The sequence below is a fragment of the Oncorhynchus masou genome, chromosome 30, assembly GCF_036934945.1.
Source record: "Oncorhynchus masou masou isolate Uvic2021 chromosome 30, UVic_Omas_1.1, whole genome shotgun sequence".
NCBI lineage: Eukaryota > Metazoa > Chordata > Actinopteri > Salmoniformes > Salmonidae > Oncorhynchus > Oncorhynchus masou.
The window spans coordinates 10,380,872-10,521,478 of NC_088241.1; the positions used below are offsets into that span (position 1 = coordinate 10,380,872).

At 43.7% G+C, this 140,607-nt stretch overlaps 6 protein-coding genes and 2 long non-coding RNA genes across 9 annotated transcripts; 2 read left to right on the forward strand and 6 right to left on the reverse strand.

The window, feature by feature from the left end:
* Positions 1-3,450: 3,450 nt before the first annotated feature.
* On the reverse strand, positions 3,451-8,195 carry LOC135522041 (uncharacterized). Its single transcript, XR_010452640.1, has 3 exons — positions 7,912-8,195; positions 7,492-7,619; positions 3,451-7,286 (listed from the first exon to the last, which is right to left on the reverse strand). It is a non-coding gene; the product is annotated as an uncharacterized LOC135522041 (long non-coding RNA).
* Positions 8,196-11,499: 3,304 nt separating this feature from the next.
* LOC135522042 (IgGFc-binding protein-like) lies at positions 11,500-17,936 on the reverse strand. Its single transcript, XM_064947945.1, has 10 exons — positions 17,757-17,936; positions 17,004-17,602; positions 16,369-16,912; positions 16,011-16,207; positions 15,623-15,761; positions 15,158-15,486; positions 14,458-15,031; positions 13,723-14,324; positions 13,047-13,608; positions 11,500-12,858 (listed from the first exon to the last, which is right to left on the reverse strand). Exons 1-10 carry the CDS (start codon positions 17,869-17,871, stop codon positions 12,434-12,436), a joined length of 4,086 nt encoding a protein of 1,361 aa, XP_064804017.1. The 5' UTR covers positions 17,872-17,936; the 3' UTR covers positions 11,500-12,433.
* A 6-nt stretch (positions 17,937-17,942) lies between these two features.
* Positions 17,943-30,719, reverse strand: LOC135523029 (IgGFc-binding protein-like; the record flags this gene model as incomplete). Its single annotated transcript, XM_064949754.1, is given in 26 exon segments — positions 17,943-18,326; positions 18,489-18,578; positions 18,581-19,092; positions 19,185-19,380; positions 19,383-19,757; positions 19,876-20,201; positions 20,349-20,487; positions 20,737-20,933; positions 21,095-21,638; positions 21,730-22,328; positions 22,483-22,741; positions 22,785-23,054; positions 23,217-23,306; positions 23,309-23,820; positions 23,913-23,954; positions 24,115-24,484; positions 24,603-24,928; positions 25,076-25,214; positions 25,464-25,660; positions 25,822-26,365; positions 26,457-27,055; positions 27,210-27,780; positions 27,943-28,547; positions 28,640-29,213; positions 29,332-29,672; positions 29,869-30,719. Coding segments are annotated over 26 exon segments (9,639 nt in total), but the record flags the coding sequence as incomplete, so codon positions are not given.
* Positions 30,720-30,781: 62 nt separating this feature from the next.
* LOC135523073 (uncharacterized) lies at positions 30,782-31,986 on the reverse strand. Its single transcript, XR_010452765.1, has 3 exons — positions 31,972-31,986; positions 31,585-31,639; positions 30,782-31,094 (listed from the first exon to the last, which is right to left on the reverse strand). It is a non-coding gene; the product is annotated as an uncharacterized LOC135523073 (long non-coding RNA).
* Positions 31,987-41,928: 9,942 nt separating this feature from the next.
* LOC135523030 (CD276 antigen-like) lies at positions 41,929-46,448 on the reverse strand (the record flags this gene model as incomplete). The annotated part of the gene is made up of 3 exons (XM_064949755.1): positions 41,929-45,624; positions 45,923-46,219; positions 46,307-46,448. Coding segments are annotated over 3 exons (579 nt in total), but the record flags the coding sequence as incomplete, so codon positions are not given.
* Positions 46,449-57,985: 11,537 nt separating this feature from the next.
* On the forward strand, positions 57,986-67,427 carry LOC135522043 (RNA-binding protein 42-like). Its single transcript, XM_064947947.1, is given in 12 exon segments — positions 57,986-58,123; positions 58,388-58,448; positions 58,597-58,732; positions 58,882-58,951; positions 62,804-62,875; positions 63,015-63,113; positions 63,116-63,186; positions 64,598-64,774; positions 64,976-65,122; positions 65,300-65,417; positions 66,112-66,306; positions 66,716-67,427. Coding segments are annotated over 11 exon segments (1,254 nt in total). The 5' UTR covers positions 57,986-58,123; positions 58,388-58,392; the 3' UTR covers positions 66,829-67,427.
* An 864-nt stretch (positions 67,428-68,291) lies between these two features.
* Positions 68,292-116,836, forward strand: LOC135522047 (rho GTPase-activating protein 33-like). The gene is given in 25 exon segments (XM_064947953.1): positions 68,292-68,786; positions 86,066-86,157; positions 87,538-87,622; positions 95,920-96,006; positions 96,320-96,457; positions 96,806-96,898; positions 97,398-97,520; positions 98,106-98,183; positions 98,586-98,652; positions 100,225-100,275; positions 101,586-101,735; positions 102,039-102,141; positions 102,294-102,438; positions 102,537-102,619; positions 103,139-103,246; positions 103,418-103,566; positions 107,425-107,575; positions 107,709-107,848; positions 108,032-108,106; positions 108,424-108,762; positions 108,765-109,159; positions 109,281-109,467; positions 109,620-109,966; positions 110,408-112,716; positions 112,718-116,836. Coding segments are annotated over 25 exon segments (5,616 nt in total). The 5' UTR covers positions 68,292-68,780; the 3' UTR covers positions 112,833-116,836.
* Positions 116,837-121,090: 4,254 nt separating this feature from the next.
* LOC135522046 (uroplakin-1a-like) lies at positions 121,091-128,890 on the reverse strand. Of its 2 annotated transcripts, XM_064947952.1 has the most exons (8): positions 128,813-128,890; positions 128,222-128,328; positions 127,768-127,968; positions 127,532-127,606; positions 127,293-127,400; positions 126,503-126,679; positions 125,941-126,024; positions 121,091-125,758 (listed from the first exon to the last, which is right to left on the reverse strand). In XM_064947952.1, exons 2-8 carry the CDS (start codon positions 128,285-128,287, stop codon positions 125,714-125,716), a joined length of 756 nt encoding a protein of 251 aa, XP_064804024.1. In that variant the 5' UTR covers positions 128,288-128,328; positions 128,813-128,890; the 3' UTR covers positions 121,091-125,713. The 2 variants fall into 2 exon arrangements, with proteins under 2 accessions (XP_064804024.1, XP_064804023.1); XM_064947951.1 differs by lacking the exon at positions 128,813-128,890 and having other exon boundaries at positions 128,222-128,446.
* Positions 128,891-140,607: the final 11,717 nt, after the last annotated feature.

The window sequence follows — 140,607 nt, forward strand, 5'->3', positions numbered from 1 at the left end:
AGTCGTGACACATGGGACCAACACTTTACATGTTGTGTTTGTATTTATGTTCAGTATAGTTGCTGCATAACTATTCACTACCTTTGTTTAGGAAAATTTGTTCGGGAGTAACATTTGGCTTTCTAAATAAAAAAAGAAGTTAGTATATGGACTCACCAGTCCCCCTTTCAAACTACAAAGACCAGGGAGCTTTTCCAAAGACTCATAAAGAAGGGTAATGACTGATAGATGGAGAACAATAACAAATCAATAACACTTAATATCACTTTAAGCATGGTCAAGTTAAGAATTACACTGTGGATGATGTATTTAACCACCCATACACAACAAAGCCCTCTGCAGTCAGAATTCTCATTTGTTAAGAGCTGAATAAGAGTATTGTTGTTGTTGTTCGTTTTGTTTACCCCTAACCCCCTTCAAGAGCCCCAGCTCTCTGTACAGTCATCCTGTGACAGCTTCATCATCAGCGAGTGGGTGAAGCTTTGATTAAGAACCTCCCGTCTCATTTCAACGAGTGTGCTGTTTGGCCTGACCTCCATGAAGCTGTGGACCTCATAGCGCCCCCTGCTGTCCAGGCCGATACAGCTGTGGCTCTGATTGGAGATGTCTCCTCCAATAGAGTCCGTCCACCACACATCAGGCTGGGAGAAACCCTGAGAGGAGTGGAGGGTGATGATGAAGCTGTCACAGGATGACTGTACAGAAAGCTGGGGCTCTTTGAGGGTCTGGGGAAACCAGCAGCAACCCAGAGGTTTCTCCCACCCCCATCACTCTCTTGACCATCCCCTCCCTCTCATTGTCGGCCAATCGCACCCTCCTCTTCATTCTCTTCTTTGGTGATGGCGGCAGTGGAGAGATACCACCCTCCCCCCCCCGCCAGCTCCTCCACCATACCCCTCATCTCTTCCACCAGGACACTTTCCCCCCCACTCCACTTGCTCTTCCACCGTCTCCTTCTCCACCACCCCTCCCTCGCTTTCTTCTCTCTCATGCTCCTCCATTCGGTTGCCTTCTTCCGCCGCTTTTCCTGTTTCTCCTACTCCCGTGCCTTCCGTTTCCTTCTCTCTTCCATCCGCCTCTTCTTGCTCCTCCTCCTTCCTTGCGACCCTCCCCTCTGGACCTGTACTCTGGTCATGAGGCATTCTTCCCTCCCCCGCTCCTGCTCCCCCACCAGCCGCAGACGTGTATGACCTCTGACGAGCCAGGCACCCTCGCCACAGGTGTGCTGACGAGCCACACCCGTGACACGCCTTAGGCTTGTCACAATCCCTCGCCTCGTGCTCCCCAGATCCACAAAATCTGCATTTTCTTGTGCTGCACGTGCATAAAACAACGTCCCCCTGTCAGCCCCCAGGGAGAACATAGCAGGAGGATGGAGGTAGCCACCATGTCCCTTTGGGTCCTCCCTGAGGAGGGCCTGGAAGCCTCTCCTCCCATTCCAAAACCCAAGAGAGTCTTTGAGGTGCCTTGCTGAGGAGACGTTATCCATGTATCTCCCCAGAAAGGCCCTCACCTCTTCGTCCTTAACGTATGGGTTGTATATGTTGACAGTTACAACCCTAAAGTTGTTCTTCGCCAGGCTTGTTATTTCATAGTGGCTCATCAGCTTCTCACCTCCCACTGCTCTTGCCCTTCTCAGGATATCATCGTGTTTTTCCTCTGTATGTAGTGCCACGTCGTATGCTCCCTCCAACGAGTTGCCTTGGAAACAAAACACGTCCTTCACCGTCAGCTTTAGAATCCCCATCAATATTGTCCTTCCAAAAGTTTCCCGTCCTAAAGGCTCCAACTCCTTTTCCTTCCAAGCAAACCGAATCGTGTTGGCCAGCCCAATCCCAGGGACCGACCATGTTGATGTATTTTGCACCATCTCCGCAAGGAGAATGGCGCACCCGTCTCACGTTCTCTTCTCTTCTCTTCCAAAACAAGGAAAAAAGAAAAACCAAAGTGACCGAGCCTATTCTGGTGCAAACAAACACAGAGACAGGAACAATCACCCACGAAATGCTCAAAGAATATGGCTGCCTAAATATGGTTCCCAATCAGAGACAACGATAATCACCTGACTCTGATTGAGAACCGCCTCAGGCAGCCATAGACTATGCTAGACACCCCCAAAACAAAACACACCACAAAAAACCCATGTCACACCCTGGCCTGACCAAATAAATGCAGACAAACACAATATACTTTGACCAGGGCGTGACAAATGTACACATGATAAGATGACGGAATATGATAACTAGCTACCTGAGAAAAGCAATGAAGTCGAAAGAAGCTGTGAGATGACAATTGTCTTTTCATCCCACATGCTTTTGAGTAGACCTGTAAAAAGAAAGCTTATATGTGGAAAAACAATGCGGATCACATCCATATATTGAAGATACTATATGCCTTGAGTTACAACATGCATGTCTATAGTTGTCTCAGTCAGATGTACCAAGAGTCATGAAAACTGATGAAGTAGGCCTAGTTCAACTTTATCAGTTATATGTGGATGAAAAGTATCAAGAGGTTGGCTAACTAAATCCTTTTTCACATTGGCAGTTTGAAGTGACTCAAATCCTATTTTTGCCATATCCGATTCGAAGCGGTTCTTTTTCCTGCATTCTGAACTGCCAAAAAGCACATGGAATTGGATATTTCAAGCCACATTTCAAACCCCTGTCTTAGATGGTTTTAAGTCAGATACAAATCTGATTCCTGGCCATGCGACTTTAAATACAGCATTGTGTTCACTTATAAATACAGCATTGTGTTCACTTATAAAAACATCATTGAGATAACTTATAAATACATAATTGAGATAACTTATAAATACATCATTGAGATAACTTATAAATACAGTATTGTGTTCACTTATAAATACATCATTGAGATAACTTATAAATACATCATTGAGATAACTTATAAATACAGTATTGTGTTCACTTATAAATACATCATTGAGATAACTTATAAATACATCATTGAGATAACTTATACATACAGCATTGTGTTCACTTATAAATACATCATTGAGATAACTTATAAATACATCATTGAGATAACTTATAAATACAGTATTGTGTTCACTTATAAATACATCATTGAGATAACTTATAAATACAGTATTGAGATAACTTATAAATACATCATTGAGATAACTTATAAATACAGTATTGAGATAACTTATAAATACAGTATTGAGATAACTTATAAATACATCATTGAGATAACTTATAAATACAGTATTGAGATAACTTATAAATACATCATTGAGATAACTTATAAATACAATATTGAGATAACTTATAAATACAGTATTGAGATAACTTATAAATACATCATTGAGATAACTTATAAATACAGTATTGAGATAACTTATAAATACAGTATGGAGATAACTTATAAATACATCATTGAGATAACTTATAAATACAGTATTGAGATAACTTATAAATACATCATTGAGATAACTTATAAATACAGTATTGAGATAACGTATAAATACAGTATTGAGATAACTTATAAATACAGTATTGAGATAACTTATAAATACAGTATTGAGATAACTTATAAATACATCATTGAGATAACTTATAAATACATAATTGAGATAACTTATAGCCTACCAACATCTTTTTATTACTGATGCACGGTTCTGACTGTCTGCCTGGTAGCCGAAAGACTGACCTCTGCCTGGCTGTGCCCCTCCCATGTCTCTCTTTCCCTTGCTACTTTGCACGTTCTTCACTGTATAAGATGCAAGAGTTTGTGTTCTCTAAAGTAAACTACAGCAACTACACTGAACACAAATAAAAATGCAACATGTAAAGTGTTGGTCCAATGTTTCATGAGCTGAAATAAAAGATCCCAGACATTTTCTATACGCACAAAAAGCTTATTTCTCTAAAATGTTGTGCACACATTTGTTTACATCCGTGTTAGTGATTTCTTCTTTGCCAAGATAATACATCCTCCTAATATGGAGTTGGTCCCCCCTTTGCTGCTATAACAGCCTACACTCTTCTGGAAATCTTTCCCATAGATGTTGGAATATTGCTGCGGGGACTTGCTTCCATTCAGCCACAAGAGCATTAGTGAGGTCGGGCACTTAGGCCTGGCTCGCAGGTGTTCGATGGGTTTGAGGTCAGGGCTCTATACAGGCCAGTCAAGTTCTTACACACTGATCTTGACAAACCATTTCTGCATGGACCTTGCTTTGTACATGGGAAATTGTCATGCTGAAACAGGAAAGGGCCATCCCCCAACTGTTTCTACAACATTGGAATCACAGAATAGTCTAGAATGTCAATGTATGCTGTAGCATTAAGATTTCTCTTCAGTGGAACTAAGGGACCTTGCTCGAACCATGAAAAACAGCCCCAGGCCATTATTCCTCCTCCATCAAACTTTACAGTTGGCACTATGCATTGGAACAGGTGGCATTCTCCTGGCTTCCGCAAAACCCAGATTCGTCCGTCAGACTGCCAGATGGTGAAGCGTGATTCCGATTTGGAGGTAGAGGGTCCGTCGTGGTCTGGGGCGGTGTGTCACAGCATCATCAACTGAGCTTATTGTCATTGCAGGCAATCTCAACGCTGTGCGTTACAGGGAAGACATCCTTCTCCCTTATGTGGTACCCTTCCTGCAGGCTCATCCTGACATAACCCTCCAGCATGACAATGCCACCAGCCATACTGCTCGTTCTGTGTGTGATTTCCTGCAAGACAGGAATGTCAGCGAAGAGCCCGGATCTCAATCCCAATCCCTCAATCCCAATCCCATCTGAGACCTGTTGGATCGGAGGGTGAGGGTGAGGGCCATTGTCCCCAGAAATGTCCGGGAACTTGCAGGTGCCTTGGTGGAAGAGTGGGGTAACATCTTGCAGCAAGAACGGGCAAATCTGGTGCAGTCCATGAGGAGGAGATGCACTGCAGTACTTAATGCAGCTGGTGGCCACACCTGACTCAAAGGGAATACTGTGCCGTCTAAAACTCATGGTGCGCTGATTTTGTGCTCGCGTCTGCATTAAAAACAAATATTGATCCAGGTTGGATGTGACAGGAGAGATGAGGTGCACATTGTGGACCACACCCCTGACTTTGAGAATATCAGACCTGACATGTATCAAGCACACCCATCTCATTAGTGGTGGTGATAAGATAAATTATGTCAGACTTTACAATTGCCTGTCATAGCCCCACATGAAAAGTATATTATGGTGAGTTGAGAATACAATAAGAAATACTGTTAGAATGTTTTGCAATTGACTGCCATAGCCCCAATTTTAAAAATAAACATTGCCTGTTAATTACATCATTTTTTCACACAATTTTTCCTATTCAATCAAAGAACATTCAAATGTGTTGTAATTCTGTTAACTTTTTACTATCAGCATTTTTGAACAAAGCCTTCAATAAAAGATTTTGTTATCAGCAAAAAGACAACACAATTGTGAGTTCATCTCCATTTACTTTATATTTTTTTTTAGAGTTCAACTTTATTTTATCGGGGTGGCAGCGTAGCCTAGTGGTTAGAGTGTTGGACTAGCAACCAGAAGGGTTGACAAGGTACAAATCTGTCATTCTGCCCCTGAACAGGCAGTTAACCCACTGTTCCTAGGCCGTCATTGAAAATAAGAATTTGTTCTTAACTGACTTGCCTAGTTAAATGAAGATAAAATAATACAAATTTAACCAGGTAGGCTAGTTGAGAACAAGCTCTCATTTGCAACTGCAACCTGGCCATCTACTTTGTGCATGACACAAGTAATTTTTCCAACACTTGTTTAAGACAGATTGTTTCACTTATAATTCACTGTATCATAATTCCAGTGGGTACGAAGTTTACATACACTAAGTTGACTGTGCCTTTAAAAGCTTGGAAAATTCCAGAAAATTATGTCATGGCTTTAGAAGCTTCTGATAGGCTAATTGACATCATTTGAGTCAATTGTAGGTGTATCTGTGGATGTATTTCAAGGTCTACCTTCAAACTCAGTGCCTCTTTGCTTGATGTCATGGGAAAATCAAAAGAAATCAGCCAAGACCTCAGAAAAAAATTGTAAACCTCCACAAGTCTGGTTCATCCTTTGGAGCAATTTCCAAACCACGTTCATCTGTACAAACAATAGTATAAACACCATGGGACCACGCAGCCGTCATACCAATCAGGAAGGAGACGCGTTCTGTCTCCTAGAGATGAATGTACTTTGGTGCGAAAAGTGCAAATCAATCCCAGAACAACAGCAAAGGACCTTGTGAAGATGCTGGAGGAAACAGTTACAAAAGTATCTATATCCACAGTAAAATGTGTCCTATATTGACATCACCTGAACGGCCGCTCAGCAAGGAAGAAGCCACTGCTCCAAAACCGCCATAAAAAAGCGAGACTATGGTTTGCAACTGCACATGGGGCCAAAGATCGCACTTTCTGGAGAAATGTCCTCTGGTCTGATGAAACAAAAATAGAACTGTTTCGCCATAATGACCATGATTATGTTTGGAGGGAAAAGGGGGAGACTTACAAGCGAAGACCACCATCCCAACCACGAAGGACGGAGGTGGCAGCATCATGTTGTGAGTTGTGAGGGTGCTTGCTGCAAGAGGGACAGGTGCACTTCAGAAAATAGATGGCAGCATGAGAAAGGAAAATGATGGGAATATATTGAAACAACATCTCAAGACATCAGTCAGGAAGTTAAAGCTTGGTCGCAAATGGGTCTTCCAAATGGACATTGACCCCAAGCATACTTCCAAAGGCAAAATGGCTTAAGGACAACAAAGTCAAGGTATTGGAGTGGCCATCACAAAGCCCTGACCTCAATCCAATCGAACATTTGTGGGCAGAACTGAAAAAGCGTGTGCAAGCAAGGAGTCCTACAAATCTGACTCAGTTACACCAGCTCTGTCAGGAGGAATGGGCCAAAATTCACCTAACTTATTGTGGGAAGCATGTGGAAGGCTACCCAAAACATTTGACCCAAGTTTAACAATTTTATACCCTGTGTGCTCATGTAAATCATTTTATGTTTGTATTTGTATAATTATCCACTTTTTTACTGTTTATTTTGTACATTGTACACTGTACATGGTTTGTACATACACATACAGTATAACAGCTTGTATTTTGCTATTTAAAAAACGTGACTTAAACATACTTTTTGTCATTCACTTTTCTTGAGTTTACCATACTGTAGGCCTTGAGGTCCAGATATCAAAGTTCTCTGACCACCTCAGTGTGTTTGCAGTTGTCTGTAGATTACTGCATCGTCATCCTCTACCTTGTTATTCCGCTGCATCCTTTTAAAGGGAACAGGTTTTAGTGCAGATCTATATTTGTATTTACCTAGTAGTTATTACTATATTACAGATACTACGTAATGTAAGCCTGTTGTTGCATTGTTGGGGACACGTTTTTTGCAAGTTATTATGCAATGGTTTTGATACACATTATTTTCCTTGTGCAATTTACTTTGAGTGTCTCACTCACTCTGTGTTTATTTACCTGGGTGAAGGAGCAGGCCTGATATTGAGCTCTGCGTAGTTCATGTCATCAGGATCAGTGATCGGCTTGGCTGACCATTTCATGTTTTCATAGATGTCCTCTGGTCTAGACAAGGTTGCTTTCTGTATCTAACAGTCAGAATACAGTCAAAATACTGAGCACTGGCCCCTGACATAGAATGACTCTCTTTCTACTCATTGGCATATTTTAATGAACTCAAAGTTCAATGGGATTAATTTCCACATTTACCATTCAACTTTCATACAAGCTGTTTTTTATTTAAGATAAACAGAACAATAAATTCCATGTGTAAGGTTTGTTTCACAATGACAACATAGCCCATTCGCAATGACAACCACATTTGCAATGACAACCACAGTAAGGCCACTGTTCGTACTTTCCTTTCCTCTGATCACCTACCTAGGGGACTGGTTTGGTTGGAAGCTTCTTCTCGGCCGTATTCAACTTCTGTCTGTGGATGATACAACAAAGTGAGAATTCAGCCATAAAGGCCAACTAAATAGCCTGTCATGCTTTTCAGTAACTTTCCACTGTGGGCCAACCAAACCAACAGTTGGTGGTTGTCGATGCCAGTATGGTAAATCTTTTCGAAAGAACATTGGAAATAAAGAAGTTGTGAAAGTCTCAGTTGTGACATGATTACGACATCAAGCCTGTAGACAGTGTATTTTCATTTGTGTACACAGCTGAAGAGGGAGGGGAATGAGGCGAATATAATTCTATACATTTCTAAAGAAGAGATAGGGGAGAGAGGACCCTTCGGTGCACTATAATATATGTTTAGTACTTTTTAAGACATTTTCAAACCACTCACCTTTTTATGTAAATGTGGGGCACCACAATCACTGCTGTGACAAGGAAGAGAGCCTCCAATGCTGCCAGGACCACCATTAAATGGGCTGATTCTGGAACACAAGAGAAAATACACAATTAACACTGATTAGACCATTGAATATAAAATATTTCCTCCAAAATATTCCACAGATGACATGCAACATCATATATTGTAACTTCATATCCCTGTCTGCCATTGTTTTGTTGAGATACACAGGGCAGACATCACAACAGCGTGACATACAAGAAGTGCAGAAGTGTTGCAGTACCTTTAACTTTCAACTCCAGTTCTGCAAATGTCTGTGATCAAACGGCATTCTGGGCCATACAGAAGTACAGTCCACTGTCATCAGAATCTATTTCGAGGAAGGTGTGTTCTTTCCCCATCCCTAATCTTAGTGAAGTTAGCGTTCCTGTCCTCTGGAACCAGGTGTAGGTCTCTGCTGCAGGGTTGGCGTTATTGCTGCAGGTCAGAGTCAGACGACTGCCTTTCACTACCTCGTGGCTCGGGCTGACCTCAACAGAAACGTCCATTGGAGCATCTGGTAGCAGACGTACAGAAAACATTGGTCTGTGTGTATTAATTTGATTGTATGTTGGTAGTACTGCATTTATACATTCATATAGACAATGAATCAACCATGCCAACTGAAATTTACATTGGCCACTGAGAAGAGAAAACAACAACTTGAAGATAGCTGACTACTGAAAAAATCTTGCTGACTTGCATCTCACATCCACCAGTATTGGTGTAGACACGCCTTGTCCTAGACCACAGGAGTATCACCCAGTGTCATTAGAGGAAAGTGGACCTAGGCGATACTGCCCACCAGGGAGTGGGTGGCCATTTGTGTATATTCGATAAGTAAAGTTTTGGGGGGGTTGGATCACTACTGGCTGTAAGCAAACGAGTGATGCACATTTGAGTAATACTGGCTGTATCCAAGGCTCAGTCAATCATTTACTGTCAGAGTTTACCAGAATTGGACCCAGAAGCAGACCAGGACAAGGTGAGTATAAAGATGGTGAGTATTTATTAATCAATGAGAACGTGGAGGTTGATAGTTCCGGGTGGAGGAGCGGGCAGCGGAGGTGGGTTGATGGGAGTGGATAGGCAGACCCAATGGATAACAACACACTGGCGACGAGCAGACAGGGATGGGGTATGGGTTCCGGGTGAATGGCTGTAGACAAAACGAACGGCGGTAAGTTACAGGCAAGCAAGACGTACAAAACAAATAAAACAAAACAACTCTATAAACTGGAGGCTGGTTCGTGGGCACAACATACTGTTCATGGCTAACGATCCGGCAGGGAATGGATGTCAGGTAAGAGCTTTTGAAGGGGAGAGGTGATGATCAGGACAGGTGTGCAGATTACTGATGGGATACAGGTGCGGGTGAACATCGATCTCCCAACAAGCTAATTCGCCCGGCAACCAGACAGGGTGCGTTCCAGGACACCGGAAACACACTCCAGGACAGAAACACAGGCGCAAACAGACTCAGGAAGCGGGATTTGTGACAATTTACATAACAACAGAATGCAGCATTTCCCAAGTGCAATATTTATGTGTGTGGTTACAAGCATTCTATTATAAAGGCTATCAGGGTTAACTGCAATATTAGTGTATAGTTTTTTTTTTGAGTGTCATTTGCAGTAAAGCCTAGGCAACAAATAAGATTGGATTGCTTTCTTTACATTTTTTAGCTGTGAGTTATGTTCACATTATTCACTTTTTATTTTACACACAGAAACGGGTCATGCAGATCATATTCTTTGTTGTTTAATTAGTTAAAACCTGCATTTCCCCCTAGCAGGGAGGTTTTGCATGTTTTAGTGCAACAAAAAAGTGTCACTTTCTTGGGCCCTCGGCAGTTTTCATCCCTGTTTTAAACCAGAGGAACTCTGTTTGAGGAGGTTTACAGGTGGAGGAGGTACAGGCCAGGGTGACGTTGTCTCTCTCTTTAACAGAGCCATTTTCATTTAACTTAGGGATAAGAATGACATGAAGAAGAAACATGTATAACAAATATAGGACTTGTTGAAGGGTTAATTACTGGCATTCGGTAATACCTTAATTGTTTGGTATGATGACATGTACATAAAATCGAGATTTACCTGATATTTTCAGGTCCACACCCAATGACCCTGTAAATCCCTGAGGGCGTGATTACTTGTATTTGACTCAAATCTGGAGAAAAATCTGCCACTGTCATCTTCAGAATTTCAGTGTGCAGTTATTGTCTTGGTCATAAAACTCTGTTCTTCCACTGTATCTTGATTTATTAGTCAGTCCAGATGTGTTAAACACTCCATCTCCTTGCTGTGAGCCATCTAGTTTTGTATCGCCTCTCGGAGTGAACCATATCTTTCTTCCAACTTTCTTAGTAGCTGGGTAGCTGTATATACAGTCAAATACCACTGATGAGCCTTTTGATGCACAGATAACGGTAATCGTGTCCCTGTCACGGTACCAAACAGACCAGGTCTTTGCCAGTGTGCCTGAAAACAGCGATTGAAAACATCATTGTCCTTGTGATGAGAAACCCTAACCCTAACATGTATAATTAACTGAAACAAAGATAAAACGGTACCTGGCAGGGAGAGTAGAGTTAACAGAGATAACTGTAGAATGTATTGACAGTGCATAGTGGCTTTAGCCCTGTAGGAAAGAGAGTGGTATTCCAGAAAATATATAATCAATACAATCTTTGATCCAAGAACGTAATACCAACAGCTGTGTGTTATCTGATCAGCAGTGTCCGTTTGTGGTGTAGTACTGATGTCAACATAAAACATTTGTTTAGCTGAAATTACTGTCAAACGTATGCTGTCTGGAGAGAAAGAAATTCCAATAGCCACAACAATACCATAACCAAACCACCAAACTGATTTGTGTTATTTTGCAATAACACCCGCTCGGCAAAAACTGGTTGAATCAACGTTGTTTCCGAAGTAATTTCAACCCCAAAAAATCTATATTATGACATTAAATTAATGAGAAAAACTGATTGGATTTGCAAAAAAGTCATCAATGTAAGGTCATTGTCTTTTTTCACCAAACTTTTAATCGAAAATCCAATGACATGGTGACACGTGTTGCTGATTTCACGTTGACAACTCAATACCTCACAAGTAATAATTCAAAATTAGACATTGAACTGACAACTGTGCCCAGTGGGCAGAAGCAGTATATAATATGGCATGGCATATACAAGATTAATATACTCAACAGTTTTGTTTGAATGAATTGAGAGGTTTTGAGTTATCTGATTAAACCAAAACTGTGGTAATTCCACCATTACTACTAAATGCTGGATAAACAGATGACACGGACTCATTTTGCTGCTATATGTTTATTATTAGGCTTTTGAAAGTTGTGAAGGTGATACAATAATGTATATGTTGAAAGATAATGAAAAAATGATTCCACTCTGAAACCTTATAACTGTATGAAATTGATTAGAATCATAAAATTATAATCTGATGATGTGTGTAGTTTTAGTCAGAATTGGGTTAAACAATGTATCTGTATAGTGGAAAAACACAGACTGTCTGAGCAAGGCGTAGTTTAGGATTTGAACTTGTGTGTGTGTGCCAATGAAAAAAAACTGTGTTAAACTGTGTTTGGGCCGAGCTGGCTAGGCTTCTGAGGAACCTATGATAGCATAGGGAGTACTTCTCAAGGTTTCCCTAATCTCGGGGGAATGGAACTGTTGGCTGGGCAGTGATACAGTGGTGAGAACTATGGAGATGGATAAAACTATAAAGCTATTGATTGTCAGTTATTATCATTGGCTAAAGGATAGACAGAGATACATGCATACAGAGATAATCTGATCACAATTATGGGATTATATTTGGATTATAACAAATACAGAGCTAAATAACAATTCCATGCATGAGTACTCATAATCCCTCACAACATTATATAGTTCAGAATATGTTATCACATACAGAAGGTAATTTGAAGGTAATTTTACTATTTTATGTTGAAATGCTTTAGCCTACAACCTGGACATGAAAGGGAAGTTTTTAAAGGATATTTTAGATCCATGAGATCTTATTTAAAAATTAAAATGTTCTAGCCTCCAACCTTGATATGTACAGGTTTTACATATTTGTTAAGGAGTTTTTCAATCCATGACTGGTTGTTTGAATCTTTGCTGTTGATAATGTAACAGCCCCTGACCCCCTTCACCACCGCACACGTGGTCTTCGGACCGCAGGGCGCCACCTCACAGGCCATCTCGCCGGAGTTACAGCTGCAGCGGTGGTGGCAGTTCTCCTTATAGAAGACCTCGCCGGACACAAAGTAGCGACCCTTGTGGTGACAGCCACAGTTCTTCACGTGGACACACTTGTCATCGCTCAGCAGGAAACCAGGTTTGCATTGACAGCCCTCCCCTGGAGGAGTGGTGCATCCTGGGGCAGAGGACATGGAATAGCATGTGGCCGGGCACCCGGAGGCCAAGAGGCTGTAGACACTGTTCTCTGGACAGGGGAGGTCTGAAAACACACAGGGAGAAAGAAAGGTCTGTGGAATCAGTTACAATTTTACAGTTTCAGGATTTCATTTAAAATGTAGGGTTTCGAATTTTCAGTCTAATTTTACTGTCAGATTCCTGTTTAAAGAATTTATGAATTGCGACTCATCATAAACCTGAAGATTAGTGATACAAAACCAGAGAACTTACGGCAGAAGTCTTTACTCCTCCAGACCTCAATTTTCCCTCCCTTCTCCTGACACTCTTCTACATAGTTGGTGATGATGTCACAGGCTGCCGTCAGTAGGCCATTGTTGAGGATCATGTCATAGATGCAGTCTTCTTTGTACTCATCAGAGTCCACTCTACCAATGCAGTCTCTGAGGGGACCACTCTTATCCACAATGACATCACAGGCGCTGACATATTTGGGCTTTATAAGGGGGATGTCTACAACAGCACAATCTTTGCACTCGTGGGAGCAGCCCGGTACGTCAGCTACCCAGTAACTGTTTCCAAACTCCTTGGGACTCATGGGCTTTTTCCCGTTGGGCAGAAGCAGGTCGTCATCAGGGTCGTCATTGAGGTTGCCACAGAGACCACAGATGGCGTTGTGGTAGGTGCTCGGGACCTTCACCCTCACCTCGCTGGACCAGTCGAAGGAGACCTTGAGACCGAAATAGGTCTCCAGTACAGCAAAACGTCTGTTTCTGTAGATCTGAACCTCAGTGTTGTTGGAGTAGTATGGCAGAGATGTCAGGACATCGTTCACCTAAATACAGTCCAGTAAAAATAGAGAGTGGAATGGATACTATTCCGTAAGACTAATTTCCCCCCCCTTCAAAACAGGATATTATACAAAATAGATAGGACCTTTATTACTCACCAGAACTTTGCCGTGATAATCACTTGTGACGGTGTAACTACTTCCCAACACAATGACAGTCACCACCTTGGCGTAGGAGACTCTGGTGCTGCCCCTGTTGTTGTTCTCCAGAGTCACCTCAAAGCTCTCCAGATCGGGATCTTTGGAGCAGACCCCCGCCAGCTTGTAGATACAGTTTCCCTGGAAGTCGAAGCGCTTCCCATCAAAGGTGCGGAAGTGGGGGTCCCCCTGTGCTGAGCAGGTCTTGAAGCTGAAAGGGTAGCAGTCCTGAACCCCGTTGACCACTTCACAGTGCTCACTAGCCTTGCACTTCCTAGGCATACACACCAACTTCTGTGTGGCTCCGTCGCACACACACTTACTCTGACATGTGTTGCCCTCCCAAAAGGTTTCTTCAGGCAGGTAGTAATGGTCATTGTGTGTACAGCCACACCCTGTCTCCTTGCTGACACAGTGTTCACCACTGAGCACGTAACCCACGTCGCACTGGCAGCCTTCCACACAGACTTTGGAACAGATCTCGGGGACATTGGGAATGGCACAGGAAGCAGGGCAGGCAGTGCCACATAGCTCATAGTGGCTGTGGTATGGGCAAGCCAGGGCTGTTCGAGTTGAGAAAAAACAAACATCACAAATGTAGTCCTAATACATTCTGCAAATTCCTTTTACACATTATACACATTTCAGAATGTCTGAGTTCCTAAATGTGATGTTTTGTTTTAGCTGAGAACTTACGGCAATTGGAGGCCTTTCTCCACAGTGGTGAGACAACAGCCCCAGCCTGCTGACATTTGGCCACGTAGTTAGCTAAGGTCTCACACAACACTTCCTGTCGACCCTCATTCAGACACACATCATAGAGGCAGTCTGAGGCAAACTCCTTCACCGGCACTTTCTTATGACACTGGTGAAATGGGCCCCCTCCGTCTGTCATCAAACCACAGTACTTTGGTCCAGTATAAAGTGCCCGGTCTGTTTCTGAGCACGTGGGGCAGTTGCCATTACAGACATGCCGGCAGAATGGATCACCGTCGGCAACACTCCAGGATGCCACCCACGCCGTGGTATTTGCTGAAAGCACACCTGTGGGAGTGGTGAAGTCGTCTGTTTTGTTACCATTGTAGTTGCCACAAATGCCACCGAGGTTGTCGTAGTAACTGCTGCTGATGGTCACCATGAAGAAGGCGGTCCAGTCAAAAGTGATCTTCAGGCCAACATCTGTCTGGATGGTCCCTTGGATACCAGACTCCGTGATTCTGATGTTGCCAGATTCCAAACTCACAGGGAGGTCAGACCTAATGCCATCAATCTGAGACAAGAGAGAGAGAAGTGGAATTAAAGAGGACTTAAAGCGGATGGAGAGCATTGAGGATTCTTACATTCAACTTCAACTTGGAAAATCTGTATCAAGTATATATAACTGGAAGCCACCCACCTCCACTGTCCCTCTTTGGCCACTGAGAATGGTGATCCTGTGACCACTCAGGTCTATGTTGGCTGATTTGAGGAAGGAGCCTTTGGAGTTGACTCGCGGCTCGTTCTTAGTCTGGATGCTGAACTGAGGCAGGGAGGGATCTTTGCCCGTCGTATTCACCAGAATGTAGGAGCAGGTACCCATGAAGGAGAAGGGCTGGCCATCGAACGTGCTATAGTGAGGGTCACCGAACAACCAGCAGTAGGCCTTGGACTGGGCCACACATACTGCCTTATTGTTCATCACCACACAGTTTTCTTTCTCACGGCACTCAGTGTCCTCACAGGGGTCTGACAAAATGTGCATTAGAGATGCTGATATATCTTGCTCATCGTAATATCAAAACATAACATCAATAAAGTCCATAAATCTACATCCAAATGTACTAACACACTGGTTTTATTATTAATAATGTATTTTTTTTACCTATGCTGTAGCAGTCCATGACTCCATTCTTCATCCCACATTTCTGACCCTCTTTGCACTGTGAGTTCTTGCAGGTGAACACTCCTGCGGCACAGCTGCAGGTCTCAGAACAGTTGCTCAGGATCACAGACTGGCCAGACTGAAAACCAGCAAAACATGTCAATGATATCATTGAGTGTTTATACTATGGTGGTAACCATAGGATGATTGTAAACAATACATATATTTACCAAGGATAGTGATTGATTATATGATTTCCAATTTATATTTGCATTTAGCGTAGAACAGATATAGGCCTATATTTGTAATAATCACTTTAGGATAACATAGAGTTGTTAATATATGATATGGCAGTTTATTTGTCAAAACAAAATAAACCAGTGATCACCTTGTAATAGTGTCCATCAACCACACAGCCACAGTTCTCCAGTAGGACACACTTGCCACCATCAAACACAAAGCCGTCGTTACACTGGCAGCCCTCCTGGCATAGTGGGCATTTTGGAGACTCGCTGAGAGAGTAACAGGTAGAAGAACAGGTGTCGGCACACAACTCATAGTGACTGTTAGCTGGACACGTCAGAGCTAGAGGACAGATGGAAATGGGAGGAGACGCATGTTATCAAAAAACTTAAATCAGCTTCAGCTTCAATTGTTTTTCAGCAGAGCATTAGGTCAGAAAAATATTGCACACTGAGATAAACCAGGATAAGGAAAATTAACTTCAAATATCAAAATTCACTCACGACAAAACTGGTCAGATCTCCAGCTGCTGACAAGGCCACCGGATACCTGACAGAAAGTCACATATGTCTGTAAGTGGCGGCACAGGGCATCCCCACCCTCTCCCTCCTTCATGCACTCCTCAAAGTGCTCTTGTGGTGGCACAACAGCATGGCATTGGGCAAATGGACCCTTGGTTGACTTCATGATGCTACAAGCCGGTGGGGGTCCACTGGTGGGAGGACACTTCAAGCCACCGTCACATCCTGTCTGACATTTGACCCCTTCCTGAACCACCAACCACCCCGCTGCAAACTTCTCCACAGAGGGCTCCTGCAACCCACTGGGCAGCAGGAAGTCATCCTCCTTCTTGTCATTATAGTTGCCACAGAGACCACCGGTAACACCTTTGTAAATGGATGGAAGCTGTATGATGGCGCCAGCAACGGTGTCGTAGGTCACCATCAAGCCAAAGTCTGTTACCACGACGATGTTAATGCCGTTCTGGTAGGCCCTGACCTTTCCATCTCCGAGTGACAGTGGGAGATTTGCTGTAACGTCATCCACCTGTGAAAGGAGAAAAGATTGAAAACATCAGTTTTTCTAATGAAGTGTTGCTTTTTAATACTGAAATGAATAGATCAAGACAGAAAACTACCATTATTTCCCATATAACTCTGGGAGACATAGATATCTTGTATTTGTAGGCCTGTATGTCAACCCTCCTGGTGACCATTGCATCATCCATCTTGGTCAACTGCTGCACTGATACAACAAATGGAGCCATCGATCCGTCTTTCTCCACAACCTCTGACATTTTGTACACACAGTCCCCGTGTAGGCTGAAGCAGCTGCCATCGAACGAGTGGAATCTCCTGGCCCCGCTCACATGGCAGGTGCCCGTGCTCATGGGTACACAGGCCTGCACCCCGTCTTGGACCTGGCACTTTTCACTGGGACCGCAGGCAAACTTTACATTACACTCCACGTCTCCATCCTTGTTACACATACAGCGCTCTTTGCACTGGCCGTTGGGGAAGAACACCTGGCCCATCTGGTAGTACTGGCCTTGGTGAACGCAGCCACATTCAGCCAGCAGCACACACTCGCTGTCACTCAGTATGAACCCTTCGTCACAGACACATCCCTCAGTGCACAGGGAGTTCCCACAGCTCTCAGGCTCATCGAGGCCGCTGCAGGTCTGGGGGCAGCCTGAGGCACACACCTCATAGTGGCTGTTGGTCTTACAGGAAGACGCTACAACACAGTAGGTCAAACATGATAGAATTTAATGTTGGAACCAGAAGCTGTTAGCTAGACAAATCACTTATGACTTAGAGTAATGATCAAAATTGTTACGGTAGTTGTTTTGAAATATACATCTGATGATATGTGTCTGTGCACTACTTACGACAGAAGCTGTCCGACCTCCACTGTTCCACCTTGGCAGGGGCATCCTGGCAGGCAGTGGTGTAGGTGCTGAGGGCGTTACAGAGGGCAGAGGCATGGCCACGGTACATACACATATCAAACACACAGTCCTCATAGTACTCTCTGGGGTCCACCTTGGCGTGGCAGTGCTTGAACGGACCGTTTTGTCTGTGATCCTGCCACAATATTTCCCTGTTTGGTAATCTAGCATCAGGCTGTGGTCACAGGTGGGGCACTTCTTGCCGTCACAGTCGCTGGAGCAGCCAGGGTCGTTCCCCACTTTCCAGCTGTCCCCGAATACAGTTGGGGTGTTAGCAGGGCTCCTGTCTGGTTTGAGGAGATTGTCGTTCCGTTGGCCGTTCCAGTTTCCGCAGAGCCCTCCGATGAGGTCTGAGTAGGAGCTGGGGAGGGTTAGGGAGACGTGGCTGTTCCAGTTGAACTTCAGTGTCAGGCCAAATTTGGTCTTCACCACCCCGAAATACCCACTGCGGAAGATGGACAGTTGGCCGTCTTCTACATCAAATGGCAAGTTCACATACTGGTTGTTGACCTGGAAAGAGAGAAAGAAACTTGAATGGAACATGAAGGATGATAATGTCCTGATATTTCTTCTTACATTAAGTAGTATAATCATAAATGCTCATTGACAAAATAGACCCAGAAGGCAATTATGTCATTCATTAGGAATGGATAACATTTTAAGGTAGCTTACCAATACTTTGCCAGGGTTGTCCCTACTCATGATGATGATGTTTCTGAAGACAGTGATGGTGACTGTCTTTGTGTAAGACACTGCCGTGTTCCTCCCCTATTCTGATTCTTTACAAGCACCTCAAAAGGCGCCAGAGACTTGTCGTCTTTACTGACCAATTTGGAGAGAACGTAAGTACACGTTCCCTGGAAGTCGAACCTCTTGCCATCAAACGTGCGGTAGTGGGGGTCGCCTGAACCTTGGCAGGTGGCATAAGATGTTGGGTAACAATCTCTCTTACCACTCTGCAGGCCACACACCTCTGATTTCTTGCATGCTGTTGCTTTGCATTCAACCTTGGCTGTTGCTGGATTGCATTCACACTGCTTTGTGCATTTGTCATCTTCCCAGAACTTCATTCCAGACGGGTAGTATCGTCCTTCATAAGAGCAGCCACAGCTCTCCTTGGAGATGCATTTGTCTCCACTGAGGACAAAGCCCTTCTTGCATTGACAGGTCTCCACACAGGGTTCCTTGCACTTTGCTTCGGCAGCTAGATCTGAACAAGATGCAGGGCAAGCTGTGCCACACGCCTCATAATAGCTGTTTGATGGACATTCCAGTGCTGCAAATGTGAAATTAGAAAATATATGTAAATAATAGTGAAAAGTGCAATCTAAAAATCTTTATGAAATGTCTGGAAAGAAAGAAACTCACGGCATGCAGTGATTGTCCTCCACTCAGGGCTAATTTTGACCCCCTCAGCCAAGCAGGCATCATTGTAGCTTTTCATGTTCTCACAGAGGAACTGGTAGATGCCTTTATTGATGCAGACGTCAAATACACAGTTGTCCATGAACACGCCTGGGTCCAGGACCTTGTGGCAGCTTGCGAATGGGCCGTCTTTTTGGCCAAGAGACCACATAACTTTTCTTCCTTGTATTTCTGTTGGAGAGCCGGAGTGCAGATAGGACATTCCCCTTGACAGTCATCATGACAGAACAAGTCGCCATCTTCAGTTCTCCAGCTCTGGGCAAACTTCACCACTGTGGGTTCCTTGTTACCTTTGGGGTTAGTGAACTCGTCGTTGTGATCCCCGTTGTAGTTCCCACAGAGTCCACCCAGGGTGCGGAAGTAGCTGCTGGGGACAGTGATGTAGAACTTCATGTTCCAGTCGTACATAACCTTCAGGCCAAAGTTTGTCTTCAGAACAGCATAGCTGCCACTATACACCACCGTTAGGTTTCCTCCGGCCAGGGTCACAGGCAGGTAGACATCCTCACCATTCACCTAAGAAAAGATCAATAAGCATATGGAAAAACCACTCAGTTCATCTCCTGGATTGACCAAATTTACCATGGAACCGAGCCCAACTCTGATCATTTCTCTCTGGTCTCTTGCTACTCACCTCAACCTTCCCTTTATGCGTGCTGATCACAACAGTCAGCCCATAGACTGTGACTGAGACTTTCCTCACGAAAGACACCCTCTTGTTCCCTCTGTGGTTGTTCTTGGTCAGGACAGTGAACGGGATGAGACCAGGTTCAGATTTAACAACCGTGGCCATGACGTAAGAGCAGGTGCCCTGGAAGTCAAAACGCTCCCCATCAAAGGTGAGGTAGTGGGGGTCCCCCACAGCCCTGCAGGTGGCCGTGGACTGGGCCACACATATCGCCTTACTGTTCATCACCACACAGTTTTCTTTCTCACGGCACTCAGTGTCCTCACAGGGGTCTGACAAAATGTGCAATAGAGATGCTGACATATCTTGCTCATAGTAATATCAAAATAGAACATCAATAAAGTGCATAATTCTACATCCAAATGTACTAACACAAAGCCATATCTGTTTGGTTTTATTATTGTTTATGTATTTTTTACCTATGCTGTAGCAGTCCATGACTCCATTCTTCATCCCACATTTCTGACCCTCTTTGCACTGTGAGTTCTTGCAGGTGAACACTCCTGCGGCACAGCTGCAGGTCTCAGAACAGTTGCTCAGGATCACAGACTGGCCAGACTGAAAACCAGCAAAACATGTCAATGATATCATTGAGTGTTTATACTATGGTGGTAACCATAGGATGATTGTAAACAATACATATATTTACCAAGGATAGTGATTGATTATATGATTTCCACTTTATATTTGCATTTAGCGTAGAACAGATATAGGCCTATATTTGTAATAATCACTTTAGGATAACATAGATTTGTTAATATATGATATGGCAGTTTATTTGTCGATACACAATAAACCAGTGATCACCTTGTAATAGTGTCCATCAACCACACAGCCACAGTTCTCCAGTAGGACACACTTGCCACCATCAAACACAAAGCCGTCGTTACACTGGCAGCCCTCCTGGCATAGTGGGCATTTTGGAGACTCGCTGAGAGAGTAACAGGTAGAAGAACAGGTGTCGGCACACAACTCATAGTGACTGTTAGCTGGACACGTCAGAGCTAGAGGACAGATGGAAATGGGAGGAGACGCATGTTATCAAAAAACTTAAATCAGCTTCAGCTTCAATTGTTTTTCAGCAGAGCATTAGGTCAGAAAAATATTGCACACTGAGATAAACCAGGATAAGGAAAATTAACTTCAAATATCAAAATTCACTCACGACAAAACTGGTCAGATCTCCAGCTGCTGACAAGGCCACCGGATACCTGACAGAAAGTCACATATGTCTGTAAGTGGCGGCACAGGGCATCCCCACCCTCTCCCTCCTTCATGCACTCCTCAAAGTGCTCTTGTGGTGGCACAACAGCATGGCATTGGGCAAATGGACCCTTGGTTGACTTCATGATGCTACAAGCCGGTGGGGGTCCACTGGTGGGAGGACACTTCAAGCCACCGTCACATCCTGTCTGACATTTGACCCCTTCCTGAACCACCAACCACCCCGCTGCAAACTTCTCCACAGAGGGCTCCTGCAGCCCACTGGGCAGCAGGAAGTCATCCTCCTTCTTGTCATTATAGTTGCCACAGAGACCACCGGTAACACCTTTGTAAATGGATGGAAGCTGTATGATGGCGCCAGCAACGGTGTCGTAGGTCACCATCAAGCCAAAGTCTGTTACCACGACGATGTTAATGCCGTTCTGGTAGGCCCTGACCTTTCCATCTCCGAGTGACAGTGGGAGATTTGCTGTAACGTCATCCACCTGTGAAAGGAGAAAAGATTGAAAACATCAGTTTTTCTAATGAAGTGTTGCTTTTTAATACTGAAATGAATAGATCAAGACAGAAAACTACCATTATTTCCCATATAACTCTGGGAGACATAGATATCTTGTATTTGTAGGCCTGTATGTCAACCCTCCTGGTGACCATTGCATCATCCATCTTGGTCAACTGCTGCACTGATACAACAAATGGAGCCATCGATCCGTCTTTCTCCACAACCTCTGACATTTTGTACACACAGTCCCCGTGTAGGCTGAAGCAGCTGCCATCGAACGAGTGGAATCTCCTGGCCCCGCTCAAATGGCAGGTGCCCGTGCTCATGGGTACACAGGCCTGCACCCCGTCTTGGACCTGGCACTTTTCACTGGGACCGCAGGCAAACTTTACATTACACTCCACGTCTCCATCCTTGTTACACACACAGCGCTCTTTGCACTGGCCGTTGGGGAAGAACACCTGGCCCATCTGGTAGTACTGGCCTTGGTGAACGCAGCCACATTCAGCCAGCAGCACACACTCGCTGTCACTCAGTATGAACCCTTCGTCACAGACACATCCCTCAGTGCACAGGGAGTTCCCACAGCTCTCAGGCTCATCGAGGCCGCTGCAGGTCTGGGGGCAGCCTGAGGCACACACCTCATAGTGGCTGTTGGTCTTACAGGAAGACGCTACAACACAGTAGGTCAAACATGATAGAATTTAATGTTGGAACCAGAAGCTGTTAGCTAGACAAATCACTTATGACTTAGAGTAATGATCAAAATTGTTACGGTAGTTGTTTTGAAATATACATCTGATGATATGTGTCTGTGCACTACTTACGACAGAAGCTGTCCGACCTCCACTGTTCCACCTTGGCAGGGGCATCCTGGCAGGCAGTGGTGTAGGTGCTGAGGGCGTTACAGAGGGCAGAGGCATGGCCACGGTACATACACATATCAAACACACAGTCCTCATAGTACTCTCTGGGGTCCACCTTGGCGTGGCAGTGCTTGAACGGACCGTTTTTGTCTGTGATCCTGCCACAATATTTCCCTGTTTGGTAATCTAGCATCAGGCTGTGGTCACAGGTGGGGCATTTCTTGCCGTCACAGTCGCTGGAGCAGCCAGGGTCATTTCCCCACTTTCCAGCTGTCCCCGAATACAGTTGGGGTGTTAGCAGGGCTCCTGTCTGGTTTGAGGAGATTGTCGTTCCGTTGGCCGTTCCAGTTTCCGCAGAGCCCTCCGATGAGGTCTGAGTAGGAGCTGGGGAGGGTTAGGGAGACGTGGCTGTTCCAGTTGAACTTCAGTGTCAGGCCAAATTTGGTCTTCACCACCCCGAAATACCCACTGCGGAAGATGGACAGTTGGCCGTCTTCTACATCAAATGGCAAGTTCACATACTGGTTGTTGACCTGGAAAGAGAGAAAGAAACTTGAATGGAACATGAAGGATGATAATGTCCTGATATTTCTTCTTACATTAAGTAGTATAATCATAAATGCTCATTGACAAAATAGACCCAGAAGGCAATTATGTCATTCATTAGGAATGGATAACATTTTAAGGTAGCTTACCAATACTTTGCCAGGGTTGTCCCTACTCATGATGATGATGTTTCTGAAGACAGTGATGGTGACTGTCTTTGTGTAAGACACTGCCGTGTTCCTCCCCTATTCTGATTCTTTACAAGCACCTCAAAAGGCGCCAGAGACTTGTCGTCTTTACTGACCAATTTGGAGAGAACGTAAGTACACGTTCCCTGGAAGTCGAACCTCTTGCCATCAAACGTGCGGTAGTGGGGGTCGCCTGAACCTTGGCAGGTGGCATAAGATGTTGGGTAACAATCTCTCTTACCACTCTGCAGGCCACACACCTCTGATTTCTTGCATGCTGTTGCTTTGCATTCAACCTTGGCTGTTGCTGGATTGCATTCACACTGCTTTGTGCATTTGTCATCTTCCCAGAACTTCATTCCAGACAGGTAGTATCGTCCTTCATAAGAGCAGCCACAGCTCTCCTTGGAGATGCATTTGTCTCCACTGAGGACAAAGCCCTTCTTGCATTGACAGGTCTCCACACAGGGTTCCTTGCACTTTGCTTCGGCAGCTAGATCTGAACAAGATGCAGGGCAAGCTGTGCCACACGCCTCATAATAGCTGTTTGATGGACATTCCAGTGCTGCAAATGTGAAATTAGAAAATATATGTAAATAATAGTGAAAAGTGCAATCTAAAAATATTTATGAAATGTCTGGAAAGAAAGAAACTCACGGCATGCAGTGATTGTCCTCCACTCAGGGCTAATTTTGACCCCTCAGCCAAGCAGGCATCATTGTAGCTTTTCATGTTCTCACAGAGGAACTGGTAGATGCCTTTATTGATGCAGACGTCAAATACACAGTTGTCCATGAACACGCCTGGGTCCAGGACCTTGTGGCAGCTTGCGAATGGGCCGTCTTTTTGGCCAAGAGACCACATAACTTTTCTTCCTTGTATTTCTGTTGGAGAGCCGGAGTGCAGATAGGACATTCCCCTTGACAGTCATCATGACAGAACAAGTCGCCATCTTCAGTTCTCCAGCTCTGGGCAAACTTCACCACTGTGGGTTCCTTGTTACCTTTGGGGTTAGTGAACTCGTCGTTGTGATCCCCGTTGTAGTTCCCACAGAGTCCACCCAGGGTGCGGAAGTAGCTGCTGGGGACAGTGATGTAGAACTTCATGTTCCAGTCGTACATAACCTTCAGGCCAAAGTTTGTCTTCAGAACAGCATAGCTGCCACTATACACCACCGTTAGGTTTCCTCCGGCCAGGGTCACAGGCAGGTAGACATCCTCACCATTCACCTAAGAAAAGATCAATAAGCATATGGAAAAACCACTCAGTTCATCTCCTGGATTGACCAAATTTACCATGGAACCGAGCCCAACTCTGATCATTTCTCTCTGGTCTCTTGTTACTCACCTCAACCTTCCCTTTATGCGTGCTGATCACAACAGTCAGCCCATAGACTGTGACTGAGACTTTCCTCACGAAAGACACCCTCTTGTTCCCTCTGTGGTTGTTCTTGGTCAGGACAGTGAACGGGATGAGACCAGGTTCAGATTTAACAACCGTGGCCATGACGTAAGAGCAGGTGCCCTGGAAGTCAAAACGCTCCCCATCAAAGGTGAGGTAGTGGGGGTCCCCCACAGCCCTGCAGGTGGCCGTGGACTGGGCCACACATATCGCCTTACTGTTCATCACCACACAGTTTTCTTTCTCACGGCACTCAGTGTCCTCACAGGGGTCTGACAAAATGTGCAATAGAGATGCTGACATATCTTGCTCATAGTAATATCAAAATAGAACATCAATAAAGTGCATAATTCTACATCCAAATGTACTAACACAAAGCCATATCTGTTTGGTTTTATTATTGTTTATGTATTTTTTACCTATGCTGTAGCAGTCCATGACTCCATTCTTCATCCCACATTTCTGACCCTCTTTGCACTGTGAGTTCTTGCAGGTGAACACTCCTGCGGCACAGCTGCAGGTCTCAGAACAGTTGCTCAGGATCACAGACTGGCCAGACTGAAAACCAGCAAAACATGTCAATGATATCATTGAGTGTTTATACTATGGTGGTAACCATAGGATGATTGTAAACAATACATATATTTACCAAGGATAGTGATTGATTATATGATTTCCACTTTATATTTGCATTTAGCGTAGAACAGATATAGGCCTATATTTGTAATAATCACTTTAGGATAACATAGATTTGTTAATATATGATATGGCAGTTTATTTGTCGATACACAATAAACCAGTGATCACCTTGTAATAGTGTCCATCAACCACACAGCCACAGTTCTCCAGTAGGACACACTTGCCACCATCAAACACAAAGCCGTCGTTACACTGGCAGCCCTCCTGGCATAGTGGGCATTTTGGAGACTCGCTGAGAGAGTAACAGGTAGAAGAACAGGTGTCGGCACACAACTCATAGTGACTGTTAGCTGGACACGTCAGAGCTAGAGGACAGATGGAAATGGGAGGAGACGCATGTTATCAAAAAACTTAAATCAGCTTCAGCTTCAATTGTTTTTCAGCAGAGCATTAGGTCAGAAAAATATTGCACACTGAGATAAACCAGGATAAGGAAAATTAACTTCAAATATCAAAATTCACTCACGACAAAACTGGTCAGATCTCCAGCTGCTGACAAGGCCACCGGATACCTGACAGAAAGTCACATATGTCTGTAAGTGGCGGCACAGGGCATCCCCACCCTCTCCCTCCTTCATGCACTCCTCAAAGTGCTCTTGTGGTGGCACAACAGCATGGCATTGGGCAAATGGACCCTTGGTTGACTTCATGATGCTACAAGCCGGTGGGGGTCCACTGGTGGGAGGACACTTCAAGCCACCGTCACATCCTGTCTGACATTTGACCCCTTCCTGAACCACCAACCACCCCGCTGCAAACTTCTCCACAGACGGCTCCTGCAACCCACTGGGCAGCAGGAAGTCATCCTCCTTCTTGTCATTATAGTTGCCACAGAGACCACCGGTAACACCTTTGTAAATGGATGGAAGCTGTATGATGGCGCCAGCAACGGTGTCGTAGGTCACCATCAAGCCAAAGTCTGTTACCACGACGATGTTAATGCCGTTCTGGTAGGCCCTGACCTTTCCATCTCCGAGTGACAGTGGGAGATTTGCTGTAACGTCATCCACCTGTGAAAGGAGAAAAGATTGAAAACATCAGTTTTTCTAATGAAGTGTTGCTTTTTAATACTGAAATGAATAGATCAAGACAGAAACCTACCATTATTTCCCATATAACTCTGGGAGACATAGATATCTTGTATTTGTAGGCCTGTATGTCAACCCTCCTGGTGACCATTGCATCATCCATCTTGGTCAACTGCTGCACTGATACAACAAATGGAGCCATCGATCCGTCTTTCTCCACAACCTCTGACATTTTGTACACACAGTCCCCGTGTAGGCTGAAGCAGCTGCCATCGAACGAGTGGAATCTCCTGGCCCCGCTCACATGGCAGGTGCCCGTGCTCATGGGTACACAGGCCTGCACCCCGTCTTGGACCTGGCACTTTTCACTGGGACCGCAGGCAAACTTTAGATTACACTCCACGTCTCCATCCTTGTTACACACACAGCGCTCTTTGCACTGGCCGTTGGGGAAGAACACCTGGCCCATCTGGTAGTACTGGCCTTGGTGAACGCAGCCACATTCAGCCAGCAGCACACACTCGCTGTCACTCAGTATGAACCCTTCGTCACAGACACATCCCTCAGTGCACAGGGAGTTCCCACAGCTCTCAGGCTCATCGAGGCCGCTGCAGGTCTGGGGGCAGCCTGAGGCACACACCTCATAGTGGCTGTTGGTCTTACAGGAAGACGCTACAACACAGTAGGTCAAACATGATAGAATTTAATGTTGGAACCAGAAGCTGTTAGCTAGACAAATCACTTATGACTTAGAGTAATGATCAAAATTGTTACGGTAGTTGTTTTGAAATATACATCTGATGATATGTGTCTGTGCACTACTTACAACAGAAGCTGTCCGACCTCCACTGTTCCACCTTGGCAGGGGCATCCTGGCAGGCGGTGGTGTAGGTGCTGAGGGCGTTACAGAGGGCAGAGGCATGGCCACGGTACATACACATATCAAACACACAGTCCTCATAGTACTCTCTGGGGTCCACCTTGGCGTGGCAGTGCTTGAACGGACCGTTTTTGTCTGTGATCCTGCCACAATATTTCCCTGTTTGGTAATCTAGCATCAGGCTGTGGTCACAGGTGGGGCACTTCTTGCCGTCACAGTCGCTGGAGCAGCCAGGGTCGTTCCCCACTTTCCAGCTGTCCCCGAATACAGTTGGGGTGTTAGCAGGGCTCCTGTCTGGTTTGAGGAGATTGTCGTTCCGTTGGCCATTCCAGTTTCCGCAGAGCCCTCCGATGAGGTTTGAGTAGGTGCTGGGGAGGGTTAGGGAGACGTGGCTGTTCCAGTTGAACTTCAGTGTCAGGCCAAATTTGGTCTTCACCACCCCGAAATACCCACTGCGGAAGATGGACAGTTGGCCGTCTTCTACATCAAATGGCAAGTTCACATACTGGTTGTTGACCTGGAAAGAGAGAAAGAAACTTGAATGGAACATGAAGGATGATAATGTCCTGATATTTCTTCTTACATTAAGTAGTATAATCATAAATGCTCATTGACAAAATAGACCCAGAAGGCAATTATGTCATTCATTAGGAATGGATAACATTTTAAGGTAGCTTACCAATACTTTGCCAGGGTTGTCCCTACTCATGATGATGATGTTTCTGAAGACAGTGATGGTGACTGTCTTTGTGTAAGACACTGCCGTGTTCCTCCCCCTATTCTGATTCTTTACAAGCACCTCAAAAGGCGTCAGAGACTTGTCGTCTTTACTGACCAATTTGGAGAGAACGTAAGTACACGTTCCCTGGAAGTCGAACCTCTTGCCATCAAACGTACGGTAGTGGGGGTCGCCTGAACCTTGGCAGGTGGCATAAGATGTTGGGTAACAATCTATCTTACCACTCTGCAGGCCACACACCTCTGATTTCTTGCATGCTGTTGCTTTGCATTCAACCTTGGCTGTTGCTGGATTGCATTCACACTGCTTGGTGCATTTGTCATCTTCCCAGAACTTCATTCCAGACGGGTAGTATCGTCCTTCATAAGAGCAGCCACAGCTCTCCTTGGAGACGCATTTGTCTCCACTGAGGACAAAGCCCTTGTTGCATTGACAGGTCTCCACACAGGGTTCCTTGCACTTTGCTTCGGCAGCTAGATCTGAACAAGATGCAGGGCAAGCTGTGCCACATGCCTCATAATAGCTGTTTGATGGACATTCCAGTGCTGCAAATGTGAAATGAGAAAATATATGTAAATAATAGTGAAAAGTGCAATCTAAAAATCTTTATGAAATGTCTGGAAAGAAAGAAACTCACGGCATGCAGTGATTGTCCTCCACTCAGGGCTTATTTTGACTCCCTCAGCCAAGCAGGCATCATTGTAGCTTTTCATGTTCTCACAGAGGAACTGGTAGATGCCTTTATTGATGCAGACGTCAAATACACAGTTGTCCATGAACACGCCTGGGTCCAGGACCTTGTGGCAGCTTGCGAATGGGCCGTCTTTTTTGGCCAAGAGACCACATAACTTTTCTTCCTTGTATTTCTGTTGGAGAGCCGGAGTGCAGATAGGACATTCCCCTTGACAGTCATCATGACAGAACAAGTCGCCATCTTCAGTTCTCCAGCTCTGGGCAAATTTCACCACTGTGGGTTCCTTGTTACCTTTGGGGTTAGTGAACTCGTCGTTGTGATCCCCGTTGTAGTTCCCACAGAGCCCACCCAGGGTGCGGAAGTAGCTGCTGGGGACAGTGATGTAGAACTTCATGTTCCAGTCGTACATAACCTTCAGGCCAAAGTTTGTCTTCAGAACAGCATAGCTGCCACTATACACCACCGTTAGGTTTCCTCCGGCCAGGGTCACAGGCAGGTAGACATCCTCACCATTCACCTAAGAAAAGATCAATAAGCATATGGAAAAACCACTCAGTTCATCTCCTGGATTGACCAAATTTACCATGCAACCGAGCCCAACTCTGATCATTTCCCTCTGGTCTCTTGTTACTCACCTCAACCTTCCCTTTATGCGTGCTGATCACAACAGTCAGCCCATAGACTGTGACTGAGACTTTCCTTACGAAAGACACCCTCTTGTTCCCTCTGTGGTTGTTCTTGGTCAGGACAGTGAACGGGATGAGACCAGGTTCAGATTTAACAACCGTGGCCATGACGTAAGAGCAGGTGCCCTGGAAGTCAAACCGCTCCCCATCAAAGGTGAGGTAGTGGGGGTCCCCCACAGCCCTGCAGGTGGCTTTGGAGATGTGGACACAAACCCCCTTTGTACATTCTTCTTTTTCTCTGCATTTGACTTTCTCACATGGGTCTGGTGGTAGTGTGGGTGGGGCAGTGCCTGAGGGAGTACAGAAGCAATGTTCAAGACTAATTCTAGTTTTCATGCAGTGCATTTGTTGTGTTGTGCTGCGTTGCGTTTAGTTTTTTTGTGTTGCGTTGCATTGTGTTGTTTAATAGTTGTCCTATTTAACGAGGGAGGTGTTGAGGGGCAGTCAATAGGCCAGTTAAGTGGATGTGTCAATTAAATAGCTTACCTTTGGAACATACTCCTGTTGTAGCATAGCCGTCTCTTGGCATGCCACCATAAATGTAAACAGCCATGAGTGAGTCGCCTTTGATGGAGAAATGCTGTTGCTTCTCTCCCAATGGAATATTTACCCACATGTACTTAGGGTCTGAGTTGAATAATGTCCATTGGAGAGATTTCACACATGTATTTTTCTCACAGACTTTAACGGTGTTGATCCCTTCCCTCTCGGAGACAATGACCAATGTGCTCTCGAATTTGCTCTGCGTGTCCACCGACCACTCGTTGGCAAGATCAGACGTTGGGAGGATGTTGGTGAGGAACGGATCGTAGGGCTTGTTGTTGCTGAAGTACATCACCATGACCTTCTTATCACTTTTGATGATCAGCGGATATTTAGGTTGGACAGAAACCACATACGCCTGCCCCGCTTTCAGCTCTTTAGCAGTGGATACCTTTCCCTCAAAGATCTTCACTAGAGTGTTGTCCTCTGAGGCCACAATGTTTACAAAGTCAGTTGAATTGGACATGTGCATGGAAGGAACCAGGTAATTGGTGGAGAGGCTCTGCACTGGTAGCAGTTGTTCGTAGACGTGATTGCAGCGGCCTCCATCTGCAACGCACTCGTGTCCCCCCAGGACTGCCACAGGGAGCTTGGCTTTGACCCTGGTCCCAGTGAAAGTGGTGAAGCTTTGGTAGAGGTAGACCTGGTATGGGTCCATGGTAACAATCACTGCCTGTCTTTGCTTCCAGGAATCCATGCCACTGAGATTTATGTTGGAGACAGGGATGATCGTGATCTTGTTGGGCTCTTTGCCATTGACAATAGACATAAGCTTGTGCATGTTGCTTGGACCCTCATCGGGGTGAAGACCACATAGTCAGTACCCAGCTGGTCAGTTGGATAGACCACACTGCTGTCTCCGGTTGAGAACTTGTAGTTGAAGGCCACCACTGAGATGTCAGAGTTGGAGGTGACCTGCACTGTTTTGGTGGAAGCTCCTGGACCCCCAATTTCAGCGTTACCAGGTATGGCGATCCATTTGGTGTTCTGTTTATCTATTTTCACTGAGGTGGAGAAGCCGATTGCATTGACCTGAATTTGAACAATGGCTGGATAATCCTGTGTGCTTATGGCCAGTTGAAGACTCTGATCATCATGGTAGCTCAGCAAATAGTTAGGCATAAAGGCAGTAATGAACTCCCGCCCCACTGGGCATGATCCACTGACCACTAAAACATAAAGGAAGAAAGACAATTTTACAGATGAGCATCTGCATTCTTTTTGCAACCATTTGACTAATGTAATATCAGTTTAATAATGAATAGTTTACTATAGCTTAAATACAGGGACAATTGTCTTTCTCCGACTGCTCTTGTTGAATTCACTGACTGTCAAGTGTCAATTTAGTAAGGCACAAAATAATTAGTTTTTGCTTGAATGACATGATTGTATACAAATGTTTGTGTACATAACAGTACAGATGCTGTTGCTTCCCCCTGCATAGCTTTATAACCAGTATTTCATGTCTATAATGTAGTGTTCCCTGCAGAACAAACAGCATAAATGTACTATCTAATGAGAGGAGGCAAGAAAGATTTAATTTGCCAAGCTACTGTTTATGTTTCACCATAATGTTAGATATTAACAAATAATCAACTTGCTCAATTCTGGTAGTAATTACATAACATGGAATATTGAAAGGTAAACTGTGATTCTTACCTATGAATAGGCTGACAGCCACACAAAGCTCGAAAGTTGTCCCCATGGCTGGAAACTAAAATGCACAGTCAACAAATGACATGGGAAAAAATGGATGTAAAAACTAAATTAGTTTTGTTTTAGATTATATTATAGAAAAGCTAATGACAGGAGAGAAAACAAATATAATTCATTTTAAATGCATTTACTTTCATTCATTTATATCCATCAAAAAATGACATAAATATTTTGTAAATATAAATTAGTTTGCATTAATACATTGTACATGTATTTACAAAGATAAGAAATAGTTTATTTCAATTAACTTTCAGCTCTGTAATAATTTGGTCTTCAACTGATTCTATTCACCATTGTTTCTAATCCAAAAGACTGACTTGATGTACGTACTTTACCTGTTGGTGGGACCATGAAGGATATAACAGACAGGGAGGGATGAGAGGGTGTCTTATATTGTGAAGAGGATGGGTAAAAAATAACACATCCTTGACAAAATATTGAATTACCGTACTTAAAGTCAACATAGCATATGCATGACTGTAATGCATATATTGACAACTGCGTGTCTGAAGTTTCCATCTAACCAAAATATTTACATTAGGCATACATACATCTACCTCATTCCCATACTGCAATTATTTATTTTGCTCCTTTTGCACCACAGTATCTCTACTTGCACATCCATCTTTTGCACATCTACCATTCCAGTGTTTAATTGCCATATTGTAATTACTTCACCACCATGGACTATTTATTGCCTTAACTCCCTTATTTGACCTTATTTTTACTCACTGTATATAGACTTTGTTTTCTTTTTTTCTACTGTGTTATTGACTGTATGTTTTGTTCATTCCATGTGTAACTCTGTGTTGTTGTATGTGTCGAACTGCTATGCTTTATATTGGCCAGGTCGCAGTTGCAAAAACTAGCTTACCTGGTTAAATAAAGGTGAAATAAAAAAAAAAATTTAAACATTGTATTATTCCTCATAAACAATACTTTTAAAAGAAATTGGAAACAAACATCTGTTTCATAAAATGTTACCTCAATCTACCTCAATATATATAAAATAAAACATATTCATGGATTTATTTATAATATAAAATAACAATGTACTTTCAAATTATTCAAATTATCATGTGCTTTTAATTTATTGTTTTAAGGCAATATTTAAACATGGATTAGAAGAAGTGCTCATTACTTACATATGGATGTTTTAAGTGTATGTCAACAGAACATGGCTTAAGTGAATGTCAATAGGAGATGGGCGAGGAGAGCTTACACAAATAAAACCAACCATGGAAACCATTACAGAAACATTGTTATTGAAACAGGATATGAGAGCCACATCTTTATTTACTGGCAGCTCGATCAAGAATAGGGTGACAGAGGTCTGAACAAGAATTGACTATAAAACCATGAGGATTTGGGGGGTGTGACGAGAGGGGTGAGGATTTCTTAAATACACATGATATAGTGAGTATCTGAAATGCATTACAGAGCTACTAACATTTATTAAACCCCAACTTTAAAATGTACTCTTTTTTTCTCTTTTTTCACCTTTATTTAACCAGGTAGGCCAGTTGAGAACAAGTTCTCATTTACAACTGCGACCTGGCCAAGATAAAGCAAAGCAGTGCAACACAAACAACAACACAGAGTTACACATGGAATAAACAAACTTACAGTCAATAACACAATATAAAAAGTCTATATACAGTGTGTGCAAATTGCGTAAGGAGTTAAGGCAATAAATAAGCCATAGTAGTGAAGTAATTACAACTTAACAATTTACACTGGAGTGATAGATGTGCAGATGATGATGTGCAAGTAGAAATATTGATGTGCAAAAGAGCAATTCAAGTAAATAAAAACGGGGATGAGGTAGGTACTTGGATGGGCTATTTACAGATGGGCTTTGTACAGCTGCAGTGATCGGTAAGCTGCTCAGATAGCTAATGCTTAAAGTTAGTGAGGGAGATATAATTCTAATAAGTCTCCAACTTCAGTGATTTTTGCAATTCGTTTCAGTCATTGGCAGCAGAGAACTGTAAGGAAATGTGGCTAAAGGAGGTGTTGGCTTTGGGGGTGACCAGTCAGATATACCTGTTGGAGCACGTGCTACGGGTTGGTGTTGTTATGGTGACCAGTGAGCTGAGATAAGGCGGAACTTTACCTAGCAAAGACATATAGATGACCTGGAGCCAGTGGGTCTGGCGACGAATATGTAGCGAGGGCCAGCCGACGAGAGCCTACAGGTCGCAGTGGTGGGTAGTATATGGGGCTTTGGTGACAAAACTAATGGCACTGTGATAGACTGCATCCAGTTTGCTGAGAAGAGTGTTGGAGACTATTTTGTAAATGACAGCGCTGAACTCGAGGATTGGTGGGATAGTCAGTTTTACAAGGGTATGTTTGGCTCCCGTGAGTGGAGGACGCTTTGATGCGAAATAGGAAGCCGATTCTAGATTTTATTTTGGATTGGAGATGTTTAATATGAGTCTGGAAGTAGAGTTTACAGTCTAGCCAGACACCTAGGTATTTGTAGTTGTCCATATATTCTAAGTCAGGACCATCCAGAGTAGTGATGCTAATCCAGCGATCGGTTGAAGAGCATGCATTTAGTTTTACGAGCGCTTCAGAGCAGTTGGAGGCCACGGAAGGGGTGTTGTGTGGCATTAAGCTCGTTTGGAGGTTTGTTAACACAGTGTCGAAAGAAGGGCTAGATTTATACAGAATGGTGTCGTCTGCGTAGAGGTGGATCAAAGAATCACATGCAGCAAGAGCGACATCGTTGATATATACCGAGAAAAGAATCGGCCCGAGAATAAACCCTGTGGTACCCCCATAGAGACTGCCAGAGGTCCGGACAACAGGCCCTCTATCTAAGATGTAGCTGGTGAACCAGGTGAGGCAGTCATTTGAGAAACCAAGGCTGTTGAGTATGCCGATAAGAATACGGTGATTGACAGAATCGAAAGCCTTGGCCAGGTTGATGAAGACGGCTGCACAGTACTGTCTTTTATCAATGACGGTTATGATATTGTTTAGTAACTTGAGCGTGGCTGAGGTGCACCCGTGACCAGCTAGGAAACCGGATTGCACAGCGGAGAAGGTATGGTGGGATTGAAAATGGTCGTTGATCTGTTTGTTAACTTGGCTTTCAAAGACTTTACAAAGGCAGGGCAGGATGTATAAAGGTCTGTATCAGTTTGGGTCTAGAGTGTCACCCCCTTTGAAGAGGGGGATGAAGAGGGGGATGACCGCGGCAGCTTTCCAATCTTTAGGAATCTCGGACGATATGAAAGAGAGGTTGAACAGACTGGTAATCGGGGTTGCAACCATGGAGGCGGATCATTTTAGAAAGAGAGGGTCCAGATTGTCTAGCCCAGCTGATTTGTACGGTTCCAGGTTTTGCAGCTCTTTCAGAACATCTGCTATCTGGATTTGGGTAAAGGAGAAGCTGGGGAGACTTGGGCAAGTAGCTGTGGGGGGTGCGGGGGGTGCGGAGCTGTTGGCCGGTGTTGGGGTAGCCAGAAGGAAAGCATGGCCAGCCGTAGAGAAATGCTTCTTGAAGTTCTCGATTACTGTGGATTTATCGGTTTTATAACCAACAGTAGGCCAACAAGGCATTGCAGCTCACAGACAAAACACTCCTCTTGCTTAGTTTCTTTGACACTTTGAATGGATGGGCACAGTCCCTGTCATCAATATAAGTAAATTTTCACACTCTAGCTCTGAGGGTGATGGTGTCAGAGGGCACCTTTTTTAACTGCTATCACTAGGGTTGTATGTCATTCTTTATTTAAGTGACAATGTACATTCTTGTTTTCAAAATGTTTGTATTGCAGCAACAGTAAATAGTTAATGTAATGAACTGTCTCACAGAGTGACTCATGTAATGAAATTTGAAATATTTCTGTAATATGCCCCAGACGTTTCATCCACCTCGTGGTGTAGGATCAACTTTTCAACCAGTCCAACTGTAAGGTGGATAGTACTTTTCCCAGTTGTTGTTACCAGGCCACCTTTGACAATACCATTGGACAAAATGTACAGTACCAGTCAAATGTTTGGACACAGCTACTCATTCAGGGGTTTTCTTTATTTTTACTATTTTCTACATTGTAGAATAATAGTGAAGACATCAAAACTATGAAATAACACATATGGAATCATGTAGAACCACAAAAAATGTGTTAAAGAAATCAAAATATATTTATATATTTTAGATTCTTCAAAGTAGCCACCCTTTGCCTTGACAGCTTTGCATCCCAAAAATAATCTAAGTAGGCTGGATTACGTAGGGTTGCAGAGAGTAGCAAAGTCTCCTTCCAGCTGTACTCTATAATACTTTACCAAGAGGGATTGGAAATATTTCATAAGGCAACAACACACACACGCACCTATATTTGTGACATTGAAACACAGCTTAAGCTTAGACTTTTATCAAATTTCTGTTTCATGAGCCTCGTCTTGTCCTGTTGTATCGTCATGTGGGACCATCTGGTGTCGGTGTGCTTCAGGCTTGTGTCTGAAGTACAAAATGAGTGGCATTGCTAATGCTGCTAAGAGAACTATCCCTAATAACACCAAAGCCGGTCTGCCCCTGGTTGCAAGAGGCACCTCACAGCATTCTGTAAAAGAGGAAGAGATGAGAGGAAGACAGGCTTTCAGCTTCCCCTCCCAAAGACTTGTTCCTCTAGTAGTACTGCCTGGTCACTGAACCTTTCATTGAGGTCATTGTAAACAGTTCCTCTCATTGGAAGTTTCACTCTGCAATGGTGTTATTCTTGCATGCAGTACATCTATACAAAATGCTCATATAACTCATTTTCCCTCATGAAGTGAAATGTCAAATCCTTATTTAGGATGGGGGTGTTTCACTAGAAATTTTGTCTAAATTCATACATTGTGGAATGTGTGTAGGAGTAACACACTGTCAGGGTTTAGCCATTAGTGATTATGCAATGTTTTAATATTTCATCACTAAATCAGTGATCCATACTTGGTCACATTGCTCTACCCCTAAACCTGTTAGTAGATCGCACCTTTACCTGGAAGTGGGTGGAGGGTGAGCGAGCGGGTGAAGGTTTGATTGAGAACCTCCAGTCTCATTTCAACAATGATGGTGAGTACTGTTTGGACTGACCTCCATGGAGCTGTGGACCTCATAGCGCCCCCTGCTGTCCAGGCCGATACAGCTGTGGCTCTGATTGGAGATGTCTCCTCCAATGGAGTCCGTCCACCACACATCAGGCTGGGAGAAACCCTGAGAGGAGTGGAGGGTGATGATGAAGCTGTCACAGGATGATTGTACAGAGAGCTGGGGCTCTTGAAGGGGGTTAGGGGTAAACAAAAACAACAACACCAACAATACTCTTATTCAGCTCTTAACAAATGAGAATTCTGACTGCAGAGGACTTTAGGCAAGTAGATGACAATAAGCTGATTTTGTGCAGATAGCTTAATACTTTTAAGTCTCTTAATCCCTCATAGATGTAAGATTTTTTTTAAATAATCTGAATGGACAAAAATAAATAGTCTCTAACCTGACACTAAAAGTTGTAGCTTTCCTTGGTGCTTCCCGGGTCATCTGTCACATCACAGGTGTATGGGCCCTGGTCACTCAGCTGCACACCACTCAGTCTAAGTGACGCCTTTCCCACAGTGAGCTGGTCTTCAAACAGATGAGTTCGTCCCTTGTAAACAACACTGTCTTTCCAGCTGATGTCTCCCATGTAATAGCTGTTGACCACCTATGACACTGCCAGTTGATAATCATGTTGTTGAGGTTCAGGTTTCCATACGGAGGGAAAGATCATCTAAGGGTGATGTCACTGTCCAGAGCTGTCACTCCCATAGGTGAAATAGGGAACTGAACCTCAATAATGACTAAGGAAGGAGACAAACAACACAGCCATCGATAAGGGAGAAACTGTAACGGCGTTCTTTTGTTGTTGAAGGAGAGTCGGACCGAAATGCAGCGTGTATGTTACTCATGTTTATTTAATGAAGACAAAACGAACGAACTAACACGAATAACTAAATAAATACAAAAAAACAACAAACAGAACGAAACCTAATACAGCCTGACTGGTGCAACCAACACAGAGACAGGAACAATCACCCACGAAATGCAAAGCGAAACCAGGCTACCTAAATACGGTTCCCAATCAGCGACAACGAGAAGCACCTGACTCTGATTGAGAACCGCCTCAGGCAGCCAACCTAATTAACCACACACACACCCCTAATCAACTACAATCCCAAACACTACAAACCCCAAAACGAAAATACAATACATAATAACCCCATGTCACACCCTGGTCTGACTAACTAATAAACTAAAACACACAATACTAAGACCAAGGCGTGACAGAAACTTAAATTCTCTTGTATTACATCACCAAAGATAGTGTGATACTTGTGTGCTTCTTGGTGACAGTTGTTGTTAAACCAATATTCTAAATAATGCTTTACTAAATGTTATTATACAAATGTACATATGGTGAGATGATGGAATATGATAAGTAGCTACCTGAGAAAAGCAATGAAGTCGAAAGAAGCTGTGAGATGACAATTGTCTTTTCATCCCACATGCTTTTGAGTGGACCTGTAAAAAGAAAGTGTATATGTGGAAAAACAATGCGGATCACATCAGAAGAAATACAGTAGACGGCATGAGTCAAAAAGTGATTGATGACCTATTTCATGTGTTACGTGGTTATGCCCATATATGTACATCCTGTCTTTCCGTTCTCACGCTATCGAGTGAGCGCCTCATAGTGCATCTGTTTATGGTAAAGCATGTGTTTGCATTAAAACTGTCAATATGATTGATGTGCAGTGACCTTGTTGAACTGTGGAATGTGTTTGAACATTTGAAAGCGTAGAGTATTGACTCTCTGCTGTTTAGTAATAATGTATATGAAACTGTAATTTCCAGCGGGGTCATGTATTGGTCAGTATAAGTAAAGAGCTGTGAACACTATGAGCGACAAGAATCCTCGAGAGATAAACCACAGAAGACTCTAAATAAATAAAACATGGCTCCAAGACCAATTTTATGTGTATTGGTATTTAACTTCAAGGAATGAAATCGATGTCTCTCTCTCTCTCTCGCTCTCCATGTGTGTTTGTGTGTGTTGACAAGGATCTGCTAATGACCTATGTCACCCCCCACAACATGGGCTTGTGTGTGGGAGGTCGTTCGGTAACAAGCAGAGAAGCATGCTGATTGTATTATTTTCTAAGAAAGAAATTAAATAATAATTATACAAATAAACATTTTAAAGGATATGAATGGCATTTATGTATAAATATTTTAGAAGAAAATACAAGGTTTATAAAAAAAACTGGCCATATGTCTGTGTGTGTGTGTGTGTGTGTGTGTGTGTGTGTGTGTGTGTGTGTGTGTGTGTGTGTGTGTGTGTGTGTGTGTGTGTGTGTGTGTGTGTGTGTGTGTGTGTGTGTGTGTGTGTGTGTGTGTGTGTGTGTCCAGGCTGCATGGTAGGTGTCAGGTTACGAGCTGTGGGTTGACACACAGAGAGAGAAACGTGATCAAGAAGCAAAATGCCTAATTTTACATGAATACAGTTAAAAATAATGTAAATATATATTACATGGGGTATTAAAGTGTAGTATTGTTTGACAATAATATGTATGTTTTATATACATTTTAGTTTAAAAAAACAGAGGTTTAGTATAATATTGCGTAGCACACATTGTGTGCTATACTATACCAATCTATCTTTACAGACATGTATCTATAACAAGGCATAGGAGGCCCTTATAAGTGTCCAAAAATGTCTCCAATATGTCACATGTTGTAAGCATCTTTATTTTCATGCATACAGCTTGTCAACATGTATTTTTATGACCAAATTAAAACATTTTAGTGTAGACATTCATTTTCTTCATGATTTTATGACTGTTTGATAGTAGATCCCTGAATGGTCAAAAAACCTCTTCAAGTAGAAGTATGTTTGTAGCACAAAATATCTTACATGTAGGCCCTCTTTCATTCATTCATCATGTAGCAAGCAGACAGGCTCCCAGAGGCAGGGCCATAAAAGGTCCCAGATCACTCAAAGGCCCCTCCCCTCTACAACAGCCATCAGCCCAGAACAGCATGAAGACAGGACAGCTAAAATATCATCTGGGAATCCTCCCTTCCTCATGGAGTTTTTTGAAGGTGAGTTGAATATTCAATGTGATGTATGTATATAGATATATATTATTTAAGAATAATTTGTCTTAATTGTTTTCATTGACATATGTTTTATTTTATTAATCATTTATTACTATTTAATTAAGGCTATATAGCCATTAAACAGAAGCCATTGTTTTTATTCATACTGTTTATAAAAAATAGCTTCTGCCCTCTTAGGTTCTATTTGACCCTCTTATTATATCAAAACCTCTCAGACTAGAAAGTATGATTAGAAAGTATGATTAGAAAGTATGATTAGAAACTATGGCCAACTATGTTCAAACTTTGATTATAAACTACAATTAGAAACTATGACAAACTATGATAATAAACTGTGAACAACGATGAAGTCATGTCTGTGACCAAATACTTATTTTCCACCATAATTTGCAAATAAATTCATTAAAAATCCTACAATGTGATTTTCTGGATTTTTTTTACACCTTTTGTCTGTCATAGTTGAAGTGTACCTATGATGAAAATTACAGGCCTCTCTCATCTTTTTAAGTGGGAGAACTTGCACAATTGGTGGCTGACTAAATACTTTTTGCCACACTGTATATGCAACAAGGCACTAAAGTAATACTGGGGGAAAAAATCACAGCAAAGGAATACACTTTCTGACCTAAATACAAAGCTTTATGTTTGAGGCTGTCATGTGTGCTCGCTCTCCGGCCTCTAGGTCACCAGGCTGCTCATTATGGCGCACACCTGTCACCATCGTTAAGCGCGTCAGCGCATAATGACACTCACCTGAACTCCATCACCTCCTTGATTACCTGCTCTATCTATATATGTCACTCCCTTTGGTTCCTTCCCCAGGCATCATTATTTCTGTTCCTGTGTCATGTCTGTGTGCTGTTCTTGGTTATTAGTTGGTATTATATTGTGTTAATTTATTAAAACACTCACTCCCTGAACTTGCTTCCTGACTCTCAATGCACTTCGTTGGAGGCAAACACAACACATCACTGAGTAACTGCCTCCTTTTTTCAAGCATTGTGGTGGCTGCATCATCAATCAATCACATTTCTTTTTTAAGCCCTTTTTACATCCGCAGATGTCACAAAGTGCTATACAGAAACCCAGCCTAAAACACCAAGCAGCACGCAATGTAAATTTGTAAAAGCATGGAATGGGTATTGTCGTGTCTTTACAATCATTAAATTGAAGACTTATAGTTTTTATCAAAGATTCTCTGTAATTAGTATTATGCAATCAACTGATTAATCATGCAACTGTAATGAACTAGGAAGTCGGGGCACCAAGGAAAAATATTCAGATTACAAAGTTATAATTTCCAAAAATACATTTTCAGATATTTTATCTGATCAATTAGTCTTCAAATTAATTAATTATTTACTTTAACTCATTAGTCTCATTCCAAACTCATTCCAAACGTAAATGGTTGGTTATCTGCACAAACCCAGTCTTCACTATGAGTCATCCATACATCAATTGTCTTAAATAATTTATTTATTACTAACTAAGTAATTCACAGAAATGCATAAACAAACAGTAAATATGGTTACAAGAAATGATAGGAGAATGTGCCCTAGTGGCGGCTTGTTAGACAAAAGGGGAAGTGGGGGTCGACTAAGAAGTCACTACAGAGTGATAATTATAACAATTGGAATGCTAATCCTTTGCACATGTACGCTCAATAATTCGGGAACAATTGCAATCAATATATATATTTAAGCTCAGTGTGTCGTATTGATCGCTGGTGAAAAGTTGTTTATTTTGTAGAATTGTCCGTCTCTCTCCCTCTCTCTCTCTATCGTGGTTATAGTGGAGAAGTTCAGAGTGACATTCATTCGTATCGTTATAGAGTGGATGTTTCGGCAGTTGACGTTCTTCACGTTCAATGATACCGAATTCCTAGCTGCAGACTAGTAATTAATATCAAAGACTTGTTCTTATTCTGTCGGTATCGATAGTCAAGAGTTTAACCACGTGGTATGGTTAAAAGATTCAGCAATAGTCTACAACCTTCATCCTCTCCTAATGGAGAAAAACATGGTCTGGTGATAATTTCTCAAAGTTGGGTTTTATTCGGAATTGCAGAAAAGGGGCTGTCCCTGTAAAGACGTTCTTCGTTTGTTGAAAGAGAGTCGGACCGAAATGCAGCGTGGTGGTTACTCATGTCTTTAATGAAGAAGATAGCGATACATGAAATAACTTAAATAAATACAAAACAACAAACGGAACGTGAAAACTAATTACAGCCTATCTGGTGAACACTACACAGAGACAGGAACAATCACCCACGAAATACACAGTGAAACCCAGGTTACCTAAATACGGTTCCCCATCAGAGACAACAAGAATCACCTGACTCTGATTGAGAACCGCCTCAGGCAGCCAAGCCTAAACTAGACACACCCCTAATCAACCACAATCCCAATGCCTACAAAAACCCCAATACGACAACACAATAAACCCATGTCACACCCTGGCCTGAACAAATATATAACGAAAACACAAAATACAATGACCAAGGCGTGACAGTCCCAGGATGCCTGACCCTAACTCGGCTCAGGGGCGGTCCTCTGATTTAGTTCAAATCAAAAGGGAATTGTATTTTCCTTCATTAAACAGTCCAAAATCATATTACACAATTTTAAAAACAGTATCATACTCACTCATTCATCTTATACATCAATTAGATGTAAACCTCATATCTGAGGCTATTATATAAACAGCGTTATGGTAATGTGGCCGCAACGTCTCCCATGAGCTTCCCCAAGCTCAACAAACGGACCAGTTCATAGCTGAATTCTTCACCGATCTTTTATACTTTCTCCGGAACATGACATTTATTCGTACCTCAAGTTCTGTGAGGTGGAAGAAATTCCTTTGTTCTCTATGAAAATTTACTCTCTCTATATTGTGTCCATGAGGAGATCCTCAGGAATTTACGACGTCTCTCTAACCACAGAAGCCTAGTTGAAGGAGGAAAGGGGGAGGCAGGGAGAGGGGGGTGGGGCTTGCTATACCCAAAGAGGGCAACGTCATGACAGTATGCTTGACATAAATCTGCTCTTATGAGACCTACCCAAGAAGACTCACAGCTGCAATCGCTGCCAAAGGTGTTTCCAACATGTATTGACTAAGAGGAGTGAAAATGTATCTAATCAAGGTATATTAGAGTTTTTTTCCATTAATTCTTTTAAAAGTTCTTTCTTTTTCTTTGTTCCAGGACAATTGTGTGATCATGCTCTACATAGCCAAAGTAAGTAAGACCTTTAAACAGGTCGCAGGGCCAGGCGGATTACCAGGACGTGTACTCTGAGCATGCGCTGACCAACTGGCAAGTGTTCACTGACATTTTCAACCTGTCCCTGACCGAATCTATAATACCAACATGTTTCAAGCAGAGAACACCAAGATAACCTGCCTAAATTACTACTGACCCGTAGCACTCACTTCTGTAGCCATGAAGGGCTTTTAAAGGCTGGTCATGGCTCATATTAACACCATTATCCCAGAAACGCTAGACCCACTCCAATTTGCATACTGCCCCAGCAGATCCACAGATGATGTGATCTCTATTGCACTCCACACTGCCCTTTCCCACCTGGACAAAAGGAACACCTACTCTTTACAGCTTCTCTGCACTCTTCAGTCCACCAGGGAACTGGCATTCTCCTTCTCCCCCCTGTACCTGTGTGTGTCACCTGCTTTGAGGCCTCTACTATTGCCCCTCTTACATCATTCACTGTTTCTAAATCTGTACAGAGATCAACCTGAGACAGCCCCCGTTCACTCACGAGGTAGTTTTGATGTAGTGAACTACTTTTTCAAAGTAACTAGTTAGGTAAACTATATTTTTCTTAAAGACTTGCTTTGATACTTTGGCGACTAAGAAAGTATTTTTTTAACCTGCCGCTTTGGATGTGGCAATATCATGACACAAGGCGAGACCCAGATGCAGATGATTGGAGTCTTACAATGTTTAATAATCCAAAAGGAGTAGGCAAGAGAATGGTCGTGGACAGGCAAAAGGTCAAAGAGGTACCAAGTGGCAGTCAGGCTCGTGGTCAAGCCAGGCAGAATGGTCAGGCAGGCGGGTAAAGAGTCCAGAACAGGCAAGGGTCAAAACCGGGAGGACTAGAAAAAAGAGAATCGCAAAGGCAGGCGTACGGGAAACCGGCTGGTTGACTTGGAACATACAAGACGAACTGGCACAGAGAGACAGGAAGCACAGGGATAAATACACTGAGGAAAACAAGTGACACCTGGATGGGGTGGAAACAATAACGAGGACAGGTGAAACTGATCAAGGTGTGACAGTCAATGTAGTTCATTCATGCATAATCTATGAGCAGACTTACTGTCTAACTTCAATTAGCCACGAAATCCCTAGTTTGAAAGCGACTGTTTTCTTGAAGCTCTGCACCATTTTCTCTACATATCCCTGCATGTGGGCCAGCCCCTTAGCAATTCGAGTTCTAGCCCCTCGCACTTGAGTGGCAGCTAGCAAGAGGACTGCCCAGCATTATCCAATGAGGTTACAGGGAGGCCCAATGGCTCAGTTGATACAGCAGAGAGAGCAATGACGTGGTGCACATACCTGCACATTTGTGATGGCGTACGCAATGTTCAGGGGCCACTTTTAGCTTGTGAGTGCTACGTTCAGAACTACTGGTTAAAAAAGTACAGGAGAATCTCTTTAAGTGTGGTTTAGGGTTCCCCAAACCCGGTCCTTGTAACGTGTGCGCTGGGATGTCGGGAAGCAAGTTCAGGAAGTGAATAATTTAATAAATGAACAAAACATAATACATGCTAGTGTAGCCTAACGTCTTCCAGTGAGAAGGAATTGGTAGCTTGGTCAACTATAGAGTAGCTGTTGGAGGCTATGTTGGACTATCTTTCTGCTTTTTAGATTATGGGTACTGTAGATCATGCTGCTACAGTGGAAAACAAATCCAGGCTACTCACAGTGCATCTACATGAATTGGAATTCTCCCCTGTGCAGTCTAAGCACATGAGAATGAGAAATCCCCTGGCTTTGATCAATGTCGCCCTCTGCATCCCACTGGAACACCAAAACAAAATGATTTGCTCTGGGTGTAATGAAATAAAACTATAGTTTCATGTCACTAGTAAATAAAGAAATGTTACAGGAGAAAATTACACTCTCCCTGTACTGCTGGTATACTGCCAACATGCCAGTTCTCTCCTGTAAAAGAGATTTAGCATAAAGACATCACAATTCATCTCCTTTTATAAAAAATATAAAACATTCTGGAAAGTACATTGCCTGGAACACACATAACAACTTTCATTAGACGCTATAGCTGCCATCGTTTCAATCATTAAATACATGTAATTTATAAAGCCCAGTAAGACAACTGTGGATATAAAAGGTGATTTACCTGGGCCTGGGCTAAATCCCTAAGCAAGTAGCAGTAAGTCAAAACTCCCTACAAGGAAAAAACCTTAAGAGGAACCAGATTTGGAGCAGATGTACATATGACCATCTAGTGTTGTGGTGTGCAACTCCCATTGTATTGTGTTGAACTTTGTGTATAATGTATTGTAGTTCCGATTTTACAAAATTACTTTCTATTAAAATGTACATTAGTTTAAAAGTCTGTCCTCCCTTTATGTTTTCTCTGTAAACAAGCAATGATAATTGCTCTGGCATAAAGCCTGTTGAGTGACCATGGACCGAAGGCCATTCTATTCTTCTGTTTTCTTATCCTTTTTGGTCTCCTGCTCAGACCTCTTCCAGGATAACAGGAGCACCAATCCCAGCAGCATTAGCAGCAGGGGATATATCAATAATCTGCTCCTCTGCTCAGCAGGCATCACATAGCACACTGTGGAAGGGAGGAGAGAAGAAAGGAGCACTCAACCTCAGTAACTGAAATAGACAACATTTCCCTCTATATCTGACTAGTGTTTTATGAACTGCAGTAGAGTATTGTGAACAACACAAACATTGGCACAAACACACACGCACGCATACACACGATAGCATACGCACTATACATACACATGGAGTTAGTACACATGAATGATGTTAAAACACATGAATGATCAATAATCCAAAATATCCAATAGTAAAAAGAACTCCAAATAAAGGATCTGATAAAAACATTGAGTCAAAGAACAAACCTTGGAACCCTGATATTTTACTTGGTGGTGGATGGAGTGTGAGAAACTTGGTGAAACTCTGGTCCAGCACTCTCAGTCTCAGCTCGGCTGTAACAGTCAGAGTGCTGTTCAACCACAGTGTCACCTCACTCTTCAGCTCATAGAGCCCCTTGCTGTCTAACTCCATAGTGATGTTGGTACTGCCCATCACACCTTTCCACACTACCTCTGGCTGGGGAAACCCCTGAGAGGCACTGAGGGTCACAACAAAGCCGTCACAAGTGGCTTGGATGGATATCCTAGGCTCATCATAAGGGGCTGGTTTGAAATATTAGAAATACTTTTGTAGGGGCAGTTATCATTATTTACACTATACAATATAGATGGAGCAACAATGGAACCTACCTGCCACTAGAAGTTGTAGCTTTTCTTGGGTGCTTCCCTGTTCATCTGTCACATCACAGGTGTATGGGCCCTGGTCACTCAGCTGCACACCACTCAGTCTAAGTGAGGCCTTTCCCACAGTGAGCTGGTCTTCAAACAGATGAGTTCATCCCTTGTAAACAACACTCTGTCTTTCCAGCTGATCTCTCCCATGGTAATAGCTGTGGACCACCTCTGACTCTCCACGCTGCCAGTTGGCGACCAGGTAGTTGAGGTTCAGGTTTTTAGACAAAGAGCAGCTAAGGGTGATGTCACTGCCCGGAGCTGCCACTTCTCTTGGTTGTAGACTGGTTGTAGTTACCACTGATGATATCACTGATAAATGGAATAGGTGGAATGAGAGAAGGATGATGTGGGAGAGAGAGTGGTATTGCTAATAATTACAGCAAATCAAGCATTGTTCTAACATGTTATTGTACAGTTGAAGTCGGAAGTTTACATACACCTCAGCCAACTACATTTAAACTCAGTTTGTCCACAATTCCTGACATTTAATCCTAGTAAAAATACCCTGTTTAGGATCACCACTTTATTTTAACAATGTGAAATGTCAGAATAATAGTAGAGAGAATGATTTATTTCAGCTTTTATTTCTTTCATCACATTCCCAGTGGGTCAGAAGTTTACATACAGTATATTAGTATTTGGCAGCATTGCCTTTAAATTGTTTAACTTTGGCCCATTTACAAAGCTGGTGTAACTGAGTCAGGTTTGTAGGCCTCCTTGCTCGCACACGCTTTATCAGTTCTGCCCACAAATTTTCTATAGGATTGAGGTCAGAGCTTTGTAATGGCCACTCCAATACCCTGACGTTGTTGTCCTTAAGCCATAACTTTGGAAGTATGCTTGGGGTCATTGTCCATTTGGAAGACCCATTTGCAACCAAGCGTTAACTTCCTGACTGATGTCTCGAGATGTTGCTTCAATATATCCACATAATTTCCCCTCCTTATGATGCCATCTATTTTGTGAAGTGCACCAGTCCCTCCTGCAGCAAAGCACCCCCACGACATGATGCTGCCACCCCTGTGTTTCACGGTTGGGATGGTATTCTTCAGCTTGAAAGCCTCCCCCTTTTTCCTCCAAACATAATAATGGTCATTATGGCGAAACAGTTCTATTTTTGTTTCATCAGACCAGAGGACATTTCTCCAAAAAGTACGATCTTTGTCCCCTTGTGCAGTTGCAAACCATAGTCTGGCTTTTTTATGGCGGTTTTGGAGCAGTGGCTTCTTCCTTGCTGAGTGGCCTTTCAGGTTATGTCGATATAGGACTCGTTTTACTGTGGGTATAGATACTTTTGTACCTGTTTCCTCCAGCATCTTCACAAGGTCCTTTGCTGTTGTTCTGGGATTGATTTTCACATTTCGCACCAAATTACGTTCATCTCTAGGAGACAGAAAGCGTCACCTTCCTGAGCGGTATGACGGCTGCATGGTCCCATGTTGTTTATACTTGCGTACTATTGTTTATACAGATGAACGTGGTACCTTCAGGCGTTTGGAAATTGCTCCCAAGGATGAACCAGACTTGTGGAGGTCTACAATTTGTTTTCTGAGGTCTTGGATGATTTATTTTGATTTTCCCATGATGTCAAGCAAGGAGGCACTGAGTTTGAAGGTAGGCCTTGAAATACATCTACAGGTACACCTCCAATCGACTCAAATGATGTCAATTAGCCTATCAGAAGCTTCTAAAGCCATGACATAATTTTCTGGAATTTTCCAAGTTGTTTAAAGGCACAGTCATATTTGTTTATGTAAACTGCTGACCCACTGGAATTGTGATACAGTGAATTATAAGTGAAATAACCTGTTTGTAAACAATTGTTGGAAAAATGACTTGTGTCATGCACAAAGTAGATGCCCAAACCAACTTGCCAAAATTATAGTTTGTTAACAAGAAAGTTGTGGAGTGGTTGAAAAACAAGTTTTAATGACTCCAACCTAAGTGTATGTAAACCTTAGACTTCAACAGTATCTCTACTTCTTTGCTGTCTAACCATGAAAGGGCGGAATGGATGAAATGACATAATCCATACAGTTCCTATAGAAAGTCTACACCCGCTTGAACTTGTAGTGGAATATTCTAATCAAGTGAGAGAGACCTTGTCATTTCTTCAAACAATCATCTTTATTCAATATGGATTAATTATTTCAATAATGAGGCTGGTCGACCCAACACCTTGGGTGTTGGACCGAGTTAACTAACCTTTACACAATGCAGAGTTCTATATATAGCTGACACTAACAATGCTTAGTCATGGCTGGTTCCACCCCAATGGGCATCATAAGCCACTCTGGGTTCATCCGGTCATTAGCTGTACAGTGTTGTTGTCTTAATCTCACCTTGGCTTAGTTTCCCAGATGCCATGATGACTATGAGACAATGAGGGATTGTTCTAAACTCCTCCTGGCTACCTCTATCTCGGTTACACCCACCACATCTTGGCTATGTAATGTAGTTTTTAACTCATTTGTCAGCTCAAGCCATCTCTACTGACCATACGCCCAGATTGGCTGCAGGGAACTAGAGCGGAGATCATAAAGACAGAGCAGTAGTAGGACAGAAATGTCTTGATATTAGTTCAATCTTAATTGTTAACCATTAATATCAAATAAATCAGGTAAATATGCAATTTTCACAAACTTTTTTCACATTTTGTTGCATTACAAAGTGGAATTGAAATATATTTATATTAATTTGTCATTGATTTACACAAAATATCCCATAATGTCCAAGTATAAAGAAAATTCTACAAATTTTTACAAATGAATAAAACTGTAATAACTTGAATAGTCATTGCATATGAATTCACCCCTTTGTTTAGGCTAGTCTAAATTAGTTCAGAAGTCAAATTTGGCATAACAAATCACATAAGTTATATGGACTCACTGTATGAAATAATAGAGGTTGACATGATTTTTTAATGACTACCCCTTCCTCTGTCCCACATACAGTACATAGAAAATCTGTATGGTCCCTCAGTCAATTATTACATTTCAAGCACAGATTCAACTACAAAGACCAGGGAGCTTTTTGTAAGCCTCATAAAGAAGGGCAGTGATTGGTAGATGGGTAACAGTAACAAAGCAGACATTGAATATATATTTAATTATGGTCAAGTTAATAATTATGCTGTGGATGATGTATTAAACCACCCATGCACATCAAAGATACTGTCGTCCTTCTGAACTGAGCTGCAGGACAGGAAGGAAACTGCTGATGGATGTCAGTGAAAAGAAGAATACAAATATACAGAATACAGAATAAAAGTATTCCAAAACATGCATCCAGTATGCAACAAGGCACTAAAGTAATACTGAAGAAAAAAAACACTGCAAAGGAATACACTCTTTGGCCTAAATGCCGTAGCCTTATGTTTGGGGTAAACCTTATGTTTATGTTTGGGGTAAATCCAACAACACATCACTGAGTAACTGCCTCCTTTTTTCAGGCATGGTGGTGGCTGCATCATCAATCAATCAAATGTATTTATGAAGACCTTTTTACGTCAGCAGATGTCACAGGGTGCTATACAGAAACCCAGCCTAAAACTCCAAACTGCAAGCAATGTAGATATGTAGAAGAATGGTACGGGTATGCTTGACATCAGCAAAGAGGGAGTTTTTCAGGATGAAAATAAACGTTATGGAGCTAAGCACAGGCAAAATCCTAGAGGAAAACCCGAGAAGAATCACAGCTGCCAAAGGTGTACCTATTTCTTACTTGTACTGTTGTTTAGGGCCTGTAAGTAAGCATTTCACTGTTGTATTCGACGCACGAGACAAATAAACTTTGATTTGAGTGCTGCACAAAAATGCACGAATCAATGTTCACGTGATCATTGATGAGGGATCCCATTTATTTATGAATGACTAAAAAAGGTATTTGTAAAGGTTTGATATTTGCCCTACTACTCGTCCATACACACCATATGAAAATACTCTATTTTTAGTTACTGATAACAAATAGCACAGAGACCACACACAACCTGAAAGACAAAGAGAGACACATACTCTTTGAATTCTGCTTCTAATAATCCATGGACTAACTTTATCCTGCATTTTCTTTATCCTATATAATGCATTATAGAGCCTATTAAGCATGGGGATCCAATTATACATATACCCCTTAGTTTCTAAACTTTGTTAAACATTTGAGTGAATGAATGAAATGTTAGCACTTACCACATGTGCAGAGGGAACAAAGAAAGTGCTGCACAGGGTGTAGATGGCCAACTTTAAATGTGCATTACCGCCACCAACTGGACTGGAGTGTGGACCAGAGACGGAAAAGGTATAAATCCTATCCATTAATCTTGTCTCCCTAAGGAAACTAAATATGCAAAGAAATACATCACGTGAAGTTTGCCTGAACAGTACAATTAAACTTGTCTCTTCAACACCATTATTCCTTGAATCTAATAATAATCTCTCCCTTTCCCTCTCATGGTGCTGGCACAGAAATAGAACATGTTCCACTGTCTCCATCTCCTCCTGAAAGTGATTACACTTCCCAGTTGGATGTTTTCCTACCGATTTCAAATGTGTGTTTGTATAGCCTTGTATGTGCCAGTCCCAGCCTTATTCCACTTTCCGCCCTTCTCTCTCAACCTGAGGACCTCCGTGCCCCTACCTTTTCCTGGATCTTCCCTTTCCCTCCCTGTTCCACATTTGCTGCCATTTGTAATTAACTACTGTTATTACTAGTCCATTGGCTTCTGCTTTTCCTATTGTCATTTCTCTGTTGTGGCAGACCAGGGGGTTTGGTCAAGACATTTACACAGATCAGACACGGACGGAGTAGGATTAGCTCGGTTTCAAGGGTGTTTATTTAAATAATAAATCAAAAATAAAATGATAGGTCTCCCCCATGAGACCCCCTCTGGGATACCGTCTTCTGGTCTCGCTGTCGGGATCAAAACTGCACTCACTCCTGTTACCACTGTAACCGTCCCCAACTATACGGGATTTCCCCCACTCTCCCTGTGTGCTGCCCTTCTGGCAGCTTTATGGGCAGCTTTATGGGCCTTGATTACTCACCAACTCCCAATCAGCCACAATTAGTCCTGGCCGGAGAACCCGTCAAGACCTGGCACGTCCAGCAGATGGAGCCATCGCCTCGTTGATTTATACACCATCTGTCACCAGGCCTCGACGAGTATCCCCCTAGTGGCTGACCTGCTATACACCACAATGTCAACATCAGGATATTTGAGAGCCTGCTTGGCAAGAACATCCGACTCCTCATTCCCTTCTACTCCCACATGAGCTGGCACCCAGAGGAACCTCACAAATGCCCCCCCCCCCCCCATATGTCACAATCTAAACAGGCAATGCAAAATCTCATACAAGACATCTTGCCTGACATCTAGCTTAATTTTAAGCTCATCAGTGCAGCACAGAAGTCAAAACATATGACTACCCTGTCTGTCTTCACATCCTCCATCCCCTCTGCAGCCAAGAGTATGGCCAGCAACTCCATTGTGTAAACAGATAAATGATCCATTGCTCTTTTTGTCACTGTAACCTTAAACCCAGGAACACTAAACGCTGCACCTATCCACCCTGTTTTAGGGTCCTTAGATCCATCAGCGAATACAGTATATTCAAGAAAGCATAGTACTGTGTTCTAAAGTGTTCACTTACAATATTTACTGGATCTACTCCTTCCTCACCAACCTTTACCCTCTCAAGCAGAACTCCTTCTCAAACAGTCCCATCTCTCTCACCACAATAACTACCTATCCAACCAAAATTGTATTCAGCGCTATATATAGCATTTTCAACACCATTCTATGCAGCCCCCACTCCATTCCTGACAGGCAATACATCACATTCAATATTTTATTTCCTTTGACAACTACTCTGTTAATATGCTCCACCCACGTCATTCAAGAGTCAACCCAGACCCCCAGGAACCTAAACGCCCATACACCTTCAGGCATATTTCCTCCCCAAACTTCCTTCTAGTAAAAAACAGTCTGTATTTTATCAATGGAGAACTTGAAGACCCACCTGTGTGACCACTGAACAACTTGTCTCCTTGAACTCTCCTGGCTGTATCAGGAATATTTCTCCCTCTCTTCCACAGTGCCCCATCATCGGCAAACAATGACCTCTCAATATTTGGTCTCACCTTGGAGAATACATTATCTATCATAATGGAGAACAACAAAGGGCTAATGACACTTCCCTGGGGGATACCATTATCCCCTTTTGAGATAGAGCTCCCCACCCTCACTTGTGTTGATTGTCCAAAAAGAAAGACCTTTATCCAGTTAAAACACTTTCTCCAAGCCCCATGATTTCCAGTTTGATAAGCAGACCTTCCTTCCACATCATATCACAGTCCTTCCATATGTCTGACTCTAGGCACAGTACAGGATCCATCGTTCCGCTGCCTTTTCTAAACCCACTTTGGTCTGGCGACAATAGTCCTCTGCTCTCCAGGAAGTAAGTGAGCCCTTCTGTTATCGTCCTTTCCATACATTTACACCAATGGCAATTTTAGCATGTAATTCTTGGTGTGGCAAAAAAATATATGCATGCCAGAAAAGCCACTACACAACCCTACACAATACATTAATTGCATTCTAACGGTGACAAACGGTGCCCACAAAGTGTTAGGGCGTACATAAAGCTATCCCAACAGCAGTCCCAACACCTTACCACTGCCAAACATGGCTATCAGCGGAGCCTTGTCTGGCAGCGAAACAGTTCATTTAGCCTCATTTACTACCTTTAAAAAAAACTTAGCTGATATGGCTGACTTGCTTTAAAAAATGTGGTTTCTACTGACAATTGAGATGTACAAACTATGGCATAAGGGGACGACAGGCGGATAAGAGGCAATCAGTAATTTCAATTAAGACATTTATGAGCGAGCTAGGACAGACGTTGTCAATATAACTATTTGTTCAGCACTTTTGGAATGTATAGCAACAGAATTCAGAACATGGGCAGTCCTTACAGTATTCTCCCTGTAGACCAAGCGTAGGATAACTAACAGGGGCATATAAGCAGACAATGAAAGCTCTTACAATCATTTATGCAGCAGCATACAATACATTTTTGGACTAACAGTGTTGTGGTGTGCTCACTTCATTCCAAACCACTCATTGTTGAATTTGCGATTTCCAACTTGTTGTGTAATGTTTATGTCCAATGGCCGATGAGCACTGATACGTTTTATCTATAATTTATCTTCATATGACAAGGATTGAAAAGGATTGTCGACTTGATTCGTGAGGATGACTGCTAGCTAAGATTTTGAAAGCTACTGTACATTTAACGTGATTTGACATCATTTTATCTGTAGCCAATGACCTTGAGCCTTCATGGATGTGCACTTCTAATGTAACTATATCAGAAGCAAAAGGGCTAGAATTTTCAAGGTCTCCCCTTACACTTAGCGGTGACATAGTGTCCCCATGCTCTGCAGATTTTTCTGCGAGGAGGCAGAGTCATTAGATCGTTTATTTTGGTACTGTATATATGCTGAAGGGTGGAATTAATAACAGCAAGATAGCAAATGTAAAACATATGGGGTCTGTAAAATGTATATTGGTCAGAACTTTTGTGAAAGAGCACAGTTATAAATATATGGTGGGACTAATAATGTAGATATTCTATGTAGATATTCCATAAAATATCAGCCGTTTCCAGCTACAATAGTCATTTACAACATTAGCAATGTCTACACTGTATTTCTGATCAATTTGATGTTATTTTAATGGACAAAAAATGTGCTTTTCTTTCAAAAAAGGACATTTCTAAGTGACCCCAAACTTTTGAATGGTAGTGTATATATTTACCTCCAAAATATATGGGGGTGTCACGTCCTGACCTTAGTTCCTTGTTTTTGTTTCTATTTTAGGTTGGTCGGGGCGTGAGTTGGGTGGGCATTCTATGTGTTGTTCTAGTTTTGGTTTTCTATGTGTTTGGCCTGGTATGGTTCTCAATCAGAGGCAGCTGTCAATCGTTGTCTCTGATTGAGAACCATACTTAGGCAGCCTGTTTTTCCCACTTGAGTTGTGGGTGATTGTTTTCTGTCTTTGTGTGTCTGCACCAGACAGAACTGTTTTGTTTGTGCCGCTTTGTTTTTTTGTGTGGTTTTTTTGTTGTTGTTTTTTTTCTCTTTCTCTCCCCCCTCTCTGGTGTTCAGTTTCTTTATTAAATCCACCATGAACACGTACCACGCTGCACCGTGGTCCTCTTCACCTTCTTCCACCGAGGATAACCGTTACAGGGGGATTGGAAATTATGCAGACAATTACATTGATGGAAGCAACAATCTATTAAAACAAACATTTATATATAGACTAAAATAACAAAACATGAAAAACAACTGTGTGCCCCTGGCTATCTGTAAATCAAAGATATATATATATATATATATATATATGTAATGTTGTACCAAGTAATGCAGTAACTGATGCTCCTCCCTCGATAGATGCTTTTAGTAACAGGGGTGTATTTACATACACAAAAATTGTTCCCTATTGGGTTGCACTAAAAAACAGTTAGCAGGAAGTTAAATAAAATTCCATTTCAACACACTGTGCTGGTTGGCAGGACAGTTCATCATTAAGATGGGGGCGAGTCAGACAAAATATCTAACGGAACTTATTATTAAACAGACTTTGCAAATGTGGGTCTGTTGTAGACCCACTTCTTCTCTGTTTACCTTATGTCAATATAAAAGTCCCCCACAAGTGATTACTTTTTTGTCCACACCTGGCACACGTGCAGGACCTTTATTTTGACATGAGGAAATGGGTCTACAACAACAACAATAATAATAATACCTTTTATATATTTTGTCTCAGTTCCACTCGGCTCTTTGAAGGGGGGGAAAGATGGCGGAAGTGGATGTTCTGTTTGAATCAGATGGTGTGTTGACTGGAGATGAGAAGGAGAACAATTGGATTACAGTGTGAAATACAAAAGGAAATAAGATAAGTGGTTGTGGAATCTAGTAAAGCCAAGCCTCGTTCTGGGGGGGGGAAAGAGTAAGGGTTTTGGATAGATGTTAACTGGGAGACCTGTCTGTCTCTATAACAATTGTGGATGTGTTGGATAAGGTGGTGTCGGTGAGAGTAATGAGAAGTGGGCTTATTTTGGTTTTCGGTGTATCTATGTAACAGAAGTAGCGTGCTTTGCACCTCAAGAAGATATCGGATTGGAGTGTGTCGTGTTTATTTTCGAAGCAGAGCGCCTATCAATGGTGTTATCTCTGGGGTGACGCTAGAAGTGAATGCAAAGGATATATGTGAAAAATTGGATCAAGTGGTTGGTGCACACCGACTGACCCGCATGGTGGAAGGAGAGAGGTAGCCCACTCCATCCATTCTCTCCCTTATCACATGTATTTGGGTTTTTGAGATACCCTGTGAGAGCTTTTGTACCCAAACCCATACAGTGTGATGAATGCAAAATATTTGCCCATGTGTCAAGTGTATGTAGACAGGAGGACTATCGTATGCCAGCTGAGCCTAAATGCTGCAATTGTGGTGATGATCATGCGGTGATGATCAAGTTCCCTGTTAGTGTGAAGGCAATGGATGTGGCAAGAATAAGGGCTGTCCAGCATGTCTCCTATCCGGAGGTGGTGAGAAAAGTAGAAGAAAGGAGTGATGTTGAAGAAATAATAGTAGTAGGAGCAGAGACACCAAAGAATATTTATTGTCAACAGAGGGATCCTGACATGTTGCATGTTAAGAAGATGGACTTAGTAACGTTGATTGCATTGGTTATCCTCAAACTCACAGCGCAAACAGAGAGGAAATCTGAGGAAATAGGCATGGTTGTGAGTGCGGCTGAACGTTTTGTGGGACTCAGGGACTCAGGGATTTTACAGAAGGAATTGTGGCGATGAATGCTCTGTCCTCACAGGCCCCGGAGTCTGTGTAGGAATGTATTTAACATCTGGCTTCCCATGGACTGTTTTTTGTGCAACCCAATACAATAGGGAGCAACGTTAGTGTATGTAAACACCGGCAACATGTATTTGAGTTTTATGTTGCATTGATTGCCATGTGGATATCAATCCATCTTGAACTTGACCGCTTTCTGTGTGATTATCAGACCCCCTGGAAAAAAGTTTTGCCTAGATGTGGACAGCTTGAGGTGGAGTTGGAACAAGCTAGCTAGTGGACTTGCGGCAAGATGGAGGTTGGTGAGATGACACAAGGCAGAAAAAAGAGCAAAATGACGTGAGGCAGAAAGAAGGGGGCGAGGTTCAAACCCAAGACGACATTTGCTAAATACAAGTCGAGTACTTTCTCCTTTGACTCAAGTACAGGAGAGATAATTACGTTACACTCCTGAAACCCTGAGCAGTCGACAGATAGTGAACTTGAAATTGAACCTGACAGAAGTGAAGAGGAAGAACCTGAACACTTAGGTGAAGGCTTTTGATCCTCACCCCAATGATCAGGAAAATGCCTAAGATTACTCTGGTCCAGTGGGAGTATGATTCATTTAGAAAGTGGATCTATGCCTTTTGACTGATTAGTTTGCTGGGTGAAGAAGTGAAAATATTCAGAAGTGGACTTATGTAGATTTTTATGTGTGTCTGCTGCCCAGGGGGAGAGGGCGCTGCGCGTTTTGCAACTCGGAATGAGAGCTGTGTCCTGCTTTGCTCTCAGGAACAAAACGCTGCTGAAAGGCGTGATAACTGGGGGAGTGTTGAGGTGGATCGAATTATGTTGAGGATCCCCAATGTCTGTGATGCATGCCTCTAGACTGAGGACACCCTCTCTGTCCTTCTGAGTTTAGATGCAGTGTTTGTTGGAAAAAGTCATGCAAGGGTATATAAGTTATCCCATGAGAGCTTTTATTCAGAACCCACTACAGTGTTTCAGGTACCAAGTTTATGGTCATGTTGCAGGAGTATGTAGGAGGGAGATTCCGAGGTGTGAGAAGTGTGCAAGAGGACATGGTACAAAGGAGTGTGTTCTTTCGGTGGGAAAAGTGGAGTGTTTCAATTGTGGGGGTGGCCATGTTGCTGGGAATCAGAAATGTTATGTGCGAGTGAGACAGCTTGAAGTTTCCAGGATGAGAGCAATGCAGAAAGTATGGGATGGTGGACAAAGTGTGAGGGAAAGGATCCCTGTGAGTAGTAGGCCAGTACAGAGTGACTTGAACAGTTCTCTACACCAGCAGAGAAGTTTTTGGGTGTCAGATATTTTACTGCAGAAGAACTACAGTGGGTTTTGAGAGAAGGGGACACAGGCTCTCTGGCCAACGGCCTGGTGTAGGATCTGTGAGAGCCAAAGTAGTGGGAAGGGGTAGTGGGGTGTGTTGAGGATATTGCTGTTATAAACTGTTTAGTAACGTAACTGGAGCAGTGAAATTAAATGTTTTGTCATACCTGTGGAATATGGTCTGATATACCACGGCTGTCAGCCTATCAGCATTCAGGGCTTGAACCACCCAGTTTATAGGGTTAGTTATAGGGTTAGTTGGTGGTGCAATTTCCCTTTTTTTGTGAACAAATGTCCATTGCACTTTCTGAACTGTGAAAGGCAACAATATTCAACAAAGTGTATTGTCTGTCGGAAAACTACGCGAAGAAGAAGAACAGATCCCCTGGAACGGACCCAACCACACAGTCGTGATGGACCAAAACCACGACTCTACGTCATAATAATGCGACTGGCCATTTTGGACAACGTTGGCCTCGGTTTGTAGGGACGGATAAATACAAAAATTCATGCTTTATTTAAATAGCTAGTTAAGATTAAAGAGTTTTGGAACGTCACTATTTAGGGTAATAACGTTTTGTACGTATACGTGCTGTACTAACTTTCTGTTTTTTTTTATTATGGCATCCTGGTTAACGTTAGCCAGACAATTAGCGATAACTGTTAGCAAACAGTTAAAGTTACTAGCCAATACAGTAGCTATAACGTAAACAAGCTAACTATCAATGCCTTTGGTGTTAGCCAAACGTTAACTGTACACATTTTCAGTAGCTACCTAGATGTGTTTACCACCAAAGAATGGACTACCAACAAAACGTTTGTCTTTGCAGTAAGTATGGCGATGAAATCAGGAGAGGAGCGGTTGAAGGAGATGGAGGCTGAAATGGCTCTGTGAGTACAAGAGTTGAGGCATGACACTTCGGTTACCTTCAATAAGATTGCAATGCCGTGTGTGCTCTTACTTCTCTATCAGGACAGGCAAACAATATCTCACGACAATCGTCATCTGTTGGTAACTCTTGTGTTGGTTCTGAACCAGGTTTGAGCAGGAGGTCCTGGGGGGTCAAGTGGCAATGACTGCAGGAGACCCTGTAGTGATGGAGTTGCTCCCAATGGGTGTTCCTATGACTGTTCCTATGATCCGACCCATCATCGGCACCAACACCTACCGACAGGTACTGAGCTCTTGAAGGAAGAATGATTGAACATTATATAGGAAAGATCAATAGGAGAATGAACAAACTCAAACCGATCTGCTAAAAGCAAACAGAATGTGGTGGTAGCTGGATGCATCCAACTCCTTCAAATCCCCTTTCTCTCTCAGGTCCAGCAAACTTTGGATGCAAGGGCTGCCACTTTCGTGGGACCTCCACCCCCTGCATTTGTAGGCCCAGGTGACATGGTTTGATTCACGTTTATTAACATAATACTTTGCATTTGGAATGTATTCAGACCCCTTCCATTTTTCCACATTTTGTTACAGCCTTATTCTAAAATAGATGTAATACTCCCCCCCCCCCCCGCCATCAATATACATGATAATAACAAAATTAGTATCAGGTTTTTGTAAGTTTTGTAAGAAAAAAAACAGCTACCTTATATACATAAGAATTTAAACCCTTTGCTATGTGACTCAAAATTGAGCTCAGGTGCATTGGGGCGGCAGGGTAGCCTAGTGGTTAGAGTGTTGGACTAGTAACCGAAAGGTTGCAAGTTCAAACCCCCAGGCTGACAAGGCCGTCATTGAAAATAAGAATTTGTTCTTAACTGACTTGTCTTGTTAAATAAAGGTAAAATAAATAAAAAAAATTCTGTTTCCATTGATCGTCCTTGATGTTTCTATAACTTGATTGGAGTTCACCTGTGGTAAATTCAATTGATTGGACGTGATTTGGAAAGGTACACACTTGCCTATATAAGGTCCCACAGTTGACAGTGCATGTCAGAGAAAAAACCAAGCCATGAGGTTGACGGAATTGTACGTAGAGCTCCGAGACTTGATTATGTCGAGGCACAGATCTGGGGAAAGGTGCGAAAAAATCTCTGCAGCATTGAAGGGCCCCAAGAACACTGTGGCCTCCTTCTTTCTTATTTCGGGATAGAAGGGCCTTAGTCAGGGAGGTGACCAAGAACCCGATGGTCACTCTGACAGAGCTCCAGAGTTCCTCTGTGTAGATGGGAGGACCTTCCAGAATAACAACCATCTCTGCAACACTCCACAAATCAGGCCTTTGTAGTAGAGTGGCCAGGCGGAAGCCAATCTTCCCCAATCCGCCCACTTGGAGTTTGCCAAAGGGCACCTTATGGACATTCAGACCATAAGAAAAAAATATTCTCGGATCTGATGAAACCAAGATTGAACTCTTTGGCCTGAATGCCAAGTGTCACGTCTAGAGGAAACCTGGCACCATCCCTACAGTGAAGCATAGTGGTGGCAGCATATTTTGCTGTGATGCTTTTCAGCAGCAGGGCCTGGAATATAGTCCGGATCGAGGAAAGATGAATGGAGCAAAGTCCTTGATGAAATCCAAAGTCCTTGATGAAATCCTTGATGAAAACCTGCTCCAGAGCGCTCAAGACCTCAGACTTGGGAGAAGGTTCACCTTCCATCAGGACAACGTCCCTAAGCACACAGCCAAAACAATGCAGGAGTGGCTTCGGGACAAGTCTCAATGTCCTTGAGGGGCCCAGCCAGAGCCCGGACTTGAACCCGATCAAACATCTCTGGAGAGACCTGAAAATAGCTGTGCAGCAATGCTCCCTATCCAACCTGACAGAGCTTGAGAGGATCTGCAGATAAAAATGAGAGAAACTCCCCAAATACAGGTGTTCCAGGCTTATAGTGTCATACCCAAGCAGACTTGAGGCTATAATCGCTGCCAAAGTTACTACAACAAAGTACTGAGTAAATGGTCTGAATACTTGACTGCCCTTGACCAGCACAAAATCATCCGGTGGCGGACTGCAATAGCATCAAATAGTCCCCGCGATATGCAACTGTTCAGGGAAGTCAGGAACCAATACACGCAGTCAGTCAGGAAAGCAAAGGCTAGATTTATCAAGCAGTCATTTGCATCCTGTAGCTTTATCTCCAAAAGTTTTTGGGACACTGTAAAGTCCATGGGGAATAAGAGCACCTCCTCCCAGCTGCTCACTGCACTGAGGCTAGGTAATACAGTCACCACCGATAAATCCATGAAAACTGAAAATTTCAATTTTGCATTTCTCAACGGCTGGCCATGCCTTCCTCCTGGCTACTCCAACCCCGGCCAACAGCTCCCCCCCACCGTACATTCTCCGCTGTTCAATCCGGTTTCCGAGCCGGTCACGGGTGCATCTCAGCCACACTCAAGGTACTTAAAATATAACCGCCATCGATAAAAGACAGTACTGTGCAGCCGTCTTCATCGACCTAGCCAAGGCTTTCGACTCTTGTCAATCAATCTTATCGGCAGACTCAATAGCCTTGTTTTTTCCTAATGACTGCCTCGCCTGGTTCACCAACTACTTTGCAGACAGAGTTCAGTGTGTCAAATCAGAGGGCATGTTGTCCGGACCTCTGGCAGTCTGTATGGGGGTACCACAGGGTTCATTTCTCGGGCCGACTCTTTTCTCTGTATATGTCAACGATGTCGCTCTTGCTGCGGGCGATTCCCTGATCCACCACTACGCAGACGACACCATTCTGTATACTTCTGGCCCTTCCTTGGACCCTGTGCTAACTAACCTCCAAATGAGCTTTAATGCCATACAACACTCCTTCCGTGCCTCCAACTGCTCTTAAGCGCTAGTAAAACCAAATGCATGCTTTTCAACCGTTCGCTGTCCTCAACCGCTGCCAGACTAGCTTCACCACCCTGGACGGTTCCGACCTAGAATATGTGGACAACTAAAAAAAAGCCTCCTTCACTCACGCCGCCAAACTTACCCAAGTAAAACTGTCTATCCTACCGATCCTCGTCTTCGGCGACGTCATCTACAAAATAGCTTCCAATACTCTACTCAGCAAACTGATACAGTCTATCACAGTGCCATCCATTTTGTTGCCAAATCACCTTATGCCACCCACCACTGCGACCTGTATGCTCTAGTCGGCTGGCCCTCGCTACATATTCGTCGCCAGACCCACTGGCTCCAGGTCATCTATAAGTCTATGCTAGGTAAAGCTCCACCTTATGTCAGTTCACTGGTCACGATAACAACACCCACCCGTAACACACGTTCCAGCAGGTATGTCTCACTGATCATCCCCAAAACCAACACCTCATTTGGCCGCCTTTCCTTCCAGTTCTCTGCTGCCAGTGACTGTAACGAATTGCAAAAATCGCTGAAGTTGGACTTTTATTTCCCTCACCAACTTCAAACATCAGCTATCTGAGCAGCTAACTGACCGCTGCAGCTGTACATAGTCCATCTGTAAATAGCCCACCCAATCTACCTACCTTATCTCCATACTGTTTTTAATTAATTTTCTGCTCTTTTGCCCACCAGTATCTCTACTTGCACATCATCATCTGCTTATTTATCACTCCAGTGTTAATCTGCTAAATTGTAACTATTTGCTCCTATGGCCTATTTACTGCCTACCTCCTCATGCCTTTTGCACACACTGTATATGGACTTACTTTTTTTCTACTGTGTCATTGACTTGTTTATTGTGTTATTGGCTTGTTTGTTTATTCCATGTGTAACTGTGTTGTCTGTGTCACACTCCTTTGCTTTATCCTGGCCAGGTCGCAATTGTAAATGAAAACTTGTTCTCAACTAGACTACCTGGTTAAATAAAGGTGAAATAAAAAAATAAAAAAATAAAAACATATGTAAATGTGATATTTCAGCAAAAAATATGTAACCTGTTTTCACTTTGTCATTATGGGGTATTATGTGTAGATTGAGGATTTATTTTTAAATCTATTTTAGAATAAGACTAATGTAACAAAATGTGGAAAAGGTGAAGGGGTCTGAATACTTTCCGAATGTGCTGTATATGCCATTTAGCAGACACGTTTATCCAAAGCGACTTAGTCATGCATGAATACATTTTTTATGATGGGGGGTCCCAGGAATCAAACCCACTATCCTGGCATTGCAAGCACCATACTCTACCAACTGAGCTACAGAGGACTACTTATTATTACATGACATACTTAAAATGCATATTTTACTCAAACAGTGTTCATCATTTACACCATGTCTACAGGTCTCTTCAGTTTATGCTGTTCTTTTTTTTTTCTTCTGCTCTTCAGCTATAACCCCAGGTGTCAGACCACCGCCAATGATGAGACCAGCGTTTATGCCGCACATCCTGCAGAGACCAGGTCATTTATCTCTACTGTTGCTGACTTCACCTCAGTGCTAGCTAAATGAAATAAGAAGGAGCATCAAATCTCTACAGCGATTCAGTCTTCAAATGAAAAACAAGGTGTTGGGAGGCTAATTTGAAATCTCTGTCAGCAGGTCCGAGGATGCCTGTGATGAGTGGTCCCCCTCCACAGGGTATGATGGCTCCCCCACTGCCACACCCCCCTCCTCCCCCGCCCATGATGATGGCACCCCCATGCAAGGACCCCCTCAGCATCCTCAGCATCCCATGGACCCAATGGGGCATATGAGCTCAGTAGGACCTCCGGTTAGTTGCTACAGTGCCTTTTTTCTACCCCGAGGCTCCTTGGACGACTGATATCAATGGCCTCCCTAAAGGCCCATGCAGACTCCACGATTTGGCCCTCCCAGACAGCATTTCTACGTTGTTGGAAATTCTTAGGTCATAAACGATTTTCTTGGCTCCTTCAGTGTGACATGGTCTTGGTCTGCTGATTTTGAGTACCAGTACATGCAGTCGTAGGGTCAGACAAAGTTCTGGCGGTGTCAGAAATGTTGAGCCTTTATCGTGTAGTGTAGCTGGTGTCACGAGCCGATCCCGGTGACTTACCAATAGGAACACGGCCGGCACTGAGTATGCACACAACAGTAGGATTATTGTGAATAGTCAGATTAATATACAGTGAGTTTCCATGAATGTGATGATTACAGATAATCCTGAATTGTGAATAATGATAAGTGAGAAATAAAATGCTAACCTCCCGTTATTGTAAAGATAAGAGGTTCGTCTTGGAGGTATGGTATTTGTGCGTGTAACTTTCTCACTCATTATTACGATTCAGTCAGGATGATTCGTAATCATAGTAGCATCCACATTAATGTAGAAGTATTTAGAAACGTTATATTCTTATTTATAATAAACGTGACTCTAAAATCACACTACATTATTTACCATTAATTTCTATCGGGCACAACCTAATCTGAAACAACCAGAACAAAGAGCAAATGCATCCAACAAATTTTAGCCGGTAGCTTGATGTAGTCATTTTGTGCTATGAATATGGGAACAGATACTGCCTTTTTTTTACTACTTTAATACACAAGTGAATGTCCCAATACTTTTGCTACCCTAAAATGGGGGGACTATGTTCAAAAAGTGGTGTAATTTCTAAATGTTTCACCCAATACCCTCAAATTAAAGCTGCCAGTCTGCGCTTTAACCTCCATAGTCATTGTTTAATTTCAAATCCAAACTTTTGGAGTATGGAACCAAAAGAAGAAAACATGCTTCACTGTCCCTGTAATAGTTTGATTTAAACATTTAAATGCTTTGCAAGAAGAAGAATTTCCCTAATCTTGTTTAGGCTACATCTGACATTTTGACATCTGAAATCAGATGCACCGCTGCAGTTGACATAGCATACATCGGCTGACGTAGCCTCGCAAGCCAATCACAGAATGTGTCGACCGTACTGAAGCAAATCGTACGATCTCGCCAGGTTGATAGATTTAAATTAGGTAAGATCGCACAGTGTGACATGTAATAATCGTAAAAGACTGATTCTGATGTACAGTGTTGGAAGGCCTTTTAAGGAAATTTGGCATTAACTGTGTCTTCAATTAGGAATGTGAACAGGCTTGGTCAATCTTGCCCTATTCTGTTGTGAGTCATTATCTCCATTTCTCTATATGCTGTTACCATATCTTACCATCTACAGGTGGGATCGACACATGGTACACCCATGGGACACTCCATGGTGTCTGCACCCTCCAGGTCTGTGACCCAGGCCCCTCCCAAGCTCACCCCCTCAATCATCTCTGCAGCCCCCACTGTCTACACGGCTCCCTCCGGACCCAAGATACCAGACATCCATGCCCAGAGAAAGGCTCGCATGGTAAGTACACTCACTTCTACTCTTTAGTTTTCTTTGCCTTTGCATTAAAAAAAAAAATGTTCAGCGACTATTTCAAATTTGCATTCTACATACTTGCCAAGTTTGCTGCTGTTTGTTGCAAATTCACACTGAATTTCATCTATCATCATAATCTCTGATTTGATTTTTCTCCTCTCTCGGTTCTCCCTCTGACTTCATCAGGAGGAGCTGGCAGCGTCTGTAGCAGAACAGCAGGCAGCGGTGATGGCCGCCGGACTGCTGGAGGCAAAGAAGGAGGCCAGCCTGGCCGCCTCAGATGACAACGTTATCGGACCCAGCATGCCAGAGCCCGAGCCCGTCCACACTGAGGTACAGAACACTCTGCCTTGTTTATCAGCCCTGGCCCTAGTTAAAGGGTTTAAGCATTCAAAATGCTTGTACAATTCAATTGGTGGATTGAAATAGACTTGACCCAAACCCTACAAAGGATCAGTATTGCAGCAATCTCGAAAATATGTCTGACTCGAGAATCTTGTTTCTCTGCAGCCAGCGGATAGCACAACAGAGGAGAAGAAGAAGGGTAAGCAAGAGAAGGCAAAGAAGTGTATCCGTACAGCCGCAGGCACCAGCTGGGAGGACCAGAGTCTACTGGAGTGGGACTCGGGTAAACTAGCTAATGACTTCAGATTACACTGACACGATTATATAGCCCGTCGGATGCAAGAAGTTCAATCAAATTACATTTCCACTTACTCTGCCAATTGTCCATAGGGTTGGTCTTTATGCAGGGGGGAAATTGAGAACAAATATCTAATGGAACATAAATTAGACTTTCCAAAAGTGGGTCTTTCCTCAGCTTACCTTATGTCAAAATAAAAGTCCTGCACGTGCGCTATACATGCAAAAAAGAAAAAGCACGATATTGTGGGAGACTTATTTTGATGAGGTTAGCAGAGGAACATCTAAAAGGAATGCATAGTTAAACAGAATTTCAGGTGGGTCTGTTGTAGACATGCAGTTCCTGAGAGAGATCAGTTCTTCTGCTTATCTCATATGTCAAAAGCCCTGATTTTTCTTTTTGTTAGTTATGGCACACGTGCAGGACTTTTTTTAAATACTTTTTTATTCCCCCTGCATAAGGACAATTAACAGAGTAAGTAGAATTTTTTTTAAATGATTTTGCAAGCTAATTCCCAGCAACACTAGTGTGTAAATTCTAGCGTTGCTTAAAGCAGCTACCTACTTGCCTGTATTGAGAATAGTTTTCACTACAATAGGCCACTGTCCCATTCCCTTTTTGTCCCTCCCTCTTTGCTCAGCCTCACACCTCATCTTCTAAAAACCCCTCCTCCATCCAGATGATTTCAGAATCTTCTGTGGAGACCTTGGCAATGAGGTGAACGACGACATCCTGGCAAGGGCATTCAGCCGCTACCCCTCCTACCTGAAAGCCAAGGTGGTGCGGGACAAACGCACTGGCAAGACCAAGGGTTACGGCTTTGTCAGCTTCAAGGACCCCAATGACTACGTCCGCGCCATGAGGGAGATGAACGGTGAGCAATAGTGTGTGTAATATGGCCCAAATAGTTTTGTATCCAACCTCAGTATGTCATTTTAAAATGTGGAGTAACTCCTGATCTGGATCTTTTCATTCTGAGGCTCTAGTAGTGAGTAATATCTCGCGGGAACATGGACTTTTCTTTTTTCATGCAATAACAGGATTTTCTGCATAATTAGCAAGAAAGCATAGTTAGAAAGCTAATGAAGGTGACAAATGCACGGCCAAGGGCTACAGCTTTGTCTGCTTCAAGGACCCTAACGATTATATCTGCACCATGAGAGAGATGAACGGTGAGCAATTGTTTGTGAGGGGAATGACTTACTCTTGTCCTTTCCTAACAGCTACCTGTGTGGTGGTGCCAGTCCAATTCCCAACTGATCGTAGACTTTTTTTGTCCACAGGGAAGTATGTCGGCAGCAGACCCATCAAACTGAGAAAGAGCATGTGGAAGGACAGGAACATGGAAGTTGTACGCAAGAAACAGAAGGAGAAAAAGAAACTGGGACTGAGATAGATGGTATTTCCCTCGTGTATGTATGTGCGAGTGTTGTTTTTTGACTGGGAGTGTGTGAGAATCACACTGATGGCAGAACACTGTTGCCATTGCCCAGTTGGAAGGCCACTCATCCAGCTATCTGACATGTTTTCCATTACTACAGAGTAGGGATGTCATTTTACTCATGGAACATGGTTAAACTAGGCTATAAAACACTGTACATGGTCCTGGTTGTAATGGTTAGACATGAACTATGCCCTTCTGAAGTTTAGAATGTACTGATCTCCTGTTTTTTTGTTGTTGTTTTTTACATTTTAGTTTGTAAAAAAATTCTCAACATCACTCAGATTTTCTTAGTTGGTATGGCTCCCATGCATCTCATGATTTTTGTCTTAAATGTTAGTTTGGTGATCTTGTTTATGTATATGCTATTGTGGAAACTACTTCCAATGGCAATTATGTATTTCCGGAGAGCCTCTGTTATTCACACAGGGATTCAAAAAAATAAACAATCTAAATATTTGTACATTAAAGTGGATTATTTTGAAGAAGCAGTGAATTGAAAATAATGCTAAGTTTTTTTAAATAAAATCAAAAGTCTTAACCGGCTTGACATATTTGCCTGGCACTCACCTTTCCTGTCTCCTCCAGCCCAGGCAATGATAGCATTTGGTGAGGTGGGATAGTTTGGAAATTGGTCACAAGATGGGGCTCCAATATCATCTATTGAATATTTAATCAACCGACTATTGAAAGGTAACCTTAATATACATACCTTGCTTTAAATTGTAATGGTATACAAAATAGAAGATAATGTCAGCTTTTAAGATAACTCATGTTGAATATTATGGCCAACTACGATTTGGAGTATTCAATGTTACCATAGCCAGAGGGTGAGGCATTCTCAAGTGTGCTATACAATGGGGGAATATAGGATAACACTGTTGCGGATTTGATTTGAGACTAGGAAAGTATAGTGGAACTAAAACCTTTTGCCCTCACAGTGCACCATTTCTAGGAAATAGCAATGTGTTACAGCAGATTGGGATGTCTGTCTAGGAAAGTAATTGGATGATAAATGATTGTATCAAGTTTCACCAATCTAAATATAATTCGAGGAAAAAGACGGTGAGCTAGCTAAATTGATTTTGTTGTAACTTGAAAGCATAAAAAAGGATAGATCGCCAGTCTGCTTCTTACTGCTTTGTCTGACCGGGGGCATCAACTGGACCTCAGCATTCACACAAAGCAGGGGAGCTCTATCGCCTCAATCTAAAAGAGTATTATTGGCTGATCAATGAAGATATAAAAAAATGGTTGATGTATCATTGTTGGCGTGGTTAAAATAGTGTTATCTTATTTACGGTCAGCTAGAGCATTTCACGCTATCTTTGCGTTTCCATTAAATACGCATATCCCTTTGAGTTTTTGGTATTGGCGGATAGACACTGATTATCCACATTTCAACCACATGTGTGTTGAAATGTCCCATCATTGCCTGAATTGAGGCAAAAATGCAGTATACTAACAATGTAGAAAGGCCGACTTTGCATGAACCGAGAACTTATCTTCAGATTTCTAACTAGCAAATTATGTCGTCGATAATATGAGGACATTTGTCTACATTTTCATAAGGATCTCGCTGAAAATAAGTGTTTTTGCCAAAGCAAATAACTCGATTTCGCCACCCCCTCGTGGTCCCCGTCTCTCCTCCCAGTCCTGTCTTGGAAGGGCTAGTGACGAGTGGTTTGGTCCTTTTTCGTGTTAGATTCACATCAACGAGGAATGATGCTTCGACATTTTCTAAATGTGAGGTAAACTGTTGGTATAGTTTGCTAACGTTACGTATCAATGTAAGAAAAAGAGGGCCACTTTAACGAATGCATCATTCATACATTATTTTAAACCAGTGAGATTGGAATTTGAAGACGGAGACCTTCCGACCCTTTCCCCCGAACCTGGATATCGGAATGGTGGTAAGTCGTTTTGTTTTTTATTTCAGGCTGCATATGTGGGGAAAAAAACGTTTTTTTTAAGTTTGGCCACAAAACATGTGCTAACTAGTTTGTCGTACCATGTCTGTCATATATGGCTAGTCTGTGTGGCAAACTGAAACAGAAGATGCTGTCCAGTCCGTTGTTGCCATTAGTTACAGGGACACTGCTGAACCCTGGCCTGTCACTGCTTCGCTCAAGTCATTTGACATGGTTATTGTCTTTATCTGATCAACTAACTAAACCATATAGCTAATGTAATTCAGCCAGATCCCATGTGTCTGTTCCGTTTTTTTTTGCTAACTAACTAGTTACGTTATTTCATCTAGTGTGCTAGCTAACTCCATTTAGCCACATCGCGCGCCCCTCCCTTGAAATGCAAGTATGAATGGCGGTGTTGTCTGTCAGCCAGGAAGGGTGATTCGGTTTTACGGGGCATTCATCACTTGGCTTAATATTAGTATTTATGTGCGGTCTACAACGTGTCACCGTTTAACACAATCTAGCAAGGCTAGCTAATATTATTATGATTGCCTTGTTACTGTTTGCCAGCTCAAACAGTTCTGAAAACTGACCGTCTTTTGTCTACTCCGGCCGCGGCTTCCATTTCATTAATTGCGCTCAAGTTAGTCACACAACAAAGAGACACTAATGTAGCTAATATGATTTTTAAGTTCGTACTAAAGAAACGAATGTTATGCTCAGCACATTACAATGACTCTGTTTCCCATTGTCGGGCTGCAACGTTTTCAGATAGAAGCTTGTTAATGTCCCTATCCTTCGCTTGTGGATACAATTAGTCCAATGGGAAAACAATTGATTCCAGCTAACTGCATCAGCGGGATGAATTATCACTTCAGACCGTTTCAACGCTGTGCCGTCGTCTTGCACTTTAACATCACTTTACTGACTTCGTGTTTTCCTAAGGTACAGGCGCATTAGACCTTATGGTTAGTCATAAATGTGCTGTGCAACTTGAAATTTTGATTGAATGGAGCGATTGGCCTGCCAACTCAATGTTGATATCTTGTCTACTCCCCTCGAGTTATGCCGCGTTGACGTGCCAGTCAGAACTAGGCAACTCTGAAATGTCTGACTTCCTATATTTGACTAGCACGCGAACGTGGCATTGTTCTTACATACAGCAGTGTTTTCAATAGACATTGAGGTTGTTCTAGCAGAGAATATGGTGGTTTATGGTCAGAGGATACAAATCCCTCTCCATCCACGAGTCTCCTGCTCTCAAGACTGACAATTAGTAATTTGGGTTAGGTCCCAAGACTGGCTCTTAGCCGCAGCACAGGGTATTTCTGTCATTAATGATCAGTCCATCATTAATCTACCCAACCGCAGTGGACTCAGTATGTTACAGCTGAAACAGGCTGAACTGGTGCTTAGCTTCAGATTATGTCACCTATGTTTATTCTCAGACTGTACATTACTTTTCCCTTGGAAAACTAGGAATAGCCAGGACTATTTTATGTTTCTGTATTCTCTAATGCCTGGTAAAACAAGGCATGTGTGTCATTACTGCTTTTTCCTTTATGGAACTAAATCTTATGGTCATCATTGTGGCTCTGTTGGATAGACTCACTGGCTTCCATGTTCTAGAGAAGCATTACTGTGTTGTCAGTCCTGAGTTTAATGCTTCGCTCAAGGCTATAGTTTAGCCTCCATCTCACAATCTCAAGAACCATTGTTTACTTTGACCTCCCTAGTCTGAACCCTTTCCAGTAACCAAGAATGTTGTCATTCTGATTCCATGTCCAGCTGGTGTAGTTTACCTGCTCTCCCCAACAGTCAGTTTGAGGATTAGCTCTGCCTCCAGTGTGAGCAGCAGTGGGCGATCAAGGTGTTTAATTACAAACCCAGCATCTTCATAACTCTGTCTGGCAGGAGCTGTGTGTTTCAGAGATTGAATGAGACTAAGACTGAGGGCCTGAGACAGAACGCCTGAGACGGAGACAGTGTGTGTGTATGTGTCTGTGTGTGTATACCATACAGAGACTGAGCAACAGAGACAGAAAAATACTGTGTGTGTGTCTTTGTTTCGGACAGATGGTTTGTTTACAGCTGTTGGATGGTCTCACTGGCTACATACCTAATTTATTTCCATTTAATTGTCTCATGTACGGTCACTTGCAATGTTCGGTAAGAGGAAAATCAATGCAGACTGATGGTAATGTTGTGTTAAGAGCCTTTTATGCTTGGACATTACATTTGCTGAGCAAAAGTTATTCTGCTTCCTTCGCATTGTTGGCACACTGTGTAGTCGGCTGCAGTTCAATGTGTGTGTAGTTTTTATGTACGTATTTGTAGTGAGACTATTATTAAGATTAGGCTTCCGTTGCAGCACAAATTAGCCTATCCCAGCCCCAACTGGACACAAATGCTAGTTGTTTTCAACATGCTTGATTTAATGTAAATGCTCCCCAGGGTTGCTCACTTGCCAACAGGAGAATGAAATGCTTGGCCTGTAGCTGCCAACAGCTGAATGATAGGGGGCACATAGTGTACAGAAAGGAACTCTTTAATAATACATCCTTTTTATTTATGCATCCGGTCCCATGTTAGTTGTGTTACTGGTGTGCTCTGGCTAATTTAATCCTATTGAAGATTGTGCCCAACTGTTGTCCCTTCTTGCAACCATTGATGACCTGAGGAGTTAAGAGTGGTAAGGGAAGTGCCTCAGTACACACACACCTTCCCTGTCCTCGGCACACCAGCATTATTATAACAAGTAAACATGAGAGGAATGGTTGATTTTGATCTTCATCAGAATCAGTACTGCTGTTACGTAACCTCACATTCTATTTCACTATTCCCTTCCCCCTCTGCCACTTGGGCTGCACAAATTACATAAAGATGTCCTCAATGTGCAAATAAGGTAGAAAGAGAACCTAGACAGGAAGATGGAGAGAAAGGTAGAAAACAGAGACATGTCACAGCACGGGCACGCCCACCAATAATCCTCTCCATCTCTCCCAGCTTCCTGTTTACTGTGAGGCAATCCTACTCCCTTCCTCACTCTACCCTGAATTCTTGCTTCTCTCGACAGACAGACAGACAGACAGACAGACACCAGACCTACCTACCTACCTACCTACCTACCTACCTACCTACCTACCTACCTACCTGTGTGGATCTGCTTGTAATGGAGCATAAACACAGAATACACACACACAAATCAATGGCTGCTTACAGACTCTGTAACACTAGCCGTTCTGGCCACACCTCTGTCATTGGCCACTGGTTTGGTTCCTCACTGACAGACAATTATTTTATCACATACCGTATACTAAGAAAGGAAACAAACACAGCTGCATTAACAACAACATTCAGTCACAAAGCAAGCGGTTTATGTTTGAGCTAAAATGAGGATGTGGAGAGTGGCAGGGGGGACTTGTTTAGGCAGCGCACAGCTTGTTGTCAGGGGTGATGGTCAGACAGTCCTCCTGTGTGCTCAGTACTGCTCTCTGCTCGTCTCTACTTCCCCCTGCATGTGGACTCGCCGCGAGGACAGATGTTTAGAAAGATATAGTTTGACAACCTCAGAGCACTACTACGCCTATTGTTTGTCCTGTGTGCTTATTCTGTGGCATATTATTCAAGCAGCTCGCCAAAATGTGGTGCTGCATGAAGCCTAGTGGTTAGTGTTGGGCCAGTAAACAAAAGGTTGCAAGATCGAATCCCCAAGCTGACAAGGTAAAACTCTGTCGTTCTGCCTCTGAACAAGGCAGTTAACCTGCTCCTAGGCCGTCATTGTAAATAAGAATTTGTTCTTAATTGACTTCACTAGTTAAACAAAGTAGAGGTCGACCGATTAATCGAATGGCCAATTTCAATTTTCAAGTCAACAATTGGAAATAGGTATTTTTGGGTGCCGATTTGCTGATTTTTATTTTTTTATTTTTTTAGATACCTTTATTTAACTAGGCAAGTCAGTTAAGAACACATTCTTATTTTCAATGACGGCCCTGGAACGGTGGGTTAACTGCCTTGTTCAGGGGCAGAACAACAGATTTTCACCTTGTCAGCTCGGGGGATCCAATCTTGCAACCTTACAGTTAACTAGTCCAACGCAATAACGACCTGCCTCTCTCTCGTTGCACTCCACAAGGAGACTGCCTGTAACGCGAATCAGTAAGCCAAGGTAAGTTGCTAGCTAGCATTAAACTTATCTTATAAAAAACAATCAATCATAATCACTAGTTAACTACACATGGTTGATGATATTACTAGATATTATCTAGCGTGTTGTAACGGTTCTCGTGTTTTTTTGTGTTTTTTTTTCCACCTTTATTTAACCAGGTAGGCTAGTTGAGAACAAGTTCTCATTTGCAACTGCGACCTGGCCAAGATAAAGCATAGCAGTGTGAACAGACAACACAGAGTTACACATGGAGTAAACAATTAACAAGTCAATAACACAGTAGAAAAAAAGGGGAGTCTATACATTGTGTGCAAAAGGCATGAGGAGATAGGCGAATAATTACAATTTTGCAGATTAACACTGGAGTGATAAATGATCAGATGGTCATGTACAGGTAGAGATACTGGTGTGCAAAAGAGCAGAAAAGTAAATAAATAAAAACAGTGTGGGGATGAGGTAGGTGAAAATGGGTGGGCTATTTACCATTAGACTATGTACAGCTGCAGCGATCGGTTAGCTGCTCAGATAGCACATGTTTGAAGTTGGTGAGGGAGATAAAAGTCTCCAACTTCAGGGATTTTTGCAATTCGTTCTAGTCACAGGCAGCAGAGTACTGGAACGAAAGGCAGCCAAATGAGGTGTTGGCTTTAGGGATGATCAGTGAGATACACCTGCTGGAGCGCGTGCCATGGGTGTAGCCATCGTGACCAGTGAACTGAGATAAGGCGGAGCTTTACCTAGCATGGACTTGTAGATGACCTGGAGCCAGTGGGTCTGGCGACGAATATGTAGCGAGGGCCAGCCGACTAGAGCATACAAGTCGCAGTGGTGGGTGGTATATGGTGCTTTAGTGACAAAACGGATGGCACTGTGATAAAATGCATCCAGTTTGCTGAGTAGAGTGTTGGAAGCAATTTTGTAGATGACATCGCCGAAGTCGAAGATCGGTAGGATAGTCAGTTTTACGAGGGTAAGTTTGGCGGCGTGAGTGAAGGAGGCTTTGTTGCGAATAGAAAGCCGACTCTTGATTTGATTTTCGATTGGAGATGTTTGATATGAGTCTGGAAGGAGAGTTTACAGTCTAGCCAGACACCTAGGTACTTATAGATGTCCACATATTCAAGGTCGGAAACATCCAGGGTGGTGATGCACGTCGGGCATGCGGGTGCAGGCAGCGATCGGTTGAAAAGCATGCATTTGGTCTGTCGAAGGAGAAGCGGACCAAAATGCAGCGTGGTGGTTATTCATGGAGGGGCAGCTCGGGACTGAGGGGCAGCTCGGGACTGAGAGGAAGCTCAGGCAGGTAGTTGGATCCAGCAGATCCTGGCTGGCTGGCGGTTCTGGAAGGGTCTGGCGGGTCTGGCTGACTGGCGGATCTGGAAGGGTCTGGCGGATCTGGAAGGGTCTAGCGGATCTGGGAGGGTCTGGCTGACTGGCGGACCCTGGCTGACTGGCGGATCCTGGCTGACTGTCAGATCCTGGCTGACTGGCAGCTTCTTGCAGACTGGTATCTCTGGCGGCTTCTTGCAGACTGGCAGCTCTGGCGGCTTCTTGCAGACTGGCAGCTCTGGCGGCTTCTTGCAGACTGGCAGCTCTGGCGGCTTCTTGCAGACTGGCAGCTCTTTGCAGACTGGCAGCTCTTTGCAGACTGGCAGCTCTTTGCAGACTGGCAGCTCTTTGCAGACTGGCAGCTCTGGCTGCTCCATGCAGACTGGCAGCTCTGGCTGCTCCATGCAGACTGGCAGCTCTGGCTGCTCCATGCAGACTGGCTGCTCCATGCAGACTGGCAGCTCTGGCTGCGCTAAACAGGCGGGAGTCTCCAGCAGCGCAGGAGAGGAGGAAGGCTCGGGCAGGGCTGAACAGGCGAAAAACTCCGGCAGCGCAGGAGAGGAGGAAGGCTCCGGCAGCGCTGGAGAGGCGAGGCGCACCGTAGGCCTGATGCGTGGTGCTGGCACTGGTGGTACTGGGCCGAGGACACGCACAGGAAGCCTGGTGCGGGGAGCTGCCACCGGAGGGCTGGTGTGTGGAGGTGGCACAGGATGGGCTAGACCGTGAAGGCGTACTGGAGATCTTGAGAGCAGTGCTGGCACAGGACGTGCAAGGCTAGGGAGGTGCACAGGAGGCCTGGTGCGTGAGGCTGGCACCAACTTGACCAGCCGACTAACACGCACCTCAGGACGAGTATGGAGCGCTGACCCAGGTGCCATCAATTCCCCGACACGCTCCGTCGGGCGAATTCCATGCTTAAAGCACCAACACAGCAACTCCCTCATTTCTCTCTCCTCCAATTTCCCCATTAACTCCTTCAGTCTCTGCTTCGCTCACCTCCAACACCGGCTCTGGTTCTGGTCTCCTCCTTGGCTCCTCACGATAAACAGAGAGAGTTGGCTCAGGTCTGACTCCTGACTCTGCCACACTCTCCCTGAGCCCCCCCCCAATAAATTTTTGGGGCTGACTCTCGGGCTTCCATCCGCATTGCCGTGCTGCCGCCTCATACCGGCGTCTCTCTGCTTTCCCCGCCTCCAGTTCTTCTTTGAGGCGGCGATATTCTCCAGGCTGAGCCCAGGGTCCTTCTCCCTCCAATTCGTCCTCCCAGGTCCATTCCTCTCTTTGTTGCTCCTGCTGTTGCCTGTTACCACGCCGCTTGGTCCTGTTGTGGTGGGTGATTCTGTAACGGTTCTCGTCTGTCGAAGGAGAAGCGGACAAATGCAGCGTGGTGGTTATTCATGTTCTTTAATAAATGAACTAGACATGAAATAACGAACAAAACAAAAAACGAACGTGGTAACCTAGACATCTGGTGAACACAGAGACAGGAACAATCACCCACGAAATACTCAAAGAATATGGCTGCCTAAATATGGTTCCCAATCAGAGACAACGATAAACACCTGCCTCTGATTTGAGAACCACTCCAGACAGCCATAGACTATGCTAGATACCCCCACTAAGCCACACACCCAACACCTAACAACACCCCAAGACAAAACACACCACAATAAACCCATGTCACACCCCAGCCTGACCAAATAAATAAAGACAAACACAATATACAACGACCAGGGTGTGACACGTGTCCTGCGTTGCATATAATCTGACTGAGCATACAAGTATCTGACTGAGCGGCGGTAGGCAGAAACAGGCGCGTAAACATTCATTCAAACGGCACTTTCGTGCGTTTTGCCAGCAGCTCTTCGTTGTGCGTCAAGCATTGCGCTGTTTATGACTTCAAGCCTATCAACTCCCAAGATGAGGCTGGTGTAACTGAAGTGATATGGCTAGCTAGTTAGCGTGCGCTAATAGCGTTTCAAACGTCACTCGCTCTGAACCTTTGAGTGGTTGTTCCCCTTGCTCTGCATGGGTAACACTGCTTCGATGGTGGCTGTTGTCGTTGTGTTACTGGTTCGAGCCCAGGGAGGATCGAGGAGAGGGACGGAAGCTATACTGTTACCCTGGCAATACTAAAGTGCCTATAAGATGGTATAGAGGGGAATAGTCCTATAATTCCTATATTAACTGAAACCTAAAACTTATTACCTGGGAATATTGAAGACTCATGTTAAAAGGAACCACCAGCTTTCATATGTGATGTTCTGAGCAAGGAACTGAAATGTTAGCTTTCTTACATAGCACATATTGCATATTTTTCTTTCTTCTCCAACACTTTGTTTTTGCATTATTTAAACCAAATTGAACATGTTTCATTATTTACTTGAGGCTAAATTGATTTTATTGATGTATTATATTAAGTTAAAATAAGTGTTCCTTCAGTATTGTTGTAATTGTCATTATTACAAATAAAAGTTAATAAAAAAATCTGCCGATTAATCGGTATCAGCTTTTTTTGGTCCTCCAATAATCGGTATCGGTGTTGAAAAGTCATAATCGGTCGACCTCTAAAACAAAGGTTAAATAAGTAAAAGCATAGTGTAGGCTATGTTATTGACTCATAACCCCAAACAACACAGATCATCACCTCAACTAGCTGTCTGTTTCACAGCAGGCCCTTTAGAGAGGTGCTCCGTCTCATGTGAGCCATTTACTATGTTATTACCAGGCACTTAACTGCTGTACCTCATGTCATGTGAATAGTAAAGGGATCTTTGATCCCTGATAGGTCTAGAGAGGTGAGCTGTAAGCTGAGATAAAGAGGCATGACTGGGAACCACAGCCCTGACCCCGTTCCTAGGGCCTAAAGCCTGAACAGCTGGAGCTAGAGAGCTGTAGCAAGGCTCACAGGGCTGCTGCTCACAGCTTGGGGCCAAGGGGTGTCAGAGTCCCGCCTCAGGCTGGAGAAGGGCTGGTCTGATCTGGGCGAGGGCACTGCCTCACGCCTTGTCACCCATCATCTGCTCTAACGCCCTCAGAGGAGAAGCCAGCCACACCCAACGCGTGCGCACACACGACTCACCCTGGAAATGGAAAAATACTCTTTAATGGGTGCTTAACATTAGATCTCTGTGCTAATACTGTGTACGATCATATATGGGTTATTTACTGTACATTAACCTGTATACAAACCTCCGACTTTCATCCCTTCCCCCTCTCACTACTTCTCTCTCTGTCTGTTTTGGCCTGGAGGCTGGAATGTGTGCTATGCCAATATCTGTTTGCCTCATGGATCACCCTTCTATCCTTGACTTACAGTACAGTCAGTGCCTATAAACCGGTTTCGCGTTATGATTCATATCCTGGTTGCCCAAGCCCTTATACAGCAGCTTGAAGAGACACTGACTAAACAGACAGCATGCCTACCTATGCAGTACAGACAGACACAAAGTCACTATCTTGGAGTGTAGCCCTCTGTCCGTCCATATACTCAGCCACTAGACATGCTAGCTCTATAGTTTAAAATCTTTCATGTTGCCTGGACATCCTCCACACACTGCTGAAGCATGTCTTCAGAACCCCTTCCCTCCCTTTTACCATGGCTGGGACCTTGTTTCCCCCACCAGACCTCCACATATGGAGCATTTGTTTTCTGTTAGTGTTTTCATTCAGTCATTCTCTCTTTCCCTCTTTCCTTTATGGTGTTTCTCTCTCTCTGCTGCAGTCAGATGCTCTGGGTGCCAGCTGCCTGCCCCTATAGAAACATCTGTTCTGTAGCCATGCCCACATTGTTCCGTACCAACACAAACGGCCCCCTTCGTCCACTGTCCCTCATGTCTCGCTACACACAGCCACACACACCACACACTTGTTCACAACAGTCAGTCTTCTGATGAATTCACCCTCTTTCTTTCCTCCCCTTCTTTCTTCACCCACATCTCTTTTTTTTCTTCTTTTTAGTCTCTTCTCTCCCACTCTTGTGTCTCTGTATCTCACGTGGCTGCAGCTGGAATGAGGGCAGTGTTTGGTGTTTAGTATGCTGCCGGTGACTCTGTGTCTTTCCTGTCGCGTGGAAGAAAGAGGATGGGGCTTCCAGAGAGCCTCTTTTTGGGTAACGTGGGGGGTGACAGGAGGACTGTAAGAGGACTGTCTGTTTCCCAGGGACCCTCTTCTGGAATGTCAATGATAGAGTCCACCTTGCTCCTTTCTTACACTACCCTGACCCTCCCCAGCCTTCCATCTCAGCTAGCCTTCCCTATGGCTTCCCACGTCTACTTCCCATGGGAAGGCCAAAGACTGTTTTGTTCTATGAAAGGTCGGGGGGGGGGGGCAGGCAGGCAGGCAGGCAGGCAGGCAAACGGAGCTCATGCATTAGAAACACACTCCCAGTACAGTTGTATTGAGGCTGAGAGACCGGGGAAGCGCCCCTCTCGTACACCACTACAGTGCTAGTGATGGCATACTACATCAATAACCAAGGGGCCTAATGTTGCGTGAACCATGAAAAGTAATCATGTGCAGTGACTATCTAGCTATACCTCACTGAGTGTATTTAGATGTGCCATTGGGCTGTCAACCTGCTGAATGACTTGACCCCTGGCCTCTTGTGTCTGGATCCAGGCTGAAGCTTCTCCACCATGTCCAGTCCCCAAGCTCCTGTCACCGTAGTAGCCCCTGGATTTGAACAACAGTCCCTGTCTGTCTCCGTCAACCCCTCCCCCCACGTGTGCAGTGTGTCCGGCGTGACAGATCGCCACTTGTAGCCACCACTGTACTTGGCCCACACTGACCCATTCACGTCACATTAGCCCAGCCGCGACCACTTGCAGATGATGACAATAACGAAAAGAGCAGATTTGTGATGCCCATCCTCCTCACCCCGCCTCCCCCTAATTCTCTCAAGACCCGTCTCCCAACATTACTCACTTATTCAGTCCTCAGAGAAAGAGGGGCTGAGACTTCTATTACACTGGGTTGCTACGAAAGAGAGGAGGAGTGAGTGAGCATGAAAGGACACTCTTTGAATCTTTTCTTCCCCCTGGAGAAGGAAGGAAAGAAGGGTGGAAAAGTGGGGGATACTCATTGTCCTCTTTCATACAGAAAGTGAGTGAAATGGAGGAGTGAGCGAAGCAGGGCATGGGGAAGTAGCAGGGGGAGTTCTAGACAACGAGCAAAACTGTTGGAGCAGCTGGGTTACGCAAACAGACATTCACCTTTTGGGCTGTAGTATTCTCTGTTGGCAAGGTTGTCACTCAGAAGACAGAAGAAGTAAAGTCTTCCTCTTATCTATGTTTGATGGCACATGCGGCCAGGCTTCCTCTTCTGGGTTTTCCCATTATCATCATCCCATTCAACCCAAGCCAGACCCAAACCAAGCCAAGCCAGACCCACCCAACCAACCCAAGCCGGACCCAAGCCAGACCCAGCCAACCAACCCAAGCCAGCCCAAGCCAGACCCAGCCAACCAACCCAAGCCAGCCCAAGGCAGACCCAGCCAACCAACCCAAGCCAGCCCAAGCCAGACCCAGCCAACCAACCCAAGCCAGCCCAAGCCAGCATTGTGCTGTGACCTGAAGAGGACAGACCCAAGGCTCCTTGACTGTGAAGACAGTGATGCTTGGAGTGGGGGGGTTTACTGACTGTGGGAGAAAGGCGACAATAACAAATGGCTCTCCTTCTGCTCGACTGACCCTCTATCCTATTGTCTTCTTTTGGGGTCAAGATCCAGGACACCTGCTGAGCCTCAGAGAGCAGAGAGGCAGAGACAAAACAATCATCGTAATAATAGCCAGCCAGGGATTTAGTTATGAGAGATTTGTCAGGATTCATTTATGCAGAGTGGTTTTGAGCTTGTTGTTTTTTAGTCCCCATAAGTATATGGTGCATATGTGTGTTCAATCTGTGTGTGTGTGTGAGACCCACTTCACTCAATACACCTACAGGCATGAGAGAGTTGCTGGCCACTGTCGCTACACCAACTTCTGTGTCAAGTCCAGAGTTAGTAGAGGAATGAGAGGAACATACACTCATGGTGCTCACTCATTCCTGCACACACACCGTCCAGTTCACCCCACACAGAGTCTAGCACATTTGATCCTGCTTAAATCCTCTCAATCGCACAAAGATATAAGTAGTTTAATCGGGCTCTCACCATTCTTTTTCTTTCCCTGTGAGAGAGACACACGCAAACACACTCTAGTATGCACATCCACACACTCTCTTATCCTACTCTGACATCCTGTCCACCCAAATCTTATCCATGCAGTCCTTTATAAGCACGAGCAAGCACACAATCTCCCTCTCACGGCCTGACATGCAAAAACACGCTGCGTTACCATAGCGATGCTGCCCACATGATGGAAGATCTCGGCAACTGTTGGTAAGGCCCTGGCTGACTACAAAGCACGGAGCCTCACTCCCACATCACAAACACCAACGTCTGACTGCACAGACCAACTTGCTGCCCACTGACTCTAGTCAACATTTTAAACGCATTCAATGCCTGAGACTTAGTAAGGTTCATGGAACAGCCTCACTCATGTGTGATTCATAGGGTAGAGTAAGCCTAGCCGAACTCCCTACATTCACTCAGCCTAACCCCCCCCACACACACAGCATAGCCACACCAAATCTTTTATACACACACGACTTAGGCCTACTAAAGAAGAAAAAAACAGTCACATTTAACCCATTTCCTTAGTGTGTTGACCCCTGTGTGTGACCCATGTCTGTCAGGTCCTCTCCCACCTCCAACTAACTAGATGAGTCAACTCCCCTCAGACAGACAGAGAGTATGACAACACTTCACTCTGCTGTAATACTGGGAAGCCCAAGCACAATGATGCTGTCCGTGCTCACAACCTGACAGGTTAGACTGTTAGAAATGGTATGCAACTGACTTATCGAAATAATAACAAGGGTTGTTGTCAACAAAGAGGATTATTCAAAACCAGCATAGGCATTTGAGATACGTTTCTCTCTGTGGGTTATGTGTTAAATGGCACTATTATAGGGATGGTTCTGTATGGAGCAGTGGTGTTGATGCATGGCCTTGTTACATTAGATTAAGGGCTGGTTGGTTAGGATTTGGCTCTTTATGATGGAGCGTGAACAGTCAGCCAAGTCCTCTCGCTCCAGCTCTCAACACAGGCCACTTGGTGTTACAGCAAAGCTTAATAACATTGTGGATTAAATCCTCAATGTTAAAAAAATACTAAAAAATTTACCCTCAAACAATTAGGCTAAACAAAAGTCTGACTTTCTCTCCTGAATCAACTGTGAACTTAATCAAATCCCTCAAGGAAGCAGTCTAGAGTGTATTGTCTCTTGTCTACACACAATAAGCCTCTTGTATGAAGGGACGGAAATTAAATGTGCTTCCTTCGTTTTCTTTTTCTGTGTGAAGTGTCGTGACCCCAGTGGGTTGGGAAATGCACCATGTTTATACGCGCTATGAGCTGGACAGTCATGTCTGGTAAGTCTCCATCTACCCAAACTGTCTGTATGCACCTCTTTATGTCCGTGGGTACGTATTGTGCCTGTCTATATGTGGTCTGGTGGTCTGTCTGCATGTGTGTGTGTAAATGTACATGTGCATGCGGTCAACAATTATTACAAGTATTGTCAACCTCTGTCATCAGCACGATAATGTCTGTGTGTGTGGCTTTACCCAGTGTGGTGTGAGTGATCTGCTATTCTGGTAGATATTCTATGCATGCTTGTTTTGTCTTATTTCCCTGAATGTCTCCATGGGGAACATGTCTCTCTGTGGCACTGTTTTCCCACTGTTCTGTAGCAATGTTCATTATGGCACATTGTTATGGACCTAACACTACCCAGCAATGGATGACATTGTACCAGTGTTGGGGAAGCTCCTCTGTTAATATTGATTACCAAGCTACCAATTACTTCACACTGGAAGAAGTTAAACTACACCAAGTTCATTTGAAAAACTAGTTCACTAGAGCCAAACTACTTCTAGATACTTTCTATCTAAATCTGAAATGTCATATACTACAAATTGTTAAAACAGATCACTCTGCAGTAAGATAACAGAATGTGTATATTAAACACAAAAACGGTGTTTCAAATGAGAATTCGGGGAAGGGCTGAAAGGGAATTCTTGTTTACTTCAGCCATATCATCTTTTCTATTTGCGAGAACAGTAGTGTGTAGTTCCAGTAGTTAGCTACAACGCTACATGGCAAAGAAAGTAATTAACTAAGTACTAAAACACTACCAAGATTGGAATTTAGTTCAACTACCACCAACTTCAAAATGTAGTTAAGTTACTTGTTGAACTACATGTAGTTCACTACTCCCCAACACTGCTTGGTACTGGGTAGATGCTGGGTAGAGCTGGTGCTGAACAACTGCAGCCGCTCTTCCCAAACAGGCTTTGAATTCCATTTTTCCCGGTCCCTAAAGAGAGGCTGGAATACCAGGCATGCATTACATGGACTGTTGTTGGATCAGGGCACAAACATTCAAACTATGTGGGTGAGATCTGATGACAGCGTCCTTACTGAGAGAACCAGGGCTTATCATTTAAAGATGTCTAAACTGAGAGGGGGTTTATATAGCATGCTGGATCTTCTAGACTCAACAGAACACGGTTTCTAGGTCAGCCTACTATACAGTTCTTCTCTGTACCACCAAGACTCCCTCCTCTTGGCCTCGTCAAAGCATTAAACGTGACACCTTTTTATAGCCCCCTTATGATGTTTTGCTATGATGTGGAGGTTGTGTTGCCCTGAATAACTGCCAGTTGTTGCTGGATAGATTAGGAAGGTAACCAAGCGTTTATATAAAGCGACCAACCGCCCGTCAGTCCGTCTCCTGCCCCTCTCACAGAACAGCTGAGAAGCCTGAGCTCTGGCAATTGCCCAGGGTTCAGATCGCTGTGTGTGTGTGTGTGTGTTCACACTGTGAAATGTTCAACATTCAAGTATGTGTCTGTGCACACGCGCGCAGACATAACCGCTAGGTCCACTTACCTGTCCTTCTGAGCAGAATGCACTGAGAGGGGACAGGGGTGATGGCTGGGCGGAAGTAACCATGGGAGACCGATGGTGACAGACGGATAGATAGAGGAGATGCATAGCACTGGCGATAGACTACACCATCATCTAAAAAGAACCCCCGCTTCCCCCGTTGGGAAGGGTCCCTCAATATGTTCAAGAAGAGGAGGATGCGGAAGGTAGAGAACAGGAGAAGTGGAGAGAAAGAGGGATGCTGTGGAATCAATGAGGGTGTGAGTGACTGCAGGGGTTATTACCCTGCCTGAATACCATTAGGTTTCTCATGTCTTTGGTTTTGGTCCCAAGAAGACCTGTCTGCGTTGTTGCTGTACAACAATACCTACTAGAGCCTAGTCTCTTAGGATTAACGGCTGGTATTGTCCCTGACTGTTGTGTGTGGATACTGCCCTGTTCTGACCGCCTGCCTGTGTCTCTAACCGTCGAGCTAACTGTTGTTTGGGAGCGGTGGCTTCCATGGCAGATCCAGTTTCAGGTAACTGTTGTTCCATACTGGCTGCCCGTGAAACTCTAGCCTGGTGTAGAGTGAAGAGGGGTGTGAGTTGCTAGAAGAGCAACGACATGACGTGGTCCTCTACGTGGTCCGCTAATAACCTTTAGCATCCATATAATGTACCAGTCGGGTGGTGAACTAAGGTTTTACAATGTTGGAGATGGAATGAATGCATGTTGCAGACAGTCAGTGCAGACTGGATACAGGCCAGGGTTCTTGTCTATAAATACCTCATCCCCTGCTTTGTAATGATGGACTCTCAGCTCGTTGAGTTTCTCTGCTGTTGCCACGTTGTCAGCCTCGACTCAGTCCCTCTAAGGGGCCGGCTGTACTGAGGGCTGAAAAGACACATCTTGGTGTGTGATACACTCAATGCTGGAGTGATGCAGCTCTGATGTATTCTGATGAAGCCTAGCTGTGTCCAGTTTAGCCCCAGTGCTTTCAGCCTCTAAGGGCCCCACTGAGCGTGTACACACACACACACACACACACACACACACATACCAGGTGGAGGCAGGGCTGTCCAGGCGTACTGTTAACAGTCAATTTACCACAGCAAGCCTATGCCAGCTGCTCGCTCGTCCACTCTCCCACTCACTCACCCAGGAACGGTGAGGGTGTCAGTTGTCCCTAAGCGATTGACCAGGACCAGTTTGTGTGGGTAAGGTCAGTCCCAGGAGTAATAGTACGGATCCTAGGCCAATACTCTGAGGAGTAATGTTTTTCCCTGGATCTGCAGTACTCTATCCAGCTCTGCTGAGGAATAACCTGTGAACAGATGCGCTGTCCCCAATCACAACTGATTCACAACTGGGAAGGTTTTAAAAGCTCAGGTCTTTTCATTGCTGTATCCTTTAAAGGTGTTTCAGGAGCCCATGACAGGCCAAGTGGTGGAGAATCTGATCTTCAACCTGGCTTGCACCCTTCCAAACTGTATCCAGCCTTTTATTGTCACTGCTGTTGGCATGTGAGAGTGAGACATTGTAAGACAGGCCAACTCTCTGAGAAAGCAGTAGATTCTCCCACACTTGTTCAGGTGGGGTTTTGATATTTGATCCCATTGAGTATTTTAAGGAGAATCGGGAATCACTCATCCACATACTTTTAGCCAAATTCCCATCCCATCCTCCCCCCATCTGGGCAAAACCATTTCTCACCGTCTTTCTTGTGAATGGAGATGGTTGTCACCAATTCATCTCATGGAGGTGACAACCCAGTGTATATTACAACCCTTAGTCTATTTGGGACATATTTTCCTGACAACAGACAAATGACCTCAGTTAGCCTCTACCAAAGCTGTGTGTGTGTGTGTGTGTGTGTGTGTGTGTGTGTGTGTGTGTGTGTGTGTGTGTGTGTGTGTGTGTGTGTGTGTACGCGCACACAGTGAGTGATTGATGTTCATTCCCTCTGGTGGTTGACAGCTCATCTGTGCTGCTACCTGTTTGTGTGGGTGTGTTGGTTTGCATTCATCAGCTGGATAATATGGAAAGGAGGTGAATATTGACATTGCGGGAGAGAGGTAAGAATGAAAAGAGGGACATATTTGTCTTTCGTTCATTTGTGATGATGACGATTACATGGCTGTATGCTGGTTTAGAGATGAGTGAAGGTAGACCTAAAGCCAGAGGGAGAGGAGGGGTGTGTGTCTGGCTTGCCGTAGGGCCTGTGAAGGTGTGAAGCGTGTGATGGTTAGAGCTGTGTTTCCACCTGCTGTTGAGTCAATGCGCATTCAGCTCCGCTGTGCTCTCACACTGTGACTGCATCATCATGCAGATCCTGACGGGAAGGACTGGATATGCTCAGGGGGACAGGGATTTACTAACTAACAGCTTATATATGCTAAACAATGTGAAGTAGAATCAGACACAGCTACCACTACTACAGTTTACTCTGTCCTCTGCAGTGGTGTTAGTTGTGCTGTGTTTGTGTAAGTATCTTCTGCATGTTATGTACTGTAGTCAGGAGTGGCATCGTGGGGCTGAGGAAGTTGCTTTGACAGAGTCAAATTACAGTCAAGAAGGAAGAGCCATGCTGTATACAGATTTTGTAGATGGTGTAGCCTATAAACCATACTTAGTTACTACAGTCAATCTAGATATATCTGATGTCTTCTTGAGATTCGTGTCCTCCCTATCTCCCTTTGACCACCACCCCTGGAGACAGACAGACACCATGTAACATGGCCTGTTGACTGTCGTGTTTTACTAACTATGTGTCTTTTTCCTCTTTCCAAATCTACCTCCCAAAGGCTTGGAGCACCGATAATCTGGACACTTCCGGGGAGCCCACTACCCGCTCCGTGGGCACCACTGCCAACTTGAAGGGGAAGATGAGCAAGAGGTGAGACTGTCACTAAGACTGGCACACTGCCCTCCGGGTCTTAATCGTTTCACTGAGGGTGGATTGGAACAGTTAAAGATCATTTTAAACTGCTGACCTGCACAAGGGAAATGTGACTGCAGTGTAGTTACAGGACGCAGAAGTGGTGTGAAATGTAAAACCTGAGGCACCGATGGAACTTTGGTGCCAGACAAGGGATGCCAAGCATAGACTGAGAGGAAGGGTGTATATTATATATATATTGTATTATTTCAGGTCCGCTATACTTTGTAGCTGTGCTCTGTGATGAATGCCCTTGTATGGACATCCCTGTCAGGTCTTAAACCACTTCTGTAGAGACACGGGACAGAGAGAAGTTTAAACGCATACAGAGAACCTCGGAACTCCCCTTACGGCCCACGCAGTGCTGTGAAACAGGAACGTCCCCAGTTTCATTTCCCCCTGGCTGCTGTGAGGTTATGTGGTAGTTGACAGTGGGAGGTTGATGGTAATGTGAAGCTTAGAGGAGTGAGGGATGTCACTGATCAAGTTTGGCCCTGGTCACCGTATTGCCACTAATTAACCGCAGGTTAGCATAAAACCTAACCTTAACCACACCGCTAAACCTAATGTCTAACCCTAACCTTAAATTTAAGACCAAAAACAATTTTTTTTCCCCATACATTTTTACAATATAGCCAATTTTGACTTTGCAGCTGGCCCATCTAGCAGAAATCACTCATATCTGCCTGCAGGACAAGATTCATGACAATAAACGTTGAGCTGCAAAAATCACCATGCCATGGAACTGCCGCAGTCAGTGTGTGCATTTAGGAGTAGGGACATGCAAAGCAGTCTGCTCAGGGTGGTTTCTGTTCATACGAGAACCACGGTCACTGTCAAGCTCCCATAGCTACAGTTTGTCTCATAGCTACAGTTTTGTTTGTCCTGGCTACAGTTTGTCCCATAGCTACAGTTTTGTTTGTCCTGGCTACAGTTTGTCCCATTGCTACAGGTTTGTTTGTCCTGGCTACAGTTTGTCCCATAGCTACAGTTTAGTTTGTCCTGGCTACAGTTTGTCCCATAGCTACAGTTTTGTTTGTCCTGGCTGCAGTTTGTCCCATAGCTACAGTTTTGTTTGTCCTGGCTGCAGTTTGTCCCATAGTTACAGTTTTTTGTTTGTCCTGGAGCTTCTTCTAACCTAAGTGTAGGTCTACTAATTCACCCAAACATAGACAGACAGCCCAGTAGACTGGGCTTCTACTGCTGCACTAACGTTAGAACAGTGTTGGTCTGCTGCTGTTCAAGACAAATACATTCTCTGTATTGTGACTCTCACACTGTGACTGTATAATGCTGTTATTTAATCTAATCTGACTGCTGTGTGTGTTTCTATCTCAGGCTGTCTGTTGTGAAAGGTCACTTCCCTAAGCTCGTTGACTGTGCCCACTTCCACTATGACAATGTGGAGTTTGGCTCCATCGAGGTAGGTTTTGACACAAGACTGTGCGTGCGGGCTAAAATGCCCATTTTAGAAATGGAAACTACAAAAATGTCCGGCTGACTGTAAATGAAGTGTGTTTTAGCCATGTCTATTACTAACGTCATAGGTGCTCATGGATGTTCCAGTGGCCTGCATTATAATCCCAGCCTCATGTTGTAATGTTGCTGTAGTGACGACAACCCCAGCCTCATGTTGTAATGTTACTGTAGTGGCGACAACCCCAGCCTCATGCTGTAATGTTACTGTCGTGACGACAACCCCAGCCTCATGTTGTAATGTTACTTTCGTGACGACAACCCCAGCCTCATGCTGTAATGTTGCTGTAGTGACGACAACCCCAGCCTCATGCTGTAATGTTGCTGTAGTGGCACAACCCCAGCCTCATGTTGTAATGTTGCTGTAGTGACGACAACCCCAGCCTCATGCCGTAATGTTACTGTCGTGACGACAACCCCAGCCTCATGCTGTAATGTTACTGTCGTGACGACAACCCCAGCCTCATGCTGTAATGTTGCTGTAGTGACGACAACCCCAGCCTCATGTTGTAATGTTGCTGTAGTGACGACAACCCCAGCCTCATGCTGTAATGTTACTGTCGTGACGACAACCCCAGCCTCATGCTGTAATGTTACTGTTGTGACGACAACCCCAGCCTCATGTTGTAATGTTACTTTCGTGACGACAACCCCAGCCTCATGCTGTAATGTTACGGTAGTGGCGACAACCCCAGCCTCATGTTGTAATGTTACTTTCGTGACGACAACCCCAGCCTCATGCTGTAATGTTACTGTAGTGACGACAACCCCAGCCTCATGCTGTAATGTTACTGTAGTGGCAACAACCCCAGCCTCATGCTGTAATGTTACTGTAGTGGCAACAACCCCAGCCTCATGCCTGTAATGTTACTGTCGTGACGACAACCCCAGCCTCATGCTGTAATGTTACTGTAGTGACGACAACCCCAGCCTCATGCTGTAATGTTACTGTAGTGATGACAACCCCAGCCTCATGTTGTAATGTTACTGTAGTGGCAACAACCCCAGCCTCATGCTGTAATGTTACTGTAGTGGCAACAACCCCAGCCTCATGCTGTAATGTTACTGTCGTGACAACAACCCCAGCCTCATGCTGTAATGTTACTGTCGTGACGACAACCCCAGCCTCATGCCTGTAGTGTTGCTGTCGTGACGACAACCCCAGCCTCATGCTGTAATGTTACTGTCGTGACGACAACCCCAGCCTCATGCCTGTAGTGTTACTGTCGTGACGACAACCCCAGCCTCATGCTGTAATGTTACGGTAGTGGCAACAACCCCAGCCTTATGCTGTAATGTTACTGTCATGACGACAACCCCAGCCTCATGCTGTAATGACGACAACCCCAGCCTCATGCTGTAATGTTACTGTCGTGACGACAACCCCAGCCTCATGCTGTAATGTTGCTGTAGTGGCAACAACCCCAGCCTCATGCCTGTAATGTTACTGTCGTGGCGACAACCCCAGCCTCATGCTGTAATGTTACTGTCGTGACGACAAACCCCAGCCTCATGCTGTAATGTTACTGTCGTGACGACAACCCCAGCCTCATGCTGTAATGTTACGGTAGTGGCGACAACCCCAGCCTCATGCTGTAATGTTACTGTAGTGGCAACAACCCCAGCCTCATGCTGTAATGTTACTGTCGTGACGACAACCCCAGCCTCATGCCTGTAGTGTTACTGTCGTGACGACAACCCCAGCCTTATGCTGTAATGTTACTGTCGTGACGACAACCCCAGCCTCATGCTGTAATGTTACTGTCATGACGACCAGCCCAGCCTCATGCTGTAATGTTACTGTCATGACGACCAGCCCAGCCTCATGCTGTAATGTTACTGTCGCGACGACAACCCCAGCCTCATGCTGTAATGTTACTGTCGTGACGACAACCCCAGCCTCATGCTGTAATGTTACTGTAGTGACGACAACCCCAGCCTCATGCTGTAATGTTACTGTCGTGACGACAACCCCAGCCTCATGCTGTAATGTTACTGTCGTGGCAACAACCCCAGCCTCATGCTGTAATGTTACTGTAGTGGCAACAACCCCAGCCTCATGCTGTAATGTTACTGTCGTGACGACAACCCCAGCCTCATGCTGTAATGTTACTGTCGTGATGACAACCCCAGCCTCATGCTGTAATGTTACTGTAGTGGCAACAACCCCAGCCTCATGCCTGTAATGTTACTGTCGTGACGACAACCCCAGCCTCATGCTGTAATGTTACTGTCGTGACGACAACCCCAGCCTCATGCCTGTAGTGTTGCTGTCGTGACGACAACCCCAGCCTCATGTTGTAATATTACTGTAGTGGCGACAACCCCAGCCTCATGCTGTAATGTTACTGTCGTGACGACAACCCCAGCCTCATGCTGTAATGTTATGGTAGTGGCGACAACCCCAGCCTCATGCTGTAATGTTACTGTAGTGGCAACAACCCCAGCCTCATGCCTGTAGTGTTACTGTAGTGGCAACAACCCCAGCCTCATGCTGTAATGTTACTGTAGTGACGACAACCCCAGCCTCATGCTGTAATGTTACTGTAGTGGCGACAACCCCAGCCTCATGCTGTAATGTTACTGTAGTGGCAACAACCCCAGCCTCATGCTGTAATGTTACTGTAGTGGCGACAACCCCAGCCTCATGCTGTAGTGTTGCTGTAGTGACGACAACCCCAGCCTCATGCCTGTAGTGTTGCTGTAGTGACGACAACCCCAGCCTCATGTTGTAATGTTACTGTCGTGACGACAACCCCAGCCTCATGCTGTAATGTTACTGTAGTGGCAACAACCCCAGCCTCATGCTATAGTGTTGCTGTAGTGGCAACAACCCCAGCCTCATGCCTGTAATGTTACTGTCGTGACGACAACCCCAGCCTCATGCCTGTAGTGTTGCTGTCGTGACGACAACCCCAGCCTCATGTTGTAATGTTACTGTAGTGATGACAACCCCAGCCTCATGCTGTAATGTTACTGTAGTGACGACAACCCCAGCCTCATGTTGTAATGTTACTGTAGTGATGACAACCCCAGCCTCATGCTGTAATGTTACTGTAGTGACGACAACCCCAGCCTCATGCCTGTAGTGTTGCTGTAGTGACGACAACCCCAGCCTCATGCTGTAATGTTACTGTAGTGACGACAACCCCAGCCTCATGCCTGTAGTGTTGCTGTCGTGACGACAACCCCAGCCTCATGCCTGTAGTGTTACTGTCGTGACGACAACCCCAGCCTCATGCCTGTAGTGTTGCTGTCATAATGATCACATGTGAACAGGTCTGACACACGACTAAGGACCTCACAGTACAGGTCTCACTGTGGGTTACTGTGGGCGGGTGGGTGTGTGTACCGCATGTCTGTACTGTGTGTGTTCCTGTCAGAATACATCAGGGCTATGGGTGGAAGGGGGTGGGCACAGTGGAGAGATGAGAGCAGCAACATCTCCAGGGCTGAGGCTGGCTCTCTTTCTTTGTACCTGACCTACACACACTCACTCACTCACACGCAAACAAACTCATTCTGATTTTCAGTCCATGGGCATCGTAGTGGAAGAGCAGCAGTACTCTCTCTTTTCTCTGACGTTCTCACTCATACCTCTCTAGATATAGATAATGTAACGTCATCCTATTACAAGGATTAGGTAACTTAATGCCATTTTAAACATATTCATGATGATGAACACCATACACCTGATGTAGTGAGTGACATTATTACCTCCATGTCTCTTCCCGCCCAGCACAGCTGTTAGTGCTCTCGTTCTCTGTGCTGGAGTGTGTGTGTGTTGAGCTGAGGGAGCACTGCTCATTAGTGTCTGAAGCCCCTGAAGAAAAGAGATCTGAAAGTGGCCATTCTCATCTCATTGTCCTTGCTCTCCGAGTTAGAAACAAACACACACCAAAGCGCCTCCTTTTCTTCCTCTTTCTTGCATTTGCTTTCTTAAGTCTCTCTGGTTCCTTTCTCTTTATCTCTCCCTCTCTCTTCCTACCGCCCTCCACTGAGTCTCCCTCTCTCTACATCTCTTTCTGTCCTTCCGCTGCTCTCTCTATCTCTCTCTGCATTAGTCATAGTGGATTTGATGTGAAGTCCACACAAACGCTCCGAAGTCCACAACACTGCCGGTCTCATTTCAGATGAAAGTATTTTCTATTTTAATCCACCTGGAGCCTCCACACCGCCCTCACTTCTTCCTCCTCTTCCCCAACAAAGAGAATAGACACGAAAAAACTGTCTTCCTTTTGTGCTTGTTTGTAGAAGCCCACTTGTTTGTAAATCCGGGCCACCAGAACCCCATGGGTGTCCTACGGCTCCACCTGAGGCTTTCTATTAGTGACACATGGTTCTGTTGTCACTAGTTTAGCAGGCTTGTCTTTTCACAGCTTTCTCTGCATTGTTAAGTCCATTAAACTTTAATACTGTTTGTTGGCTGTTTGTCGGCCATTTTGAAAGATCTCCTCGGATTTAGTTGGCTACTTTATTAGAAGATGCAGAATCTGGGCGACTAGGAGGAAGGTTGTGTAAAAGGTACCAGGCAAGGATGGCCATTTCCCTGGATATAAAGTATCCTGATCGTGTGTGTAGGTATAAGAGGGTGCTTTGTAGTATCCTGATCATGTGTGTAGGTATAAGAGGGTGCTTTGCAGTATCCTGATCGTGTGTGTAGGTATAAGAGGGTGCTTTGCAGTATCCTGATCGTGTGTGTAGGTATAAGAGGGTGCTTTGTAGTATCCTGATCATGTGTGTAGGTATAAGAGGGTGCTTTGATCGTGTGTGTAGGTATAAGAGGGTGCTTTGCATCCTGATCGTGTGTGTAGGTATAAGAGGGTGCTTTGTAGTATCCTGAGTGTGTAGGTATGAGGGTGCCAGTATCCTGATCGTGTGTGTAGGTATAAGAGGGTGCTTTGTAGTATCCTGATCATGTGTGTAGGTATGAGGGTGCTTTGCAGTATCCTGATCGTGTGTGTAGGTATAAGAGGGTGCTTTGCAGTATCCTGATCGTGTGTGTAGGTATAAGAGGGTGCTTTGCAGTATCCTGATCGTGTGTGTAGGTATAAGGTGCTTTGCAGTATCCTGATCGTGTGTGTAGGTATAAGAGGGTGCTTTGCAGTATCCTGATCGTGTGTGTAGGTATAAGAGGGTGCTTTGCAGTATCCTGATCGTGTGTGTAGGTATAAGAGGGTGCTTTGCAGTATCCTGATCGTGTGTGTAGGTATAAGAGGGTGCTTTGCAGTATCCTGATCGTGTGTAGGTATAAGAGGGTGCTTTGCAGTATCCTGATCGTCGTGTGTAGGTATAAGAGGGTGCTTTGCAGTATCCTGATCGTGTGTGTAGGTATAAGAGGGTGCTTTGCAGTATCCTGATCGTGTGTGTAGGTATAAGAGGGTGCTTTGCAGTATCCTGATCGTGTGTGTAGGTATGAGGGTGCTTTGCAGTATCCTGATCGTGTAGGTATAAGGGTGCTTTGCAGTATCCTGATCGTGTGTGTAGGTATAAGAGGGTGCTTTGCAGTATCCTGATCGTGTGTGTAGGTATAAGAGTATCCTGATCGTGTGTGTAGGTATAAGAGGGTGCTTTGCAGTATCCTGATCGTGTGTAGGTATAAGAGGGTGCTTTGCAGTATCCTGATCGTGTGTGTAGGTATGAGGGTGCTTTGCAGTATCCTGATCGTGTGTGTAGGTATAAGAGGGTGCTTTGCAGTATCCTGATCGTGTGTGTAGGTATAAGAGGGTGCTTTGCAGTATCCTGATCGTGTGTGTAGGTATAAGAGGGTGCTTTGCAGTATCCTGATCGTGTGTGTAGGTATAAGAGGGTGCTTTGCAGTATCCTGATCGTGTGTAGGTATAAGAGGGTGCTTTGCAGTATCCTGATCGTGTGTGTAGGTATAAGAGGGTGCTTTGCAGTTCCTGATCAGGTATAAGTATCCTGATCGTGTGTGTAGGTATAAGAGGGTGCTTTGCAGTATCCTGATCGTGTGTGTAGGTATAAGAGGGTGCTTTGCAGTATCCTGATCGTGTGTGTAGGTATAAGAGGGTGCTTTGCAGTATCCTGATCGTGTGTGTAGGTATAAGAGGGTGCTTTGCAGTATCCTGATCGTGAGGTATAAGTGTTTGCAGTATCCTGATAGGTATAAAGAGGGTGCTTTGCAGTATCCTGATCGTGTGTGTAGGTATAAGAGGGTGCTTTGCAGTATCCTGATAGTGCTGATCGTGTGTGTAGGTATAAGAGGGTGCTTTGCAGTATCCTGATCGTGTGTGTAGGTATAAGAGGGTGCTTTGCAGTATCCTGATCGTGTGTGTAGGTATAAGAGGGTGCTTTGCAGTATCCTGATCGTGTGTAGGTATAAGAGGGTGCTTTGCAGTATCCTGATCGTGTGTGTAGGTATAAGAGGGTGTGTGTATCCTGATCGTGTGTAGGTATAAGAGGGTGCTTTGCAGTATCCTGATCGTGTGTGTAGGTATAAGAGGGTGCTTTGCAGTATCCTGATCGTGTGTGTAGTATCCTGATCGTGTGTGTAGGTATAAGAGGGTGCTTTGCAGTATCCTGATCGTGTGTGTAGGTATAAGGGTGCTTTGCAGTATCCTGATCGTGCTTTGCAGTATCCTGATCGTGTGTGTAGGTATAAGAGGGTGCTTTGCAGTATCCTGATCGTGTGTGTATAGGTATATCCTGATCGTGTGTGTAGGTATAAGAGGGTGCTTTGCAGTATCCTGATCGTGTGTGTAGGTATAAGAGGGTGCTTTGCAGTATCCTGATCGTGTGTGTAGGTATAAGAGGGTGCTTTGCAGTATCCTGATCGTGTGTGTAGGTATAAGTGCTTTGCAGTATCCTGATCGTGTGTGTAGGTATAAGAGGGTGCTTTGCAGTATCCTGATCGTGTGTGTAGGTATAAGAGGGTGCTTTGCAGTATCCTGATCGTGTGTGTAGGTAGAGGGTGCTTTGCAGTATCCTGATCGGGTGCTTAAGAGGGTGCTTTGCAGTATCCTGATCGTGTGTGTAGGTATAAGAGGGTGCTTTGCATAATAAGAGGGTGCTCGAGGGTGCTTTGCAGTATCCTGATCGTGTGTGTAGGTATAAGAGGGTGCTTTTTGCAGTATCCTGATCGTGTGTGTAGGTATAAGAGGGTGCTTTGCAGTATCCTGATCGTGTGTGTAGGTATAAGAGGGTGCTTTGCAGTATCCTGATCGTGTGTGTAGGTATAAGAGGGTGCTTTGCAGTATCCTGATCCTTTGCAGTATCCTGATCGCTTTGCAGTATCCTGATCGTGTGTGTAGGTATAAGAGGGTGCTTTGCAGTATCCTGATCGTGTGTGTAGGTATAAGAGGGTGCTTTGCAGTATCCTGATCGTGTGTGTAGGTATAAGAGGGTGCTTTGCAGTATCCTGATCGTGTGTGTAGGTATAAGAGGGTGCTTTGCAGTATCCTGATCGTGTGTGTAGGTATAAGAGGGTGCTTTGCAGTATCCTGATCGTGTGTGTAGGTATAAGAGGGTGCTTTGCAGTATCCTGATCGTGTGTGTAGGTATAAGAGGTGCTTTGCAGTATCCTGATGTGTGTAGGTATGAGGGTGCTTTGCAGTATCCTGATCGTGTGTGTAGGTAGGTAAGAGGGTGCTTTGCAGTATCCTGATCGTGTGTGTAGGTATAAGAGGGTGCTTTGCAGTATCCTGATCGTGTGTGTAGGTATAAGAGGGTGCTTTGCAGTATCCTGATCGTGTGTGTAGGTATAAGAGGGTGCTTTGCAGTATCCTGATCGTGTGTGTAGGTATAAGAGGGTGCTTTGCAGTATCCTGATCATGTGTGTAGGTATAAGAGGGTGCTTTGTAGGTATAAGAGGGTGCTTTGTAGTATCCTGATCGTGTGTGTAGGTATGAGGGAGTGCTTTGTAGTATCCTGATCGTGTGTGTAGGTATGAGGGTGCTTTGCAGTATCCTGATCGTGTGTGTAGGTATAAGAGGGTGCTTTGCAGTATCCTTGTATGTGTGTTTGCTTATTCGGTGTACAGTAGGCTGGACTAGTAACCGGAAGGTTGCAAGTTCAAACCCCCGAGCTGACAAGGTACAACTCTGTCGTTCAGCCCCTGAACAGGCAGTTAACCCACTGTTCCTAGGCCGTAATTGAAAATAAGAATTTGTTCTTAACTGACTTGCCTAGTTAAATAAAGGTAAAATAAATCAAATAAAATATGTTTTGTATAGTTGCTCCTGTTCCTCTGACCCATGCTTGAGTGTGTGTGTTTCTGTTCCTCAGTTGCAGTTTGCGAATGAGCAAAGCGTTGCTAGCTGGAACTCGGGCTCTGCCAAAAACCTGGTTTTCCTGGTGCAGGTGTCCTGTCAGGTGAGTGGGCATGGCCACATACCCTCGCCCAACACGAGCGCACACACACTCGCACATCTCCTTGCCAGGGCTATATCTAACCCAGACACATTCATACCAACACGTATGAGTGGGACAGAGTGGGAATATATTTTGTATATATTTTGTATTTGTGTGGGAATATATTTTGTATATATTTTGTATTTGTGTGGGAATATATTTCCCCCTCCCTCTCTCCTCCTGTCTGACTTATTACCCCCCTTCCTTGCTATCCTCCTCACATTAATATTTATGTCCCCTCTTCTTTCCCTCTCTCTGTCTCTATGTGATGTAGGCTAAGATGTGGATGGTTCGGCGCTCCTATGAGGAGTTCCGTACTCTGGACGCTCACCTCCACCAGTGTATCTACGACCGGCGTTACTCCCAGCTGCTGCCCCTGCCACCCCTCAGCGAGATCGGGGACAGGGTAGAGGTGAGTGGGGACTGTGGGAGAGCTTATTTGTTGAGGTGGTTATGTAGCATTCTGGCTGAATTAGCTGTAGAATGTTTTTCTGTACTGTATGGAGGTCAATGGTATCGCTGTAGGTTAGCATGAAGACCTCTGAGAATGACATGAAATTACCTTCATCGAGGTGATGTCGTCATGGTTGTCTGTGACCTGTCTCTACACATTTGTTCTCTGATTCTAGCAGGTGTTAATATTTGGGTCACCTGTCTTCATCTATGGTATCTGGGAGTGGATGTATGTAAATGGCTGTTTCGGCTCCTACAGTAGCTGTGTGTTAAAAGCCCTGTGTCAGTTGTTTTTGTTGTTTATCAGATCTTCACCCCGCTGCTGTCGGAGTACCTGAGCCGCCTCTCCATGATCGTGGACAACAAGCTCAACTGTGGGCCTGTGCTCACCTGGATGGAGGTGAGACTAAGTATCTTTAGAAAACATAAGAGCGGGGCCTGTGTGGTCCAGTGTTACAGCCGCTGACCCCGGCTCACATATATGCCAGAGTCAGCATGGGTTCGAATCTGGCCCACTGCCTTTTGATTCTCCCTCCCCCATCTTTCACACGGTAGTACGATTTCTTCAATAAAGATAAAAAACAAAACATAGTGGGACTGCTTTTTTTTTTTTTTAAGGAGTGGGGCTGCCCCTCCCCCTGAAGACGTTGAAAGAAAGAGTGAAGGTGAGAATAAGCTGTAAAAACATGGAAACATAAGAAGTTGCCCAGAGAAATAAGACAATTGTTGGGGAAGACCAAAGAAGAGTGGGAGAGAGAAAGACAGCTAGAGAGACAGGCTTTGTCTTACCACCTGTGCATTAGCCCTACTACTATAATTAAGGGATATGATAAAGTGGTGTAATTATTTGCCTGTCTATTCCTTAAACAACAGAGGTTTGTGTTTGCTGTTCCTCCCAGATTGACAACCGTGGGAATCGGTTCCTCCTGAAAGAGGAAGCTTCGCTCAACGTTCCCGCCATCGCCGCTGCTCATGTCATCAAGCGCTACACGGCGCAGGCCAGCGACGAGATCTCCATTGAGGTGTGGAGCTGCTGCAGGGATACACAGAACCAAATGAGATTTACATTAGTGGCCGTCATAGTTTTCCGATTTCTGTGTCACCTCTGTCTGGGCCTTGGTATCTCTGTTTGGCTGTCACCTTCCCTTTCCTTCTATTTTTTCCTCCTCCATCTTCATGTTGTCTATTCCTGTCCTCTCCTCCTCCTACTGCTCCTCTTTCTGTTTCTGGGCCAGAGCACCCTGGAATGGGGTTACCCAAACACTGAGGCACATTTTAGCTCTTTCATTCTTTGTGTCGCTCTCTGTCTCATCTCCTCTCTGTCCTGTCCTCCTCAAAGTGAGGAATGACAACTGTTTCTCATCTGTTCTATGAAATAAGTTCAGGCAGGACTATATTATGCCCTGATCCAGCTTGTTGTGTCTGGATAATGTTTAGTTTTGGGGCTGGTGTTTTGACTGCCAAGGCTGTATTATGTGTGTTGATGTACTTTTGGCTCAGATGGTGGGGGTGATAAATGAAGTCATCTGGCTCGTTTGCCTATAGACTTTGTCTGAAGTCGGAGGTTGTTTAATGTTTAATGTCTTTGTCTGTGTCTCTCTCTCCAGGTGGGAGATATCCTGTCTGTAATTGATATGCCACCCAAAGAGGACTCCAACTGGTGGAGGGGGAAGCATGGCTTCCAGGTACACAACACAATCACTGGAGACTTCCGCCGCCGGCTGTCTCCCTCACACACACGCCACACACACGCCCGTCTCCCTCACACACACGCCCGTCTCCCTCACACACACGCCTGTCTTCCCCACCTACTCTGAAGAGTCCCGCTGCAGGACAACAGTTCTCCAGATGATGGCTACGTTCACTATCTCACATCTCCATGTTTCTGTACTTTCTTTTCCCTTCTCATTTTGTTTCCTCTATTTCTTTATTTCTTTCTTTCACTGTTCTCCATTTTCACTAAGCTTCTACTTTTAACTCATTTGCTCTTGTTTTTTTAACCTATGTCATGTGTAAGCTATTGTGTGTTTTTGTGTGTGTCCGTGCTTGTTATCCTCAGTTACTTTGATGGTCTTTCCCCACTTTAGGTGGGCTTCTTCCCCAGTGAGTGTGTGGAGCTCATCAACGAGAAGCCTCAGTCCACCGCTAAAATAGGTAGCTTACACACACACGTTATGACACCACCATACTGAATCCCACTTACTGTACATTATCACATAGTGCCTTCGAAAAGTACTCAAACATTTTGTTGCGTTAGTCTTATTCAGAAATGGTTTAAGTACATGTTTTTCCTCATAAATCTACAGACGATACCCCATAATGACAAAGTGAAAACGAGTATTAAAAAAAAACATTAAAAAAAACAGGAATACCTTATTTACATAAGTATTCAGACCCTTTGCTATGAGACTTGAATTTGAGCTCCGGTGCATCCTGTTTCCATTGATCATCCTTGAGATGTTTCTACAACTTGATTGGAGTCCACCTGTGGTAAATTCAATTAATTGGACATGATTTGTAAAGGCACACACCTGTCTATATAAAGGTCCCACAGTTGACAGTGCATGTCAGCAAAAACCAAACCATGAGGTCGAAGGAATTTTCTGTAGAGCTCTGAGACAGGATTGTTTCAAAGGCACAGATCTGGGGAAGGGTACCAAAAGAACACCGTGCCCTCCATTCTTCAATGGAAGACGTTTGTCACCACCAAGACTCTTCCTAGAGCTGGCCCGCCCAAGACCAAGAACCCGATGGTCACCTTGACTGGGCTCTAGTGTTCCTCTGTGGAGATGGAGAACATTCCAGAAAGACAACCATCTCTGCAGCACTCCACCAATCAGGCCTTTTTTGTAAAGTGGCCAGATGGAAGCCACTCTTCAGTAAAAGTCACATGACAGCCCGCTTGGAGTTTGCCTAAAGACTCTCAGAACATGAGAAACAAGATTCTCTGGTCTGATAAACCAAGACTGAGCATTTTGGCCTAAATGCCAAGCATCATGTCTGGAGAAAACCTGGCACCACCCCTACGGTGAAGAATGGTGGTGGCAACATCTTGCTGTGGGGATGTTTTTCAGCGGTGCGGACTGGGAGACTAGTCAGGATCGAGGGGAAAGATGAACGGAGCAAAGTACAGAGAGATCCTTGATGAAAACCTGCTCCAGAGCATTCGTGATCTCAGACTGGGGTGAAGGTTCACATTCCATCATGACAACGACCCTAAGCACACAGCCAAGATAATGCAGGAGTGGCTTCGGGACAAGTCTCTGAGTGGCCCAGCTAAAGCCTGAACTTGAACCTGATCGAACATCTCTGGAGAGACCTGAAAATACCTGTGCAGCGATGCTCCCCATCCAATCTGACAGAGCTTGAGAAAAATGGGAGAAACTCTCCAAATACAGGTGTGCCAAGCTTGTCGTGTCATACCCAAGAAGACTCAAGGCTGTAATCGCTAACAAAGTACTGAGTAAACGGTCTGAATACGTATGTAAATGTAATATTTTTTAAATTACATAAATTTGCAAACATTTATGAACTGTTTTTGCTTTGTCATTATGGGGTACTGTGTGTAATTTGAGGGGGGGGACAACTTAATACATTTTGGAATAAGGCTGTAACGTAACAGTGTGGAAAAAGTCAAGGGGTATGAATACTTTCCGAATGCACTGTACACCTGCACTGTGTCACCAGATCAATGTCAAATGTGTTGAGTGACGTTTGTGTTTCCAGATGGAGATCCAGCCAACTCCAGCGCACCAGGACCTCCCTCTCCTACATCCGGTAAACAGAGGCAATCAATCAATCACTACTGTATGCGTATTCAGTCTCCACAGAGCGTGTCGACGGTTTTGCAGGGGCTGGCTTGAAATGAGTTTGACAACATGCAGTACTAGTTGTCATGGTTACTATGTTTTCTTTCTGGCATGCAGCATATATTGCTTATATTTAATTGAACTGTGTATAACGGCCACTTTTCCTCCCTCCCTTGTATCTTGTAAGTCTTCTAAGTAAACATTATAAAATGATATCTCTCTCCACAATTTATTCATTAAAAGATCCATGACCTCGTGTTATAACCAGAAACACACAGCGGATCACATAGTTTCACAATTACTCAGCCCATAGGTAATTTTGCTTGCCTAATGTGGTCACCACAACATCTTTGCTATCTTCATATTTGTATCTCCGACCACAGTATATCTCTGTTTTGGGAGTGCGAAGTACAGAACAACAGTGTATTTAGCTGGTGTTCCAACCGCCTTCCTGTTGTATCTATTTCCTTTCTCTCTTTCTCTCTCTCTCTCTCCCTCTCTCTCAGTTCCTCAGCCTTGGTACCTAAGACTTGCTGGTAACAACTGAAATTGAATTTCTCTCTCTCATTAATCTATTTGTCATCTAATCAGAGTCCTTCCACCGTCCTTATCTTTCCTAATGCCCCATCTCTCCCCTTAATGCAGGGCCTGTATAACACATTTCCCCTTAAGCCAACCAGGAAAAGTTCAATAGCCATTTATACAACTAGCCAAGCCTAGGGCTGTTCGCATGCAGCATGGCAGGAGTGGCGAGGATGTTTTTAGAGTAGAATTAGTGTACACGTATTTTAGAGTCACCCATAAATCATAGGAACACAATGGCGCTTGTTGTATAAATGAGAAGCAAGTTGTTGTTTTAGAGGAAGACAATACAGGTTTATTATGACCAATGACAATCATTATTTCCTTAATCCTAATCTTCACCATGCGTCCAAGTAATCTGCTGCTGCTTATTGTTCTAATGATGTTGATGGTCGTGGCTCATTGGTCCAGAACACGACCCAGCCTCCTACTAGTGTCCATGCTCCAGCTCCCACTAAACTCTCCTGTATTCTGATGTCTTTTCACACGTTTTATATTCGATGACGATGATGGCATTCATGTTAAACATTCACATGTGGATACACACACACGTGAACACACACGTTTGCAGGCACTTCTCTGTACACACAAACAAAGACACGCCCCTCACAAAGATGGACCCCTCATCCACCGCAATAGTCTCTCTTTCCCACTAGTGTCATTACTCAGCAGCTCTCTGTCGCCCCCCTCTGACAGTTTCTAAGAAGCACGGCAAGCTGATAGGATTCCTGCGCACCTTTATGAAGTCCAGGCCCACCAAGCAGAAGCTCAAACAGAGAGGCATTCTTAAGGAGAGGGTGTTCGGCTGCGACCTGGGAGAGCACCTCCTCAACTCAGGACTGGACGGTACATAAAACACACTTATCCTCACGTAACCTTTTGGGGATGTATAGAAGAGTTGATTTGCTGGCTGTAGAGAGTGAGCGGTTTTGTTGTGTCAAGTGAACTCGAACAATATTTAAGTCAATCATGCAATTTTAGGATCACATTAGTGCTTCGGAGTTGATGAAATGGGCCCATTGCCCTAGTTAGAGTTCTATAGTTCTAATTCTAGAGTCTCAGGGAGTCATCTCTGTGTGTCCTTGAGAGCCTGGTCTGGTTTGGTGTACTACTGTAACATGTGACATGGATCTTTGTGTGCTTCTCCAGTTCCACAGGTTCTAAAGAGCTGCTCAGAGTTCATAGAGAAGCATGGTGTGGTGGACGGCATCTACAGGCACTCTGGAGTCTCCTCCAACATTCAGAAACTCCGGTACCACTCCTCATGTTAACCCTAACCCTGCATGTCAGGCCCTGAACCTGTAAAGTCTTAGAAGAACTACATAGATCATTGACTGCATTAATAAAATACATATATGCAATACTTTTTTGGCATTCAACCCTATTTGACACTCTCTCCACCAGACATGAGTTTGACAGTGAGAATGTTCCAGACCTGACCAAGGATATGTACATGCAGGACATCCACTGTGTGGGGTCCCTGTGTAAGCTCTACTTCAGAGAGCTGCCCAACCCCCTGCTCACCTACCAGCTCTATGACAAGTTTGCTGTGAGTACATGACCATAACCCAACACAACTCCCAACTGAAAGTACTGTCCATTGTCAAAGGCTAAACCATCTGTTTTTTCCCTGGTCTTCCTCCGTAGGACTGTATGGGAGAGATGACGGACGACGAGCGCATGGTGAAAGTACATGATGTCATCCAGCAGCTCCCACCACCGCACTACAGGTATACACAACACAGCCATGGAGACTGAGACTACAGGTATACACACAACACAACACAGCCATGGAGACTGAGACCACAGGTATACACACAACACAGCCATGGAGACTGAGACTACAGGTATACACACAACACAGCCATGGAGACTGAGACTACAGGTATACACACAACACAACCTTGGAGACTGAGACTACAGGTATACACACAACACAGCCATGGAGACTGAGACTACAGGTATACACACAACACAGCCATGGAAACTGAGACTACAGGTATACACACAACACAGCCATGGAGACTGAGACTACAGGTATACACACAACACAGCCATGGAGACCGAGACTACAGGTATACACACAACACAGCCATGGAGACTGAGACTACAGGTATACACACAACACAGCCATGGAGACCGAGACTACAGGTATACACACAACACAGCCATGGAGACAGAAACTACAGGTATACACACAACACCGCCATGGAGACAGATTGTGGACTGATGTTGTCTCTCTGTGTCAGGACCTTGGAGTACCTCGTTAGACACCTGGCTGGTCTGGCCACCTGCAGCGGAGAGACCAACATGCACATCAAGAACCTGGCCATTGTCTGGGCCCCCAACCTGCTCAGGTGTGTGCCTGTGCCTACCTATTGTACCTGCGTTGTGGATCGTTCCTATAGAAATATATTGTTTAGAACAGGTGTGCCTCTGACATGTACAGTAAGGAATCATGTCAGCTCTATTCATTGCATTTCTGTCTGCAACACCTTCCTGGAGTGGCTGTGTTGTCTCCGTGGCAGATCTATGGAGATCGAGGCGGTGGGTCTGAGTGGTGCTGACCCGTTTAAGGAGGTGCGGATCCAGTCTGTGGTGGTGGAGTTTCTCCTCGGTCACGTGGATGTGCTCTTCAGTGACTCCTTCACCTCTGTAGGACGCTTCACAGGCACAGGTACATCACCATAACCCAAACGTTGGCTTCTCTAACGCTCACTGGACACAATCCTCTGAACTTGAGTTCCATTTGTGTGGATACACACATTTCCCATTGAAATCAATGCATTATTTGCATCAGTTGGCAATCGTCAGCGACGTGTGGATTTCAAGTTAGGATTCGACTGAAAATGTCTTCTCTCCTTCAGAGTGCTCCCTCTGTCCTCTCTCCCTCTATCAGCTCTGTGGTTTTGTGTTATCAATGCCACACACAGAGCATTTACCTCAGAGCCTCTTTTTAGTACCTACAGGAACTAGCTTTACTACTCAGCCAGCCAGGCTTCCTCTATCCTCTACTTAATGCTTTTAGTTGTCTGGTTAAACAGAAAGCTTTGGTTAAAGCCCTGTATATAATGGATGACACTTCTACCGCCATTACAACTGTCACCACCGCCCGCTGTCCTCCGCTTTTTACCCCGCAAATGCTGTAAGTCTATGAAAGCAACTCTACTTGATTGACTGATATATTATTTCATTGCACTCTTTGTCTTGCCTCGCAGCACAGTAGAACATGTGTATGACTAGTCTAAAATGGCAGTAATATAAGTGATTCTTCCACTGCATCCATTTCCTTCATAATTGATTTTCCAAAAAGTAGTTCAATATTTGGCAACATTTTGTTCTTTACTCTCGATTTAACATCCATATTAAATATGGAATAAAACTGGAAACTTGCCATAAAGTGAGCCCTCAGCCACACTGATACTGTAACCACCCCACTGGGCACAGACTTCAATGTCTATTCCACGTTGATTCAATGTAATTTCATTGAAATGACGTGGAAACCACGTTGATTCAATCAGTGTATGCCAAGTGTGATTGAAGCAGCAGATAGTGAGCGAGAGCTGTGTGTCTCCATAGCAACGGGCAAGCTGGAGTGTAAGGTCTCTCGGCAGCACCAGAGAACCAGGCTGGTGAGTCTGCAGGAGGCCAGGGGTGAGGAGGAGGTGGGGGAGACCAGGGGTGAGGAGGTCCCTAAGGCCCCCAGGCCCCCTACACTATCTGCTCCTCTTCTGGAAGTCACCGTAGAAAGGCGACGCTACTCCATGTTCTGACCGTCTTCTCTCTCTCTCTCTACCTCTATCGCTCTCTCTATCGCTCTCTCTCTCTCTACCTCTATCGCTCTCTCTATCGCTCTCTCTCTCTCTACCTCTATCGCTCTCTCTATCGCTCTCTCTATCGCTCTCTCTATCTCTCTATGCTGGATGCTTACAAGCACTCTAGCGTTGATTGGTTTAGTTTAGGCTTGGTCTACTTTTGGCTTCTGTGTGACCCATTTGTCCTGAGATCTCTGTACGATGTGCACAAGAAAGAGTTCATGATGAATGTGTCTCATCCTATTGGGCTTTTGTCTGTTGTTTTCCAGTAGATAGCAAGTATAGCCAAGTTGGCCTCTCGAGTGGCGCAGTGGTCTAAGGCATGTATAAACCCACTAGAGATTCTGGGTTCGTGTCCAGACTCTGCCGCAGCCGGCTGCGACCGGGAGACCCATGGGGCGGCGCACAATTGGCCCAGCGTCGTCCGGGTAAGGGGAGGGTTTGGCCGACAGGGATGTCCTTGTCCCATCGTGCACTAGCGACTCCTGTGGCGGGCGGGCGCAGTGCACACTGACAAGGTTGTCCAGGTGTACGGTGTTTTCTCCGACACATTGGTGCGGCTGGCTTCCGGGCTAAGTGGGCATTGTGTCAAGAAGCAGTGCGGCTTGGTTGGGTCGTGTTTGGAGGACGCACGGTTCTCGACCTTCACCTCTCCCGAGTCCTTACAGGAGTTGCAGCGATGAGACAAGACTAACTACCTACCAATCAATTGGATACCACGAAAAAGGGGTAATACAAACAAACATTTATTAGAAGTTTTGTGTGCACATGCTGACATGTGTTTCTATAAACCCAGTGTCTCTTCATGAGTTTAGTCACTGGTCAGCTGTAAACTCTCACATGATTTTTCTACTATATTGACAGTTTAATAGGCAATAAACTTCCATCCTGTTTCAAATTCATCCCATCTTGAAGTAAATGTGGTCGGTTACATTTTGTGTTTACTCCAATATTTGTTTTTGACATTTTAAATAGTTATTAAAGTAACTTTTAGGTTGTTTTGCGCTGTAATCAAATCAAAGTTTATTTGTCACGTGTGCCAAATACAACAGGTGAAATGCTTACTTACAGGCTCTAACCAATGGTGCGAAGAAAGGACAAAGTGTGTGTGTGTGTGTGTGTGTGTGGTGTGTGTGTGTGTGTAAGTAAACAAATAAAACAACAGTAAAAAGGCATTTGATAAAAGAGTAGCAAGGCTGTTAGTCAGGCTTATTGAGGTAGTATGTACATGTAGGTATTGTTAAAGTGACTATGCATATATGATGAACAGTTTTAATGCTCAAACTATTAAAGAATAGATGTTGTTTTGATCAATGTGCCACAAATGCTGTGGATGTTTCTTTTAAGAGGATTACATTGAGCCAGAACCACCAGGTAAAACAACCATGTTGCATTGATTATACCCAGCTTCTGTGATCTGTTTTGTCTTGTCAGCAAGCTAAATAATCAATAGGCCCTATAGCTAAAATGTTTAACCTCAGTATCGTCTACAGATCAGCAGTATCTGTGTGCTTCTCCAGCTGAAGAGTTTTTGTCAGCGTCCCAGCCAGGGCTCAGTTAGATGCTTTGCTTTGTGTCTCAGACTCCACGCCAGGAAAGTCTCAAAAATATTTTGGGTGTCTGATTGTTCTCTATTCAGAAAATGAATTGGCAGGATGAATGTTTGATATGGTTTTTACATTTGTATCACAAACCATTTGTGAGAAAATCCTCTAAGACCCTATGATCTGTGAACTGGACATGATAGTGTGCTCTAAAATATGGATTATGTCTAGATTATGATTTTGTAACACATTTATTCAACATAACATATTAGTGAATATCTTGTACCATTTCGATTTTGTACATTTTTAGACTTTGTTTTAAACTATATACTGTACAAGTACATAAACTTTTCAACATTCTGCTACTTTTGAAGTTATGATAAATTGTGAGCACCACCAGTGAATGGGGAAATGGATTCAAATGGAACTCCCTCTGCTGGTGATTTGCTGAATGTGATTGCTTAATGACTTAGATCAATTTTTATGTTTAGAAGTAGCAGAGCACAATTTGACGCATTTGAAGAGTGTTTGACTTGTTGTTCCAACAATTTGTCCCAAAAATATGCTAAATCAAAAAGGGTACTTTTGAAATATTAATATGAATACTTTTATGTTGAATACATTTAATGTGAAAAATTGTATTGCAGTAAATTAATGTGGGAAAAATATTTTTGGGCTTTCCTGGCATGTACTTGCCCTATAAGACACTGTTACAGTACTCTGTTAATTGCATTATAATAATACATATTTGTTTAGACGTTAATCCTGTCTGATGACCCATGCTCTGCTCTCCCCTGACGGGTGTCCTGTTTTACTTTGGTTGCTCTTTGATTTGGAGTTTCAAATGAAAAGGTCCAACATCCTGTGCATACCTCAGCCTTCCCTCCCTTTGTGTTGTTAACTCCATGTGATTTCTGATTTGCAAGTGTGTCCATGTCTTATTCGCTCTCGTTGGGCAAATCTGAAATGACACCCTATTTCCCGTATAGTACTCTTTAAAAAAATTTTTAGTATATATATAATTTTTTTTGCCACATAGGGGCTTTGGCCAAAGGTAGTACACTACTATACAGGGAATAGGATCTCATTTGGAACAAAGCTTTTGGCATCCGTCACCAAAGCCTCCTCACTCTCCCACCCTCTACCTATTCCTAACAGTCCTCTCTCTGCTTGCAGGGCGGCACTCTCTGACCAGGCCCAAGTCCTTTGTGTCCGCCAGGCTGCTCTCCCTAGAAGAGGCCCAGGCCAGGACACAGGCTCCTCTGCTCCTCCAGGGGGCGCCAGTCCAGGGCCAGTTCCACACCGTGCTGGACCACCCTGTCGACAGGTGAGTGGGAGGCCAGGCTTATTCCAGACCATGCAAGTTGCTGTAGTTTATCACATGCAGTTGATTTAGCAGTCTCACCCACCTAAATCTCTCTCTCTCCTTCTCTGTCTTGCTCCCTCTCCTCCCCCGACAGGAGGAAGAGAGGGATGAAGGTACGGAAGGCAGCTGGAGGGAGCTGGAAGACATTCTTTGCGATCAGGAAGCCTCCGGGGGTGGGGAGACGTAAACCAATGAGGATTAGCTCCCTGTTCCAGCCCGCCACCTCACACGCAGGTAGATATCATGTCTGATTTGGACCACCACCTGGATGCAGGTGGAAAGAAAAATAAATGCCAACTCCACAGTTTGTCACCCTTTTTGGTCCCCTTCTCTCTTTGTATGACAGATCTCCCTTTCTCTCTATCTGGCTGTCTCTTTCTCCCTATTTTCTCTCTCTCTCCTTGGTTTCTTCTGCAGGTTGTCGTGTGGACAGTGTGACCCTGCGTTCAGCTAAGAGTGAAGAATCCTTATCGTCCCAGCACAGTGGAGCAGGTACACCACAGTAGGCCATAACTCACTGACGCTAATACTGATACTCATCTCAGCAGGTTAAGTCCATTGACTGATCGATAGCAGAACCTCTCTCTTCTCGTCCGTTAAGTATAGAGTATGAGATGTCTCTGTCAGGGGAGGCTGTGGAAGAGAAGTAATGTGTCTGGAAGCAGTGATGATAGTTGATTTTGGGACAGTCGGAGTAGAATGGATCGTTTAGGAGGTGGTTGGAGCACTAAGAGACAAGCACTACAGAGACACTTATTTTAAACCCTGACTTTTCCTTTTTTCCCTACCTCTCCTCCTCGCTCTCTCAGGACAGTCTATCCGTCTGCGGCGGCCCCGCTCCAGCAGTGACGGTCTGTCTTTGGCTGCCTCCATGGACCCCCAGCGCCCCCCGTCCCGCCTGCCTTCCAGCCGCTCGTATGACAGCCTGCTGCCTGAGGACCGCCGGCCCAGGGATGATGGGGACGATGAGCAGGATGAAGACGAGGAAGGCATCTACATGCTGCCTGACTTCTCCAACCAGGACCCGGCTGCTTCCTGGATGGCCGAGGACGTCATTGACTTCAGCCCCACCTTCCTGGAGGACGGACCAATCGGTTTGGGCAGCAGCGCAGTCTCCGCGGGCGGCAGGGAGTCCCCGCCAACTGCCACGCCCCTCCCTACCGCTGCCTCAACCACCAAGGACACTCTCACTCCAGCAGCCAGCGCTCAATCACAGAGGACCCCGACTCGGTGCTCAACCAATCGGATGCGGCCGTCAGGAGGAGTCTGATCATCGCCGCCACAGCCCCGCCCCTTCAGGTGTTCTGTCAACACAGACCGGCCAATACCAGCCCATCTGCCGGCCAATCAGGGGAAGGCTCCAACCGGAGTACCTCAAACAGCCAGGGCCAGCCCACTACACCTGGGACCTCTGCCCCGTCTGCTCAGCCCCTAACAGAGAGAAGATCTTTCACCCGGAAGATGGTGAACGCCTTCTCACAAAAAGCCCCCAAGTCCCCTACACTGGACATCTCTGACCCTGTATCCATCAGCGTCCCTGCTAAGGTAATTCCTCCCTCTCTGTCACTCCTGTCCCTGTATTTCTGTATCTCAGGATTGGAGATTACTTTCCTATATACTCTGTATGATAAATTTGCCTCCCCAAACTTGACTTTCTCCCTCGTAGGTGTTGGACATGATTGGCGGGCGAGCTGGTGAATTACAGCCTGGCATCCCAAGCATTGGACCCTCCCTGTCACAGCCTCCTCAGATGATCTCCATGCTGCTGAGGTCATGTGACTTCCAGCTGACGGAGAGCTGCCAGCAGGAGATCTGCAGCAAACTGGGCCCCGAGGCCAAGATCAGAGGACATGGTGAGTAGACAGGAATGGACTCGGCCAACACGTTTGATTGATTGAATGTATTAGTTGATTGATTTATAGTCAAGAATGAGTTTGTTTTCAATGATTTGAGGTTTTACTGCAGAACATAGTCATGTAATTTAACCCTCCTCTCCCCTTTACAGGTATAACGGAACCCACCGGTCCCCCCCTGCTCTCCCAGCCTCCCCCTCCCCCTCCTAAAAACCCAGCACGCCTCATGGCTCTGGCCCTGGCTGAGAGTGCCAACAAGGCCCTGAGACAGGGCGCCTCGCCCCCGTACCGCCCCCCTCAGTCCCGGTCCCAGGACGCAGCCGACACCCACTACCAGAGGTCCCTGTCTGCCGACGCAGGAGAGATGCTGTCCTCTGATCCCAATCCGCTCTACTCCACAGTGCGCCCCCTGTCTGTGTGGATGACCGAGGGAGAGGAAAACGTGACGGGGACTGCAGCAGATACAGGACACGGCCAGGGAGAGAGGACTCCAGGACAGGTGTGTGGGAGTGTGCACATGTCTGTAAGTGGCACTGTTTGGGTGTACCTTTGAGTAAACTGTGTCTGTTTGTACTGTGGTAAATTCTATGTGGTGGATATGTTGTTTTGACTGTGCTGGAGAGGTTCTAGTTTTGGGCTCCATATGAAGAGCGACAACAGTGCTGTCAGGTCATTTTCAGCAGAGCCTTCATTTCCTAACCATAACAAGCAAGATGTTTACAGTTGCCTGGGCAAAATTAGATTCCTTTTTTTTAACTGTCGTTGTTATGAGAAGACTGACAAAGCCCATGTTGTATTTTCCCAGCTGGTTAATCAGGCTTAGAGAACAGTACAGTAAAGTATGTCCGGCCGCACGTAGCTACAGTGTGCATGACTAACCAGTACTGTAACTTAATGTATGGCGGTAAAAAAAGTTATACTTTTGTATTTTTTATTGCAGGATACGGAGACCCTGTCCTCTGAGACATCTGACTCTGTGGCGTCCAACTCGGAGCTGTCTGGTGGGAGCGCCTCTGGAGACGACCAGACCCCCAGCCCCATCTACAAGAACCAGAAGCAGCTGCCCCAGTTACAGCCCCCCAAACCAGGCCAGTCTGGGGAGAGACCTAGCCCCACTGAGTCCCAGTCTCAGAGGAAGCCCCCAGCCTACTCACGCCAGTTCTCTGCCCCTCACCTCCAACAGAAATCAACCTCCAACCAGTCCAAGCCGTCCTCAGCCCACCCCCAGCTCCTGCACTCCAAGTCAGAGTCCCCTCTGACTCAGGTCCGTGCCTTCCAGCCCACCCGCCCCAAAGTACCCCCTAAGCCCCTGGATCTGAAGCGTCCCCACAGAGCACCACTGGCCCAGAATGAGATGCGTCGCTCCCTGGACTCAGGGCGCATCAGGCGGATCTTTGGTCAGCAGGGGAACCCTCCTCTGGCCAGGGCCTTCTCAGAGCGTCTGAGTGGAGCTCCAGACCACCTCGCCCACTACCACGCAGCCAGGGCAGCCAGCCAACCATCCCCGGGTCAGCAGACCCAGATCCGGCCCGTTCCCCTCTCCTCCACCTCAGAGGACCAGGGAAAGATGGAGAACTTCTACTACGAGATCGCCGGGCCTGGGAACCCGCAGGGCCCCCCCAGCTATGCCCGCCACAGCTACCAGAACATGAGGCTGGACCTGGAGGGTAACTTCCGCCCGGCCCCCCACCCAGAGGCCAACAAAAGGCCCATCTCCCGGGGGCATCACCAACACCAACCCCAGCCTCTCCACCACAACCAGGGTGGACCCAGAGGGGAGAGGGGGCCCCAGCTCTGGTCCAAAGAAGCCACGCGGGCTTGGGCAGCTGCCCACTCCCAGTCCCACTCATTCTTCCACGGACACTCCCACTCCCAGGACGGTTCCACCCACCACCATCACCCCTCTCACCCCCGGCCCCAGCGCCAGACCTCCTCCTCAGTCCGGCTGGCCCGTAGTGAGATGCACCCCCTCCCCTCCTCCTCCATGGTTCCCCTGGCGCTCTACCAGCACCAACACAACCTCCACCGCTCCAATAGGTCAGCCTCTACAGACCTCACCGCCTCCCAGCTACACCCCTATTTTGAAAACGGGAAGGTGTGCTATCGTAAGCCAGAGGAGGCTCCTCTGAGTCTGAGTCAGCCTCCCCAGGGCATCTCTCTCCAGGGTCAGCCATCCCAGCCCTCCCCTCCCCAGGCCCACAGACCAACCTCCAAGGACCTGTCTGAGCCCATCTACATCAACTTCCCTTTCCTCAGCCCCTCTACTGGGACCCAAAACACGAAGAACTGGACCAGCACAGACCTGGATGGAGACTCTACACAGGATTCTGAACCACTTGCCACACCAAATGACCCCCCTGCCCCAGAGGACCAGACACAATCCTCCCCCCGCCTGGCCCCTGACCAGGGAGGCTCCACCAGCGTTAGCCTTACCCCCTCCACTCCAGGCAGCCCAGCCGCCCACAACGACTCGGCTGCAACGACCCCAGGGAGCATCCAGGAGAGCGACTTCCTCCCAGCGCCCACAGCGTCTACATCGACAGGGATCCACTACCGCAGCCGCTCAGACCCCCAGAGCTCCAGCTGCAGTACGGTGCACATCCCGGGTCTGTCGGGGAAGGAGATCGCCTCCCTGCTGATAGAGAAGCTGGCTGAGGAGGAGAGGGCTGAGGGTCCCTCCACAGTCACCTCCTCTTCTGCCTCCACCAGCTCCTCCCCTGCCATGGAGCACCCTGCCAACCCCTACCCCAGCCAGCAGCACAACCAGCCCCCGCCTGCCTATAATGTCTACACCCCGGGCCCCTCACTGATCAGGGCTCCTCAGAGGGCCGGGGCAGGGGGCTTCCAACGCCAAGACCCGCTCCGGAGGTCCTCGCCCGGGGGCCAGTACAGGCAGGCCTTTGACGTCATGCCCTCAGGCGATCAGGTGCTCAAATACTACCGGACCCAAGACTTTACCCCTGGGCCCCTGGGAGAGCACCAGAGCTCTGGCACTAACCCCTACCCCCCTCGGCAGCACTATCAAGAGCCCCCCTACCCCATCCAGAGCCCCCAGGACCCCTGCTCCTCCGGCTACCCCAGCCAGCCCCTCTTGGAGCCCTCAGACTCCCCGTCTGCAGCCTTCTCCAACCTGACGCTGGGGGCCCCCTGGCCCTACCCCGGCCAGCCAGGAGGCCCCCAGTACAGCCAATACCCATTCCATCCTGGCCCGATGCTGGGCCAATACCCCAACCCTCCCCCCCGCAGAGATGTTGCGGCCGCAGGGTCTGAGGAACCCGAGAGGGCTGGCACGGCAGGGCAGCTTACCTGGACCATCACCCAACTGGACCATCCATACTGAGGGTCAGACACGCAGCTACTGCTGAGGAGGAGCACAAAGTAGTCTTTTACACACGGTACCCTATCAGATTGAATGTGAAAGAGGGAGAAATAGCTAGGAAGAGACCATGTAAAACTCTCATAGTCCACAGAGAAAGGGAACAGGACGATAGGAAGCCTTCCTGGAAGCATGAGACAACCAGTCATGTTTAGAAATGGGACCACGGGCAAGGTATTCTGGGGTAGCTAGACATAAAGTCCAGTTTCCTGTTTGAACATTCCCTGGGGCCTATCACCATTTCACACCTGCAACCACTGGACCCATGAGGAATAAGAGATCAAAGAGATGAACCGAAAAGTGGCTTAGATTTGAAAACATTCCAGAGCAGACTGTTGTTGTGAACATTGAGAAAGAAAGGCAAATGGCTGCCAGGGTCTTTTCTGGATCAAAATGTGCTTAGGTGGTGGGCGTGGCCAATGGTGCGGTGGCCGAGCAACCATTTTAGAGGCCCTTCTGTTGGCCGCAGTGACAGAATGTAGCAGTTTTAAAGCACATTTTCTCCAATTCAAAAAAACTATTGTGGCCCCATGCCATGACAAAAACTCCTGAATGCATAATTTAATGAATTGTAGATTCTCCGTGTCTAGCTTTTATTTTAGTTATGGTTAGCTCTCAAAGATGATCTTATTAAAAAATATATAGGTCCATTATCTTTCTACATAATTCACATCTCTTTCTTAGTCATTTAAGTTTACACTGAAAACGTTTTATCCCGACAATTATTTATTATATAAAAAATAAACATATATACATACAGTACCAGTCAAAGGTTTTGACACAGCTACTCAAGCAAGGGTTTTCTTATTTTCTACATTGTGGAATAATAGTGAAGACATCAAAAATATGAAATAACACATGGAATCATGAAGGAACCAAAAAAGTGTTAAACAGATTTTAGATTCTTCAAAGTAGCCACCCTTTGCCTTGATGACAGCTTTGCACACTCTTGGCATTCTCTCAACCAGCTTCACCTGGAATGCCTTTTCAACTGTCTTGAAGGAGTTCCAACATGCTGAGCACTTGTTGGCTGCTTTTCCTTCACTCTGCGGTCCAAATCATCCCAAACCATCTCAATTGGGTTGAGGTCGGGTGAACGTGCGCTCCAAATCATCCCAAACCATCTCAATTGGATGGAGGTCGGGTGATTGTGCGGTCCAAATCATCCCAAACCATCTCAATTGGGTTGAGGTCGGGTGATTGTGGAGGCCAGGTCATTGGATGCAGCACTCCATCACTCTCCTTCTTGGTCAATTAGCCCTTATACAGCCTGTAGGTGTGTTGGGTCATTGTCCTGTTGAAAAACAAAGGATAGTCTTAGCGCAAACCAGATGGGATGGCGTATCGCTGCAGAATGCTGTGTTAGCAATGCTGGTTAAGTGTGCCTTAAATTCTACATAAATCACTGACAGTGTCACCAGCAACGCACCTCCACACCATCACACGCCCTCCTCCATGCTTCACTGTGGAAACCACACATGTGTAGATCATCTATTCACTTTATTCTGCATCTCACAAAGACATGGCGGTTGGAACCAAAAATCTCACATTTGGACTCATCAGACCAAAGGACAGATTTCCACTGGTCTAATGTCCATGTCTTGTGTTTCTTGGCCCAAGCAAGTCTCTTTTTCTTATCGGTGTGCTTTAGTAGTGGTTTCTTTGCAGCAATTTGACCATGAAGGCCTGATTCACGCAGTCCACTGAACAGTTGATGTTGAGATTTGTGTTACTTGAACTCTGTGTAGCATTTATTTGGGCTGCAATCTGAGATGCAGTTGACCCTAATGAACTTATCCTCTGCAGCAGAGGTAACTCTGGGTCTTCCATTCCTGTGGCGGTCCTCACGAGAGCCAGTTTCATCATAGCGCTTGATGGTTTTTGTGACTGCACTTGAAGAAACTTTAAAAGTTCTTGAAATGTTCCGTATTGACTGAACTTCATGTCCTAAAGTAATGATCGACTGTTGTTTCTCTTTGCTTATTTGAGCTTTTTTTGCCATAATATGGACTTAGCCCTATTTGGTAAAAGACCATCTTCTGTATCCCACCCCTACCTTGTCACAACACAACTGATTGTCTCAAAAGCATTAAGGAAAGAAATTCCACAAATTGACTTTTAACAAGGCACACCTGTTAATTGAAATACATTCCAGGTGACTACCTCATGAAGCTGGTTGATAGAATGCCTAGACACTGCAAAGCTGTCATCAAGGCAAAGGGTGGCTACTTTGACGAATCTCACATATAAAATATGTTTTGATTTGTTTAACACCTTTTTGGTTACTACATGATTCCTTATGTGTTATTTCATAGTTTGGATGTCTTAACTATTATTCTACAATGTAGAAAACAGTAAAAATAAAGAAAAACCCTTGAATGGGTAGATGTGTCCAAACTGTTGACTGGTACTGTATATATCATAATATATAGTCCTTTTTATTTTTTACATAAGCATCCCAGAAAAGCACTTAGGCAGCCCACCCAAGACTTTTCTATGTAGAAAAAACCCTGGCTGCTGTACTTTTGAACATATTATTTGGTGTTCTGCACAGTGGTTTGATTGGGTTTGCCTTGTTGTTTTTACAAGGTTGTGGTACTGAGAGAGGACTACACAGGGAAATATCCACAGTCTTTCTCCTTTTTAAAAAGAAGAACCTCAAATGCTGCTGATTTTGTTTAGTGGTTTTCAGAAGCTTGATTTTCCATGTTATATTTATTTTCTATTCTGTTTCGAGGAATGCATTGAAATAAGTCTGTCGTTCCACCAATTCGGTGCCTTTTGATCTGGATATTGTTTGTTGATTTCACCTACTTTTAGACATTTTATCATAAAGAGTACATGTTCAACTTAATTTAAAATACACATTTTCCCATCTCGAGTTTGAATGTAAAAAAATTAACTATAGTAAGTGCTAAGTAAAGTAACAATCTTAATTTTATCTTAAATCAGCCATAAATCCCCTTGTGGCAGAGCTTGTTGTGTGCAGCAGGGAGGGGAAATTGAATGCATGCTTCACAAAACAATAGAATTCTTCCACAATGTCAAGCCTGGGCATCTATGGTTAACAGGGTTGGCGTGTTCTGCTCGGCCCGCTCAGTTTTCCACTGCAAAACACCAGAAATGTTTTCAGAAGAACCAGCTCACCTGCTCTTACTCGCTTATTTGGACTAGTAGATGTTCAATGTGTTTTTATTAAAAATGAATATTATTTAAAAAGTTTCACCATATTAAAACAAGAGTTTTCATAACCGGGTTGAGCTTAAAATTAGGGAAAAGTTCATTTTTTTCTTTAAACTGAATGCCTAATCGCATTTTAAATTAATAAAAATCTTCAGAAATGACTTTCAAAGCAACAAAATAACTAGGACTTTACAATGATGGTGAAATGTTCATCTTCTTCGAAGTCACAGAGAGACATCAAATGCAGAATTTTGGCAATTTAGTAAGTCTTTATTCATATAAAAAATATATATTTATTGAAATCTCCATTGGTCTATATTAAAGGGCACTTCATCAAATATAATGCTGTTAAATTTTGTACTTAAAATATCAAAGGGATGCAAAGGGCACTTATTTCGTGGAACGACCCAAGTAGAATTTGATTGTTTTAATTGTTATCCCTGGACAGAATGTGAGTGTGTGTGTGAATGTATGTACACATTTCTACACTGACGAGGGTCTCTCATGGTGAGCTAAAAAGCACATAATTCATCAAATGAAAAACTGAAAGAAAACATTGCCTTCTGTTTTAGGGAAAGTGTTTTTACAGACAGTACTTTGTCATTTTAGGATTAGTGGTACTACACTAGTTTGTGCTGTCATTCTGAATGCTCTGTGTGTGTCTCTGACTGACTGCAGAAAGTTTGTACTGTGTGTCTTATCTAATGTACTTATCCTTGAAGGATGTTTTTGTACATGTTAAAAAGCCTAACAGATACTTTTATCCAAAGCAATGTACTGTGCTGATAATACAATACCACTCACACTGGTCCTCTGTTGTTTTTCTGTATCCATTGGTTGAATACAACAGAAGCACCCCACATGTCCTTACCTCCATTTTGGGAGTTGTACTCACTGCCTGCCCCTATGCAACATATACCTGACACGTACAACACATTACTAAAGATGTGGTGATTCAGTAGAGGCAGAAATCACATACTGTATTTGTTAATATCATTCCATTAACACACCACCATGTCTTAATTCATGTCTCCCCCATTGATGTTATGGCTGCAATACTGGTATTGGACAGCAGGGGGAGACACTTCATCTTGGTAGATCATTACCTGTACTGTAATGGGTTGTGCACAGACTTCCACTATATTAAACTGTGTGCGCATGCACATGTTTATCACTTCAATAATGTCGCTATGACTGTGTCAGTTACAAAACTGGTTCAATCCTTTCCCAGTTGTTGATATGTCTCACTAATGTCTTTGTAGATACTTTTCCATCGCAGATAGACAAATGTCCCAGTGGAGTTGTATTATAGGAGAGCGAAACAAAGGACAAGGTTGTGTTAGGCTAGTTTAGCTTAGCAGTGCTGTCCATTGAACATTGGGAACTATACATATTTTCAGGGGTGTTTCCTCAACTGTGTTGTAATGCTGTGATACCACTGTAATGGAGTGAATGGGAAGGAAGAGCTGTTTTGTAACGGGGGTAAGAATGTGAAATATGGTGTCCATATTCCTCACGGTGCCACTTCTAAGATGTACTTTTTGGGTTTTGTTCAATGTGCCTTTTTGATGAACAATCATTTGGTTCCATAAAGCATGTTAAGGTGGTAACTTTCTCTCTTTAGGTCTGGGCTGGAAACATTGTGAATGGTATCTTGCCACGTGCACTATAGCTCTTTACTATGACGGTACAAGGCAGCATACAGGACCTGGTACTCTTTGTCCCTAAACTCCTTAGATTAGATGAAAGAAAATTGCACATTTTTCATTGAACTCCCTAATGTCTCTGGACTTGGGCTTTTTGAAGGATAATTCTTTGTGTAAACGCATGTGTTCTGTTACTGTATGTGTGTGAGTTTGTGGTCCTGTTGTGTGAGCAAGCATGCATCCCTCCCTCCCTCCCTCTTCTCTTTTATATCTATGCAGTGACCAAGTACATTGAAGTCCCATACAAGTTGGAAAGACTTAAAATGGCTATACTACCTGTGTGTGTGTTTGGGTGTAACCTGAATTTTCAGTCCAATACGATCCCTTTCAGCGTTTATAGCACTTGGCAAAAGGCAGTTCATCTTATTTTGTAATATTTTCCAAGGTGTGAATTAAAATCCTGATGGTTACATCACAGATGAAACGATTTGTAATATATTTTTTTTCTTAAACTACAGATGTTGTCATGGAATACTAAAATAAGAATTTAAATGTATAAACATACAATGGACATTTTGAAGATTAAGACAGTTGTAGTTTCATCAGCAATTTGAAATTAAATGTATTCTTCATCCATATATATATATATATATATATATATATATATATTTATTTATTTTACTAGGCAAGTCAGTTAAGAACAAATTCTTATGACGGCATAGGAACAGTGGGTTAACTGCCTGTTCAGGGGCAGAACGACAGATTTGTACCTTGTCAGCTCGGGGATTCGAACTTGCAACCTTTCAATTACTAGTCCAACGCTCTAACCACTAGGCTACCCTTCTGCCACTTTACCATTATGCAGCCTTGGGATTTCACCTTCTACCCATTGCTTGATTGAAACTAAACTGGTTCTGCATTCTGGCTGTAGCCCAGAGAGTAGAATAGCAGAAAACCAAGGTAACATTAACCTTCAGCTGCATAGATGACCTTCAAACAGTTATCCTTTATACCAGGAGACACCATTTTGTTGTCTTTGGTCCCTTGTCCTGATATTTCTTCAAATGAAATGTGAACAATGGGGCTATCTTCAATGTACAGGGTGTGTTTGTGGAGTTGTTTGTCTCTTGCCAATACCTGTGACATCACCTGAAGTTGGTTGTACATCCTGACCAAAAGGCAATCCTACTTTTGGATGAGGATTCATAAAATTTGACCGAAACTAAAAGGTTTGGGTGTGACGTATTCTATAGGTGTGCCATGTCCATAAACAGAGCAGGGAGTTCTCCACGTGTTTGCTTTTGGCACACCCAGACAGCAAATACTGGTAAAACCAGAAAACAATACCTGCTATTGCACAATTAAAATATTTTTTTTTTTGTCATATACTGTAAAAAATATATAATTACAATTTCCAAAGGAAAGGTTAGACCATTTAGGATAATTTGAGTACAACAGTTATGCAGTGCATAGCAAAGTATTCAGACACCTTGGATTTCTATTGTGTTATAAAGTGTGATTAAAATGGATTTAATTGTCTTTTTTGTAAAAATCTACACAAAATACTCTTACAGTGGAAGAAAAATGTATATTTTTTTAAGATCAATACAAAAATCATAACTAAAATGTAGTTGTGGCCTAAGTATTCAGAATCTTTGTTCAGGAAATCCTAATGATTTCAGGAGTGCAATTTGGCTTAACAAATCACAAGTTATATGGACTCACTCTGTGTGAAATAATAGGGATTGACATGATTTTTGAATGATTAACCCTTCCTCTGACTTCAGAGTATTCACACCCCTTTTTCCACATTTTAATGTGAATTTAAAATGGTTGAAATTGAGATTTTGTGTCACTGGCCTAAACACTACCCCATAATGTCAAAGTAGAATTATGTTTACAAATGAATAAAAAATGAAAAACTGAAATGCCTTGAGTCAATAAGTATTCACCCCCTTTGTTATGGCAAACCTAAATAAGTTCAGGAGTAAGAATTTGCTAAACAAGTCACAAAAGTTGCATGGACTCACTCTGTGTGCAATAATAGAGTTTAACATGATTTTTGAATGACTACCTCATCTCTGTACCCCACATATACAATTATCTGTAAGGTCCCTCAATTGAGCAGTGCATTTCAAACACCGATTCAACCACAAAGACCAGGGATGTTTACCAATGCCTCGTAAAGGAGGGCACTGATTTGGTAGACGGATTTTTTTTTTTAAATAAAAAAATGTTTTATTAATTACGCTTTGCCGTGACTGGGTGTATTGATACATTATCCAAAGAGAGGAAGGAAACTGCTCAGAGATTTCACCATGAGGCCGATGGTGACTTTAAAACAGTGGAGACTTTTTAAATGGAGACTTTAAAACAGTGTTTAATGGCTGTGACTGGAGAAAACTGAGGATAGATCAACATTGTAGTTATTACTCAACAATACTAACCTAAATTAAAGAGTGAAAAGGAAGACTATACGGAACAAAACTATTCCAAAACATGCATCCTGTTTGCAATAAGGCACTAAAGTAAAACTGTAAAACATTTGGCAAAGAAATTAACTTTGTCCTGAATACAAAGAGTTATGTTTTGGGCAAATCCAAACATCACGGAGTACCACTCTTCATATTTTCAAGTATGGTGGTGGGCTCATCATGTTATGGGTATTCTTGTCACTGGCAAGGGATTTTTATTTATTTTTAGAAACAGAATATGGCTAAGCACGGGCAAAATCATAGAGGAAACCCTGATTCAGTCTGCTTTAAAACAGACACTGGGAGACACATTCACCTTTTCAGAAGGACAATAACCTAAAACACAAAGCCATATATAGATTGGAGTTGCTTACCAAGACGACATTGAATGTTCCTGAGTGGCCTAGTTACCGTTTTAACTTAAATCGGCTTGAAAGTCTAGGGCAAGACTTAAAAAGGAATGTTTAGCAATGATAAACAACCAACTTGACAGAGCTAGAATAATTTTGAAAAGAATGTGTAAATATTGTACAATCAAGGTTTGTACTAAGCTCTTAGAGATTTACCCAATAAGACTTACGGCTGTAATCAATGCCAAAGGTGTTTCTAACATGTATTTAATCAGAGAGCTGTTATTTATATTTTGTTAATCTAAAACAAAATATACACTTTCTTCCACTTTGACAGTACAGAATATGTTGTGTCGATTTTTGACAAAAAATGACAATTAAATACATTTTAATCCCATTTTGTAGCACAAAAGGTGAAGAAATCCAAGAAGTCTGAATACTTTTGCAAGGAACTGTAGCTCAGAGATTCTTGAAAGATGGAACAATCTCAACTTTTTCACAAATAATATATTTTTTAAATACTGTAAAGGATCAACCATTTGTAAAAATATATATTTTTTTTAAATGCAATAAACTGAATTCGTGTCAACTCAGTCAGACACCATAAAAGGCATTTTATTTTTTACATGTATTGTCCAACAAGTGTGTAAAGGCCTTGCTTGTTTCATTCTAACGTGAGATTATTCAAATACGTTATTCAAATCTCCCAACTTTTTATTTATTTATTGCACTATATAATGCTTCAGGGCTAATTTTGTTAGCATTTGGGCATGTTTCTATAGATTCAGAACATAAAACATTTATTAAAAGTATCAGCTAGGTATATCACTACAAATACTTCAACAGTTTAAGCATATTTAATATTTATTCAAAATATTGACAAAGTATCGATCTTAAGGGGGTTACCATTAGTGACAGAGTTGAAATGCCTGTAATGGAGTACAGATACTTAAAACAGACATTTTTAAGTTCAATACAAACATTTTCTAAATAATGGAAAATAATTCATTAGAAATTCCCCAATAAAAACATAACTGTTCTATCAAATCTTTCAACAACCTGGCAGAGTTGACATTAGATATAAATCTGATGGAGTTGATGTTTTATGGATTTTTCTTCAACCTTCAAGTGGTATATTTAACAGCAATTTAGTTTTTCCTCAGTTATTGTATGACTCTTAAACCTAATTAAAATGAACATATTTGAACCATAACTCATATTCTATCTATAAGTAGGGTGACCACATGTCCCTGATTGTACGGGACAGTCCCGCGTTTTGGCCCTCTGTACCGCGTCCCGCAATCATGTCACGCATTTGATCAAATTTAATTAAACACCCCAAGAAAAAATTATTAAGGTTGATTTGTCCCTTTTTCAGTCAGACTTCCCAAACTCTCTTGCAGTTATGTTGCCCTTATTAAAAAATATATATCATGTATATCATAATTTATATCATAGGATGTTAAACACTTCTCCAATCATTCTTGATATCATAGGCATATCGTCAACCAATCACATTTCTCAAATCCTTTCAGGCTGATTTCCAGGTAAACTTGGAGAGGACAGTTAGTCCTCACTACTTACAAAAGAGTGTTACTGATGAAGAGCTACAAAAGTAAGTAAATAGCCGTATTAGACTTAAGCAATAAGGCCCTAGGAGGTGTGGTATATGGCTAATATACCACGGCTAAGGGCTATTCTTAAGCACAATACAACTCAGGGGTGCCTGGACACAGCCCTTAGTCATTATATTGGCCATATATCACAAACCCCCGAGGTGCCTTTATTGCAATTATAAACTGGTTACCAACGTAATTATAACAGTAAAAATACATGTTTTGTCATACCCGTGGTATACGGTCTGTCAGCCAATCTGCATTCAGGGCTCGAACCACCCAGTTTATAATGAAAGATATAGGCCTAAGGTAATTTCGTCAAATTTGTGAGGCTCTCCAGGCTCTATGCTCATTAGTTGCTATTTCAACATATTTGATGATTTAAAATTTTAAAAAATGTAAGTCTACCTATTGTTTTACATTCCCTGAGACCAACCAGAAATATTTAATTGGCCACATATTACCAGATTTTCATTAAACAGACACACCTGCTCTCTTGCTTGTGTATTATCACATTTTGCACTGAGGAAAAATAATAGGCTATATGCCCTTAAATTCAGCTTGGTCTCAGTGGCATGTAGTCATGGATGCCAAGAGAAGCCAGGCTTCCCCAATACATGGACATTTTTTAAATATATATAATGTATCTTTCTCTCTCTGTGCTTCATAATTTTCCTTAAATTTGCAAGAGGCTGAATGTATCTCACCGGCGAACGCATCCGAGTGAGTGAAACAAAGCCCCTTTGTCTCTGTACTGTATGTGAGCCCATCTATTTGATGCTGTCTGGTAAAAAATAATATGATATTGTTGCTGCCCCTAGCATTGAATACAAGGGAAGCCAGCGAGCATTTGGCCTCTCTTGAGATATATATATATATATATAAATAGCCAATCAGCTTTGAGCTAAACAAAGTGAGCTCAACTGTGAATGGTCATAGCGCACCAAAAGAAATCCTATAAGGGAGATGGAGTTGACAGGTTATTGTTGTGAACATGGTTTGTGAACAATATTGTTTGTTTAAATCTATCAAAAGTAGAGGATTTTCAGGACCATGCGTTGTCTTGTTGCACTACATGCAATCAGGAGATAAAGAAAGGGTTGTCATGGTATAGCTGACCCTGCTCATTCATTTCTGATTCATTTAGTAAAGATAGACAAATCTGATGGAGATGAACAAAACTCCTGACACATTTTTTTAGGAATCACAGATTTCAGATACTGTAAGTCAGGAAACTACATGAGATTTTTTAAGTTATTTCATTTTTGCCATAATTTTTTGGGGGACACTTTCAGGGAGTTTGCTCTGGACAAGGGTATTTCCTGGCATACAGTCAACATGGAAATCAATAATATTGAAAATATTTAGAAAATTACCTCAAATATTTAAACTTAAATAATGAAAAAATGAAAAACAGCCGTACAAATTAGTCTCCCTTCCCAGACAAGGATTGTCCTGAATTTCAAGAATCCCCAAGCAAGGATCTCTGTTAATAATATAACACAACTCAACAAGAAATGGAACATGGTATACAAATCTGAAATGCACAACAGCCATGTAAATCATGTTCTTGAAAGGTTTATATAAATTTTCTCTTACAGTATCAATCAAAAGTTTGGACACACCTTCTCATTCAAGGGTTTTTCTTTATTTGTACTATTTTCTACATTGCAGAATAATAGTGAAGACATCAAAACTATGAAATAGCACATGGAATAATGTAGTAACCAAAAAAGTTAAACAAATCAAAATATATTTTAGATTCTACACGACTCCATATGTGTTATTTCATAGTTTTGATGTCTTCACAATTATTCTACAATGTAGCAAATAGTCCAAATAAAGAAACACCCTTGAATGAGTAGCTGTGTCCAAACTTTTGACTGGTACTGTAGATTTAATGATAAGAACTATATATCTATCCTATTACCAAAGCAGTTAGGACATTGAAGTTTTCAGGCCAATCACCATTTGTTCATCTAGAATTTACAGTGCAATAAACCATAAAAAAAATAAACATACATAAAATATACAAATTTGAGACCATTTACCTAAAAGGATGGAAAATCCCTACACAGTGTTCATTGTCTATGTATCAGAAACACTTTTCTGTCATCATTCCCACAGACATGTGTTATTTAAGAAATTAGATACAGTGGCTTGCAAAAGTATTCACCCCCTTGGCATTTTTCCAATTTTGTCAATACTTTGTAGAGACCTTTTTCAGCAATTCCAGGTGCAAGTCTCTTGGGGTATGTCTCTATAAGCTAGCCACATCTGGCCACTGGGATTTTTGCCCATTCTTCAAGGCAAAACTGCTCCAGCTCCTTCAAATTGGATGGGTTCCGCTGGTGTACAGCAATCCTTAAGTCATACCACAGATTCTCAATCGGATTGAGGTCTGGGCTTTGACTAGGCCATTCCAAGACATTTAAATGTTTCCCCTTAAACCAGTCGAGTGTTGGTTTAGCAGTATGCTTAGGGTCATTGTCCTCCTGGAAGGTGAACCTCCATCCCAGTCTCAACTCTCTGGAAGACTGAAACAAGAATTTCCCTCTATTTAGCGCCATCCATTATTCCTTTAATTCTGACCAGTTTCCCAGTCCCTGCTGATGGAAAACATGGTGTTTTTGGTGTTCTCAGGGTGATGAGAGGTGTTGGGTTTGTACCAGACATAATCAATTTTAGTCTCATCTGACCAGAGTACCTTCTTCCATATGTTTGGGGAGAATCCCACATGCCGTTTGGCGAACACCAAACCTGTTTGCTTAATTTTTTTCTGGCCACTCTTCCGTAGAGCCCAGCTCTGTGGAGTGCACGGCTTAAAGTGGTCCTATGGACATATACTCCAATCTCCGCTTGCAGCTCCTTCAGGGTTATCGTTGGTCTCTTTGTTGCCTCTCTGATTAATGCCCTCCTTGCCTGGTCCGTGAGTTTTGGTGGGCGGCCCTCTATTGACAGGTTTGTTGTGGTGCCATATTCTTAAAATGTTTAAATAATAGATTTAATGGTGCTCCGTGGGATTTAAGTTTCAGATATTATTTTAGAACCCAACCCTCATCTGTACTTATCCACAACTTTGTCCCTGACCTGTTTGGAGAGCTCCTTGATCTTCATAGTGCCGCTTGCTTGGTGGTTTCACTTAGTGGTGTTGCAGACTCTGGGGCCTTTCAGAACAGGTGTATATATACTGAGATCATGTGACCAATCATGTGACACTTAGATTGCACATAGGTGGACTTTATTTAACTAATTATGTCACTTATGAAGGTAATTGGTTGCACCAGATCTTATTTAGGTGTTTTATAGCAAAGAGATTGAATATATATTCACGAGCCACTTTTACATTTTAAATTATTTTACACTTTTTTAAACAAGGAATTTTTTAAATTTCACTTCACCAATTTGGACTATATTGTGTATGTCCATTACATGAAATCCAAATAAAAATCAATTTGAATTAAATGACAGGTTGTAATGCAACAAAATAACGCCAAGGGGGTGAATACTTTTGCAAGGCACTGTAGTTGCTGAAGTGAGGGTTGGCGTGGCTTCAGCAGAAAGTCAAAAATATGGGTTAGAGACATCACCTCCAGACTTCTCACAGCATCAGGTAGTACACCATGGCCAGGATCAACAGCAAGAACTGAATCAAATAAAGACAAGGGAATGTTACTTACAGCAAGAAAGTGCAAGTGTTGTTAGACTTTATCTTATGATAATGTCTCTACTTGACAAAAGTGTCCAATAAATAATTTTCAGGTAATTAAACTGTTGCAACAAATACTTAACTATTTACCAACCTAAGTAGACCAGCTGAAAACTCACCATAAACATTAGCACAGCGAAACCATACCAGCTGATAGCCCATGTATATCGACTGAACACAGACTCAATGTGGTTGAAGCAGCCCTGGGTAGAAAGATAGAGCAACATTTTGATTTATTTTACCACTATTTAACTAGGCAGGTCAGTTCAGAACAAATTCTTATTTTCAATGACGGCCTAGGAACAGTGGGTTAACTGCCCTGTTCAGGGGCAGAACGACAGATTTTTACCTTGTCAGCTCAAGGATTCAATCTTGCAACCTTTCAGTTACTAGTCCAACGCTCTAACCACTAGGCTACCATCGCCCCAATGTGCTTGTGCTTCAAAAATGTTTCTTACTTTCAAGTGGGAGGTATAAATGACCCCTAACCACTGATACTGTACATGGTCAGATATTTTCCATACTGTTATTAGTTACAGTACAGTTATAATTCATGGCAGGTACTGTATAATCAGATCTGAGATCTGTGGTTATGAGCTACTTAAATCTTGAGCCTTCAAGTGCAAATCAGAGAACCAGAGAATTTCTTAGGTTTTAGGCAATGGGAATGTGTTTTCTCACCTTAGTGAACATGGTGGTGTTCTGGCCGTTCTTGCAGGCCTCCACATTCACCACATCGTAGTTGTTCTTCCTCTTGCAGCAGTGGGTGGGCCAGGGGTAGTCTGTACCAAACTTCTCCCTGAAGGTGGAGTTGTACTCTATCCAGTCCACTGGGCCATCCGTTCCACAACACTCCACCTGAAATAGGGCAGGAGAGGATGTTGTAGAAACAATAGATGGGTGAGGAATATTCTTCAATCAAACAGGAATAGTTTAGTTGTTCAGTCGACAAACTGATGTTGTGACAGACCTAACTCACTTCACTCAAACTGAACGAGCTACTGTATAAGTATTTGTAGAACGTGTTACTGATACACATGTTTACTGTGACAATTGTCTACTGTGGCCCTCAGCTCTACATTCTTTATCCTAGCTACATCAACACAGCCTGCAGTGGTTGTTTCTGTCTCTGTGCAGCAAACTGATCCCATCCCTTGTGTTTCCCACACTATTGGGCTGTCCAAACCGGTTCACCCAGCAGAGACGCAGCGTGACTCTGGCATTGATGATGGAGAGAGGGGGACATGCTATGTCATGTCAGAGCAGACAATTCATCTGCTACTCCCAAGGGTGTGTGCATGTGAGTGTGTGACTGTGTGTAAGTGGAATGTGATACCTTTCCTTAACAGATATTCCACACAATAACCTAGGTTTAGTCGGTCTTTGTGCTAGTCGTCTGTTTGGAATGTGTGGTGTGGCTCTGATTAGTCAGATTATCCTGACAGATTCCTTTCATTTGGTGACCAGTCACCTCTTTCATCACTTTGTTCCATGTCAGTGTGATCTGACTGCCAGAGTCACCGTCGGCTGCATAGTACTTCAGCATCTGCTTCTTCACCAGATTACTGTTTCCAACCAGCTACAAAAAGCACATAGCAGAGGATGAGACAAAACAGTAGAAAACATTTAAGTTGTGTTTCTAGAATTGTGCTGGTCAAACAATGTGAAGATCTGAAGGTACCCCAAGGTGCCCATTTCCCATGTACTCACATAGTCTCTGTGGGTGACTGCAGTGATACACGAGGCACACTCAAATATGTAGATGATCAACATCAGGATCAGATACTGTCAAAATCACAAAATAAACATTTTCCTTTACTTGAAAAAAAAACACAGAGAAAGAGATATAGGCATACTGTATATTCCACTTGAATTATATTTGTTCAGATGAACAAATGAAGAACTTCGGTGACCAAATTGTGATGAATTTAGTATTATAGTCTTACTGTTAGCATTAAGGCACGGCTCTTCATCGCAGCAGCCAAGATACCAAAGACGCACATGCAGAAGAAGGCAAAGCCTGTGAAAATGGCAATCCAGGCCCCGGCAAAGATGTCATCTTTCCCCGACACACCAGATATAGGGTAGAGCTTGAATTGATCTACTGCAACCCAGATGGCCAGAGCGCAAAGGGCAAGACCTGCTGCCTATAATAAGGTAATAACAGGTTTATTAAGAGTTGTTATAACAAATTGTAACCCATTATTATAACAGGATCCTACATTACAATTTAAAGTGTTAACAACCCGTACAGCATAGTGCTGAAAAGGACCAGAAATCGAATGTACTGTAGTAAACACCATAGATCTGCACACCATTTGTCTACCATATGATTACATATGATTAACAAAAATACTTTCAAAATAAATATCAAATAATCAAATAAATTGCAACTCTTACAGCTCCAAATATATTCCCCAGGATGAGAATGACCATAAGACAGGTGAATCCCTTTCCATCAGCCATGGTAGCAGTCCTTCTGTCAGCTCCTTCTAAACCCACTGCTCCTGAGCAGAGAAGAAGAAGACAGTGAAGAAATAACAGACCCAAGTACAAGTGTTCCTAACAGATCCAAGAGAATGTAGGGTCTGGCTGGATGTAATGAATTGTAGACATGGGAATGTGTCCAGGGAGGGGCTTGATCTTATTCATACTAGCAGCAACAGAAGTGGTCCAACCAGTCTGGCGCAGCAAGAGATTGCATTGTGATCCTTTTGAATGGAAACACTGAGATATTGACTACAAAATATGACAAAAGAAATGGATTCATGATCAACCTAGACTACATCTGGCCCAGACAGAGAGTGAGTAGTTCTGCATGAAGCCATCAATCTTCAGTCTACCCTTAGGCTGTATAATGTTACACCTATAGCAACCGGTATTTAACCATTCTTGACCTTTTTACAGCAGTCTCTTAAATTAGCAGGTTTAAAGACTGTTAGAGTTAGAGCAATCGTCACATTATCTATTTTTACACACAACAAACATTACCTCCCCTGCGGTGATGTCAGGCCCTGAGCATCTTCTTCTGTTGACCAAACACCTGTCATTCTGTTGCACCTGCTGTGCTCAGCACCTGTCTCAGCTTGCTGTTAAATGGAGTCTACTTCCATGATGTCATGGTGCATGTCTGCACATGTCTTGATCCCAAGTTCCTAAAAAATGAATACAAATCTTTGTACAGTATGTTTACATTCATCTTCATTGTTTTGTATGTGTGTACTGTATATTGACTAATTCTGTAGTTTGCAACTTTGAATTTATTGTCAACAGGCCTATTTGACATAGCTTAATAATACACTATTCCAGTGGACTGAGTGGTGTTACTATTAGTAGGTTGAGATGAAAAGCAAGGATGACATCTGCTGGGGAGAAGTGCCATTGATCTTCTTAACTGTTCACACTCAAACAGGCTACATTGTTGAGAATGGATGCTTAAAAACCTCTACAAAGTAATTTCATGTCACAATAATGCTTTTGTTAGGCTCTACATTACATTTGGTCTATGAAGAAACTTGTAGGTTATTGTCTTAAAATCTCTTTGGTGCAGGCGTGCCTCTAGTGACCCACCTCGACAACATCCGGTGAAATTGCAGAGCACCAAATTAAAATTACAGAAATAGTCAAAATAAACATTCATGAAAAAACAAGTGTTATACATCGATTAAAATATTAACTTCTTGTTAATCCAGCCGCTTTGTCAGATTTCAAAAAGGCTTTGCGGCGAAAGCACAACATGTGATTATCTGAGGACAGCGCCCCGCACACAAAAGCATACAAACATTTTCCATCCAAGCAGATGTGTCACGAAAGTCAGAAATAGCAATAAAATTAATCACTTACCTTTGAAGATCTTCATCTGGTTGCAATCAGAAGGGTCCCAGCTAACAATAAATATTTGTTTTGTTCGATAAAGTCCATCTTTATATCCCCAAAACTCTGATTTGTTTTATAACTAATCCTCAGGGTGCCAGTTATCTAAATAATCAGTCATATTTAAACCGTGTTCAGTTATCCACTGGCTCAAAGGTGGTCAAAACATGAATACGAACACATTCTAATAGTACCGGTAAAGTTAGTTGAAACATGTCAAATGATGTTTATAACTAATCCTCAGGGTGCCTGATGTAATCTAATGAATCTTGTTTCATACCAAGTAATATTCTTGTGATGAAAGCAGCCAGTTCTTGTGTTTCCAATAACAGTCACCAGTTTGTCTCTCTGTATTCACACACTGCAGTCTTGCCTCTCTAGCTCGCTGAATTGTCCCGTGGGTCGTGGGCAGCCAGACTACACACACCTTGCTCCACCTGGAAAAGAAATCTATATCTGTGGTGTATTTACGATGCAGCATGTGACTGACTTGATCAACAGTGAAGTTGAACGGGGTTCAGATGTTATTCCTAAAGAACTTACTACATTGGCAAACCTCCAGAAGAGAAGGATTACTCAATACAAGAGGAAAAACCACTCGAGTGATATTAGCCTTAAAGTCAAGTCTGCATATCATTTTTATTTTATCTCTGCAAGGTAAGTAGTCTGTCATTATTTATGCTTAAGTATTATCCATCCAATTAAATCAGCATCACTTTACATTACAGTAGATGGGAGAAAGTGCTGTAATGTAGTGCTACCCTAAAATCTGATTGTTTCTTACTTCATAGTGTTATGTAGTACAGTGCCTTGCGAAAGTATTCGGCCCCCTTGAACTTTGCGACCTTTTGCCACATTTCAGGCTTCAAATATAAAGATATAAAACTGTATTTTTTTGTGAAGAATCAACAACACGTGGGGTGGGACACAATCATGAAGTGGAACGACATTTATTGGATATTTCAAACTTTATTAGCAAATCAAAAACTGAAAAATTGGGCGTGCAAAATTATTCAGCCCCCTTAAGTTAATACTTTGTAGCGCCACCTTTTGCTGCGATTACAGCTGTAAGTCGCTTGGAGTATGTCTCTATCAGTTTTGCACATCGAGAGACTGACATTTTTTCCCATTCCTCCTTGCAAAACAGCTCGAGCTCAGTGAGGTTGGATGGAGAGCATTTGTGAACAGCATTTTTCAGTTTTTTCCACAGATTCTCGATTTGATTTAGGTCTGGACTTTGACTTGGCCATTCTAACACCTGGATATGTTTATTTTTTAACCATTACATTGTAGATTTTGCTTTATGTTTTGGATAATTGTCTTGTTGGAAGACAAATCTCCGTCCCAGTCTCAGGTCTTTTGCAGACTCCATCAGGTTTTCTTCCAGAATGGTCCTGTATTTGGCTCCATCCATCTTCCCAACAATTTTAACCATCTTCCCTGTCCCTGCTGAAGAAAAGTAGGCCCAAACCATGATGCTGCCACCACCATGTTTGACAGTGGGGATGGTGTGTTCAGGGTGATTAGCTGTGTTGCTTTTACGCCAAACATAACGTTTTGCATTGTTGCCAAAAAGTTCAATTTTGGTTTCATCTGACCAGAGCACCTTCTTCCACATGTTTGGTGTGTCTCCCAGGTGGCTTGTGGCAAACTTTAAACAACACTTTTTATGGATATCTTTAAGAAATGGCTTTCTTCTTGCCACTCTTCCATAAAGGCCAGATTTGTGCAATATACGACTGATTGTTGTCCTATGGACAGAGTCTCCCACCTCAGCTGTAGATTTCTGCAGTTCATCCAGAGTGATTATGGGCCTCTTGGCTGCATCTCTGATCAGTCTTCTCCTTGTATGAGCTGAAAGTTTTGGTAGATTTGCAGTGGTCTGACACTCCTTCCATTTCAATATTATCGCTTGCACAGTGCTCCTTGGGATGTTTAAAGCTTGGGAAATCTTTTTGTATCCAAACCCTGCTTTAAACTTCTTCACAACAGTATCTCGGACCTGCCTGGTGTGTTCCTTGTTCTTCATGATGCTCTCTGCGCTTTTAACGGACCTCTGAGACTATCGCAGTGCAGGTGCATTTATACGGAGACTTGATAACACACAGGTGAATTGTATTTATCATCATTAGTCATTTAGGTCAACATTGGATCATTCAGAGATCCTCACTGAACTTCTGGAGAGAGTTTGCTGCACTGAAAGTAAAGGGGCTGAATAATTTTGCACGCCCAATTTTTCAGTTTTTGATTTGCTAAAAAAGTTTGAAATGTCCAATAAATGTCGTTCCACTTCATGATTGTGTCCCACTTGTTGTTGATTCTTCACAAAAAATAGTTTTATATCTTTATGTTTGAAGCCTGAAATGTCGCAAGGCACTGTAGGTAGCGTAGTGTTAGCACACAGTTAGGCAACACATTGACATGATACACTTCCACACTCCATTCCCCCAGGTCAAGAGAGACAGAGCTTGCCCTGGACCAAGGTAAGATTGCTGTCTCCCTGGGCACATGTACATTCAACACCTAGGCACATACATTGATTTCTCACATAGATGTACATTAACTCCGGTTAGCCTAGGACCCCTTAGATAAAGAGAGTGCAACAATATTCGTAGGCTAGTTATTGGTTTTGTAACGAGCATTGTGTACAATATCAAGTCTTAGGAACACAGTATTGTGACAAATACCTTTTTAATGCTCATTTGTTTTTTTCTCAGGGAGATAAACTGAGCTCATGACTGGGAAACTGAGTGAAGAAATGGTGGAGCTGCTGCTGGCACCATGGCGATCGTCTCCACGGGTGACAAAGGATTGATGGCTTGGAGTGGCCATGAATACAGCTCTGCCTGAGCTGAGAAAGAAAGCCTTCTGTCAGTTCATGGTGGATGTTTTCAGAGAAAACAGAGTTCCAAAACTGCTGAGGAATGACGAACAGTGAGTGTGTGTTTAGTCTCATGTTGTGGTTAATTGTGCAAACAGTGTGTGTACAGATAATTAAAATTGATGAAACTACATTGCAATTTGCCAGATTTAGAGTAAATAATCAAGTTTGTCCCTTGAGGAGATAATACAAATAATGTAATGCTTTGTTTTACAGTATCGTGAGATAAGGACATTTCCCAGGTATATATCTATTTTTCTTTTACCATTGCATCCTTTTGCTCATAGCCTTCCCTACAGGCCTCTGCTGTCAGCTGTTCTGTGAACGGACAAGCTGCGTTCGGGGGACATTGATCGGAATGGACACCTGTTCCAGTCCAGAGATCTGACCAACCTCCCCCTCTCCCATTCCAGTCTTCTCTCTGCTCCCACGGCCCTGGAGCACCTCCGACTGGGGTTCCTAGGGCAGACGGGTTGCGGCAGCTCCAGCCTAGTCAACTCGCTCCTGGGCTTGAAGAACCAGGACGAGAGGGCGTTCCCCACTGGAGTCACTGAAACCACCATGAAGGCTTTGGGGTTCTCTCACCCTGAGCTGCCTTATGTCTGGCTGTGGGATCTACCAGGCATGGGCAGGGTGGGGGATCTGGCTCCCTCCTCAACCCAGACAGATCAGAAGGCTACTTCATCTTCTCCGCAACCTCAATCTCCAAACCCTCCGATGTCGCTGACTCCTCTGTAGCCACCATGTGATGTCTACATCCTGGTCTCGCATCTCTCAGGCTTAGCCAGGTCTGTGTCCAGCTGCTGCAGAGTCTGTCAGCTCAGGGGAGGATGTGATACCTGGTCCTTTCCAAGGCTGACTTAATGGGGGAGGAGGCTGTTGAAGAGGTTAGAAGGTGGAGTGAGGAGGCCCTAGGTTGACTAGGCCTCAAACAGACCACTGTCCTGGTGTCAGCTCTCCACCATGGGAGCTGGACTTCCCCAGGCTGCAGGAGCTGTTGTGTAGGGCACTAGCTTCCCACAGAAAAGCTGCCCTTTTTCATTATGTTGTAGAACTTTTAGAATCAGAGGGGGGGGCAAGCAGACAGACCCTTGGAAGCTTTAGTGACATGTCATTTCAACAAACTGTATTTTTATTGAACCTTTTTATTTAAGGAGCTAGATACATTATTTTAGTCTCCTGTTGTATCAAAGCCACGATGTGAGATGTCAGAGGCTCTGGATAATCTGAATGACTGGGTCCATGTTCTATATTAAAATCTAAATAACATCTAAGTTTATTGGTCGCATACATATCATTTAAAATCAAATGTTAATTGTCACGTGCCGAATACAACAGGTGTAGGTAGACTTTTGCCGGTGTTATGGCCGGTGTTATGGCAGGTGGATCGAAACACTTGTTACTATAGTTGAAGTCGGAAGTTTACATACACTTAGGTTGAAGTCATTAAAAATCGTTTTTCAACCACTCCACAAATTTCTTGTCAACAAACTATAATTTTGGCAAGTCGGTTAGGACATCTACTTTGTGCATGACACAAGTCATTTTTCCATCAATTGTTTACAGACAGATTATTTCACTTATAATTCACTGTATCACAATTCCAGTGGGTCAGAAGTTTACATACACTACGTTGACTGTGCCTTTAAACAGCTTGGAAAATTCCAGAAAATAATGACTCTAATATAGAAAATGATGGCTATAGAAGCTTCTGATAAGCTTATTGACATAATTTAAGTCAATTGGAGGTGTACCTGTGGATGTATTTCAAGGCCTACTTTCAAACTCAGTGCCTCTTTGCTTGACATCATGGGAAAATCAAGCCAAGACATTAGAAAAAAGTTGTAGACCTCCACAAGTCAGGTTCATCTTTGGGAGCAATTTCCAAACGCCTGGAGGTACGTTCGTCTGTACAAACAATAGTACGCAAGTATAAACACTATGGGACCACACAACCATCATACCACTCAGGAAGGAGACGGGTTCTGTCTCCTAGAGATGAAAAGTGAAAATCATCCTAGATCAACAGCAAAGGACCTTGTGAAGATGCTGGAGGAAACCGGTACAAACGTATCTATATCCACAATAAAATGAGTCCTATGTCGACATGACCTGAAAGGCTGCTCAGCAAGGAACAAGCCACTGCTCCAACACCGCTATAAAAAAGCCAGACTCCGGTTTGCAACTGCACATGGGGACAAAGATAGTACTTTTTGGAGAAATTAAACTAAAATGGAACTGTTTTGCCATAATGGCCATCGTTATGTTCAGAGGAAAAAGGGGGAGGCTTGCAAGCCGAAGAATACCATCCCAACTGTGAAGCAGGGGGTGGCAGCATCATGTTGTCGGGGTGCTTTGTTGCAGGAGGGACTGGTGCACTTCACAAAATAGGTGGCATCATGAGGGAGGAAAATTATGTAGATATATTGAAGCAACATCTCAAGACATCAGTCAGGAAGTTAAAGCTTGGTTGCAAATGGGTCTTCCAAATGGACAATGACCCCAAGCATACTTCCAAAGTTGTGGTAAAATGGCTCAAGGACAACAAAGTCAAGGTATTGGAGTGGCCATCACAAACCCCTGCCTCAATCCCATAGAAAATTTGTGGGCAGAACTGAAAAAGTGTGTGTGAGCAAGGAGGCCTACAAACCTTCTCAGTTACATCAGCTCTGTCGGGAGGAATGATCCAAAATTCACCCAATTTATTGTGGGAAGCTTGTGGAAGGCTTCCCAAAATGTTTGACCCAAGTTAAACAATTTAAAGGCAATGCTACCAAATACTAATTGAGTGTATGTAAACTTCTGACCCACTGGGAATGTGATGAATGAAATAAAAGCTGAAATAAATCATTCTCTCTACTATTATTCTGACATTTCACATTCTTAAAATAAAGTGGTGATCCTAACTGACCTAAGAAAGGGAATTTTTACTAGGATTAAATGTCAGGAGTTGTGAAAAACTGAGTTTAAATGTATTTGGCTAAGGTTTATGTAAACCTCTGACATCAACTGTATCTCCAACAGTGCAGTAGAATGTCTCACAAATACAGTACAAATATATACATATATTTTTCTTCACCTTTATTTGACCAGGTAGGCCAGTTGAGAACAAGTTCTCATTTACAACTGCGACCTCGCCAAGATAAAGCAAAGCAGTGCGACAAAAACAACACAGAGTTACACATGGGATAAACAATCGTACAGTCACAAAAGAAAAATCTGTATACAGTGTGTGCAAATGAAGTAAGGAGGTAAGGCAATAAATAGGCCAATAGTGGCAAAGTAAATACAATTTAGCAATTAACACTGGAGTGATATATGTGCAGATGAGGATGTGCAAGTAGAAATACTGGTGTGCAAAAGAGCAGAAAAAAACAAATATGGGATGAGGTAGGTAGTTGGTTGGATGGGCAATTGACAGGTGGGCTGTGTACAGCTGCAGCGATCGGTAAGCTGCTCTGACAGCTGATGCTTAAAGTTAGTGAGGGAGATATATGTCTCCAACTTCAGTGATTTTCACAATTCGTTCCAGTCATTGGCAGCAGAGAACTGTAAGGAAATGCGGCCAAAGAGATGTTGGCTTTGGTGATGACCAGTGAAATATACCTGCTGGAGCGCGTGCTACGGGTGGTTCTTGCTATGGTGACCAGTGAGCTGAGATAAGGTGGAGCTTTACCTAGTAAAGACTTATAGATGACCTGGAGCCAGTGGGTTTGGCGATGAATATGTAGCGAGTACCAGGCAACGAGAGCATACAGGCCACAGTGGTGGGTAGTATATGGGGCTTTGATGACAACACGGATGGCACTGTGATAGACTGCATCCAGTTTGCTGAGTAGTGTGTTGGAGGCTATTTTATAAATGACATCGCCGAAGTCAAGGATCTGTAGGATGGTCAGTTTTACAAGGGTATGTTTGGCAGCATGAGTGAAGGAGGCTTTGTTGCGAAATAGGAAGCCGATTCTAGATTTAATTTTGGATTGGAGATGCTTAATATGATTCTGAAAGGAGAGTTTACAGTCTGACCAGACACCTCGGTATTTATAGTTGTCCACATATTCTAAGTCAGAACTGTTCAGAGTAGTGATGCCAGTCTGGCGGGTGGGTGCAGGCAGCGATTGGTTGAAGAGCATGCATTTCGTTTTACTAGCATTTAAGAGCAGTTTTAGGCCACGTTTTAGGAGTGTTGTACGGCATTGAAGCTCGTTTGGAGGTTTGTTATTAACAGTGTCCAAAGAAGGGCCAGATGTTTACAGAATGGTATCATCTGCATAGAGGTGGATCAAAGAATCACACGCAGCAAGAGCGACATCATTGATATATACAGAGAAAAGAGTCGGCCTGAGAATTGAACCCTGAATCTGAGAAGTAGTTAGTGACAGTGTTGCCAACTCCTCAGTAAGGAAAGTAGGTATTGGCTGTCCTAAAAGTTGCTAGAAGTTGCTAAATGACGTCATCGCCTAATTTGCATAATTGGTCATGTGCATGTAATTGTGATGGACGCTGTAGGAGAGAGGAATAACATTGTGGGAGAGACAAAAGTGAGTAAAAAACACCCTAAATATGTTTAGAACTACAAATGAGCAAACTGTAGAGAGTGGCACACACAGCGAATAAGAACATACTCCCCCTTCAGCACTTTATGGACCCCATTGTTAATCCCCGTCATAAGAGGCATTGTCAGTCCCCATCCCCAGGAGTTTCTCTTTAAGACAACACTTCTCGAGGAAAGCCACAACAGCACGGGGCTATAGATTTAGCATCTCCTCCCTCCAACTCAACAAGCCACAGAAATGTTGATACAATTGTCTGCTTGGTGTCACTAAAGTACCTTATCACAACCCCCAGGTACTTAGAAACACTTACATCTGTGGACCCATCGAGGAGGAGGCTGAAACGCTGGTCACCCACATCTGCGACCAACCTTTTCAGAAAGTATGGTGCTAGAACAGCATGAATCATTTCTGTGCACTTTTTCCTGTGAATTTTGAAGTGGGTAGCAGCAGTGGAGTCTGAGAAAGCAGATCTACATGCTTCTCCAATATCTCCAATATCACATGTCAAGATGGAACAGTGTTCAGCGACAGCTAATGCCATGGTGGCCTCAGCCTTTTTTGCAGAGTCAAATTTTTTAACCATAAATGGCAGCTTGTTTTGTGTGGAACTGTTATAAGGCTTTGCCTTTTGAGTATGTTTTTTAGTTGTCATGTGTCTTGTTACATCACTAAGTTTGGCGTAGAAATCAGCCTTACATGCTGACCAGACCGGACATGTCGCGTGCGCGAGAGTTGCAAAATACATTTAGAAATCCATGTTATTCAATTATTGCACCAACGATTGTCTGCGATGCCAAGGGCTAAAATAGAACTTATTTCTACTTCTGACGCAGATTGCGCTGCAAGTCTGTTAGAGGAATTAAATTCCTATATGTTTATTACCCAATTAAATTAATACACTCAGCCCATTTCTAAGGATTTGTAAGAAACGTATTTGCATAAAATGGGTGGAGACCAGTCTCAAAATCAAGCACTAGCGTTTATTCTCGAGAGTACTGAACATGATACAATTTACAACAGGTGAAAAACTGAAAATGACGTCATTAGGTTTCAAACTGTCCCGTCCCTCCTCCACTCCGATACAATGGCAGTATAGTTCTCAAGCCTTCCTACCTCATCCTTCACTAGTTTAAAATTTATGACTAGGCCAAGGCCTCCCTGTGTAGATAAGCATTCTAGCCAGTCTGACGATAAGTTAATTAGTTTCTACCAAGGAACAGACAGACATTGTTTTAATTCTTGATTATAATTAGACACATTATATTCAGTACTAGGATTAAAATAAAATTCATACATCTATACACTAACATAATAGTATTCTGATTAGTCAGTCCTGATTGAAATGTATACATAATTAGTCATTATTGATTTAAAAAAAACTGAACATATCCACCCAATGATTAAATATTATACATCCAATCACATATCCAGTTGTATTAAAATATTAAAAAGCATATATCTACTTTTATTAGAAAAATGTATTGTTATCAAAATACCTTCTAACATAAACCAATACTTGCATTCACCCTGACTGTTTTTAGGCCTACATCAGAATCATAACTCTTCTTATGAGGATTTTCGTTAACATCTTCATCGAAACAAGATACAACCTAACATCTCTAAATATCAAAATGGTCTAATCAATACCTAAGTTCCTCGCATATGAAGAATCCGGATTCATTCATTCATCTATTTAGGTTTGAGGCATGTATTCATCATTCCACTGGTCAGATCTTGTAATCAGTCCGTATCGCACCATCTGTTCTCTCATTGATTTCTCCAGAGTCCTGGAAATGAGACCTCATACACAGGGAATTAGACAATAGCCACACAAAACTAAAACAGACACACAGGTGAAGGTAGCCCATAACACAGTGATCATAACATTTATCCATTTTCCAAACATACTATCAAACCAATTAGTCAGAGAAGTATCCACCCCAGAGTTTTCTGTCAACTGGTGAGCCAGGGTGGTCAAACCAGCTAAGGCTTTGGTCCCTGATCCGTCCGGAGCTTTGTCATCGGGGAACAAACCACCTCGACCCACTCTCACCCTTTCCAACCAACAAACATATCCAAGATTAATTCTATTCTGCCAAGTCATTAATTACATCTCTGGTATAATTGACAAACTTCATGTCATGGTGTTGAATGAGTGTGAAAGGCATGAGAGCGCATGGGCCTGTCCAACCTGTAGATTTTTTTTCTTCTTTATTTCCCATAATATCATTCCTCCACACAACCACCAGATGTCAGCCCTGGCCCACTTTACCTTATTGAAACAACATTCTCTGTCCTATTGCAGGTAACAACCTACATATTTCCCATAAGTACTTTACCAGCCAAAGAGTATTATCTCCTTCTGTCACTGTAAAGGAAGGTAATCTCGATTTAAAGGGAACCTGTGGATATAAATAGTGCAACTCAATGTAACTGTCATTATCTGGCATTCCTGCTTTCGTGAACAGCTTTACCATACAGTATTCACTTTAATACGTGTCATGATTTGATTTGATTTTGTTCTCTCAAGGTTTTGGTTAATACTCTTTATATATCTTTAACCTGAATTATTCGTTGTTAGGGAGATTGATTGAACTCCAGACGACCATATTCTCCTTACCAACTCTAACCTTTGCCACCTGGAACGGTACCATAGTATCAGTTGAAAACTGGTCAAAGCCAACATATCATAACCTGAGATCCTGGGTCTTTACCGTTTTAATGTTAATTCGTACCTTTATACCATACTTCCTCTGCTCGGGAACACAGTCAGAAACTCCAACCCTTACTATACTCCATCTGGTCCCAAATTGGGTGTATGGGTTTATATAGCCATCCCTTTCAGTGTGAACTATGGCCTGATTCCATGAATTACACGGTGATATACACAAATAACTTCCATAGAGACCCATGGTTCTAGACTGCCAAGGAGTGAATGACCCCAGTTGGTCTACATGAAACTCCACTGAGACATCCTTCCCAATCTCAATCTCCCTTCCTTACTATTCAGTTCCAGTGACCTGCTAAGATGCTATGGTAATATCACAGTCTCCTCGTCGAGCACTTGTCAAGTTACCCTCTTTGGCCTTCTCAGGGTTCATGGTGTATCAGGAATATGGCTCCCATGAGCAGACAGCTCATGACAGATCAGTACACCTGTAAAGTCCCTGTAAAGCCCCACCCTTTCCCAGAAAACACATCAGCAGCCAGAGGCCAGACACACCTCCACTTTTATGAACAAGCACAGGGATGGAATGACGGGAAAGGAAGTATTCATTCAAGAGATGGCCCCCGGAATTCTGTTAATTCCAGTTCTCCTCTCGCATACTGTGATTGTTCGACAGTGTCACTGTGTCTTACCCTCCCGCAGTGTGTGATATGAATCCAGGTAGTTATTTTAGCTATTCTCACAGCGAAGGCTGTCACCAGGAGTCCTTGGTATGGCCGCTCCAATGTGCTGTCTCCCGTCTATTCTC

What these genes read in the sequence shown, in the direction of transcription:
- LOC135522046 (XM_064947952.1), bottom strand. Translation starts at nt 128,287, where the DNA reads ATGGCTGATGGAAAGGGATTCACCTGTCTTATGGTCATTCTCATCCTG. An exon ending in TGGGGAATATATTTGGAGCT is followed by an intron (nt 127,969 to 128,221) that starts GTAAGAGTTGCA and finishes ACCTTATTATAG; the next exon opens with GCAGCAGGTCTTGCCCTTTG. An exon ending in GGAACAAAGTGATGAAAGAG is followed by an intron (nt 126,680 to 127,292) that starts GTGACTGGTCAC and finishes GCCCTATTTCAG; the next exon opens with GTGGAGTGTTGTGGAACGGA.
- LOC135522042 (XM_064947945.1), bottom strand. Translation starts at nt 17,871, where the DNA reads ATGTGTATGTACCGTGGCCATGCCTCTGCCCTCTGTAACGCCCTCAGC. An exon ending in GAGATCTGACCAGTTTTGTC is followed by an intron (nt 16,208 to 16,368) that starts GTGAGTGAATTT and finishes TCTGTCCTCTAG; the next exon opens with CTCTGACGTGTCCAGCTAAC. An exon ending in CATGGACTGCTACAGCATAG is followed by an intron (nt 15,487 to 15,622) that starts GTAAAAAAAATA and finishes ACATTTTGTCAG; the next exon opens with ACCCCTGTGAGGACACTGAG.